The sequence below is a fragment of the Microcaecilia unicolor genome, chromosome 5, assembly GCF_901765095.1.
Source record: "Microcaecilia unicolor chromosome 5, aMicUni1.1, whole genome shotgun sequence".
NCBI lineage: Eukaryota > Metazoa > Chordata > Amphibia > Gymnophiona > Siphonopidae > Microcaecilia > Microcaecilia unicolor.
In genome coordinates, this window is record NC_044035.1 from 340,168,848 (window position 1) to 340,312,853 (window position 144,006).

General features: G+C 43.5%; 1 protein-coding gene across 1 annotated transcript; it reads left to right on the plus strand.

Moving 5' to 3' along the window:
• Positions 1-18,475: 18,475 nt before the first annotated feature.
• Positions 18,476-118,280, plus strand: CDYL2 (chromodomain Y like 2). The gene is made up of 7 exons (XM_030202653.1): positions 18,476-18,548; positions 62,919-63,507; positions 73,799-74,016; positions 84,205-84,377; positions 96,293-96,503; positions 104,055-104,198; positions 117,574-118,280. Exons 1-7 carry the CDS (start codon positions 18,525-18,527, stop codon positions 117,730-117,732), a joined length of 1,518 nt encoding a protein of 505 aa, XP_030058513.1. The 5' UTR covers positions 18,476-18,524; the 3' UTR covers positions 117,733-118,280.
• Positions 118,281-144,006: the final 25,726 nt, after the last annotated feature.

Consider the following 144,006-nt stretch of genomic DNA (forward strand, 5'->3'; position numbering starts at 1 on the left):
CTGTAAGGAGCTGCCTAGATTTATGAGGCAAGAATGCACATACAAAGTTGGTATTCAAGTCATGCACACACGTATGTCAATGCATACACATGTAAGTGCCTGCATGGATATATCTGTAGAATTAGTAGGTGTTTCATGTGTTTCTTTGTTAAACATGTGCATAAGGCTTCTTAGTAGAAGCATAGATGTTAAACGTATGTATTGGCATTTTTTCCATTTTAGTGGATGCAACTCACGAGGACCTTTAGCCTGTTTTTTAAGATTAGAGATATTTTTTGTAGGTATGATAGACAGTTGTGTTGTGTGGTTTTCACCACTGGACATATGGTATATCTTTATTCATCTTTTTCATTACTTCTAATTTGTATTATGCTGTTTTTAGAGCAGCGCTGTTAGAAGGATTATTTTGGATTTCATTTATTAATACAACAGATATTGATTTAGTAAGACATGCAGATTTCAACATAAGACAATTTATCTTTGTGGTCACTTAGAACACATGTATTTCACATTATTTTTTACGCAGTGATTGCATAGGGATCACATGGATTTTATTATTGTTTCATATCACTAGCATTTTATCATTTTTGTATTTTAAGTGCATGTAATCACAATGCACGTTTGTTACCTTTTTATATTTATATATATATATGTGTGTGTATATATGTATATATATATATATATATATATATATATATTTATTTATTTATATATTTTTTCACATAAATTACTGTAATATATGGCACTCATCTTTGATGTATTTTTGCTTTTGAAGTATAATGATTATATGCATTAACAAAAGCACACTGTTTTTCTGATTATTGTATTTTATTCAATATATATATATATATATATATATATATATATATATATACTAGCAAAAGAGGCCCGTTTCTGAGCAAATGAAACAGGCGCTACCAAGGTTTTCGTCGACAACACCCCCCCCCCTCCCTGGTCAACCCCTTCATTGTTCTGCCATTGCTCCGCCCCCAACGTCATGACGTTTGATGCAAGGGCGGGACCCGGAGCAATTTCCCACCCACCCCCGCCTCCCTCCCTGCCAACCCCTTCGTTGTTCTGCCATTGCTCTGCCCTCGAGCGATTTTGGTGGCTTCACCACCACGAACCTTCGAACCTTTTTGAAGGAAGTCAGGGCTTGGCTTCACTGACGTCAGTGTCCTCAGAACGTTGAGGGTGAGTTTTATTATAGTAGATATATATATATATATATATATATGTGTGTGTGTGTGTATGTGTGTTTATATTGCATTGTAATGTTATTTTTTTTTCAGAGCCCTGAGGCAGAAGCTATTTTGTGCTGAAACACGGCCCATCTCCAGTCTATCGAATTAAAGATTTCTCCACTATTCTAGTCTTGAGGGCTGTTTTGTGCTTTCTTTGCTGTCTTGGTTCTTGTACTCACGTAAATTACCAGTTTCCAGCTACATGCTGTTTTAAGTATGCACCAATATTTGATGGCATGTACTGTGCAGGTGGGCATTCACATAGGTGGAGTTTGGACAGAGTGTGGGTGGGGCACACATTTACATGCATATATGACAGAATACTATAAAGTACACCTGTTCTTTAACAATCTAGACATGAACACTTACACCAGTTCCATGCCTGGTGTAAGTAATCTCACCTAAAATATAGGAGTATTTTTGACATATCAAGCTAGTATTCTATAAATAAAAATATGCATCTACTTTATAGAATAGGTTACAACTAAGCTCTCCAAACATCTAAGTGTTTATTAAATATCGGGCTCCGTATATAAACTGCAGAAGAGAGACGAGGTGATGGAAGAGGGATACAATAGCCATGTAAATACTTCAAAGCTATACCTAATGGATATAGTAACATAGTAACATAGTAGATGATGGCAGAAAAAGACCTGCACGGTCCATCCAGTCTGCCCAAGAAATGTGCCACTTTTTTGTGTATACCTTACCTTGATTTGTACCTGTCTTTTTCAGGGCACAGACCGTACAAGTCTGCCCAGCACTATCCCCGCCTCCCAACCACCAGCCCCGCCTCCCACTACTGTCTCTGTTATCCAATCTCGGCTAAGCTCCTGAGGATCCATTTCTTCAGGAGCTTAGCCGAGATTGGATAACAGAGCCATATAAATACTTCAAAGCTATACCTAATGGACATGAGGAAAGGATTTCTAGAATGTAAGGTCAGCATAGGATGCTCCAAAGGGCAGAATCGGCAACAATGCTAGAAAATAATTCTACGTGGAAAAAGTGGTAAATGAATGGAATGAGCTTCCAGGGGAGGAGGCGAAGGCAAACACCATAGCAGAATTCAAGAAAATGTGAGATAAGTACAGAGGATTCTCCATTGCAAAGGGGTGGCAGGAAAACCTGAGATCAGTTGAAGGCCAAGGCAATGTATGTATAATGAAGCTGAGTAGGTCTTCTGGTAAATCCTTCTCTTTTTTTTAATGCATTATTCGCATCATTCAATCATGTTGGCATCTTAAGTTTCTCAAGGCTTCTCCTATATTCCAGTTCAGCACTCCCCTGCCTTGGACAGTAATTCATTTGCAGACTCTGTGTTTCAGTGTGTCTGAACACCCCTCCACCCCTACCCATACACTTTGAATGAGTTGTATTGCACAACTAGATCTATCCTTTACGAAGGCGCACCAAAAATTGGCCTGCGGTAATGTAGACGCGTGTTTGGGTGCATGCAGAGTCATTTTTCAGCGCACCTATAAAAAAATGCTTTTTTGAAATCTTTGATGAAAATGGATGTGTGGCAAAATGAAAATTGCCAAGCGTCCATTTTGGGTCTGAGACCTTACTGCCAGCCATTGACCTAGCAGTAAAGTCTTACACGGTAACCAGGCAGTAATGACCTACGCATGTCAAATGCCACTTGGCCCGCGTCCAACATGCGCGTCTAAAAATAGAAATTATTTTTCAGACGCGCGTATTGGACGCACACCAAAAATGAAATTATTTATTTATTTATTGCATTTGTATCCCACATTTTCCCACCTATTTGCGGGCTCAGTGTGGCTTACAATACATTGTGAATGATGGAAATACAATTTGTTGCATTACAATTATGGGTTACATTGTGAAGAGTTATGGGAAGACAAAGTCAAAGTCAGAATATCATTTGGGGAATAGAACAATGGAATGTAACAATGGGGGATTGATAAGGCGATGAAACAATAGCAAGAGAACATTAGGGTATAACAATTTTATCTGTGGGTCGAGTTTTGAGTGTGGTGAAAATACGGGGGAAGAGAACTCAGAAGAAAGTGTATTGATGCATTTCTATTAGTGTGTATGGACTTCATGTGTTTTGATCCTTGCAGTAGATCGTTTACAGGTTGCGTGGTAGTGTATTCCAGAATTGCGTGCTCATATAAGAGAAGGTTGATGCGTGCAGTACTTTGTATTTTATGCCTTTGCACTTAGGGAAGTGGAGATTGAGGAAAGTTCAGGATGACCACGTGGTAGCCGGATGGTAACTCCATTTTGGTGCAGGTTGAGCATGCATAGAGGGGCGTAATCGAACGTGAACGCCCATCTCCATGGGCGTCTATCTCCGAGGACAGGTACGTGAAGGGGCGGGCCAGACTGTATTTTTGAAAAAGATGTGCATCTTTTTTTTTTTTCGATAATAGTTTGTGCCGGGCAAATGCATCGGATTTGGGCGGATTTGAACTGGGCGTTATCATTTTTCAGCGATAATGGAAACCGAAGGCGCCCAGCTCAAAAACAAACAAATCCAAGGCATTTGGTCATGGGAGGGGCCAAGATTCGTAGTGCACTGGTCCCCCTCACATGCCAGGGCACCAACCGGGCACCCTAGGGGGCACTTGTAACAATTACAAAAAAAAATTAAAATACCTCCCAAGTCCATAGCTCCCTTCCCTTGGGTGCTGAGCCCCCCAAATCCCCCCTAAAACCCACTGCCCACAATTCTACACCATTACCATAGCACTTATGGGTGAAGGGGGACACCTAGATGTGGGTACAGTGGGTTTTGGGGGGTTGGAGGGCTCCCATTTACCACCACAAGTGTAACAGGTAGGGGGGGGTGGGCCTGGGTCCACCTGCCTGAAGTCCACTGCACCCACTAACAATTTCTCCAGGGACCTGCATACTGCTGTGATGGAGCTGGGTATGACATTTGAGGCTGGCATACAGGCTGGAAAAAAAAGTTTTTAAAGTTCTTTTTTTAGGGTAGGAGGAGGTTAGTGACCACTGGGGGAGTCAGGGGAGGTGATCCCCGATTCCCTCCGGTGGTCATCTGGGCAGTTGGGGCACTTTTGGGGGACTTGTTCGTGAGAAAAAAGGGTCCAGAAAAAGTGACCCAAATTCTCGCTTCTGCCGCCCTTCTTTTTTCCATTATCGGCCGAGCGCGCCCATCTCTCCTCAGCCGATAAACACGCCCCAGTCCCGCCTTCACCATGCCTCTGACACTGCCCCGTCAACTTTGTCCGTTCCCGTGACAGATTGCAGTTGGAGACGCCCAAAATCAGCTTTCGATTATACCGATTTGGGCGCCCATGGGAGAAAGGTGCCCATCTCCCGATTTGGGTCGAAATATGAGCGTCTTTCTCTTTTGAAAATAAACTGGATAGACACTTACGCGGCTTAGTAAAAGGGCCCCTCAGTGCCTTGACACATCTCCATTAACACTAACTGAACTGAGCTTCAGAACACGATCAGAATTACTCATGAACACCGTGTAGCTGTTTTGCTTAGAAAGGATCAAATTATAGATTACAATGTTGCTATGAAAGCGTAGCTCTTTTTTTTCTAATGCCTTCTTTTTCTCAGTACGCCTGATGCTAATATTGTCACTTTCTTCTAGATTAAAAACACTCCAAGTCAGCCTCTGGTGATAAGCATCACTTTGTAAAAATTAAACCTGTATTACTTATAATATTCGGATGAAAACATAAAAATAAGGCTTCTGCATGCTTTGCAGCACGCCGTCATTTTAACAATTCCACTCCGAGTTTGGTATAAAATGTTAAGAGGGTACCCTTAGACAGACTACATACTAGCAAAGATAGATAGATCAGCCATCTATCTCCTCTTCAGTCTGTCCAAAACTCTGCTGCGTGTCTTATATTCCGCCAGAGTCGCTATACTCACGTTAGCCCTCTCCTCAAGTCGCTTCACTGGCTCCCTATCCGCTTCCGCATACGGTTCAAACTTCTCCTTTTGACCTACAAGTGCATCCACTCCGCAGCTCCTCAGTACCTTTCCGCTCTCATCTCTCCCTACACTCCTCCCCGTGAACTCCGTTCGCTGGGTAAATGTCTCCTGTCGTCCCCCTTCTCCCCCACTGCTAACTCCCAGCTCCGTTCCTTCTATCTCGCTGCCCCCTATGCCTGGAATAGACTCCCTGAGCCAGTACGTCAGGCTCAGTCTCTGGCTGTCTTCAAGTCTAGGCTTAAAGCCCACCTCTTTGCTACTGCTTTCGACTCCTAACCATGACTCTCTTACTCAACGCCCTCACTTATCACCCCTACCACTGCAATTTCCCCACCCCTAGCTGTCTGTTCGTCTGTCCAATTTAGATTGTAAGCTCTGTTGAGCAGGGACTGTCTTTTCATGTTAATTTGTACAGCGCTGCGTAAGTCTAGTAGCGCTATAGAAATGTTTAATGGTAGTAGTAGTAGTAGCAAAGTATTTAGAAGAAGCCAATTTGGAACTGAATTTTAATTTATTATTTATTTGTTACATTTGTATCCCACATTTTCCCACCTATTTGCAGGTTCAATGTGGCTTATATAGTACCGTAAAGGCATTCGCCAATTCCGGTATGAACAAATACAGTAATGATGTGGTAGAATAAGGTTCGTGTGTACAGACACATTAGGGAATCGTAGAGAGGAAGAGAATCGTAGAGAGGAACAGTTATTATATGTCCATTATATGACCTTCATAAGGAGAGTATTGCGGCTCCCTATAGATGAAATACTTCAAGACCTGTACATATCCATTTGGTCAACTCCTAATTCAGTTAGGCCAACTAAACGAAATTCACATAATAAATATTGAGTGTAGGAAGTTTTAGGACATGGCAAGCAACAATTGTCTCATGTTTCTTTGATAGTCAAATCTGCAATGGGGAAGAACAAAACATCTAAAGACCGTATGCCTTATTCTTCAAACAAGGACCTTAAATCTACAGACTTAATGGGTAAAAGAAATGTACCAAAATTCCATGCTCACTGCTCACATTGCAGTGCATAATTATCATTATGTACAATATTTACATACTATTATGGATAACCTGGATCAGTTAGTGGAAGGATTATCAGAAGCTAACAAACCTTCTTTCCAGTTGATTTTAGCACATTTCCCAGTCTCGTAAGGTCCTCTCGTAATTTTTCACAATCCTCTTGTGATTTAACAACTTTGAATAACTTTGTGTTGTCAGCAAATTTAATTACCTCACTAGTTACTCCCATCTCTAAATCATTTATAAATATGTTAAAAAGAAGCTATCCCAGCACAGACCCCTGCAGAACCCCACTATCTAAACTTTATTGAGAACACTGACCATTTAACCCTACTCTTTGTTTTCTAACTTTTAACCAGTTTTTAATCCACAACAGAACTCAACCTAACCCATGACTCTCCAATTTCCTCTGGAGTCTTCCATGAGGTACTTTGTCAAATGCCTTTTGAAAATACAGATACACGATACACAATATCGACCGGCTAACCTTTATCCACGTTTGTTCATGCCTTCAAAGAAATGTAATAGATTGGTGAGGCAGATTTCCCTTCACTAAATCCTTGTTGGTTTTGTCTTACTAATCCATGCTTTTGAATATGATCTGTAATTTTGTTCTTTATAATAGTATCTACCATTTTGCCCGGCACCGAGGTCAGGCTCACCAGTCTATAATTTCCTGGATCACCTCTGGAACCTTTTTTAAAAAATCTGCGTTACATTGGTCATCCTCCAATCTTCTGGTAAAATGCTTGATTTTAAAGATAAATTACATATTGGTAACAATAGTTCTGCAAGTTCATTTTTCAATTCTATGAGTACTCTGGGATGAATACCATCCGGTCCAGGAGCTTTGTTACTCTTCAATTTGTTAAATTTCGCCATTACATCTTCCAGGTTTATAGAGATTTCATTCAGTTTCTCTGACTCGTCAGCTTTGAATATCATTTCTGGCACCGGTATCTCTCCCAAATCTTCATCGGTGAAGATCGAAGCAAAGAATTCATTTAATCTCTCCGCTATGGCTTTGTCTTCCCTGAGTGCCCCTGCTGAAAAGAACACAAATGATGTTAGCAGAAACTAATTTGAGGCTCCACAAAATTGCATCCAACAGTGTCAATGGGATGAAAGCATTCCTCTCAGTAGACCGTACTAAAGAACTGAAGAACCTAGACTTGGGAGTGGACACCACCCCTCTCCCCCCCCCCACCCCTATGCTACAACGCAACCTTGGCCTAAGCTGGGACCTGAAGGACACCATCACCTTCCAGGTCTCCACCCAAGAGAAACTGTACACCTGACAAGGCATCTTGTCTACAGTGAACAACCTGTATGAACTACTAGGATTTGTGGCACCAGTCACAATCCAAGGAAGATCCTTACTGCGTGAACTCTCATCAAGCTCAAACAAATGGGATGCCCCATTATCCCAAGGAAAGAAGCAAGAATGGGAAACATGGAGAAACTCCTTAAAGACATTCAAAGAACTCCACACCCCATATACATATGCCTCCATGTCTCTCACGAACACTTGCCACAAGGAGATTTGTGTCTTTTCCGACGCCTCTTAAAAGGTCATAGCCACAGTGGCCTACCTGAGATCCAGATGCCCACAGCAATGTCCATGTGGGATTCATCTTTGGCAAGGCCAAGCTAGCTCCACAGCCTAATCACACTATCCCATGCCTAGAACTGTGTGGAGCAGTTCTGGCAGTGGAAATAGAAAAACTGATCGTAAGCGAGATGAATACCCAGACTCAATTAAGTTCTACACAGACAGCAAGGTTGTGCCCAAGTTACATATACAACCAGAGTAGTATATATATGAGCAACTGAGTAAAACACATCAGGAAATCCACCAGACCTGATCAATGGCACTATGTACTGACCAACCAGAACCCAGTGGACCATGCCATGAGAACTGTCTCAGCAACTCACTTAGCGCTAACAACTTACCTGACAGGGCCAGATTTCCTCACAAAGCCAACAAGTGCTCCTCCAACTACAGCAAACCCCTTTGAACTACTGAATCCAGAAAAAGATGTCAAAGTTCGCCAGACAGTGAAAAACATCTCAATCAATAATAACCTGGGTACACACCGCTTTAACCGATTCTCAAGGTGGGGAGACTGAGAAGAGCCATAGCCCACCTCATTCAAATCACACGCTTTTTCCAGCAAAGGTCTGAAGGAAAAATGAGCACATCACCACTGGCACCTCTGTACCAAGCCCTTGGCAGCAGAACCTTCCAAGCAGAGGTCATCCTGTGCTGTGTGCAGCAAGAAACATATGCCACAGAGCTCCAGTTTGCTAACAAAGGGAAGAACATTCCCAAAGACAGGCCCCTCTGGAAACTAGACTCCTTCAAGGATGAGGATGGTCTGCTGAGGATAGGCGGCCGTCTCACCCATGCCAAGTTAGACAAGAGCAAAAGGAACCTGCTGATCATCCCAAGTAGACACCTGGTTTCCACCCTGCCTGTGCACCACTACCATGAGCAAGTCAAGCATCAAGGTCAACACTTTACCGAAGGAGCGACTAGAACTGCAGGAGTGTGGATCGCCGGAGGAAAACATTGCATCACTGTAGCAATCCACAGATGTGTCAAGTGCCGCAAACTGCGGGGCAAACATCAAGACCAAGAGACAGCAGACCTGCCGCCTGAACAGCTCAGTGTTGACCCACTATTCACCTATGTGGGACTGGACATCTTTAGGCCATGGCCAGTCATCTCAAGATGGACCAGAGGAGCAAGTGTGAACATCAAATGATGGGCTGTCATGCTCATGTGCATGAGCATTCATGCCATTCACACTGAGGTTATAGAATCCATGGACACTTCAAGCTTCAAAAATGCCCTCAGAAGGGTCTTCTCAATCCATGGTCCAGCCAAGCATATCTGCTCTGACTTTAGATCCAACTTCGTGAGCGCCTGTAAGGAGCTGAAAATGAACTCAGAGACAATCAACAGTACTACCATTGAAAAATATCAGACTAACCAGCTCTGCACCTGGGCATTCAACCCTCTAAATGTTTCAAATATGGGAGGGGTTTGGCAGTACATGATTGGGATTGCTCACTGCATCCTTGACTCTATGCTTTCGGAAACAGGGGCTACCCACCTCACCCACGATGTTCTGACCACACTACTGGCAAAGGTGTCTGGCATTATCAATGCAAGACTTCTGATCCCAGTATCCTCTGACCCAAAGTCACCTTTGATCTTAACTCCAGCCACACTCCTAACACAAAAGACAGGCGCGGCTCCAAACCCAACTGGGGACTTTGACAAGAAAGACCTCTGCAATGGAGACAAGTTCAAAGCCTTACCAACACCTTCTGTAGCCGCTGGAAGCAAGTACCTCCTGACCCTACAGACCCATTAACAAGTGACAAACCAGCAAAGCTATCCACGAAGATAACCTTGTCTTACTCAAGAATATCCAGGCTCAGCACAATGACTGGGCCTCTGCATTGTTCACCAAAACCACCCCCAGTGAAGATGGGAACATCCAAAAGGTTGAAGTCAGAATTGTGAAACAAGGAACAGCAAAGAACGTCTTCAGACCCATCACCGAGATCATGCTCCTCGTACTGCATGAAGAAGCACGCGAACTGTGAACCACCATACACCCTTGAAGATCAGAGACTCTCTTTCTCTCTGTTGCTAATTGTTGTCTGTCTCTCATTTCAGCTCCTGTGTGATGAAGAAGATGACTCCAAAGCTGACAGACAGCCTGAATGCAAATAATGGACTCTGCATGCTATTAATTTGATAAATCGTGATAATAATGATGGTTGTATCTATCGATACCAGGTGGGGAGTGTTATGCCCCGGCAGCCTTACATTAGTTTTATAATGTAGCCCTAAAATGTGTTTAATGCCTTTACTGTTATTCTCACTTCTAAGGATTCTAACAGCTGCCATCACTCCCTGTAAAGATATGAGCAATGCATCAACGTGGCATCACTAATAAATGAACACTGTTCAGTTTAAATATATTATGAAGTTATTTAGCTCTATTTTATGTACTGATTCTAGGTGAAGTTGACGAATAACTAGTTATTGTATGACTTGGTTAATTACAATGAAAATGTTGCAGAAATGTATTAATCCAACACTTTCTGCTACATTTATGCTGAGTTCTATCTGAAGGTGCACAGAAGAACCACGACTCCACTGGTGAAAAAGGCCTATGAACTGTATCTTGGATGTAAAGTTGGTGACCAAGACAAAAGCTGGGCTCCTCATATTTGTTGTGCATCATGTGCAGTTACTCCGAGAGCCTGGATCAAAGGTTTGGGGTCAACCATGCCATTTGCTGGCCCAGTTATGTGGCGAGAGCATTTATACTATGTCAAGAAGGAACGGCTACTCTGCAAACATTTGTTCCCTGGCCAGAAAAACATACCAAACAAGTCACTTGTAGATCCAATGAAGATCTTCTTGCCACTCCTTTGTATCAAGCTGGGACCCATGAAGAACTAAGTCAAAGCTATGAACAAGGAAGGCAAACGATTTCAATACTTGAGAGAGACGTTTCCATGCATTAGTGATACCAAAATTAAGGAAGGCACTTTTGTCGATCCTCAGATCAGGGAAGCGATCAAGGACAGTGAATTTGAGAAATTCTTAAACACTGAGCTGATGGCATGGGAGTCTTTGAAAGAAGTTATGCAAAGCTTTCTGGGTAACAGCAAGGCGCTGAACTATGCTCTATACTCGTTGACCACATGCTCAAAGCCTTTTAGATGATGAAGTGCAATATGTCACTATAAATACATTTCTTACACTAACATCTGGATTTCTTCCCTACTACTACTGCTTATCATTTCTATAGTGCTACTAGACATACACAGCACTGTACACTAAATATGTGAGAGACATTTCCTGCTTGACAGAGTTTACAATCTAATCAAGACATACAGCAAGGATAAGAGAATTATTTAAGATGGGAATGATAAAACAGACATGGGTACTAAACACGTGAATAGGAATTAGGAGCATAGGCGGTCGGTGGCCCAACTGTTTGGGGAGGCTAAAGGGGCAGGGTTAGGGGTGAGGCTTAAATCCATAATTGTCTAACAGGAAAAAAATAAAAATAAAAGTCACAATTAATACCTTTTATTAAATTTAGATATTAGCTATGTATCATATGTCAAAGAATAAAGTGGTTGCTCAAAGCATATACTAACCACCTTGTCACAAATAAGGAGCTCTTCAGATTGAAAAATAACCAGCAGTGTAGCTCGTTTATTAATAACATCCTGAGAAGATTCAAGAAAATGAGAAACGTCTAAACTGTCTGGATAATTAAGTACATCCATACCAGCTTCCTTTCTTATTTCCTTCACTCCTTTAGGCAAATAATACAAATCGGTAATTACATAGAAATCAATATTAGAAAGTCGCAACACTTCTTTAAAGTACATCTGTAGCAGTTCTCTTGGGGATAAATAATGTGTAACCGGGAAGTTCAATATTCTAAGATTACAAGCCCTAGCAGAATTCTCTAGAGACTCCATTCCAGAATGCAGCAATAAATTGTCCTTTGTCATGGCAGCCATCCAGAACTGGTAAAATATTCTTGGGTCCCACATCCATAACGGGAGTAGGTTCTAATGGGGAAGACAAACCCGCAAGAGCATTGGGGTCACCACTCATTGAAGATCCCAATAACTCCCTAGTACGAACTGGTTGGGGAGATGGCGTTCTACCACTGGAAGATAAGGAGATAGAAGAAGAGGACGCCATACTCACTGCTAGGCCTTAACCGTTTTACTCTCCCTGGCATCAACGTCTGTGAAGAAAAAAGCAATGCAGGCAGTGTTGCCAGGTGGAAAATTTTTTTCCCACCCAATCCAGCACAAAAACCGCCCAAAACCCGCCCAAACTCAAACCCCGCCTCTGACACCCCCACCCCCGCGTCATCACCCCCGCCCCCGCCGTCATCAACCCCGCCCTCGCCGTCACCGGCCCCGCCTCCCCCGTCATCGGCCCCGCCTCCCATGTCATCGGCCCCGCCTCCTACGTCACTAACCCCGCCCAAAAACGTCACTAACCCCGCCCCCGCGGCCGAAAAAGCCACACAAAAAACCGCCCTGAAGCCCAAAAAACAGCCCAAAAAAACGCAACCCGCCGCGGGCAAAAATTTCCTGCGGCGGGTCACGGAAAACCGCCCAATTGGGCGGTAAAACCACCCACCTGGCAACACTGAATGCAGGCTCGCCTCCGGCTCCAGCTTCTCCCTTCGCTCTTCACACAGTGATGTCCCGCCTTCGTGGAAACAGGAAATGCATCATCGCGAAGGCGGGACATCACTGTGTGAAGAGCGAAGGGAGTTACGTGCAGGGGGGGCAAGGAGGGCTGCCGGTTGGGGAGAGCAGGAAGGAAGGAGGGACGGTGGGAGAGCTCCCTGGCTGCTGCGCAAGCCCTACGTTTGTGAGGGCAGCAGCCAGGGGAAGATCAAGATTGGGCTGGGGAGGCTTAGCCTCCCCAAGCCTCTTATACGGGGCGCCTATGATTAGGAGTTAGAAGTAGCCTCAAAAAGGTGGACTTTTAGCCTAGATTTGAAGATGGCCAGAGATGGAGCTTGACGTACTGACTCGGGAAGTCTATGGTGCAGCAAGATAAAAGGAACAGAGTCTGGAGTTGGCAGTGGAGGAGAAGGATACAGATAAGAGAGATGAACTTGATGTTTCACAAGGACACTGCAACAATGGAAAAATGCTATCAGGGGAAGTGGAGTCCAAGCACGCTAGCGGATTACCATTGGACTTTACTCAGAGAAGTTCCTGGCACTGAATAAAAATGCAAATCAGCCATGACATAATTTTGACATTGCTGAATTGCCAGGCTTATCACAGTGAACTTTGTGAAGTAATAACACTAATTTGAATTGGTTCTATGTGGACAGTGAAGCACACACTTCAGCCAAACCTTGTGTGACAGAAATATTGCAAGGTTATATTCTGTTTCAGGGTTGTAAATTCTATCCGATTTAACCCAAGCAAATATTTGCCTGAAATTTGTTCTCTGGTGTAATTGCAAGTTTACGTTCAGTGCATTTGGACAGAAGCAGTTGATCATTTGAGTTGGTTTTTGCCAATGTCATAGTGCTCCAGCACTGTTCCATGAGACATCACAGCCAGCACCACGGCATTGAAGTAACTCATGAGCATCAGTTCGTCATATGAACGATGTTCTTTGTGGCTTTATCCAGCTACTCATGGAACGTATCCATGACCATCAGTGTGAGTAATGGCAGGAGAGCAGGTACTAATGGTTGTGGCATGCCTATCCTTAAAGGTATTTATATAAATCAACAATAGCTTGTCATTGATTCCTTTCATTTGTCCAAATTACATATTAGATGTACAAATGGCAATGCTCACAATAGTCTTTCTCAATTCAAGATTCCTTTGCCAGTAGAATCTGCAGCCAGCGCCAACCTCTACCGGACTTGATTTTTCTGAGAACTACGTTTCACTTAGTGCTAGGTCAACGTTGCATTTCTGGAGTATTCTACTAATAGGGTAATGCATCTCTCCGGTCTTGAGTTATCGTCGATCAGTACGTGCACATTCCATGTAGTTCATGCTCTGGCTGGGTTTTCACCTGCACTGTTGGTGGTCAACCAGAAGAGGCATCCTGGCATGGTGTGATAAGTGTAAGAAATTCTTAGGGGTCCCTTTTCAATACCTGTCTGTATGTGGGCAAAATTTTGCTCTCTCTGAATACGGCTCATCTATCACCCATGTAAGATACAATGTGCATGACAGCAAATCCATGCTGCTAGTGTATGTCCTCACTTATCCACTGACAATTTCTTGCTCATGCCATTGACACACACCATCGGATTTTGTGGCTTCCGATACAGACAATTCTGCTCAAACATGACCCGTGTTGCGTTAATTTTATCTGTTTGGACATACCATAAAGCATATTTTTTTATTGTACTAAAGCGTTTTGAGCTTTTTGGATCATTCAGTTGGACATATTACTACTACTACTACTACTATTTAGCATTTCTATAGCGCTACAAGGCATACACAGCGCTGCACAAACATAGAAGAAAGTCTCTGCTCAAAGAGCTTACAATCTAATAGACAAAAAATAAATAAAGTAAGCAAATCAAATCAATTAATGTGGGCGGGAAGGAAGAGAGGAGGGTAGGTGGAGGCGAGTGGTTACAAGTCAAAAGCAATGTTAAAGAGGTGGGCTTTCAGTCTAGATTTAAAGGTGGCCAAGGATGGGGCAAGACGTAGGGGCTCAGGAAGTTTATTCCAGGCCTAGGGTGCAGCGAGACAGATGGTGCGAAGTCTGGAGTTGGCAGTAGTGGAGAAGGGAACAGATAAGAAGGATTTATCCATGGAGCGGAGTGCACGGGAAGGGGTGTAGGGAAGGACGAGTGTGGAGAGATACTGGGGAGCAGCAGAGTGAATACATTTATAGGTTAGTAGAAGAAGTTTGAACAGGATGCGAAAACGGATAGGGAGCCAGTGAAGAGTCTTGAGGAGAGGGGTAGTATGAGTAAAGCGACCCTGGCGGAAGATGAGACGGGCAGCAGAGTTTTGAACCGACTGGAGGGGGGAGAGGTGACTAAGTGGGAGGCCAGCAAGAAGCAGATTGCAGTAGTCTAAACGAGAGGTGACAAGGGTGTGGATGAGGGTTTTGGTAGAGTGCTCGGAAAGAAAGGGGCGGATTTTACGGATGTTGTAAAGAAAGAAACGACAGGTCTTGGCGATCTGCTGGATATGAGCACAGAAGGAGAGAGAAGAGTCAAAGATGACCCCAAGGTTTCGAGCTGAGGAGACAGGGAGAATGAGAGAGCCATCAACAGAAATAGAAAACGGGGGGAGCAGGGAGGTGGGTTTGGGGGGGAAAATGAGAAGCTCGGTTTTGGTCATATTTAATTTCAGGTGGCGTTGAGACATCCAGACAGCGATGTCAGACAAGCACGCTGAAACTTTGGTTTGGATGCAAGGTGAGATATCAGGGGTAGAAAGGTAGATTTGGGAGTCATCAGCATAGAGATGGTAGGAAAAGCCATGGGACGAGATTAACGAGCCAAGGGAAGAAGTGTAGATAGAAAAGAGGAGGGGACCAAGAACAGAACCCTGAGGTACGCCGACAGGCAGAGGGATAGAAGTAGAAGAGGATCCACCAGAGTGAACACTAAAGGTGCGGAGGGAGAGGTAGGAAGAGAACCAGGAAAGGACAGAGCCCTGGAATCCAAGTGAGGACAGGGTATCGAGAAGTATGCTGTGATCGACAGTGTCAAACGCAGCGGAAAGATCACAAATGGATCTTTATCATAGAGATCTTCAAAGTGTAAGAAAACCTTACTTACTATCTCTTTTTTCGCTACTACACAGCGATCTAGTCTGGACCAGGACTCCTTGAATCCTTGTTTTATTTGGTTGTCCCTACTATTTTTCCTACATTGACTACTTCATGGTGAATGTGTTCTTCTAGGCAGTCCCAGTAGCACATTCAGCCCTTGTCACCACTTGCCTTTCACTATAGGCCTTGGAAGATATACTGTTATTTAGTCACTTAATATTGCTGGACAGCCTGAAAATGAGTAGGTTATAGTGAGAGAAGTCGATGTAGCCCCCAATACCACTCTATCATGCATATACACGTGTTGGCTGGTTAAAAAATGGCTGCCACAAATTCAGCAGAGCACATGGATGTAGATTTTATGTTGGGGGAGGAGCCTTTTCCTAGGTAGGTTGCCAGACCGAGGCTCAAGAACCCCTACCTGAGAACTAATGATAATTCTTTGTGAAGTATTGGCTTACCAGGGGACATATGTCTTTTCCATGCAATCTGGATAAGGGACAGTGCATTCTATAGTAGACATATGTTACATTAAGCAATTAAAAGAAAGCCAAACACACATTTGTAAATATGTGACAATTATTTTGAAGAGATGGTTTTTCAGATGCGATGCAAACAGTGACTGGGCTCTGCAATTTACCAGGAAGCAGCTACGTAAAATGCTGGCCAAGGTTGGTACAGGGCTGATATTTATTGTGTTGCAAAGCTAAGTATATCTTATTTAAAAATGTTTTTTAAAAATGTAAATCATGAGATGATTAAAAAAAACTAATGAAAAAGAGAATTATTTAGACCAATGATTGAAAAACTATTCCTGAGCAATTATTTATTTGGGGGGGAAGAAAAAAAAAGGAGAATCTTCTGAGATGCCTTCCTCCCATAAAATAAAATGTAAGTAAAACGATCTGAATTAGATTGGAAAATCAAATTCATACAAGGTTTTTGTTTGTGGATTAGAAGCTCCTCTGCAGCCCAGGAGTCTTGTACTGGATGCTCTGAACTAACGAATTTGAAGATGTTAACTTCGTATGTGGATTTAAGTGTGCAACACTCCCACTCTGTACCTCAGGCACAAAAAAGAACTTAGGCATGACAGGCTCTATTTTCAAATATTTTCCCAAGGAAAGCAAAAAAGGGAACGGGTCTAAAATTCAGCTGGCAACTCCAGCTAAATAAACTGCAGGTCGATACTTCAAAAAATGGTCATGTCTCAGCATGATGTTATGGAGCAAATCCTTAAAACCTGAATGTGATTTCAAATCAATGAGCAGACGGTTGTTTAACTGCTTCCTTTAGCGTTCATAATAGTATGAAATGCCAGGTCACTGATTTGTAAGCATATTAGAAGCTGTTATTAAACATATTCCTAATCCTCCTCTGACACGATCAATATTCAGCTTTATTAAAACATGAAGGAGATGTTTAATATCAATTCAGTTCAGAAACTTTTTAAGTGCTATGAACCTGAAAACTCAGAATTTAGTGCATATCCAAGGAGCTTCCACCACAATAGCTGGGATCTTACTTTGATATAACAGTTTTCTCTTCCCATGGTAGGGAATACATTTTCCAAGTCACTGCAAACTCCTTGAAAATTGGAAAGAACCTTACATGCCACCAATGTGTTCTTCCATGAATGTTGCCCACCATGTTCTAGCCTCCTGGGTTCGGGGTTTTTTGTTTTCTTTTTTTTTTTTTACCCCTTCTAATGTCTTTCTAAACCAAAAAAAAAAAAAAAAAGAGGATGCAGAAAGAGGTAAAATGCAGCCGACCCTGCAGTACCAGACTTTATGGTATTGCATTCTCATGCTATCTTCCACTCGCAGAGGCGTAGCCAGACAACAGATTTTGGGTGGTCCTAGGCAAGAAGTGGGTGGGCACCGTGTTCTCTCCTCCCTGCACCACCACCACCAAAAACATATATCTCAGCACGCTTCTTTCCACCTTGGCAGTTTGCAGCAGGCATGCGCTGGAAACTGAGAATGCGCAGGTGCCAGTATCATGGAGAGTAATGTTTCATTACCATCAGGGGGGGAAGTATTCAGCTGGTGGACCTTGGGATCTCCACCAGCTACTACTAAACATGTGCTACTGTTGGGTGGGCCTGAGCCCTACCTGGGTGGGCCATGGCCCACCTGTGGCTACGCCACTGAATCCACTGGAGTGGTGTATCAAAAAAAACGTGGGGGGAAAAAAAGCAAAAGCTTCAGGGTGGAGGTGCAAATGGAGGCATACTAACAGATGAGGGGATGTGTCCAGAGTAAATTCCTCCAAGAACGGTCTGACTCCTCGAGGGCAAGTCAGTGGCAACCCACATCTCAAATGCAGGTCTGGAGGAGCTGCGCCCTTTCCCGCCTTTCAGCATGTGCCCACAGCCCCTCACCAACGTTGATGACACCAGCCATGTGCAACACAAGGCGATGCAGGTGAACTGTACAGCCAATGGCCAGGGGGTGGTGGAAGAAGAGGGGCCGATGTTCTTGGGAGGGGGGGGGGGGGACTAGGTTATTGCACCTTAAAAAAAAGATTTAATCAGTAAGGGGGGAAGGCTTGGGAGGGGGACTAGGTTATTGCACCTTAAAAAAAAAAGATTTAATCAGTAAGGGGAGGAGGGGGAGACTTTCCTGGGGATTATTCCCCCCCCCCCCCCTCTTTTTCCAAGAACTGCAGCAGCTCCTTCAGACTGGATCCTTTCTGCATCTGCAAAAGTAATGCTCATTATTGAGAAGCAGAAGCGCAGCCCGGGGGCTCGCACGCCTGAGTCCGTGCAAGCAAGCCAGGGCATCCGCTCTCCCCCGCTCCGGAGCCTGCTTTACGCCAGCAGCAGCAGCAGCCGCCTCTCGCGCCTCTGATTCTGCGCACAGCGAAAGCCCCAAAGCCCTGTCATTCTGCGAAAAGTCAGCACGGCGAGAGGCTGAGGGAGCGCACGCAGCCCCGAGTTCCGCAACCCAACATGGCTTCGGGGGACCTTTACGAGGTACAGGGAGGGGGGGGGGGGGGGCGAGCGCACGGCTTCTTGCAGTTCCTGGTGCCAAGTGCAGGAAATCGGCAGCCCCGGGGTTGAAGGGGGGGGGGGGGGGGACTGACGCTTCCCTCCCTCTCTCTTTCACTCTACTTTATGGTGGTGGCTGGATCTCGAGGCCTGGAGGGGAGGCGGGGGGGGGGGAGAGGGGTGAACCCCCCCCGAGTGCAGAAAGTCCAGGTAAAAGTCGCTGCCTGCCACCACGCTCCATTTGCAGATTCTGGATGCAACGCCTCGGACGGGCGCAGCTGTGGGCGGAGGAATCCGCGGTGGCTGCCCCCCCCCCCCCGGGAGGGGGGAGGGAAGGAATGAAAGGTGGGGGGGGGGGCTGCTAGAGAATATGGTAAAAAGCATGGGTGCCCGCCATGCTCGGCGAGTTGACTGTCAAAACTTTGCTATGTTGCTGCTTTTGCTTGGACCTCGCTGGTCAGCGCTGCCCAAACCTGCCTGATGCATCCGAAGCGCCCCCCCCCCCCCCCCAAAAAAAAAATGTATGCAATGATGGAGGCAACGCAGCTTGGACTTTTTGGGGGGTTGATGTTGTGACAGGTTACGGCCACTGTGCTGGGTTTACTGCTATAAATGAATGTGTCTGGGGTATTTATTCCCCTTCCCCTCCTCCCCCTCCACTTGTTAACAGTGTCAGATTGTAACGAGGTACTTAGGGAATGATGCCTCATGAAACAGGAAAGAAAGATCGTGCTTGTTGTCCCTGGGAAGAGTTTGTCAGGTCAAATGTGCAACTGTTGACACCCCCCTCCCTTTCCCCCGGGGACCTGATCTAGTGTACTCCTTGTTTACCGAGAAAATGAATTAAGGGTCTTACCATTTTGTATGGTGGCTGTGCAATGTGAAAACGGGTAAAGGGCACAGGGTGGGCTTGGGCGTGCCTCCTTTCTTGAAGGACAGTTGAAGGGAATCGGTGATGTCAAGAAAACTGCTTCTAGGTTTTACAGCCTATGGATGAGAGTGAAATGGGAAGCCCTGAGCCAGGTGATTCACAAATCAGAAAGTGCATGGAGGGTAGAAATTAAAGGCATATTTTTAGATGTTTCTGTGCCAGATTATTCTGTATCCTGTACTTAAAATCTTTACTGATAAATGGTATAAGAGTGTGTTAAGAGGACATAATTATCAAATATACACTGTAATTACTGGCCATTTAAAATAGAAGGACAAGGCACCTAGGGTATATCTTATTAGGCAAGAGGATCCATTGTTTGGCCCATACAGTATGTCATCTCCACCTCAAGATTGCTGGGGGGAGGGAAACTTTCTAAATTGCCAAGCAGCAAGAGTTGCTGATATGCACTTGTGCATTAGTCACATGATATGCAAAGATTCTCCACTATAAGTTATCTGAAATTACTTTAACATCATGGAAACTTGTAGCCTTTATACTCTTGGCTATGGTGAGGTAAAAAAAAAAAAAAAACCAGGAGCAGACCACATCAAACTGGGAGATGTGCCTTGGTTTCCTGAAACGGTTGCAAGAGATCATGGGAGTGAGAGTACTTTTTCATGCTCAAGTAATTCAGTATACTGTAGTTTTGTATATCATGTGTGACCCAGTTATCAGCATGCTAAACAGAATTTATTTATTGGGATTTATTAACTGTCTTTATGAAAAGATTCAACCAAGATGATAATTAAAAGTAACTCGCCCATGGTATTTCCTTTGGTGGCAATTCTATAAATTGGCATGAAGATTTAGGTAACTTAACTTAGTGCCAGTTCTATAACTGTTTCTTGGCACCAAGATTCCTTTTATAGACTACTAGCGTAAGTTGATATTGGCACGCCAACTCAACGGCAGTTGTATCTGATGGTAGCTACTTATGCCCTGAGGTGCATGTAACTTACAGTATTCTGTTTTGTTACGTGCATGTCTCAGAGAAACGGCCATGACCCGCCCATGTTTACATCCTTTCGTACGTGCTAAACGATGTTGGCATGTATGTTCTAGAATAGCACCTAGCACTGATGTGTGGAATTGCCAGTTAGTGGCACAAATCACACACGTTAAGAGGCTCATTTTCAAAGCACTTAGCCTCCCAAAGTTCCATAGAAACCTATGGAACTTAGCCTCCCAAAGTGCTTTGAAAATATGCCTCTAAGTGTATTATTCTGTAACTTGAGGTGTACAGTTGATGCCTGTCTTTGGGAACCAATTTATGAAATTGTCCTTCACGTGTTTCCAGCAAAGCTAAATATTCAGGTGATGTATTCTCATGCGACTTTATATAAGGATGTTGATTCATTTTAGAAATGCTTGGAAAAGATGTAGCATATGTTTTTAAAAAAAATGCAGTTTGATTGGCAAGCTGTCATTATTCTTGTTCTGCTGATATATAAAGATTTCTATATATAAAAACAGAATTCTTGTTGGTTTATCAACACAGTCCTGGTTTAGATCTTTGTCTGTTGGAACTGTGACGTGTATGGTGGAGAGCATCTTGTTGTGGCTATTCATTCCTTTGTGCTATTGGGAACGAAGAAGTGTGAAATTTGTCATCTGGGCTTCAGCCAGCACTTACTTATTTACATCAGTTTGTTATATAGCCAGTTGTTCTGTGGTACAGCTCAGCATAAAAGAAGGAAAGCGAGAACGTCAATTTAGGAAGCCTGAAATTAGCGACACAAGACAACGACGGCCAACAAGCGTTCAACAATTTTTAATTATTGAAGTAAAATGAGTAAAGCAATACCTTTTGTTATTTATTATATTCTAACCATGCTTTTTCATTCTTTAAGCTAAATAACTGGAAAAAAAAAGAGGTGATCGAGGCAGAGACCAGACAGATTCATTTGTATTTGGGTTTGCTGTGTAAGGACAGACTGTTACTGTGGGAATGGAGCGGTCTCTGAAGCTTGTAAAATTGCTGGGCTGTCTTGGACAAAGCACTTGAGGAATTGTATTAATGTTAAATTTGCCTCACTTTAAGCAGGAACAATAGAGGTAAATTACCCTGTTGGGCTAAGGAATGGCATGTTTGTATTGATATCTTGACTGGATTTCTGCCATGTGGAAGGAGGATTCTCTCCTGAAAGAGAAGGGGGGAGTTAAGTTATGTTATAGCAGACTTATCACCCACCAACTCCCTCGATCTGAGATTCAAGGCGAGATACAAATCAAGAGACAGATGAAGAACATCAAGAAATTACAATCCAAAATTTTTTTTTTAAAAATGTCAAAACCAAAATCTATTTCTGAAACTACACTTTTTACGTATCCTGCAAGGAATCAAAACAAATAAGTCTTCAAAGCTGTACGAAAGGAATAATAACCTTGCACCAAACGTTTTGTGTGTCCAGGAAGCTTTAGAGGCTGACTTCACAGTAGCATTACTGACAGACAGCAGCATCATTGTGGGTTTGTTTAGTTATTGCTGAGTGAGCAGGCTTTGAAGAACAGAACTCCAAAGGGTTTCCTTCTATTTACCTGCACTGTGTTTGCTCACTGAATCACTGCTACCTCATGGTTGTGGTAGAGTGGAGGAGTGGCCCAGTGGTTAGGGTGGTGGACTTTGGCCCTGGGGAACTGAAGAACTGAGTTCGATTCCCAGCACAGGCAGCTCCTTGTGACTCTGGGCAAGTCACTTAACCCTCCATTGCCCCATGTAAGCCGCATTGAGCCTGCCATGAGTGGGAAAGCGCAGGGTACAAATGTAACAAAAATAAAATAGATACTATTGGAGATTCTACATGGAATGTTGCTACTATTGGAGATTCTACATGGAATGTTGCTATTCCACTAGCAACATTCCATGTAGAAGGCTGCGCAGGCTTCTGTTTCTGTGAGTCTGACGTCAGACTCACAGAAGCAGAAGCCTGTGCGGCCACATTGGTGATCTGCAAGGGCCGACTTCTACATGGAATGTTGCTAGTGGAATAGCAACATTCCATGTAGAATCTCAAATAGTAGCAACAGTGGAGGACTGGCCTAGTGGTTAGGGTGGTGGACTTTGGTCCTGAGGAACTGAGTTTGATTCCCACTTCAGGCACAGGCAGCTCCTTGTGACTCTGGGCAAGTCACTTAACCCTCCATTGCGCCATATAAGCCGCATTGAGCCTGCCATGAGTGGGAAAGCGCAGGGTACAAATGTAACAAAAATAAAATAGATACTATTGGAGATTCTACATGGAATGTTGCTACTATTGGAGATTCTACATGGAATGTTGCTATTCCACTAGCAACATTCCATGTAGAAGGCTGCGCAGGCTTCTGTTTCTGTGAGTCTGACGTCAGACTCACAGAAGCAGAAGCCTGTGCGGCCACATTGGTGATCTGCAAGGGCCGACTTCTACATGGAATGTTGCTAGTGGAATAGCAACATTCCATGTAGAATCTCAAATAGTAGCAACAGTGGAGGACTGGCCTAGTGGTTAGGGTGGTGGACTTTGGTCCTGAGGAACTGAGTTTGATTCCCACTTCAGGCACAGGCAGCTCCTTGTGACTCTGGGCAAGTCACTTAACCCTCCATTGCGCCATATAAGCCGCATTGAGCCTGCCATGAGTGGGAAAGCGCGGGGTACAAATGTAACAAAAAAAAAAAGTCAAGCAGGATCAAAAGTGATGGTGGGGATTTGCTTTGTAGAGTGCCCCCCCCCCCCCCCCCCCCGCTATCAAGGGGAAGATTGAGGCTTGCAAAGCGGCAGTAATATTTGTTTTAAACCTTCTTGCAGTCTCCTGTGCATAGGGTTGAGGGGAAGCATGAGGGACTGAAGAGGAAGCAGTCAGCAGAGGAAAAAAAACAAACAAACCTGAGGTGCTGTGAGGAGAGCTACTTGGCACAGCTGTGAACAAAAAGGATTGAAGGTGCACCAAGGCATTTTTCTTCTCTACCATTCACCTGCCCACGATGACCGGGCATTTCTTACCTCTTCTCAAGGTTATGGCTGGGGATGAGCAATGGATTGGGGGAATAAAAATTTGGATGTTAAACTCCAAAGGGTTTTCCGGCGGGGGGGGGGGGGGGGGGGGGGGGGAGGGGGGGGGAGGGGTGATTATTAGAGAGAATACGGTATACATGCAAAAAATCATTGTTGACAGGTGGGGAAGACCTAAAAGATAAGTGAGCTGGAAGAACCAAGATTTAATGTTCTTCTTAAATTTTGGAAGGGTTGGTTCCAACTGATGTCTCGGGGAAGGGAATTCCAGAGGTGAGAGCCAAGGTAGCACAGAAGGCTGAATCGTGGAAAATCGTGAGAATGCTTTGAGGAAGAAAGTAGTAAAAGGAAGCACTTGTTGCAAAGAACACAGTGTGTGAGTGGGAACATAGGGAGTGAAAGGTTGACCAGATAATCTGGATCACAAGGTGCGCTTGGCCCCTTAAAAACAAGTGTTACGATTTTGAATTGAAGCCATGCTGCGATGGGTAGCTGGGATTCGGAAATAAGGAGGTGATAGGATCAAAGCAGTGGTTATTAGAAAGTAATTTGATAGTGGAGAACTGAACAAGCTGAAACGCTTTCAGTGATGTGAATGGAAGACTAATAAAGAGAACTACAGGAGTGAGAAGTTTAGAGAAATAATTAGTGTCCTCCAGAAAACTTGGCCAAATCTTCTTCTTCTTCTTCTAATTTGGTTATACACTGTACTACTGGAATTGATCGTATTCTGTAGCAACAAATTCTATAATTTAGGTGTGTGTTAACTGAAAATATGTTCTTAAATTTGTTTTGTATCTACTACTAGTAAAAAAGGCCCGTTTCTGGAACGAATGAAACGGGCGCTAGCAAGGTTTTCCTGGGAGTGTGTATGTTTGAGAGAGAGAGAGAGAGAGCCAGAGTGAATGTGCGGGTGTGTGACAGAGTGAGACTGTCTGTGTGACAGTGTGTGTGTGAGAATGAGAGTGTGTGACAGGGCCCCCTCCCCTGTTCCTAATGCCCCTCACCCCGTTCCCTCCCCTCCTTTTCCTCCTCCTTCCCACACTTTGGGTTTCTTAAGGCTTTCAAAAGTTTATGTACCCCCGTGGCCCTAACGCCCAGTATCCGGATACCCCACCGCTTTCCTCCTCACCCCTCCCCCAAGATGTAATACTTTCACGTCCTTCATTTTTTTTTAAAAAGTGTCCTATCTACCCTGTGTCCAAATACCCGGCATTCAGACTGTGTTCCTCTCGTAAATTTTCATTTCTTTCATTCATTCAGAACTTGCCCCCCCCCCCCCCCCCCCCCCCCCCACTGAACACTTTTGGTTCCTTCAGTCTTTTAAAACTCTCCTATGTACCCTGTGTGCTAATGGCCAGCATTGAGATTGTTTTCCTGTCCCAAATTTGCATGTCTTTCAGTCATTCACAACTCCTCCCCCCCCCCTTCTCCAGTTTAACACTTTCCTTTCCTTCAGTCTTTTAAAACTCTCCTATCTACCCTGTGTCTGTCGTAATGGCCAGCATTCAGATTGTTTTCCTTTCCCAAATGTTCACGTCTTTCAGTCGTTCAGAACTCCCCCCTCCCCCCCATTTAACACTTTTGGGTCCTTCAGTCTTTTAAAACTCTCCTATCAACCCTGTGTCCTAATGGCCAGCACTCAGATTGTTTTGCTTTGCCAAATTGTCTGTCACTGAGGTCAGTGCGTGCCTGCCTAGCAGACCACTTCCGGCAGGCACGGTCCCAAGCACATCCTGTTGGAGGTGAGAATTATTATATAGGATGAGTTAGTAATTTGAAATAATCTGAGTCTTTAGTTGTTTCTAGTGGGGAGGATCTACCCAGTTGGACTTCTATACTAATACTGGATGGTGTGGAAGTTCTGATTAAAACAGAAGTTTGATATCTGGGTATAATTTTTAGATCAACACCTAACTTTCCTACTACATATTCACCATTTGGTTCTTTGGGCTTTTATAACGTGACTATTTGTCGTCTTCATCCATATTTGGCCCTTGATTACTTTCGGACAGTACTTCAATCTACAATATTTCTTCAGATTGTTCACTGTCCTTAGAACCTCAGGTGAACAGTTATATGCACATAAAATAAGACCAGATAGGACACCCATCTACACATTGATCCTTAGTTGTCAATATCTGTAGACATATGTACTAATGGAAATGACTGAAAAAGAAAATATCAATGAAAATCAAACAACATATAAAAATCATTATTAAAAATAAAAAGTGTGTAGAATATATTAAAAATAATAAAAATATAATGAAAATAAAAAAATAATAAAAAAATGTATTTTATCTTGATTCAGGTTATCACCCTTTAGGATCATTCAGTTTGTGCTGTTTTTTACCTTATATTTGAGAAGATTCATGATCTCAGTTTCCTGTATGTGTAGTTCATCTATCTTTATTTTTTATTTTTTATTTATTTTTTATTTTCATTATTATTTTTTAATATATTCTACACACTTTTTATTTTTAATAATGATTTTTATATGTTGTTTGATTTTCATTGATATTTTCTTTTTCAGTCATTTCCATTAGTACATATGTCTACAGATATTGACAACTAAGGATCAATGTGTAGATGGGTGTCCTATCCGGTCTTATTTTAAGTGCATATAACTGTTGTTATTATCATTTTATGTCTATATAATTCTCTTTTAAGACGATTGTTGTCCTAGGAATTTCATTTTGTATTCAATTCATTTTATTTTATTTTGTATGTTATTTTATATTATATGCAGACATTAATTATGCAACTTATATCTATTTGTTATAAAGGGTTCTGTTATATGTATTTTTTAAATATTTTTTATATTTTTTTCTTATGTGGATGATTTCTTTTGTAGGAGTTCTATTATATATATATATTTTTTTTTTTTTTTTTTTGCTGTAATTACGTTCTTCAAAAAGATTTTCTTGTGTGGGATATTTCAAATCATGGTGATGATCACGATATTAACTGAGTCTTTGTGTATATGTAGATTTTTCAATTATATTTTTTATATATATTTATATATTTTTAAATATATAATTTCTGTTTTGAATTGTTTTACTGTTTTATATTGAGAATGTATATATATATTTTTGTATATATATGTTTTTTAAATTGGTTTTTAAATTATATGTTATTTACTTTTTATAGCCCCTGATGCAGCCCTGCTGGGCAAAACACGGCCTGTGTCGGGCTCATTATATCATTTGGTTTTCATTCAATTAATTTGTGTTTATCTCCTACTGATCTGCTTCGTTGCTTTCCGTCTTGGAGTTTGCAGATCGTCTGCCTTGCTGTTTTCTTGGACCCCCGCAGATTTAGTGGGTGCAGTGCACTTCAGCCAGGCGGACCCAGGCCCATCCCCCTCCACCTGTTACACTTGTGGTGGTAAATGTGAGCCCTCCAAAACCCACCAGAAACCCACTGTATCCACATGTAGGTGCCCCCTTCACCCCTTAGGGCTATGGTAGTGGTGTACAGTTGTGGGGAGTGGGTTTTGGGGGGCTCAGCACGCAAGGTAAGGGAGCTATGTACCTGGGAGCAATTTGTGAGGTCCACTGCTGTGCCCCCTAGGGTGCCCGATTGGTGTCCTGGCATGTGAGAGGGACCAGTGTAGTACGAATTCTGGCTCCTCCCACGACCAAAGGATTTGGATTTGGTCGTTTTTGAGATGGGTGTCCTCGGTTTCCATTATGGCTGAAAACCGTGGACGACCATCTCTAAGGTTGACCTAAATGTTGAGATTTGGGCGTCCCCGACCGTATTATCGAAAGGAAAGATGGATGCCTATACAGGTTTCCCTGCCCCTTCATGGGGCCATCCTGCGAGGACGCCCTCATGAAAACTTGAGCGCCCCGTTCGATTTTGCCCCTCCACATCATCAATATATTCATTCATACAACATAGGAAGACTCCTGAGGCAGGCCAATGAGCTGAAACATAGTTGTGTCAAGTCGTTGTATTGACCATATAGTTGTTGTCCAATGAATCTTCTAGACCATATGCAGCATCATAGTTTCTTTGAGTCACCTTCGCTGTCTCCTTTGTCTCTATTTTAAGCCACTTTGGATTATTTTCTGGAAATGAGTGGCCTATAAATGCTGAGATTAGAATGGCTCAATTATTGTAATTCTCTTGGGTTTGCCAGCATATTCATTGAAATCATTCTCTCATACTGATCATATTACTCCATCTCTAGTTCAATTACATTGGCTTCTTGTAGCCTTTTGGACCAAATTTGATTTTGATGTTTTCGTGGAATATTGACTTCTTACCTGCTTTCATTGTTGTGTCCATATAGTTCAGTTTGCCCAACTACAGAATGCATGCGCACTCCCCTAGGTTCTATGTATGGCGCTCAAAATTGTGTGTGCAAATTTGGGAACGTGCACAGTTTGTGCACACAATTTAGTTCAGTAATGAGCCAATTAGCACCAATAATTGGATGCTAACAATTATTGGTGTTAATTGGCAACAATTTAGATATATGTACGCATCTTACTAAGCGCTATTCCATAAAAATGCATGTGTAAATCTTTTATAGGCCCTTTTACAAAGCTGTGGGTAGTGTGCACCAAATTGGTACTACCGCCGTAGTAATGCATGTGCCCATCAGTAATTCTGAGTTTGGCATGCACCAAATCCCATGGTGCATGCTAGAGGCTTCCCGGCGGTTATTGGCACCCATCCATGTTGGTGCTCACTGAATGGTTACCATGTGGGTAGCGTGTGAGCCTTTACCGCAAAGTCAGTGGCTGTTGGTAAGGGCTCAGGCTGTAACTAGACATTAGTTAGTTTTAATTTTTGCGCACGCCCATTAAAAAATGGCCTTTTTTTCCAGCCACGGTAAAAAGTGGCTCTGCGTGCATCCAGAATATACACCCACACTACCGCAGGCCACTTTTGACCGCGGCTTTGCAAAAGGACCCCTTAGTGCACAACCGAAAAGGAGGCGTGGCCATGGGAGGAACAGGGGCATTCACTAAAGATGTGCATAGTATAGAATTCGAGAGATCCACACCTAATTTACGCACAAGGATTTACACCAGGTTTCAGCTGGTGTAAATCCTCATGGCCAAAGTTGGGCACAGATCCCGGTGCTACATGCCCACCTCGGAGCACCATTTATAGAATAGTGCTCATTTTTTTGGGGGTGCTCAAATTTGGGCTCCATTTACAGAATCTAGCCCAATATGTTTGTGATTCCTTCTGTCAGATGTTTTCGGTAGCAGCTCCTACTCTTTGTAATACACTTCCAAGTGAAATGAGAGGGATGCGTGATTTTTTTCCCTCTTTGTAGAAGCATAAAGACCTTTTTTTTATTATTATTTCAGCAGCCTGTTATATGCAGTGAATTCCTGTGTGGTGTCTTATTGGGATGCACTGAAAGGTTTTTTTGGAGGGGGGGAGGGGGATATATTTATTCTTTTATTATGTTTTAATATTTTATGTTGGTGGTATAGATGTGTGATGGTGTTTTTTAGTTCTTGGTCTCTGTATTTTTTTAAGCAACTTATTTTTGTTGTTAACGAGCTTGAACCCTAATGGTCTGTAATGGGTTTTAAAGAAAATAAATAATATTTTTCTTTTTTAAAAATGGAGATCCATTTTTGAGATATGGATATCAGAATAGTACAGTTCTCAATGTGTGGTTGCAATGTTAATCCAGTCTTTACAGTTGATTGTTCTTTTCTGAATAATTCCTAACATTCTGTTTGCTTTATTGACTACTTCTGCACGCTGAGAATGGGCATTTCTAATCTGGAACCCAATGTTGTGCATGTATAGATAAGGTTGAATTTATTGTGGACAAATGTAAAGTGATACACGGGGGGAATAATCTATCATTTGGAATGCCCAGTTTCCCACTCTCATAAAGTCCTTCTACAATGTACTCACTCTGCTGCTCCCCAGTATCTCTCCACACTCGTCCTTCCCTACACCCCTTCCCGTGCACTCCGCTCCATGGATAAATCCTTCTTATCTGTTCCCTTCTCCACTACTGCCAACTCCAGACTTCGCGCCTTTTGTCTCGCTGCACCCTACGCCTGGAATAAACTTCCTGAGCCCCTATGTCTTGCCCCATCCTTGGCCACCTTTAAATCTAGACTGAAAGCCCACCTCTTTAACATTGCTTTTGACTCGTAACCACTTGTAACCACTCGCCTCCACCTACCCTCCTCTCTTCCTTCCCGTTCACATTAATTGATTTGATTTGCTTACTTTATTTATTTTTTGTCTATTAGATTGTAAGCTCTTTGAGCAGGAACTGTCTTTCTTCTATGTTTGTGCAGCGCTGCGTACGCCTTGTAGCGCTATAGAAATGCTAAATAGTAGTAGTAGTAGTAGTAATTCTTCACAGTCATAGGAGCCAACTTTTCAAAATGATTGGGGGTGCTAAGCCCAATCGAAATAACCCCTCCCTGGACACATACAAGGAATTTTCTCAATATTGGGGGTGCTCAAGCACCCACAGCACCCTCAGAGTCGGCTCCAATGTTCACAGTCGCCATGTGTTTCAACATCTTTGAATAATATTGTATCATCGGTAAATTACATTGATACAGTGCTCCTGACTGTAGGTTATAGATAGCCAGCACCAGGGCTGCAGTTCTACTGTAGTTTTGAGTTGTTGTTGTTGTTTTTTTTTCAAAACTCAACAGTGAATACTACTGAGACCTGCCGATTTGCCATTATTTAGTTTGTCAGTTTGCTTTCGCACTTTTTGCAGATTCACAGTGATTTTGCCTCGGTGCCTCTGAATCCTAACCTACAAAGAATGGTATCCACAGGGGCGAACTAGGATTTTTCAGCATTTTCACCATAAAACATTTTGAAGCAAGGCTGTGTACTTCGTCCAGTCACTTGAAGAGGTTTGTGTCAAGACTATCAACATAAGAGCTCACCGATTTTCTCCCCGTTCCTTCCATGTTGGACCTTCTAGTTGGGCTTATTTATTTATTTATATTCCACCTAAAAAAACTAAGTGGTGTACAATAAAAATACATAAAAATACATAGATCAAAAAACAGACATCAAAACAGCACATATCAAACAGATAAAGGAGCGTGCTGAAAATATCTCATGATACTGTGTCAGTACTCTGCTTCAACCCCCAGGATATACCAGCAAGAACAAATGGGTCTTTAAAGGTTTCTTAAACTGCCCTAGATCCTTGCAAAGATGAAGATATCCAGGCAAATGATTCCACAGGTGTGGCCCTGCAATTGCAAAGGAAGCTGCCCTTGTAATGGCATATCGTATCCTCCCCAGAGGAACCACTTCTAGATGTTTCGTATCTGCGGACCGCAATAAGCGCAGCAGTTGATATGCTTTGTGAAGCGTCTGTTCACGCTTTCCAAAAATACTAGGACTAGGGGGCATGCGATGAAGCTACAATGTAGTAAATTTAAAACGAATCGGAGAAAATGTTTTTTCACTCAACGTGTAATTAAACTCTGGAATTCGTTGCCAAAGAATGTGGTAAAGGCGGTTAGCTTAGTGGAGTTTTAAAAAGGTTTGGACGGCTTCCTAACAGAAAAGTCCATAGACCGTTATTAAATGGACTTGGGGAAAATCCACTATTTCTGGGATAAGCAGTATAAAATGTTTTGTACATTTTTGGGATCTTGCCGGGTATTTGTGACCTGGATTGGCCACTGTTGGATACAGGATGCTGGGGTTGATGGACCTTTGGTCTTTCTCAGTGTGGCAATACTTATGTACTTATGTATGCTTTCAAGATCTGCCTGAAGTACCAAGGTGCTGGTCCCATGAACAGCTTGATGGATAAGCAGCAGCACTTTATACTGGATCCTGCTAGTCACCAGCAATCAGTGTAATTGCTTCAGTATAGGAGTCACAGGTATATACGTTGATGCTCCAGAGATCACTTATGCCACTGCATTTTGCGACACTGCTCCAGCATGAAATGTCTTTAATGTCATAAATTCAGCATGCTTCAAAACCAGAAGGTACCTCGCTGGGGAGAGGTAAATAGGTCAAGTATCAAACTTACAAAACCAATCCCTAATTTTTTTTAAAAAATTTTATTTAGGGCTTTAGCATTATAAGATTGATAATGTTATATCAAAAATAATTTTTTAATGAAATTTATTTGTAAGGTAAGGGAGAAATCGGTATAGGCTGCACCTGCAGCAGTGCTAAGCTATCAATGAACCTCGCCGTAATGGGCCTGATTCTACATACGGCACCTAAAATTAATGTGTGCTAGGTAATTACACCTAAGCATATTCTAAATAACGCCTGTAAATCTACGCATATGCATAGTTAATGCAACTGAATTTACGTGTTTCCATTTATACCAATGAAATGCTGGTGTAAATCCCTGTCTGTAGATTTGTGCACACTGGCCCATGTTTTATAACAAAGTGCATAGATTTTGGAATGCCCATTTCCACGCCCCTGCGTACGCCCCTTTTTTGCCTGCATGCGTTAGAATTTAGGCGTAGTACATTACAGAATATGCTTCGCAATGTGTATGCATAAATTCTAATTTTTGCCAGTTATGCTCGTTACTGCTTATTAAGAGCTGTTAACGCTTAACAGCTTCTTAAAACAATTTACGTATGGAATCACGCATAACTCTATTAGCGCTATATAGAATCGGGGGGGGGGGGGGGGGGGGGGGGGAATATGGCTCATATGACCACTCTATACATCTTGTATCATCCTGAAAACAAAACCAATTTGTTGTTTTTTTCCAATGAAACCTTTATATAAACATAACTTTATAATAGTCTCTACGTTCTTATTCATCGTGAAGATAGTCTTTGCAATAAAAAAAATGCACAGTTTTCACAATGAATGAGAATGTAGAAACTATTATAAGTTATGTTTATATAAAGGCTTCATTGGAAAAAAACAACAAATTGGTTTTGGTTTTCATGGCAATACATGATGTGTAGAACGGTCATGTCAAACTTGTGAACACCAAGGCTGGTTCTTCACAAGTTTGACATCTGTGAAGATCACATACATCCAAATACTTCTTAATGGTTCAGTATAAGAATAACAGCCTGCAAAAAATCCAGCTTTCTCTTGAACTAGCATAGAGCCTTGTTAATAAACAGAGATTTATTTTTCTTAAGTGATGTCACTGAAACACATTACATCTCTCAAGTACACGCCTACTTCAACAGTAGCAGTTCATTTGCTTGTATTGTGCATTCCTGCAACGTTTACTGAGCAAGAAAGTAAAGCAAAGTACTGATACTTCAGTGAAGTGAGATAGTGTAGCCTCCATTTATTAACGATTTTTAACTCAACAAAATGTAGACATTTAGGCAGGAATTCTGCAGTTGGCGCCCAAAGTTAGGCACAGCGATGATCTGCAGTAAAATAGTATTCTGCAAAGTGTGCTCTGCATGGAACGACATTTAAGCCTGCCAAAAGCTGATGTAAATGCTCACACCCAACTAATCAATTGCTTACAATATACTCAGCTTCAATGATGTTCAGTTTCAATTATACCCTCATTAGCAATCAACATACAAAGGCGCTTGTTGTAGGATCATCAGATTAACGTACCAGCCTCTACAATGGCTATTTATGAGCCAAGCATTTGAAAGAGAGGTGGTATCGAAATCCTCATTAGTCCCAAATTTTTAATTATTTTATTTATTTTTTCATAGTAACAGCTACTTATCTCATTTCTGTTGCTTTTCAGCAATAGTCGCTAGTATATCGGGTCTCCACCGCATACTAGCGACTATTGCTGAAAAGCTAAGTATTAAATCTGGACTTAGACTTTTCTGTTCTATCTTTAACAGAAATGAGATAAGTTACTGTTACTATGAAAAAATAAGTTAAATAATTAAACATTTTGGGACTAATGAGTATTTCGATACCTCCTCTCTTTCAAATGCTTGGCTCATAAATACTACTACTACTACTTAACATTTCCAGAGCACTACTAGGGTTACGCAGCGCTGTACAGTTTAACAAAGAAGGACAGTCCCTGCTCAAAGGAGCTTACAATCTAAAGGACAAAATGTCAAGTTGGGAAGTCTAGATTTCCTGAATATGTTATGGTATGGTGGTTAGGTGCTGAAGGCGACATCGAAGAGGTGGGCTTTGAGCAAGGATTTGAAGATGGGCAGGGAGGGGGCCTGGCGAATGGGCTCAGAGAGTTTATTCCAAGCATGGGGTGAGGCGAGGCAGAAAGGGTGGTATGTTAATCTGATGATCCTACAACAAGCGCCTTTGTTTATTGCTAATGAGGATATAATTGAAACTGAATATCATTGAAGCTGAGTATATTGTAAGCAATTGATTATTTACTCCCTTCACCCCTTAAACTGGATACACACCCAACTAATGGCAGTTAGCCATGCAAATGCAGCTGTTCTATAACATTGCACCTAAAATCTGGGAATGTCCATTTCCCTCCTATGGCAACACCTTCTTTGCATGCTATGAAACTTAGGCACGAATAGGGTGTAGGGCAGATCCACATGTAACTCCTTATTAGAGGGTGGAGTAACATCTCAAGCCGTTTTATTTTATTTATTTTTGTTACATTTGTACCCCGCGCTTTCCCACTCATGGCAGGCTCAATGCGGCTTACATGGGGCAATGGAGGGTTACAGTAAGTGACTTGCCCAGAGTCACAAGGAGCTGTGTGTGCCTGAAGTGGGAATTGAACTCAGTTCCTCAGGACCAAAGTCCACCACTCTAACCACTAGGCCACTCCTCCACTGTTGCTATTTGAGATTCTACATGGAATGTTGCTATTCCACTAGCAACATTCCATGTAGAAGTCGGCCCTTGCAGGTCACCAATGTGGCCGTGCAGGCTACTGCTTCTGTGAGTCTGACGTCCTGCACGTACGTGCAGGACGTCAGACTCACAGAAACAGAAGCCTGCGCAGCCTTCTACCTGGAATGTTGCTAGTGGAATTGCAACATTCCATGTAGAATCTCCAATAGTAGCAATATTCCATGTAGAATCTCCAACAGTAGCAACATTCCATGTAGAATCTCCAATAGTATCTATTTTATTTTTGTTACATTTGTCCCCCATGCTTTCCCACTCATGGCAGGCTCTATGCGGCAGGCAATGGAGGGTTAAGTGACTTGCCCAGAGTCACAAGGAGCTGTGTGTGCCTGAAGTGGGAATTGAACTCAGTTCCTCAGGACCAAAGTCCACCACTCTAACCACTAGGCCACTCCTCCACTGTTGCTATTTGAGATTCTACATGGAATGTTGCTATTCCACTAGCAACATTCCATGTAGAAGTCGGCCCTTGCAGGTCACCAATGTGGCCGCGCAGGCTACTGCTTCTGTGAGTCTGACGTCCTGCACGTCAGACTCACAGAAACAGAAGCCTGCGCAGCCTTCTACCTGGAATGTTGCTAGTGGAATTGCAACATTCCATGTAGAATCTCCAATAGTAGCAATATTCCATGTAGAATCTCCAATAGTATCTATTTTATTTTTGTTACATTTGTACCCTGCGCTTTCCCACTCATGGCAGGCTCAATGCGGCTTACATGGGGCAATGGAGGGTTAAGTGACTTGCCCAGAGTCACAAGGAGCTGCCTGTGCCGGGAATTGAACTCAGTTCCTCAGTTCCCCAGGACCAAAGTCCACCACCCTAACCACTAGGCCACTCCTCCACTCTTTTATTTAAACGAACGCCATTTTGTTCGCTTGGATTGAAAATGGCTACATAACATTTGATCTTCTCCTGAGGAAGTAGCGAAACAGATGGGTCCCTGTTCTGTCGAGAAAGACATAACATCAAATGAGGAAATTAGATGTGAAAGATAGACCATCAAATGAAGAAATACATGGTGATCCAACTGAGAAATTGATGGTGATCCAACTGAGAAATTGATGGTGATCCAACTGAGAAATTGAATGGAATGAGAGATCAGGATAGATGGTTGACCTCCCACGAAAATAACCAGTAAAAGGTCATACAGAAACAGCGGAGACTGTGTTCAGCTTAAAGCTAAGTACTTTCAAGCTCTTTAAACACGATAGGTGTAAATGCTAAAACTGTTGTATTCAGTCTCTATTTTTTTCTACTTTATACAATTAATGAGTGGGAGTGAATTTGCAAGCACTTCAAGTCCTGTTTTACTCTCAATATTATATGATTGGTTTAAAGATTTTTTTCAATCATGAAAATGTGAACATTATATTGCTATTTGAAAGCATCAGAATTTAGATACATATAAGACCCCTCCTGATGTGTTTTTCTGCCACAGATGTTTTTGTCTTCCTTGATTAAAAGGTTTTTTTGGAAGTTTTTACTCTGTGGTTGTTTTCACGGAAGGAGGAGGAGCCTATGATGTTGGCCAGATCAGAGGTGTACTATTAACAAGGTACCTTTGGCCTGTGAGGCAATTTTTAAAAAAAAATTATTTAATTCTGTTTTGAATGCTCAAGTTGCAATTGAACACCAGAGTAAACGTTAAGCAATTGACAGTTTCTTTAATTACCGTATTTTTCGGACTATAAGACGCACTTTTTTCCCCCCAAATTTGGGAGGAAAATGGGGGGTGTGCGTCTTATAGTCCGAAGGTAGATTTGGCTGGCTGGCTGGCTGGCAGGCCGCCCGCCCGCCCTCCGAGTTCGGGATCGCTCTCCCCCCGGCCCTGTCACCACTTCTCCCTACTCACGCGATCTTCCCTGGTGGTCTAGTGATGTCGGGGCAGGACAAAGCCTCCTCTTTCCGGCCCAGCGCGCTGCTCTCCATCCTCATGTATGCAGCCTGACGGTCTCGGCGAGATTCAAAATGGCCGCCGAGACTTCAATTCTCGGCGGCCATTTTGAATCTCGCTGAGACCGTCAGGCAGCAATGCATACAGGAGGATGGAGAGCAGCGCACTGGGCAGGAAAGAGGGGGCTCTTTCCTGCCCCGACGTCACTAGACCACCAGGGAAGATCGCGTGAGTAGGGAGAAGTGGTGACAGGGCCGGGGGGAGGGCGATCCCAAACTCGGAGGGAGAGATTCGGACAAGACGCACCGGAGCACCTAGGTTTTAGAGTTGGGAAAAAGGAAAAAAAAAATTTTCCTATTTCCCTCCTCTAAAACCTAGGTGCGTCTTATGGTCCGGTGCGTCTTATAGTCCGAAAAATACGGTATATACTCTGCACAGTTTTGAAATTTTTGACTCCTAATTACTGCCAATTAAGTACTTGTTAGCAGCAATAATTGATAGTGCCTAGTTGGCTAATTAGTTTACATATAAATCCAGAATCTGTACACAAATTTACATTCCCAACTATGATTGACCTATACAGAATCCAGCGGGTTACTTCTTTAAACTATTCCTGTCCTCAAAGAAGGTCTGTACTGTGTTCACAACCATGCATTAAGTCTCGATATAAACAGGATCTGATAATCAAACATATGGAATGCAAAATAATATTTTTAATGCTTAAAATCCCAGATGATCAGTTTCACTTTGAAGAGAAGACCCTGTTCCATCAGCTTACAAAATGAACAAATTCTTCCTGCTAACTGTGTATGCACAGTACTGTTGATGATTCATTTCTTTTCGTGATGTGCCATCTGCATCTTATTTCAAAAGGGGCATATATCATTTTATATTTTTGTAATGAACTGTAAATTCCCAAGTTCACACTTTAAATATTTGATATTCTACATACCTAACCATAAGTCGCAACCTTACTAGTCTACTGCTATGCAAAAATCCTTCCATGGGGGTTTAATAGTTAACCCAAATTATGTTAGCAGCTACGGGCTTCCTATGGAAATGGTGCGCTTTCTTAAATCCGTGTGTTTTGTATTTGCTGACTGATTATAAACCCGGCTCAATCTAAAACGCCTGAATGGAAGAATTAAATTGAACACACCATGAAAGATTCAGATACATTTAGAACTGAGGCTGAACAAGTAGTCACGGTGTGTTTGGGATGAGGAAACATTAATACAAGGACTGAATTCATAGTGGGATGAAAACAAACTGTGGAGTCAAATGGAGAAAAAAAATGTTGATTCTTCTCCTGAAGATGGTAGATGCTATCAAAAAGAGTCTAGTAATAGGATGGGTGAATATGGAGGGAGAAAAGGTTATGTTTGGGGTTTTTTTTGGTCATCATTGAGAAGAAAGTCCACAGCTGCCACTTGAGCTGCTGATGGAGAGAGAAAGGAAATCTATTTTTCATGGAGAAGAAGAAGGGAGATGATGGGAGAGAAGGTAAATAGTGGTGAGACACTGAATAAGAGGAAAGGAAACGGGGGGGAAATGCTAAGGGCAGAGAAGAAATCCTGAGAAGAAGAAAGACACATGTCCCCAACAATTGGTGTAATGACAGTTCGTCTAATGACAATTGGTCAAACATACACAACTGCTAATGGGTCAGTTGGTTCAAAAGGCAATTAGACTAATGGTTCAGTTGGTCTAAACAAAAGAAGAGGCAGGATACTGATGCGGAAATCAGTGTAATTTTGTAAGAAAAAAACTACGGCAAGATACGGAAATTAAAGATTAGCACACAAACTTTATAAAAGAAGTTTATTCTATAAACATATATTTGGACAAATTGGACTTCAGTAGATCAATTGTACCAAACCCACACTTTTATAACACTCCCATATTTATGTTTTAAGAAGTAAGGAGCTGCTAATGTTTGGGTAGAGACAGAGGAATAATGGTGTAAAATATTTAAGATGTGTTTGGGGGAGTTTTTCTGACCAGTGACTGAATAGTCATTACATTACATCTGGCTTTATATTCGGCATATGCCTTTTCAGTTCTAAGAGGATTATAATAAGAAGAAATCAGAGCAGAGACCATCTGCAGCTTGGTTTGAGAGCTTCAAGCGAGCAGGTACTGACCTGAGATCCCAGAGTTCCCTGACGTCACTAAGAGTCCTGAGCATTAAAGTGCTGGTCCTCTGCTGGATGTGGCTGCAGGCGTGTGGCCATGGGTGCATGCCCGAAGGGGCCTGACCAAAAGGGCACACCCCTTTGGAGCCTCTGAGGATCAGGGAGCAGGAGACTCTGCCCAGTGTCAGCTATCAGGAAACGAAAAGGTGGCTGTGTTGAAACAAAGACTCCTGCTGCAACGTTAGTGACTGGCCCCATGGATTTACATCTGCAACATACAGGAGAAGTCCCCACAGCAGGATCTTGAGTAGTGCCTCTTCCTCCTTGGCCTGTCTCTCATCGGGTGGTAGAACTCCACCCCTCCGCCCCCCACCCCCAACCAACCAACTCTGTTGCAGGAATTGCTATCACCACATAGTAAGAGCAATGGAACTCTAGTTGGAATTTAGGTTTCACAAGAGTCTTTCTCCTCACTGGGTTTTCTTCCTATTCCTGAATTGGTGAAGTTTATAGCCTCTTTGTAGAATTGTGAGCACAGTTATGCACTATGGAATGGGTTAAAAGAGGTTGCTAAGCCTGTGTAACTTTGGAGTCTATCAGAGATTGATGAGCCTGCATGATCTCTGGTATTTATGATCTATTATGATACCCTTACGGGCAGGGCAGGCTTGGGAAAGAAACTAGTTTAAACAACAGAAGAATGTTGTCTAGCAGCTTAAGGGAACCAGATAATAATCTATGAGAAGGATAATTTGCAGAAAAAGAGTCATGTAAATCATTGTCTGAAATAAACTATAGAAGCAGCTAAATCAGAACAGTATTTCAGAGATGCAGACAGTGAACATCTCTTTAGGTAACTGTACTGATCTCTCATGAGAAACTATTAATTGTATCTGTACTTGGTAAGCAAATAAAAAATATACTTTCTCATATGCACGTAGCCTTGGTTTCTTTTATCCTCCCAAATTGTGGTGGCTGGTATATGCTAATTTGGGAGGGGTACAAGGGGCCTAAAAACATCTTCTATCTCGTTCTCACCTTCTACAGTGAAACCGGTTGCTCCTGCTCAACCTGAGGCATTTTTGTTATCTGAAATCGGCTCTCAGTTTATAGAATGGAGAAAGCTTTACATGACGATCTTTTATTATTGGCTAAATTTTCTGAAGGGACTTGCTCTAACTTGGCTGAACATGACATCAGGATTAGTAAGGTTGAAGAACAAGGTTAGAAATGTGACACACAGTTTAAGACTATACAATCTGCAATTTCTGCTATGACTAAGGACAATATGTTAATTCATATGCAGATGGAGAATCTTGAAAATACAGCTAGGGCATGTAATTTACGGCTTTTAAAATTTCCTCTAACTCATTAGTTGTCTCTGACAGAGTTACTCAAGATGTGTTTGAGAGAGATATTGCAGTTTCCTAACCCAGACGCTCTGAAAGTTGTTAATGCTTATTATTTACTGTACTAACTAACTGGGGAAAACTTTCTTGTCCTGGTTTCAAAAGTAGATTCACATCTAAACAGAAACCGTTTATTGAGTTTTCTTTGAGCGTAAGTCTTTGAGGTATACTACCTTACCTACAGAGTATTACAATTCTTATGATGATAAAGTACTTAGCTCAGGGCTGGTATCGTGTAGTCAACTGGTCGTTGTTTGACCGGCCTTGCACTTGACTTCCAGAACGAGTAAAACGTGTACGTGATCAGGTGAATTCTGCTGACTTAATGTCTTAAGTTGCTTCACTCTTGCGGAATATAATAGCAGCAAGAGCGAAGCAACTTAAGACATTAAGTCAGCAGAATTCACCTGATCACGTACACATTTTACTCGTTCTGGAAGTCAAGTGCAAGGCCGGTCAAACAACGACCAATTGACTACACGATACCAGCCCTGAGCAAAGTACTTTATCATCATAAGAATTGTAATACTCTGTAGGTAAGGTAGTATACCTCAAAGACTTACGCTATAAATTTAGGGAGTATAGGGAGGGCTTAAGTGCCATGATGCTGATTATCACATATATCTTATGTGTTGACTAGCCGGAACGATATGTGTGTTTTTACTGAGCACTTTAATTAGACACTATTCAAGTATTGTCGAGTTATTTAAAGCACAGCATTTTGAAAAAATATTTAAAAATAAGAAAACTCAATAAACGGTTTCTGATGCTTATTATTTGCCAAAAGGAGTTAAATAAGTTAGAGAAGAGGATGAAAATAGATGCTGTAATTCTCCTGATTGTTTGGATGTGTCACAATGTCTAGAATCATCTCAGGATGCCATTAATAGGAGGTCAACATTGTTAATGACTTGATTCAGAGGAAAATAAGATTGCAATTTTGAGGGTGTATTTTCTTAAGAAAAGTGTTCCTTTTTGCGGTCAGGCAGTTATGTTATTTCTTGATGTCTTTAAGTTCACACAATTGTGCAGGAAGACTTTTTTTTTACAACTGAAAGCCAAGTTTTTGACGATTGGCGCTACCTTTTTTTCTTAAGTTCCCGTGCAAATGTTTAGTGGACTAGGGGGTTAATCATTATGCTTTCTTTGATCCCAGTTAGAATCTTTCCTAGTTAATAAACCAATTAAAGTTAATTTCTAAAAATACTAGGACTAGGGGGCATGCACTGAAACTACAGTGTAGTAAATTTAAAACAAACCGGAGAAACTTTTTCTTCACCCAACGCGTAATTAAACTCTGGAATTCGTTGCCAGAGAACGTGGTGAAGGCGGTTAGCTTGGCAGAGTTTAAAAAGGGGTTAGATGGTTTCCTAAAGGACAAGTCCATAAACCGCTACTAAATGGACTTGGGAAAAATCCACAATTCCAGGAATTACATGTATAGAATGTTTGTACGTTTGGGAAGCTCGCCAGGTGCCCTTGGCCTAGATTGGCCGCTGTCGTGGACAGGATGCTGGGCTCGATGGACCCTTGGTCTTTTCCCAGTGTGGCATTACTTATGTACTTATGTAGAAAAACTGGGATCTAATTTTTGATAATTGTTTGCTGGCGGGATTTATGTAATATAAGATCTGTTCTAATTGTAAATGCTATGGTGTTTAGCCATTAGCTGATTATTTCTGTGTTTTGTTTGAATGTTATTGAGATCATTTTGTGGGGTGTTTCTCGATGTGGGTTAGAAGATATGTTATTATTTTGTATTGATATGGGAAGTGATTTGTGTTTATTCTTTATCATGTTTTTTAATATGATTGAAATTGATTTGTTTCCATATGGGAACATTGGGTTAAAAAATGGGTAAAAAAAAACAAGAAGAAGAAAAAGCCAGAACAAATTACTGGGATGAACATAATGTAAAACGTAGCAACATCAGAAAGCCTAGCAAGACTTAACCAGTAAGTGTGTATCTATGAAACAATAGAGTTTTAACTTTTTCACACATCTAAATACTTATAACCAGCCTGAAAGATTTCACCTGTTTCTTTCCCTACTGTAGCTGCGTGAAATGCAAATGAAGACTCAGTATGCTCCTTTTGCCCTTAATTGATGATGTAATTGTGCATTTCTATTATAATTCCTAGACATCTTGGTCTGGTATCATGCTGATGTGATCTGCCCTGAACTGTGTAGGTAATGGCAGAATAGAAGACGTGGAGGGGCATAATTGAAGGGGCACCCAAATTTTCCTGAGGGCATCCTCGCAAAGGGCAGGGAAACCTGTATTATCGAAACAAGATGGGTGTCCATCTTTCGTTTCGATAATACTGTAGAGGACGCCCAAATCTTAACATTTAGGTCATCCTTAGAGATGGTCGTCCTTAGAGATGGTCGTCCCCGGTTTTCAGCGATAATGGAAACTGAGGACGCCCATCTCAGAAACGACCAAATCTAAGCCATTTGGTCGTGGGAGGAGCCAGCATTCATAGTGCACTGGTCCCCCACACATGCCAGGACACCAACCAGGCACCCTAGGGGCAACTGCAGTGGACTTCACAAATTGCTCCCAGGTGCATAGCTCCCTTACCTTGTGTGCTGAGCCCCCCAACCCCCCTCCAAAACCCACTACCCACAACTGTAGTACACTACCATAGCCCTAAGGGGTGAAGGGGGGCACCTACATGTGTGTACAGTGGGTTTGTGGTGGGTTTTAAAGGGCTCACATTTACCACTACAAGTGTAAAAGGTAGGGGGGATGGGTTTGGGTCCACCTGCCTGAAGTGCACTGCAGTACCCACTAAAACCGCTCCAGGGACCTACATACTGCTGTCAGGGAGCTGGGTATGACATTTGAGGCTGGCAAAAAATATTTTAAGTTTTTTTTTGAGTGTGAGAGGGGGTTAGTGACCACTGGGGGAGTAAGGGTAGGTCATCCCCGATTCCCTCCGGTGGTCATCTGGTCAGTTTGGGCACCTTTTTGAGGCTTGGTCGCAAGAAAAAATGGGCCAAGTAAAGTGGGCCAAGTGCTCGTCAGGGACGCCCTTCTTTTTTCCACTATTGGCCGAGAACGCCCATGTGTTAAGCACGCCCCAATCCCGCCTTCGCTATGCTTCCAACACGCCCCCGTGAACGTTGGTTGTCCCCACGACGGAAAGCAGTTGAGTACTCCCAAAATCAGCTTTCGATTATGCCAATTTGGGCGACCCTGGGAGAAGGACGCCCATCTTCCGATTTGTGTCGAAAGATGGGCGCCCTTCTCTTTCGAAAATAAGCCTGATGATGTAACATAACATATGTTTGCCACTTGATTTATGGACGCTTTTAGTAAAACGTCCAAAATTGAATTTAGACGTCATATTGAAAATGCCCCTACACATATTTTGAATTGTTCTTCTAGAATTGTTATCCGCGTTGAACCATTTGAGGAACAGCAGATTATAATCATTGTATTAAATTATATTAAGTACTCCTGGGTAGAATCAAGGAGGCGTTTTTATAGTAGGACGTGTATGCTGAGCTCTTACCTCGGTTACTTTTTCTTCCATTCGTAGGGCTATTTCATACCAAAGAGGAAGGGAGGATGGTGGGCACCCACCCAGCCCGTAACCTCGCTCTGGCTGACTCAAATTTCAGCCCTCACTCAGGCTTAAACTTTGGTTGTCTTGCCTTTTCTGGGTGAGGGGAAGAGCCAAGAACTCGAGGGCAAAGTATCGCTAAGCCTTCTTGGCACAGTAGCTCCCATGGTTTTTTGCGTCAAACACTTGCTCAGCCTCAGTCTTGTGTATGATTTTTGGTAATACAGATGGCTGAGGGTGGGGAGCAGATGCCGGCTCTGTCACTCAATACTGCAAAGATATAGGCAGCGTCTGAACAACTGCTGCCATTGGAAGAGAAGGGGAAAGCCCCAAATTTTGTGAATGCTTTCAGCATACTTCCATTGGTTAGACCTCATGAGATTAATCTCGAAGCAGTATGAAATAACAGTGAACCACTGTATAACTCCAATGATTCAAGTAATCGTGAATTGATCGCAATTGGTTAAGAAGAAAGTGGATGACTGTGATAAGAAAGTTGAGGATTTGAAATATCAGCTACCTCAAATTAAACTCAAATTGACTTACTAAAGATGGTTTTACATTGTAAGCTTGAGAACTTTGGAAATTATGTAAAATCTCTTAATCTGACGATCTTTAAATTTCCACAGACTTTGACTGTCTCTCCAAAGCATCTTTTTTTTATATAGATTCTTAAAGAATATTTGCAGTACCCAGCTGAGGCTTCTCTTACATTGCAAAAGATCTTTTATTTGCCAGCTCCTGTGATTAAGGCTTCAGAACCAGGTGGCTGTCTGCCACTGGTAGATGTTTCATCACAGTTTGGATGTTTCTCATATTTTGGAAAGCTCAACGGATGAAAAAATTTCCCCCAAGAAATTCATAAGGAAATTGAATTTCTGGGGGGAAATTTTTTCAGTTTTTCCAGATGTTTCTAATTGTACCCAATGTAGGAGAAAAGTCAAATATTTCTATCATCAGAATTTAATAGACATGGGAATTAAATTTAATTTATGTTATCTGTGTAAATGCATGCTGTATTTTGAAAATCGCTCCTTTGCTTTTAATGAATTTTTTCAACTTCATTTCTTGTTGGAAGATAACTTTGCTTTCAGATTTAGGACTGAGCTTTAACAATTTAAATTAGCATGACTGCTAGTTTTCTTTTGATATTTTCCTGTTTTATTCCCACGTCTTTTGGGGTTACCCCCTGTTTTGATTCTCTGTTGTAGGCTAATTTAATGTATCTCTATTTTTATAAGTCATAGATGATTATTATAAGACACTTTCCTATGCTGATGCATTGTTGTCTTCTCAATGCCTTAATAAGAGCATAAAAATATCCATACTGGGTCAGACCAATGGTCCATCTAGCCCAGTATCCTGTTTCCAACAGTGACCAATCCAAGTCGCAAGTACCTAGCAGAAACCCAAATAGTAGCAACATTCCATGCTACCAATCCCAGGGCAAGCCGTGGCTTCCCCATGACTGTCTCAATAACAGACTATGGACTTTTCCTCCAGGAACTTGTCCAAAGCTTTTTAAACCCAGATACGCTAATTGCTGTTACTACATCCTCCAGCAAAGAGTTCGAGCTTAACTATTCTTTGAGTGGAAATATATTTTCTCCAATTTGTTTTAAAAGAATTTCCATGTCACTTCATTGGGTGTCCCCTAGTCTTTGTACTTTTTGAAAGAATAAAAAAATCAATTCACTTCTACTCGTTCTACACCACTCAGAATTTTGTAGACCTCAATCATTTCTCCCCTCAGCTTTCTCTTTTCCAAACTGAAGAGCCCTAACCTCTTTAGCCTTTCCTCCTATAATTTTGGTCACTCTTCTTTGAACCTTTTCTAATTCTACTGTATTTGTTTTGAGATATGACGACCAGAACTGAACACAATACTCAAGGTGAGGTCACCATGGAGTGATACAGAGGCATTATAGTATTCCTGGTCTCATTTACCAACCCTTTCCTAATAATTCTTAGCACCCTGTTTGCTTTTTTGGCTGCTGCCGCACACTGGGCAAAAGATTTCAAAGTATTGTCTTTAACAACACCTAGATCTTTTTCTTGGTGCTGACCACCAAGGTGGACCCTAGCCTCAGGTAATGATTTGGATTATTCTTCCCAATGTGCATCACTTTGCATTTGTCCACATTAAATTTCATCTGCCATTTGGATGCCCAGTCTTCCAATTTCCTATGGTCTTCTGCAATTATTCACAGTCCACATGCGCACTCTACTATTCACCCTCCTCCATTGAGAGAAATGGCCATTTAACCCTGCCCTCTGTTTTCTGTCCAGTAGCCAATTCCCAATCCACAACAGAACATTGCCTCCTATCCCATGACTCTTTAATTTTCTCAGGAGTCTCTCATGAGGAATTTTGTCAAAAGCTTTCTGAAAATCTAGATACACTGTATCAGCCGGCTCACCTTTATCCACGTGGTTATTCTCACCTTTAAAGAAATGAAGCAAATTGGTAAGACAAGACTTCCCTTGGTGGAAACCATGCTGACTGTCTCATTAAACCATGTTTATTTTTGTGTTCTGTAATTTTATTCTTTATTATAGTTTCCACTATTTTACCTGGCATTGACGTTGGGCTTACCGGTCTATAATTTCCTAGATCACCCCTGGAACCCTTTTTAAAATTCAGCATCACGTTGGTCACCCTAAAATCTTCGGGTACTGCAGACGACTTTAGTGACAGGTTACAGATTACTAACAGTAGATCAGCAATTTTATGTTTGAGTTCTTTCAGTACCATTGGATGCATGCTATCCAGTCCAAGTGATTTACTGCTCTTTTTAATTTGTCAATTTGGCTCAGTACTTCTGCCAGGTTCACCGAGATTTCTTTCAGTTCTTTCAAATTATCACCCTTGAAAACCACTTCTGGTACAGGTAGATGATCTCTTACATCTTCTTTCATAAAGACCAAAGCAAAGAATTTGTTTTCAGTTTCTCCACTATGGCCTTGTCCTCCCTGAGTTGCCCCTTTTGCTCCTTCATGATTTAAAGATCCCACAGATTCCCCTCGCAGGCTTTGTGCTTCTGATGTACCTGAAGTAGAGGAGTGTGGTAGCCGTGTTAGTCCACTCTTAAGGTTATCAATAGAAATCAAATAAAATAAAACATGGAAAAGAAAATAAGATGATACCTTTTTTATTGGACATAACTTAATACATTTCTTGATTAGCTTTCAAAGGTTGCCCTTCTTCGTCAGATTGGAAATAAGCAAATGTGCTAGCTGACAGTGTATATAAGTAAAAACATTCAAGCATTACTATGACAGTCTGACAGGGTGGGAGGATGGGGGTGGGTAGGAGGTATGCATGGGGACATCAAAGCATATCATTGATATTCTAACAGGATGGGTGTGGATAGGTGAGGGGTGGGGTGATCAACAGAGACATACAGCTTTATGGTTTATAATGGGCTAGGAGCCCCAGATCCTTGTTAAGTCCTTTCTGTTGGGTGTTAAAATATTCAATCATTCTGACTTCAAAGGTCTTACGTTCTTGTATGGTTTTAAAGTTACCTTTCAGGATTCTCACTGTGAAGTCACTGGTACAGTGTGCCAAAATATTTCACAGGACCCCAAAGTCATCTACAAAGGAAAGATATTCAACATAAAGGGATCTTTCACTTGCTCAACTTCCAGTGTGGTATATATCATTCAGTGTAAAAAATGTAACGAAGGATGCTATATTGGAGAAACAGGCCAGATGCTTAAGACAAGATTCAATTTACATAGACATCACATGAACAATGCTGGTGCCAGTAGGGTTCCCACACCTGTTGGTCAACATTTTACAGGACCAGGACACTGTACCAGTGACTTCACAGTGAGAATCCTGAAAGGTAACTTTAAAACCATACACGAACATAAGACCTTTGAAGTCAGAATGATTGAATATTTTAACACCCAACAGAAAGGACTTAACAAGGATCTGGGGTTCTTAGCCCATTATAAACCATAAAGCTGTATGTCTCTGTTGATCACCCCATCCCTCACCTATCCACACCCATCCTGTTAGAATATCAATGATATGCTTTGATGTCCCCATGCATACCTCCTACCCACCCCCATCCTCCCACCCTGTCAGACTGTCATAGTAATGCTTGAATGTTTTCATTTATATACACTGTCAGCTAGCACATTTGCTTATTTCCGATCTGAGGAAGAAGGGCAACCTTCGAAAGCTAATCAAGAAATGTATTAAGTTATGTCCAATAAAAAAGGTATCATCTTATTTTCTTTTCCATGTTTTATTTTGTTTGATTTCTATTGATGTACCTGAAAAAATTGTTCCTTGGGTTTTTGCCTCTGCAGCAATTTTCCCTTCATATTCTCTTTTATCCTTCTTTATCAATGCTTTGCATCTAACTTGCCAGTGCTTATGTTGCTTCTTATTTTCTTCATTTGGGTCCTTTTTTCCATTCTTTGAAGGACATTCTTTTGGCTCTATTTCACCTTTTAACCGTGCATTTTCTTTCTTTCCACCTTCATAAATATATGGAATGCATCTGGTCTGGGCTTCCAAGATGGAATTTTTAAACAATGTCCATGCCTGATCTAATGTCCTAACCTTTGCAGCTGATCCTTTTAGCTTATTTTTAACCATTTTCCTCATTTTATCTTAGTCACCCTTTCGAAAATTAAATGCTGCTGCATTTGGTTTCCTTTGTGGCTTCTTTCCAGATAGTAGCTCAAACCTGATCATGTTATGATAACTGTTTCCCAGCGGACCCAACACTGTTACCTCTCGTACTATGCCCTGCACTCCACCGAGGACTAGATCTAAAATGGCACCCCTTCTTGTCGGTTTCTGGACCAGTTGCTCCATGAAGCAGTCATTTATTACATCTGGGAATTTTATCTGTCTGGCGCACCCTGATGTAACATTTATCCAGTCAATATTGGGGTAATTGAAATCACCCATTATTATACAGTTTGCCAGCTTTCCTAATTTCTGTAAAGATTTCTTCATCTGTCTGTTTTTTCTTTCCTTGTGGACAGTAGTCTAGCCATATAAGAGTACTTCTTCTGTTGACACATGGAATTGATTGCTATGCATAATGATTCCATGCTGCTATCTGTTTCATGTAGAATGTTTATTTTGTGTGATTCAGTTCCCTCTAACATATAACACAACCCCCCCTCTACAATATGATCCCCTCTGTCATTTCAATATAAATGATATCCTGTTAACACTGTTTCCCATTGATTGTCCTCCTTCCACCATGTTTCTGTGATGCCTATTATATTTACCTCATCATTTAGTGCTATATACTCTAATTCTCCCATCTTATGTTTTAGACTTCTAATATTTGTATACAGGCACTTCAAATTGTGTTTCTTCCTTGCATCTACAAGCTGCCTAGAAGTTGATGGGGCTAATGTGTATCCTTTATCCTGCTCTCTCCTTTAACACATCTGGCTTTCTTTTACCACAGTTGAAACCTCTCTACTGGGATTCCCTAAAGATCCTGTTTCAATAGTGTCCTTCAGGGATACTCCACACTAGAGAATGACACGGGGACAAAGTTTGTCCCCGCCCCATCCCCATGGGTTCTGTCTCCATCCCCACCCCGTCCCCGCAGGCCCTGTCTCCACTCCCGCTCCGTCCTCATCTGCAGAAGCCTCGAACGGTTATGATTTTATATTTAAATCTTTGTATTAAAGTATAAAAAGAAACAATATGTTTTGCAACTGTTGTGTATAAATTACAAATATAAAAAAATAATAACATTGAGCAGCTATAATAACCCTCCTCCTCACCCCCACCCTCTACCCTTCCAACCCCAACAATAGCTGATTTCTGTTACCCCAAGGAATCCTAATCCACCCTGTTAAAATGTCCAGGGGTACAAAATACAATCCGTTCTGTATGCCCTAGAGGGGAGAATTACACCCTATGAAGTACTGTCTAGATCTCCTGTCTGCCACAATCCTTCCTTCATTAGAAGATGTCTTCTTAGAAGATGTGCTGGTAACAGAATGTACAGCATCCCCCATGCAAATTTTGCCAGTTGTGGCCAGCATGTTTGCTTGTTTTTCCAAAACATCAAAATATCGTCTGCATCACTCAAACATGAATAACAGTCCAGTTTATTAATAGGCTTCAGAGTAGAAAATGACATAGGGACAACGTTTGTCCCCGTTCTTGTGGGCTCTGTCCCCGCCCCGTCCCCACAAGCTCTGTCGCCATCCCCTCAGTTACTGCAGGTCCCCGTCCCCGTGTCATTCTCAATTCCACATCGAAGCATGCACTCCTGGGTGACTTGAGTATTTTGAAATGCAAATAAATAAACACACAAAAGAATAGTGAGATCTGGGTGATCATATCAAAAGATAGCCAAATGGGTAGATAAGGTAATGGCAAAAGCCAGAAGGGTACTTTGGGAGAGGTGATCTTGGTACAGACTTAAAGATTTCAATATGCATACTTTGGAAGAAAGGCCGGAGAGGGCAGATATGATAGAGACATTCAAATACCTCTGTGGCATAGATACACAGAAGGTGAGCTTCTTTCAATTGAAAGGTAGCTCAGGAATGAGAAGGCATAGGATGAAGGTGAAAATGAATAGACTCGGGAGTAGTCTAAAGAAATTTTTCTTTATCGAAAATGTGGTGCATTTGTGGAATTATCTCCTGTTAGAGATAGTGGAGACAAAGATTCAAGATAGCCCTTCCACAATATTGTTTATAAAAATGTTTTTAAAAAACTGGATTCAAGATTGCATGGAACATACACAGAGGATCTCTAAGTGAGTGGGAAAAGATTGTAGAGCTTAGTCATTGGTATGGATGGGCAGACATGATCGGCCATATGATCTTTAGCTGCTATTATTTTCTGTTTCTCTTGTCCAAACACTACCAGTTCCTGTCACAATACTCATCCTATCATACTTATAAGGAGTTAGGTAAAGAAATAGCAGAAGATAATGATTGATTCCTTGGTCCTAAGCATTGTAAAATACGGCTGCTATCTCAGATATCTGCCATTTCCTCCCAACCAGTCCCTAACTTGGTATCAGTTACCTCAAACCCATGCCTGATTGCTTCACAAAGTAGTATAGTTTCTCTTGAACACCAGTGCTGTAGAACTTGTTCCAATCCAGGAAAAAAATTGGGGATTGTATTCTAGGTATTTCCTCGCTGTCAAAAATACTGGAAAACTGAGTTCTATCGTGGACCTCAAGAGACTTCAACCAGTTCCTAATCAAAGAGAAATTCAAAATGACCACTCTTCTCTCCAACTTTCCCTACTTAATAAAAATAGAATTGATTCATTCATTGGAGCTCAAGGCTGCGTACACAGACATTCCAGTTCATCCCAAATGCAGGAAGTATCTTTCTTTCACTGTGCACGTTAGCCATTACCATTACAAAATGCTTCCCTTTAGCCTCTCCTTGGCCCCCAGGGCTTTTATCAAATGTCTTTTTTTTTGTGGCAACATATTTGTACAAGCAAGGGCATCTAGTCTTTCCATATCTCAATATCAGCTGCTAACAGTTCATCAAAAGATCTAGCTCTCTCCCTCAAGAATTTTGTAATTCATACCCTAGGTTTTCTCATCAACATTGAAAAATTGACCCTGTAGCCTACCAATAAGATCTCATTCATAACAGTTCTTCTGGGCATGGAACAGGCCAGAGCTTTTTTCACAAGACAGAATGTAGAAGCTAATCCACTCTGCCCAGAAGGTTCAATGTCCTCCATACATCACAGCCTCCTACAAGACAGATTTCAGTTACAGATGTCATGCTACCTAGTTGCCTCAGTGGATCGTCATGTGGTTATTTGCCAACATTTTCTTTGCTTCTATGCAAAATATGGCTAAAAGAAATATTCTCAGTTGCTTTGTGTGTAACTGGCCTGATCATAAAAAATTTCCATGTGGCCATTCATATTATAGATAGATAGATAGATAGATAGATAGATAGATAGATAGATAGATAGATAGATATAGAGAGAGAGAGAATTATTTGTTACATTTGTATCCCACCTTTTTGCAGGCTCAATGTGGCTTAAATATAACCGTTAATGACGTTAGCCGATTCCGGTCTGAACAAATACATGATATGAATGAATACAAATTGATATTGTGGTAGAATGAGATACATGTATGGTAGGTACAATTGGGAGGAACTTAGGGAGGGAAAGTGGGAAGAAGAGTCAGGTAATGTCTGTTATGGTCTTTGGTTATATTGTGTCGCAAGTGTCCAGGTATTTTTATGTAGGGTCGGTGGGGTATGCTCTTCTGAACAGGTCTGCCTTTAGTGCTTTCTGAAAATTTAGGTGGTCGAGCGTAGTTTTTACTGCTTTTGGCAATGCGTTCCATAGTTGTGCGCTTAGGTAGGAAAATTATTATTATTATTACCATGATGTATATAAAACTAATCCACTTGTAGACACTGAACCATTTACCATAACTTATAAACAACCTCCCAACATCTTAATGATCAGGAACAAAACTGCCTTCTAAGTAGTACCATCTAAAGTCTGCTGTCTGTGTGAACTCTGTCATTGTTTGGACTCCCCCCCCTGTAAGCACTTGCTACATCGCACTGAGAGGGCTCCAGATGGGATAGTAGTGGCCTCACCCACTGGAGATGTCAGTGGCACATGGGTGAAGAACCAGAGCCACGTGCTGGACGGGGAGCACCAACAAAAGAGCACAACTAAGGAGCTCCTTGAGTCGCTCCTTTGGCCATACTTGGGACAGCAAGAGGTGTTGTTTGATTACTCTCTTGTGATGCGTTTAGGCATCTGGTCATTCCGCGGTGTGTTGCGTCTCTGTTATCAAGGAACAAGGACGTTATAGATGCTTCTGTAAGTAAGCCGAAGCCAATTTTGTGTAGATCTTTGCACAGTGTACAAACTTTTCCAGTGATTGCATCTGCTGGTGGCCTACCATTATGGCTGAGTTTACCGAATGCTGGTTCAGTACAAAATAATGCTGGTTCAGTACAAAATAAGACTGTGCATATCAATGACGTGGATAGATTCGATGTTACGAAGTCGTGGCTTACCCCAACTGGTGTTGAATTAGTCGTGCAATTTATGTCTTTCAGGATATTCCTAAGATTGGGCCTGTAGAGAGTTTAAACGTGGGGGTAGGGGGGGTTATTGATCTACCGCTCCATTTTCAAGGTTCGTAGATTGTGTGAGTTTCATTCGGATAATGCTGATATACTTGTTTTGGGTAATTTTAAGTTTTCTACTTGTATGGCCTACTGTCCTCCAACTTTGTTGGAAGGTAATTGTCGTTCTTTGTTTGTGAATGCAATTAACTTTGCTAATTGATTTTTCAAGATTATTTGTTTTAGGGGATTTTAATCTCCCATTTGTTTCCAATTCTGTTCATGCTCATGTTCTGTTAAATGCTTTGTTGGCGTTGGGGCTGAATCAGATCTTCCAGTCTACAACGCATGTTGCAGGCCATATATTGGATATGACCTTTCTAGCTCCAGACCTGGCATTGAAAGTGTCTTTAAAAATTATACCACTGCTTTGGTCTGATCATTTCATGTCTCTTCTTAACTTTTCTTAATATGTGAAGTAATACATCTAATTTTGAGAAGAAAACTAAAAAAAAAACAAAAAAAGATAATTAGGCTACCTTTCAATCTCGTCTCTTTTAATAAAAATTGGGTACCGTTACTTGATGGTATCTCTTCTTTACTTGTAGATCAGACTGTGTCGCAGTGGAATGCGCCTCTTCAAACAGCTCTTGACCCCATGGCATCTATGAGAACAGTGTTCCCGGGTAAGCCTTTTTTGCCATGGTTTACAGAAGGTTTGAAACAATTAAGATGAGTACTTAAAAAGTTAAAACATTAATAGCGGAGGGATAGAAGTGTTGAGACTAGGCATTCTTACATTCTTAAGATAGAGGGCAGTAGTAGTTCGAGAAAGAGGCTCTTCATCAGTGAAAGATTTAGGTTACATTGAATAGGCCAAAGGAACTGTATGCTATTGTTCACTCTTTGACACAGACAAGAAAACCACTTAAGTTGATAAAAATCATCAGGAGTTAATGATGTAATCTTTTCTTTGAGCCCTAAGTTAAGGGGGTTAGTTGTTTCTTTGCAATACAGTGGGCCTTTCCTCGGGCAAGATGTGGATCAGAAACACAAATGGAAGTCTTTTGATACAGCTGCAATTACAGCCAGCTCTAAGGTCTTTTAAAGCAACTCGGTCTTCCCAGGACCCCTGCTGTCCTAGGTTTTTGCAGCTAGTTGGGCCAGTTATTGTATCGGTTTTGAAGTTCATTATAAATGCCTCATTGAAGGATGGTAGGTTTCCAGATATTTTGATGTTAGCAACAGTCTGTCCATTGTTAAAAGACCCAGCTTTAGACCCTAATATTCCTTCCAGTTTTCATCTTTTTTCCTCCTTACCTGTCACTTTTTGGACCTATTCTAGTCAGTGGCGTAGCCACAGGTGGGCCTGGGTGGGCTGGGGCCCACCCACTTAGGGCTCAGGCCCACCCAACAGTAGTACATGTTTAGTGGTAGCTGGTGGGATCCCAAGCTCGGCCAGCTGAAGACTTCTTCCTGATGGTAACGAAAATGCTTCTCTCCGTGATACCGGTACCTGCATATGCTCAGTTTTCAGCGCATGCCTGCTACAGACTGCCAAGGTGAAAAGAAGTGCTTGGGGGAGGGGGAGAACAATTGGTGCCCACCCACCCAGTTCTTCCCTAGGCCCACCCAAAATCTGTTGTCTGGCTACGCCCCTGATTCTAGTACAGATTTTGTACATAACTCTGAATCCCTTATTCTATCTGTGCTGGCTGTCATGCATCAAGGGTTTAATCAAACTTGCAGCTACCTTCTCGTCATGCTCGATATTTCGGCAACGTTTTATACTATAGATAGTTCTGTTTTATTACGGTGGTTGAAATCTTTTGGCCTAGCATATTAACCATTTTATGGTGGTTTGAGCCATTTTTGCAGGAAAGAAGGCAGGAAGTGAAGATGAGTGAAAATTTGTCATCTGGCAGATGATTGGCAACTGGAGTGCCACAAGGCTGTTAATTGCTTCAACACGTTTTAATTTGTATCTGTTCCATATGTGTTGGATGTTACTGGGCGTACATTATTAGGTATATGTGGATGATATTCAGTTTCATATTCCGTTCAATGCGTCCATTTCTCAAACTGTTTTGCAATTGCAGATATTTACCTGCATCTCATATTGGATGAAAGATAATAGACTTCTTTTGAATGTTTCTGCAACAGAAATTCTAAGTAACAATATTTTAATCTGGATTTTCCACCACACTGGATTTTGTAGACCTCAAGCATATCTCCCCTCATCCATCTCTTTGCCCTAAGCTCTTTAGCTTTTCCTCATACGAGAGGAGGTCCATCCCCTTTATCATTTTGGTTGCTCTTCTTTGAACCTTTTCTAATTCTGCTATATCTTTTTTGAAATACGACGACTAGAACTGAATACAGTACTCAAGGTGTGGACGCACCATGGAGCGATACAAAGGCATGTGGTTTGAATAAATTGTAGTGACCTTCTATACATCTGGCAGACTCTTTTGTTTGTTTGTTTCCTTGTTTGATCTCGCTGCATTTTTGTTGGTCCATCCTGTTCTCCTTTTTGTTCTTCTGGGATATTCATATAGTTTACAGACCAGAAAGCACACCTTTGTATTTCCGTGGGTAATGAACTTTTAACTATCCAATATGCAATCTTATAGCTTCGCTTTCAGATAGGATAGTGATTTTAGAATAATTTCCTGTCCATAACTACCACAACCACAAAGTTTGCTAGATAGAGCAATCACTATTTAGGGCCTTGTTTACGAAGCTGTGCTATAGGCACGCTAGCATACTGGGAAAGACGTGGAGGGGCATAATTGAATGACTCCAGCCAAATAGATGGCCGGCCATCTTTGGGGCCAGCTCCGCAAAGAGGCGGAGCCAACTGTATTTTCGAAATACGGTTGAGGCCGGCTAAATCTCAATATTTAGGTCAAATGTTGAGATGGCCGGCTTCGGTTTTCAGCCATAATGGAAACCAGGCCCGGCCATCTCAAACCCGGCGAAATGCAAGACATTTGGTTGTAGGAGGAGCCAGCATTTATAGTGCACTGGCCCCCCTCACATGTTAGAACACCAACCGGGCACCTTAGAGAGCACTTCTAGAAATTAAAAAAAAAAAAAAATAGCTTCCAGGTGCATAACTCCCTTACCTTGGGTACTGAGCCCCCCAAAACCCACTCCCCACAACTCTACACCACTACCATAGCCCTAAGGGGTGAAGGGGGGGCACCTACATGTGGGTACAGTGGGTTTTGGGGATTTTTGGAGGGCTCAACATATATCACCACAAGTGTAACAGGTGGGGGGGGGGGGATGGGCCTGGGTCCACCTGCCTGAAGTGTACTGCACCCACTAAATACTGCTTCGGGGACCTGCATACTGCTGTCAGGGAGCTGGGTATGACATTTCAGGCTGGCATACAGGCTGGCAAAAAAGAATTTTTTTAATTTTGGGGGGGTGGAAGGGGGTTGGTGACCACTGGGGGAGTAAGGGGAGGTGATCCCCGATTCCCTCCCGTGGTCAATTGGGGCACTTTTTTGTGACTTGGACCTAAAAATAAATGGACCAAGTGCAGCCGGCGAAATGCTCTTCTGAGCCGGCCATCTTTTTTCCATTATGAGGTGAAGCCAGCCATCTCGTAACCCCGCCCCCGTCCCACCTTCTGTACCCTGCCTTGAAGGTTGGCCAGCTCCGCGACAAAAAGCAGTTGGTGTCGGCCAAAATCGGCTTTCGATTATGCCGATTTGGCCGGGATCAAGAGATCGCCGGCCATCTCCCGATTTGTGTCGGAAGATGGCCGGCGATCTCTTTTGAAAATGAGCTCACAAAGGTCCATCAAGCCCAGCATCCTGTTTCCAACAGTGGCCAAACCAGGTCACAAATACCTGGCAAGATCCCAAAAAAGTACAAAACATTTTTATACTGCTTACCCCAGAAATAACGTTAGAGACACCCATATATTTTTAACGCATGCTAAAAACATTAGCACACCTTAGAAAACAGGACCCTAACTTTCAATTAATTTGCTTAGTTTTAAAAAATAGTCTTCAAGTAAACTGAGTTTAACTAGCTATTTACAGTGGTGGAGAGATTGTATGTTTTATCTTTGTCTTAATTTGACAGAATACCAATTAAATATCAAAAGCCACTGATTGTTTTTATTTTGTTGTGATGTTTTTAATAAGCTTTCGTGTAGCGTGGCTCACTTTTGTATTTTTCTTATCATGCAGCAACAAATATATGTAGATTCAAGAAAAAGAATGAGTTTAAAAAGAACTGCTAAGCATTGCAATGCAGCAGACTGAGGTTTATATTCTTAAAGAAGTACATACATTAAAATAATTGTCCTTTTACCCCACACGTGAAAAAAAAAAAGCTACAGTGAAAATGCAAGGTAATATTAGACTACTGGGCTTTTTTTTTTTCTTTTCGAAAAAAAGATCTCTTTCCCACTATACCAGATGCAATGGTGTCCCTTTTTAACTGATAAACAGGAAATTAAAGACCTGAAATTTCAATAGCAATGTCACACCGAAAAATCTCTCATCGAAGCGAGAAAAGAGAGGAAAAGAATTTTCATCGCCTTGCTAATATCATGCCTGATCATTTTTCTGCTCCCCTTAAGCTTCGAATATTATTATCTAAAAAAAAATCATGTGTTTCATCTTATAGCACAACACACAAAACACTAGTTCTTACATTGCATTCCATAAAGAATAGTAATGTTAGATCACAAAAATCTAAAGGAATCATGGGTTGTCATTAACACAGGTTCAAGGCTCACGATAAATGAATCAGAAATTTTGGATTGGCACACTGTTGTTTTCTTTGGGGTCCTTTTACTAAGGTGCACTAATTGTTAGCATGAATTAAGGGCCCTGTTTCCTAAGCAGCGTTATAGCGCGCGTTAACATTTTTAACGCGTGGTAACCTTGTACACACGTTAACTATGGGGCTCATTTTTGAAAGAGAAGGACGTCCATCTTTAGACATAAATCGGAAGATGGACGTCCTTCTCCCAGGGACGTCCAAATCGGTATAATCGAAACCCGATTTAGGACATCTCCAACTGCACTCTCGCAAAGACAGCCAGAGTTCAAGGGGGCGTGTCGGAGACGTAGCGAAGGCTGGAGTTGGGCGTGCCTAATGCTTGGACGTCGACCCATAATTGAAAAAGAACAAGGACGTTCCTGACGAACACTTGGATGTTTTCACCCAGACCTGTTTTTCTTATGACTAAGGCACAAAAAGGTGCCCGAAATGACCAGATGTCCACCAGAGAGAATCGGGGATGACCTCCCGTGACTCTCCCAGTGGTCACTAACCCCCTCCCACCCTCAAAAAACATCTTTAAAAATATTTCGTGCCAGCCTCAGATGTCATACTCAAGGATATGATATCTGCTCTTCCCTTTCAATGGTGTATAACTGGTATGAAGTACCTGGTCATTGCACTTCTGCCCGCCTTCACTGACACGATCCAATGTAATGAGCATTGTATCTTACAGCGGGTTAAAGAGCTCTGTGGTCGATGGTCACCTCTGTAGTTAAGTTGGTAGGGGGGTTAGAAACTATAAAGATGTCTTTGGCCCCAATGATTATGTATAGTTTTATAAGGAAATAAGTTATTAACTGGTTTCTTGTGAAACGACGAGAGGCCTAGAATTGCTTTGCGGACCTTGCAGAGAGTTAATTTTTCACTCTTCCATGACTATCATAAGGCATTTTTGTCTAGACAGGGAAGTCCTGTAGTGGTTGGTGCCGATTTGCAACTGTTGCCTTCCTGGATTCAGTTGGAGGAGTCACTAGTTAAGCCATTTCAGCTGAAGTATCTGCTTGGAGCAAGTTTGCCATTGTAGTTAAAGTAGGGTTACCATATTTTGTCCCCCAAAAAGGAGGACACATGCCCCGCCCCTTTTACACTCGCCCTACCCCCTGTCACACCTCGCTCCGCCCCCTGTCACACCCTTTCTCCGTCCCCTGTCACATTTTCCCCTCCCCCCTGTCACATACCCTGTCGTCACCCCCCACCAGGGCAGAAGTAAGGTAAGGGGGGTGACGACAGGGTATGTGACAGGGGGGAGGGGAAAATGTGACAGGGGACGGAGCGAGGTGTGACAGGGGGTAGGGCGAGTGTGAAAGGGGCGGAGTTCACTAGGCCACCAGGGCACTAGTAAGTAAGGGGAGGGGAGGCTAGCAATCTGCCCGTTTGTCCAGATTTCTGGACAAACGGGCAGGCTGGCAGATTGGCAAAATCCGGACAAACGGGCAGATTGGCAAAACCCGTCTGGTTGCCCGGACATATGGTAACCCTAACTTAAAGGATAATTTGATCCTCACATCAACATTGACAGCATTACAGTCTTTGGATGCAAAGTTTCCACCAAGGACAGTGGATTCCAGATCAGTGTCTCTCTGGGGTTGTCCTTATCTCCATGTGGATGTGAAGCAGCTGTTTTGGAATATATGGATTCAAAATAATATTTGGTCAATATCACGTCATCTTATTCAGGGGGCAACGTTTGAAGTCATTCCCTGAATTCAGACACTCTTGAGGGTTGCCGTTCTCGCAGTTTTATAAATGGGTCCAGCTCTTAAGGGTATAGAAGAGGAATCTGGCATTGCTCCCTGCTTCCTCAGGAATCTTAACTTTGTATGGGGCACCAGAGTAGATATCGACATCTGCATTGTGTAAGCTGGTGCATTTCTCCAGAATGAGTTCTAGATCCTCTTCCTTGCATCAGATCTGGGGGGAAAGAGGCTGATGTGCAAATTTGCATGTCAACCTTCGAAAGCTAATCAAGAAATGTATTAAGTTATGTCCAATAAAAAAGGTATCATCTTATTTTCTTTTCCATGTTTTATTTTGTTTGATTTCTATTGATAACCTTTAAGAGTGGACTAATACGGCTACCACACTCCTCTACATGTCAAGTGGAGAAAGTTTTAAACTCAAAACATTCGTATTGTAGCTTCAACCTTACTAACATAATGTTTGTTTTTTTTCTTGTGCATGGGTATTGTGGGACGCCTGTCCGACTTCATCGTATAGAGTTCAGAACGTCTAATGTTTGTTGGTCCTGTGCATCTTCTATTAGTACACTTGATCGTGTGCTTTTTTTTCATGTCCTATTGTTATGTCATTTTGGCAACAGGTATGGCAGAGGGTCAAGGCAGTTTTCCAGTTTGATCTCCCGTTATCCTTTGCATTTCTACTATTTGCACCCCCAGATGATTTCATCTCTGTGCGAACTGGCAGGCTGTACTATCTTATGGTTGTCTTTTAAGAAATTCTGAGGGGTTGGAAGAATGCATCTTTGTTGAATGTTACTTTCTGGTGGAATTCTGTTTGTCAATTTTTTTTTTCATTTTTATTGAGTTTTCATAGAAATTAATACAAATACATCATACAGCAGGATGTAGAATGTGAAAAAGAAAAAAAAAAACAAATGCATTACACATAAGCAAATATGAAAGCATAAGTATAGATATGCGAGATATAAACTGCTGCTGTTTTAATGTAATGATCAAAAGGAACCCAATGCTTTTTAAAGATGGATAATTGATGACATTTAAAAGCTGCAGATTCCTGGTGATTTCTAATGGTACAAAGATGATTCCACCATTCATGAATATTTAGATGAGAGTTGCTCTTCCAATGAAATGCTATAAGGTGAGTGGCAAGGGCCATCATTATATTAAAAAGTTTTTAATGTTGTTCTTCAAGTGTCAGTTTAGGGGTTGAAGAACGAGAATTATCACATCTGAAAACTGACCTGTTCGAGAAGGCATACCATAAACAACCATCCTAATTACTAAATAATAAGACTGATCAAGAACTAGACAGAATCGAACTCTTATCACTTGGCTGACTTACCTCACTGCTATTAATGATCAAGCACTACCACTTTAATACCTGATGTCGAAAATGATTTCTCTATAATTGATGATCTAACACAGGTTACAATCCAATCTATTACTCAGGAGCTTATATGTAATACCATAATATATTCTTCTTTATCATGTAAGTAAGCACCTTAATACAATAAAAATTGGGTGGAAAGGACGCAATGGCAAGTGATCAGTCACCACATCAAGGAAACCTTTATTAAAGGTTTCTTTTGGAGCATCTTACCTTGATGTGGTGACTGATCACTTGGCATTGGGTCCTTTCCACCCAATTTTTATTGTGTTCCGTTTCTGTGGAAAGTGTGAACCCCATCTGTTTGTTTGTCTGTACATACCTTATTGCAATACCACTTTAATCCTTATGTCGAAAACGATCTCTCTATAATTGATGACCTAACAAATGTTACAATCTAATCTATCACTCAGGAACCTACATGCAATACCGTAATGTATTCTTCTTTACCATGTATGTATGCACCTTAATGCAATACCATTTGTAATTCTGTTATCCGGAAATGGCAACCGCCACTACGGCAAATGTAAGCCACATTGAGCCTGCAAATTGGTGGGACAATGTGGGATACAAATGCTACAAATAAATACAAATAAATAAGACAAACCTTCAGGAAAGGAGAAGGGAATGGTTGCATTTATTCTCTTCCATATTTGAGGCCAGGCACCCTGCGGTAGTTCTGTTATTGGCACGGGCCATTTCCCGTGCTAGAAAATGATTTCTGTTTTTTAGAGCAGGGAGTAGGTGTTCTTGGCAGTAATTGGGCAGCGCACCACTCTTACCACGTGCTGCCCAATTACCACTGGAATAGTACGTGAACCCTTACCGCTTACTAAATGGGTGTCGGTAAGGGCTCAAACAGTAAATGGCCATGCACCAATTGGAAAATTAGCACACAGCCATTAAGGACCTCACTTAACAAATAGGGGGCACAAATCGGAAGATGGGCGTCCTTCTCACAGGGTCACCCAAATTGGCATAATCAAAAGCCGGTTTTGGGCATCCTCAACTGCTTTCTGTCGCGGGGACGACCAAAGTTCACGGGGCATGTCGGAAGCATAGCGAAGGCGGGACTGGAGCGTGCTTAACACATGGGCGTCCTCGGCCGATAATGGGAAAAAGAAGGGTGTCCCTTACGAGCACTTGACCGACTTTACTTGGTCCATTTTTTCTTGGGACCAAGCCTCAAAAATTTGTCCGAACTGACCAGATGACCACCGGAGGGAATCGGGGATGACCTCCCCTTACTTCCCCAGTGGTCACTAACCCCCTGCCACCCTAAAAAAAAACTTTAAAAATATTTTTTCCAGCCTCTATGCCATCCTCAAATATCATACCCAGCTCCATGACAGCAATATGCAGGTCCCTGGAGCAGTTTTATTGGGTGCAGTGCACTTCAGGCAGACGGACCCAGGCCCATCCCCCCTACCTGTTACACTTGTGGTGGTAAATGTTGAGCCCTTCAAAACCCACCAGAAACCCACTGTACCCACATGTAGGTGCCCCCTTCACCCCTTAGGGCTATGATAGTGGTGTACAGTTGTGGGTAGTGGGTTTTGGGGAGCTCAGCACGCAAGGTAAGGGAGTTATGCACCTGGGAGCAATTTCTGAAGTCCACTGCAGTGCCCCCTAGGGTGCCCAGTTGGTGTCTTGGCATGTCAGAGGGACCAATGCACTATGAATGCAGGCCCCTCCCATGACCAAATGGCTTGGATTTGGTCGTTTCTGAGATGGGCATCCTCGGTTTCCATTATTGCCGAAAATCAGGGACGACCATCTCTAAGGTCGACATAAATTTCGCGATTTGGGCGTCCCTGACCATATTATCGAAACAAAAGATGGACGCCTATCTTATTTCAATAATACGGGTTTCCCCGCCCCTTCGCTGGGACGTCTTGCGAGGACGTCCTCAGGAAAACCTGGGCGCTCCTTTCAATTATGCCCTTCCACATGGCCTTCACACATAGGCATATAAGCTTACCCTCATGAAGTCCAGGATGAATGTTCAGAGGTATTCTGAATGGTGGTAGGTTGATGTTGCAGTAGCTGCTACTCAGAAAAATGTCTGCCACAACCCCTTACTGCTGGAGCTTGTCTTTTGTGGTTTATGCAGAACCCTAAAAGTGCAGGAAAGCTCTGGGACATCATGTCCTGTATTTCTTGTGTGGTTAAACTAGGTTAAAGTGCTAAAGCGTTCCAGTGTTAGCCATTATTAATCTGAGTGAGCAGAAAAGCCATTCAGAGTCCAAGACTTTTTTCTGGGGAATCAAAATTCTTGAAAGCCGGTCAAAAGTGTTCGAAGGTGATTTTGAAGAGAAATAACATGGCAGGTATACTGATTTTTTTTTTTTTGTAGGAATTCATTTCCAATTAAAATATTAGCAAAATGTCTTGACACTGAGATCCATTAGTGTTTTTATCAGAAGTATAGCCTTGTATAAAAAAGAAAATACAGGAGCGTTTCTACTTTTTGCTTCTGTACCTGTAGCCTGGTGGTCTGGTCAATGAAGCTTTAGTTTCGCCAATGTCTTACTAATGGTTTTTGATAGTGTCAGGTTCGAATACTGAGCAACTTGTGAAAGTTTCTGGGTCATTTTGCTAGTAAAGTATTATTTTCAGCTGTCTTTCATTCTTCTTTTATCTTCAGGTTGAAAGGATCGTAGACAAAAGGAAGAGTAGGAAGGGTAAATGGGAATATCTCATCCGATGGAAGGGTTATGGGAGCAATGAAGACACATGGGAGCCTGAACATCACCTGTTGCACTGTGAGGAATTTATTGACGAATTTAACAGACTTAATGTCACCAGAGAGAAGCGAACAAAACACGCAAAACAGGCTATCGCACCGAAATATTTACGAGAAGCTCGAGGATCATCACTTGAGAAACTATCACACCATCCTTCCGAGTCTGGGAAAGGCAGAGGAGCAACACATAAAAGAAGGCGGATAAACTCAGCTCTTCAGAAACCAAAAAGGGTGTATACGACAAAACAGCCATCTGGTGAAAGAGCCACTAAAACCGTGACTTACCGAACTACACCCAGCGGCTTGCAAATAATGCCGCTTAAAAAGACTCATCATGGAATGGAGAATGGAGACGCCAGCCATGAGAAAGATTCCAGATATTTTGGAAATACACCACGGCGGGAAAAAATGGATTTGGACGATCATGAGGAAGGCCACAATTTGTCAAACAAGCTGGAAGTTGATGAGTCACCTCTCATGAACGGAATAGGTATGGCATTTCACTTCTGCTGCTGTTTATTTTCTGTTCTAACATTTGTAAGGGAAACATAGTTTCTTCTTCCTTGAATCAGAAAACATATTTTGGGAGCTAAATCACAATTATTTTAAGGTGCCTCTTATACTTGTTTAACTGCCTCAGTCATTTATTTTAAAAATTTTCATTGTTTTCACTATTCTAGTTTTTCTGATTTCAAAAGCACATAGCATGAAATGGAATATTTTGTTAGAATTCATCTTAAGGGTTGTGATAGCTGAAATAATATTGTGGGGTATCGTATCACATATTGTAACTGGCTTTCAGTAGTGACGATGTCACAGATGACCAGCATCACATGCTTTCTGTGAGCCAATCAAGTTCTAGTGTGTGCTCCCATCCAGTGTTGCCAGGTGGGCGGTTTTACCGCCCAATTGGGCGGTTTTCCGCGACTCGCCGCGGGTTGCCTTTTTTTGGGCTTTTTTTTGTCTTTTGGGCGGTTTTTTAGGCGTTTTTTCCGGCCGCGGGGGGCGGGGTTAGTGACGTTTTGGGCGGGGTTAGTGACGTTCTGGGCGGGGCTGATGACGGGGGAGGCGGGGCAGATGACGGCGGGGGCGGGGGTGATGGGGTGGGGTGTCAGGGGCGGGGTTTGAGTTTGGGCGGGTTTTGGGCTGGATTTAGGCTGGTTTGGGTGGGGAAAAAATTTTCCACCTGGCAACCCTGCTCCCATCCAAAGCAAAAAATCCAAAATGGATCTGTAGGGAGCTGGAAAGATGCCATGCCTAGTATGAGCAAAATCCTTTACTGTCTCCAAGAAGAAGTCATTTATGTTGAGGGTTGCACCTTCAGTCATTTGGAAATGTGAACAAAATGCCCAAAACTGCTGGGCAAAAAAAAACTTTATTCAGTCTAAAAACTTTGGCGCTGTGCATGTCCGCTTCATAGGGCTTTTGAAACGTTGCAAAACTGTGATGTGGGTAATGTTTTTTTCTTTTAAATTTTATAGCTGGATTGACTGAATTGTGTGTAGTAAAAGCTTAATATGTACTTTAATAGCCTTGTACAAACTTTACATGATGTGAAGAATTAAAGTAAAAGTATTTTATAGGGTTAATAGAAAAGAATCAAAGGGGCTCTTTTACTAAGCTGCACTAGTAAGTGGGCTTAGTGGACATTTAAAAAAAAAAATCAGGGGTCCTTTTACCAAGCTGGAGTTAAAAGGGCCCTACATTAGCAGTGGGGGCCGTTTTAGCCGCTGGCCAGGGCCCTTTTTTAACGCAGAGAGTTAAAAGTCCCTAAAAAGACATGGCCACGCGGTAAGATTATTCTTACCGCGTGGCCATGCGGGTGGAGGACTTACCGCCATCCATTGAGCTGGCGGTAAGGGCTCCCACGGTAACCTAGCGTAACCAGGCAGTGTTGATTACCTCCGGGTTAGCGCTTCGCTAGAAATGACAGAATTATGTAATGTAATACCAGAAATGGCGCACGCTAGGGGCGGAACTACCGTTGTCGGCCGCGTTGGGCTGGCGGTAGTCCTTAATGCGGGAGCACTTACCATTTCCTATTTAGGAGGCGGTAAGGGCACTCGCTTTATGGACGCGCTAATTAGTGTGGTGGTAATGTCGGTGCATTAGCCGAGTATTTATTTTTATTATTTTTATTTGTTGCATTTGTACCCCACATTTTCCCACCTATTTGCAGGCTCAATGTGGCTTACATAGTACCGTCAAAGGCGTGTGCCCAGTCGGTGGATAACAAATACAAAGTTGTATAGTGATCGTATGAGGTATAAGTGGAGGGTCGGAATGGATGAAGATTGCGTGTTGTCCTGTTCGATCATAGTCATGCTGTGTTGGTAGGTGAAGAGGGTTACGTGGGGTCGTTGGGGTAGGCCTTTTTGAAGAAGTTGGTTTTTAGTGATTTCCTGAAGTTCAAGTGGTCGTGGATTGTTTTCACAGCTTTTGGGAGCCCATTCCATAGTTGTGCGCTTATGTAAGAGAAGCCGGCTGCATAAGTTGTTTTGTATTTCAGTCCTTTGCAATTTGGGTAGTGTAGGTTTAGGTAGGATCTTGATGATCTGACTTTGTTTCTTATTGGTAAGTCTATGAGGCCTGTCATGTGTTCTGGGACTATGCCGTATATGATTTTGTGGACTAAGGTGCAGATTTTGAAGTATAGCGCTTCCACATCTGTTCTCTGCCCTTGACACCCCCCCTTCAAAAATAATTTAAAAAAATAATAAATACCGCACATTCTGTACACACAAATGACAAAACTGGCAGCCTGCGTTAGGCCATTTTTTTTTGCGCTAGGTGTTTGTTAGAGCTTAATGCAATAGTTCAAGGCCTGTTGTCTCCTGAGAAGAGACCTGTGTTTGTAAGGAACCTGTTGTGCAAACTTCTAAGATCCAAGAGGGGACCAAGAAAACATGGTGGGGTTATTTTGGAATGATGTAGAGTTGCTTCCTTTTATTAAAGGTTTTGGAACAAAAAAAGAATTTCCTGGCACTGTTGAACTTTGAGCTATAAGGGCTGTCTTTCTTTAAGGTAAATTTGTTTCTGCTCTATTGAGGCCTGCTGCCGCCGAGTGGAATGGAACGGGTCGATGTGGAGCGTCTGTTTACGCTTTCCAAAAATACTAGGACAAGGGGGCATGCGATGAAGCTGCAGTGTGGTAAATTTAAAACGAATCGGAGGACATTTTTCTTCACTCAACGCGTAGTTAAACTCTGGAATTCGCTGCCAGAAAAGGTGGTTAAGGCGGTTAACTTAGCGGACTTCAAAAAAAGGGTTGGACGGCTTCCTGGAGGAAAAAGCCATAGAATGTTATTGAATGGACGAGGGAATACAGTATTTCTAGGATGGGCGGGACAAATTGCTTGTTCTTTTGGCCGCTGTCGGTGACAGGGTGCTGGGCTCGATGGACCCTTGGTCTGTCCCAGCATGGCGATGCTTATGTACTTATGTCCCCATGACGGCAGCAGTTCTGTATAGAAGAAACGTCAGCTTAAGTATATCTGCTCTGTCAAAGAGGGCACAGGTGTGTAGCTGTTCTTAATAAACCACAATCATTGCCACCTAGGAGAACTCTTTGCCAGTGGAGACCTCTGGAGTTGAGCTTTATTTCCCAGACTATAAACCAAAGATTCAACTAGAAAGCTAGTAGTAATTCAGTATTCGTAAGTCGGGTTATTAATTTACATCACCTTCTACCTCTCCTGTTTGTCTCCCCTCCAAAATGTTGAATTGTGCAATACTTTGTAGTGTGGCCAGATGCTGTGAGAACAAGGTTTAACCTTATTTCCGTTATGACATAAGCCAGATGTTTTGGGGTTTAATTTGGTTTTTGTAAATTTATTTTTGATTAAGATCTCTTTCAGGAGTTGATGGGTTGCTGAGTTACACCACCTGATTTCCAGTTTGATTGATTAATCATTTGTTCTCACTCTTAGCAGACGGCCTTAGAAGAGCAGAATACTTTTACGGGTGAATCATCTAAATAAATCCGTCAGTTAAGACGAATATTAAACGTAGCAGCTGTTATTACAATTTCAGAAAGAAGCACTGGCTTCACAAACTTTTGTAAAGACGTTTTCCAGTGATTTCACGGGTTAATGAAGTGTTTTCCTCTTCTACTGGCAAAACGTTGGGAGTATGCGAGTTGAAAATATTTCTTCATGCCATTTTTGCTAAGTGATGCTGTAAGGCTTCGTCTTTGATTGCACGACTGTCATTGTTTCTTGCAGTACTAGGGGGGTAATTCTAAAAGGAGCCACATAGATTTCAGTGGCAAACATGCACATAAATGTCGATGTTCTAGTCGCTAACCCCCTGATTCCATCGAACCTGGCTGCTGTATTTTGGGCGGTCTGGAGTTTTTTTGTGAGTTGTTCTTTGCATCCCGCGTAGATTCCGTTGCAATAATCTACATGACTTAGCACCATTGATTGTATTAGGTTTCAAAAGGTTTCCCTTGGGAAGAAAGGTTTTAATCGTTTGAGCTTCCACATTGAATGGAACATTTTCTTTATTACAGAGTTTACTTGGCTCTTGAGGGTAAGGTTGCGGTCGAGTGTGACGCCATTGGCAACTCAGCAGCATAGTTTCTGTTTTATTTAGTGATTAAAAACTTATATATTGTCAACAGTGATCAAAATGTCTTGCAAAGCAATATCCAATACATAAAATTAACATTAAAATATTTTAAAAACTGTATTACCAAACTTATTCTGGGGGAAGGCTACAGTACAGTGTGTATGTGTATCACCTTTGTTGACTGGTCTTTGCTTTCCTGTCTTATTGTAGCATTCTTTTCTATTTTAACCAATGATATTTTTAAATTTTAAACCACTATGACCTGTCATTCAGACATAGCGGGATATCAAGCTTTTTAATAAGCATAAACATAAAGGGGGTGGAAAGGAGAAGGAAGGGGGACAAGAGAAAAGAGGGTGAGAGAAAGAGAGGACTGGGAGGGGGGGAGATGACCTGGGTTAGGGCGAGGAAGAAGGGAAAAGAGAGCCTGAGTAAAGGTCACAATGATGGAGAGGGGGCTGGGTATTGGGAAGAGTAATATGAGGAAATGGTTTGGGCATAGACAGAGGGGAAAACTAGAAATAGAAGGAAGAAAGAGAGAGATCCTGGGATGGGGAATAGGGGGAGGGGGATGACAACCTGCACAGAGCATGAAGGAATAACTTAAGTGGAGTGGCCTAAATTCACCCGCTTACCTGTGGGGCTCCTCCCTGACCCCACCCCTTGTACTGACCCTTACCTGCCCACTTTTGGCCAGTCATCTCTCTATATAAAAGGCAACCCCAACGTTCTGAAGCCTCCACGGAAGTTGAGGCGCCCGAGATATCCGGTGTGCCCTGGAGTGTCTGCACCGCCCTCGCGTCAAAACGTCATGACGTCGAGGGCGGAGCTATGACGCTCGAGGGCCGAAACGGAAACGCCACAGCGAACAACTAACAAGGCAAGTAGCTCGGAGGGACGGAGGGAGGGGGCCCCTTGCTAGCGCCCGTTTCATTGCGCTCAGAAACGGGCATTTTTTCTTAGTTGTCAATATTCAGTGTCAATGCCCGATTAAGTGTCACTGAATATCAGCAGTTGGACAGCCATGAGTGATTTAAGTGGGGTGGACTATCTTCACCTAAATAAGGGGAAAATAAAGGTTCTCTGAGTAAATAAGAAATTGGGGAGGGGGAATGAGTGGTCCCCATCAATTTAAGCTGACATCAGAAGTGGTGGGTCTAGGAATACTTCTTGGCTTGACATTAACCCTGTAATCTCAAGTAAATTTTGTGGTAAAAAAAAAAAGGCCTTTTGTAAGCTTCAGTGGTCAGATCCATCCGTTTTCATTCTTAAGGCCCAGGAGATTTTAAAATGCCCAACAAAGAGGATTACCAAGAAACAGCAAGGCAAACGATCTGCAGACTCCAAAGTGGAAGACAAGAAAGCAAATCAGCAGTAGATATACACAAAGTTAATAGTCGAGTTGCACACAAATAGGGTGCCCGACACAGGCCGTGTTTCGCCCAGCAGGGCTGCGTCAGGGGCTACGTTGTGATCTTCACTATGAGATGCTTGTGAAAAGTTGTAGGTGTATGCTATACTCCAATAGTTGGTATAACCAAGGCAAGATCCAGCAACATTGTGGTGCCGGTGTGCGCGCTGTTATTTCATGGAAAGCCTTGGTTATGTGACTAGAACTTGAGCTGTTTTTTTTCCTACTACGGTGAGATTTGCGTTTGTCTTTTAATATCAACTATTGGAGTATAGCATACACCTTTTCACAAGCATCTCATAGTGAAGATCACAACATAGCCCCTGACGCAGCCCTGCTGGGCGAAACACGGCCTGTATCAGGCAACATATTTGTGTGCAGCAGGGGCGTAGCCATACTTCGGCAGGAGGGGATCCAGAGCCCGAGGTGAGGGGGCACATTTTAGCCCCCCCTCCCGCCGCCGCCGACCCCAACCCTCCCCCACCACCACCAGGTACCTTTGCTGGCAGGGGTCCCCAACCCCCGCCAGCCAAAGTCCCCTTCAGCGCCAGTCTCCGAGTCCAGAGCGTTCGCTGATCTGGATTCTGTTTCTGTGAGTCCTGACTCACAGAAACAGAATCCAGATCAGCGACGCGCTGGCGCTGAAGAGGACTTCGGCTGGCTGGGGTTGGGGAAAGGTACCTGATGACGGGGGAGGGTTGGCGGCAGCGGGGGGGAGGGTCAGCGGCGGGGGGGGGGGTGAAAGCAGGGGGGCCAGGGCTAAATCTGCAGGGGCCCATACCCCATGGCCCCACCTTGCTACGCCCCTGGTGTGCAACTTCACTATTAAAGTTTGTGTATATCTCCTACTGATTTGCTTTCTTGTCTTCCACATCCGTGAGATTTTAAAACAGTAATTTAGGCCATAGTTCTTTTATATATATATATTTATCTGGACTGCTGCAATTCCACCTAATGAACAAATGTCAAATAATGCAGAATGGAACGGCTAGAATCATTTTGGGAATAAGTAGATGAGAGAGGATACATCACTTTTTTTTCTTTGCACTGGTTACCTGTGAATTTACATATCCAGTGTAAGATTTTAATTCTGGTCTTCAAAGCCCTTATTAAGTGAGGCCTTGTTGTTTGGCTGAGAAAGTTTCATGGTATTGGCTAGGAAGGGGCTTTGTGGTGTAGCACAGAAATGTTTCTGCGTTTTCTCTCATTTTAAAGTGCACTCGAAAGAATGTTTTCGCTAGCAGAGCACCTACGTTGTGAAATCAGCTGCCTCCTGAGATCAGAGAGTTGGACATTTGTTTCCTGTTCCATAAATAGCTTAAAACTTGGCTGTTTTCCATTGTTGGTTCAATGAGTTAGAATCAATCTGTTGAGTGGGATTTACCTTTGATGTCCAATGATTTGTATTTAGACTGATGTATTATGGTTTAGGTATAATGAATTGGATTTTTTTAATTTGATGGTTCCAACTTGTATCTGAAGTTTAATGTGTAAGCACTATTATCCACCTTGATTGGGGCAGTGCAAAATAGAAATATGTTTTTTTTTTTTTTTATAAGTTCAATCTTTATTATTTTTTGCATAAAATGGTGCAAAGGCAAGAAAAAAAAACAAATGACAAAACTACCAAATAAATCACCTGGGGATCATAAGTTAAGTAAATCATAAATCACATCATCATTGATATGAATAGTCGAACAGAGATTCAGTATGACATGGCTCTCAATGAAGCTGAACCCAATCAAGGGGCTGTATAAATATAGTATTAAATTAGCCTTATAAAGGCAATATTTCTGCTCCCTATAACTGTTTTTTTTCTTAACATTTTGTTGTTTCAGTGTCAGTGAAGCTAAGGAGATCCTTTTCTAAAGTGTTCTAAGCAGCTGGCATGTGAATTGCCACGTGAAAACCAAATTGCCCACAACCACAGTAATCGTTACCATGTTGCTAATCGCGGTATTCACTACATCCCGTGTTATGGAACAAGAAGTGGGCAGGTTATGGATGTGGCCTGCACTTCAGTTAGTGCATGGTGCTTTTCCGTATGCTGTTACTAATGCTGATGGCGTGGTTGCATTTACTGCGTCCGTATGGTAAAGCATTATTCTGCGTGATAACTCTATGAGAATATACTTGGAACACCCCAAACAGTTCCCTCCCAATTCTATAAACATGGGTGCCCAACTTTAGGCTTAGAGCACCCAAGTTATATAATAAGGTCAGTTACACACACAAATTAACTTAACAATTGGCTGTTAATTGGAGGTAACAGCCAAGTATTTGGCTTAAATTGGTGCTAATTGGTGCCAATTAATACCACTTGGAAGATGTATGTGCAGCTCACCTTAGTCACTCTTGTTGAAGCGGCACACGTCATTTCTGTCACTCACAACTTCTAGGGGGTGTGGCTGTGGGAGGAGCATGGGTGGGTTGGGGCGTGGCTATGAGTTATGCACATACATTATAGAATACCAGGGGTTATACACCTAATTGTCAACAGCTGGGCACAAGCCTTTGATAGTGGAGGAGTGGCCTAGTGGTTAGGGTGGTGGACTTTGGTCCTGGGGAACTGAGGAACTGAGTTTGATTCCCACTTCAGGCACAGCAGCTCCTTGTGACTCTGGGCAAGTCACTTAACCCTCCATTGCCCCATGTAAGCCGCATTGAGCCTGCCATGAGTGAGAAAGCGCAGGGTACAAATGTAACAAAAATAAAAATAAAAAAAAATATGGTGCAAGTCAGTAGCATAGCTAGAGTTCAATTGTTAGGTGGACTGGGTGGGCACAGGCCTCACATTTCCTCCCCACCCACTACCACCGCCCGTCACCGCATTTCCTCTCCATCTGCCCGCTGCTGCCGCATTTCCTCTCCACCCGTTACCCCCCTCCCCCGAGACAGCCCCTGCACATGGTCAGTTCTGGTCATTTTTACTGACCTGAAGTGCCGTTCTTCCTCCAGCACCGGCGATTCCCATAGCCAGCCTTCTGCCAGCGCGCGTCGTCGGAGCCTCTTTTCAGGCGCGTCCCGCCTACTCTGCAACTTCCTGTTTTCCGCAAAGGTGGGACGCAGGAAGTTGCAGAGTAGGTGGGACGCGCCTGAGAAGAGGCCCCGATGACGCGCGCTGGCAGAAGGCTGGCTATGGGAATCACCAGTGCTGGAGGGAGAACGGCGCATCAGGTCAGTAAAAGTCAGCAGACCATGCAGACGGGGCGAGCGGGCAGAAGAGGCTGGGCGGGACTGGAGCAAAAGTGGCTAGGCCTGGGCCCGTCCAGGCCCACCCGTGGCTACGCCCCTGGTGCAAGTGCTCAAGCCTAAAGTTAGGTTCGAAAATGCAAACTAATGCGAGTATTTTATAACGGCAATTCCATGCTCAACCGCCCTTATAGAGTTTGTGCTCAGCATGTATCATAGTAACATGGCAGATGACGGCAAATAAACAACTGTACGGTCCATCCAGTCTACCTAATAAGATAAACTCCATTTGTAGAATTTACCCCTACTTGCGTAGGCTTTGCATTCACCACACTGCCCCTGGGATTCTATATATGGTGCCTTCATTTCCACGCAGAAATCAAAGCCATGCCCTTAACTTAATTGGTTAACTAGCTAATCAGTGCTGTTAATTGGATATTACCAAGCAATTAGCACTAATTGGCATTAAGATTTACGCACACAACTCGATAAAGCGCATACTGTAACATGGTGCGCCTAAATTCCAAGTCACGTAGTTGGAAAGAGGGTGTGGCCATGAGCGGGACATGGGCAATTTCTAAAATCTATGCGCATTGTTATAAAATACGCCCGCTCTCCCCCGGATTCTATATAGTGCGCTTAGATTTAGGCATTGCTGGAAGAGTGCGCAGCATTTTTCTCCAGCGCAACGCGGGATGTTTTAGCATTTGCATTTTGTTCCCACACGGCTAGAATTTGGCGTCTTTTCCGATGCATTCCCCGTACATTTGTCTTTTTCAAGACGAAAGATGCATATAGAAAATGGATGATTGATATCCTTGGCAATAGATATTATTATTAGCATTTGTATATTTTATTTATTTATTTTTGTTACATTTGTACCCCGCGCTTTCCCATCATGGCAGGCTCAATGCGGCAGGCAATGGAGGGTTAAGTGACTTGCCCAGAGTCACAAGGAGCTGCCTGTGCCTGAAGTGGGAATCAAACTCAGTTCCTCAGTTCCCCAGGACCAAAGTCCACCACCCTAACCACTAGGCCACTCCTCCACTGTTGCTACTATTGGAGATTCTACATGGAATGTTGCTATTCCACTAGCAACATTCCATGTAGAAGTCGGCCCTTGCAGATCACCAATGTGGCCGCGCAGGCTTCTGCTTCTGTGAGTCTGACGTCCTGCACGTATGTGCAGGACGTCAGACTCACAGAAACAGAAGCCTGCGCAGCCTTCTACATGGAATGTTGCTAGTGGAATAGCAACATTCCATGTAGAATCTCCAATAGTAGCAACATTCTATGTAGAATCTCCAATAGTATCTATTTTATTTTTGTTACATTTGTACCCTGTGCTTTCCCACTCATGGCAGGCTCAGTGCGGCTTACATGGGGCAATGGAGGGTTATGTGACTTGCCCAGAGTCACAAGGAGCTGCCTTTTGCCTGAAGTGGGAATCAAACTCAGTTCCTCAGTTCCCCAGGACCAAAGTCCGCCACTCCTCCACTTATTTGGTCTCTAGAATGCTTTGAATATCAACCCCTATAAAATCACCCCCAAAGAGCAAACATTTCTGTATCTATCTATCCACCAATGCTATATTTCATCCCAAAAGGTTCATCGCTGCCCAATGGACGGATGAATTCGCACAGCCCTGTGAAACGGAAACTGGAAGTGGTGAAAGATTATGTATTTGATAAGAGACTGAGGTACAGTGTCCGTCAGAATGAGACCAGCTGTCGATTCCGAGACATTGTGGTGAGGAAGGAAGATGGTTTTACGCACGTACTGCTTTCAAGCCAGACATCAGATAACAACGCGTTGACTCCCGAGGTAAGCACACAGCCGTGCGGAAACGTAAAACTGGACCTGAATTTGCAAAGAATGCTCTGAATATCAGCTGAACTAATGAGTGATTTGGGAGGTCACTATAAGGGGTTTGCATGACATTTGCATGCCCTGTGCGTGTAAACAGTGATCTTTAGAAAAGCCACTCCTTACACATGAATATTCACAGTACGCACAGATTTAAAGGCAGTGCGTTATGGTCATGGTTTGGGCAGGTCAGAAAGGAATGTTTATGTTGCCAACTTTGCAGCACCAATATACATGTACTTTTAAAGAATCTAAACGTTCACAGACAAAAGTGTCAGCTAAGTGCTCGTTTGGACCTGGGGTTTGCAGGAGTGATTCATGGGGACATTTAAAACCATCTCTAAAATCCCAAAATTAGCTTGGGTTCTTAATTGGTTCCCCATGGATCTCCAGCTTTGTAAAATCTGGCATTTATATGCTTCAGTTGCAAAATCGCTTCTTGCATGTGTAAGTACTGGCGCTTGTGTGTTGACAACCCTGAGTGATGCCACTTTTATTGGGGGGGGGGGGGGTCTTGGTAAAATTACTGCTTCCATTGGATATGCTGCAAGCAACACATGTGTGCTTCTCATCCTTATACACGTTTTATAGAAAGCTCCAAATTCAGTGAGCATTTTGTACAATACCTGGGAAATCACACTTATCCAGACTTGGATGTCCATTTTGCTGCCTGTATGCAGGGGCGGCCCTACCATTAGGTCACCTGAGGCGGGGGCCTCAGCCAGCACTTTTCTGAAGTGGCATTGCCTCCCAGCCTTACTTCCCCAACCCCTTTCCACCAATTCCCAGAGGCTGCCCTGCCGCCGGTCCTGGCGCCTTCTGTCCACTGTGGCCCGCCTCCAAGGAAACAGGAAGTTACATCAGAGAGGCGGGCCGCAGTAGAGAGAAGAGGACGGGACTGGCGACAGGTCAGCCTCTGGGAATTGCTGCCACCGCATTTGGAAAAACGAGAAAGAAAAGGGAAATTGGTGGAAGGGGGCTGGGGAAGGGAGGGGGAGATGGCAGACCATGGCAGGGGGGTGGCGGCAGCTTATTCCTTGCTTTGGGAGGGGAAGCGGTAGCAGGGCAGCGGTGGCTCATTCCTTGCTTCAAGAGGGGCAGCGACGGTGGTAGCTCATTCCTCGCCTCAGGCGGCAGATTGTCTTTGGCCCCTGCCTAGGGTTACCATATTTTGTCCTCTGAAAAAGAGGGAACATGCCCCGCCCCCTGTCACATATTCCCCTCCCCCGGGTCACATATTCCCCTCCCCCGCCCCCCATCACCTCCCCTCCCCCGGGTCACCTCCCCTCCCCTTACTTACTATCTACTGCCCTGGTGGTCTAGTGACCTTTTCGGGGCAGGAAAGAGCCCCCTCTGTCCTTGCCCTGCATCCTGTTGCTGTGACGGTCTCGGGATTCAAAATGGCCGCCAAGAGTTGAAGTCTCGCGAGGCTGCTTCAACTCTCGGCGGCCATTTTGAATCCCAAGACAGTCACAGCAACAGAATGCAGTGCAAGGCAACGCTCCGGGCAGGAAAGAGGGGGCTCTTTCCTGCCCCGAAGAGGTCACTAGATCACCAGGGCAGGAGATAGGACGTAAGGGGAGGGGAGGCTAGGATAGGCCCGCCGTCCGTCCAGAAATCCGGACAAGCTGGCGGACTGGCAAAACCCATCCGGACGCCCGGACATGTCCTCAAAAAGAGGACATGTCCGGGTAAATCTGGACGTATGGTAACCCTACTCCTGCCTATTTGATCTATGCAGAATCAATCTTCATGACTTGCACAGATAGGAAGTAATCTGCGCAGCCAAGAATTTCACCAGGATTTGGCCCTTACAGAATAGGATCTAATGAGTACTTTGTGACATATAACTAGGGCTTCTGATTATAGGTTTCTAACAAATACAGCCACTTCCCCTAGGACTCTCTCGTCCCTCCCACGCCTTGCCTTCTGTCCTCTGCTCAGTGTTTGTGCTTTTTTTCTGCACTGAAGATTCCTAAGTGATGCAAAGTTATATATCTGATTCCACTGAAAAACATACAAAGCAATGTTATGTGTAGCACAAAACCACTGATAAACATCAATATTTCTTCTTATATCCTCAAAGGAAATGAACACACGGACCAATATTCAGCCTGCAGTCAGCTTTTTTTTTTTTTTTTTTTTAATGCTGGCTACCATGAGCTTTTCATACCCAGTTATTTAGTGCCGGGTCAGCATACAGGGACAATGCGGCCACCAGGATTTATCCCAGTACTTGCAATATTCAAGCCGGTGCTAGGATGACTGCCAGATAAAGGACTTCTTTTACAAAGCCACGCTGGCGATTCTTGGTGCGGCAAACGAGAGAAAGCTCATTCAATTCCAATGGGCTTCTTCTCATTTCTTATCTCTTGTTTGTCCTGTTTGTCTGTCCTAATTAGATTGTAAGCTCTGTCGAGCAGGGACTGTCTCTTCATGTTCAAATGTATAGTGCTGTGCACGTCTTGTAGCGCTATAGAAATGATAAGTAGTATTAGTCATTTGCTGCACAGGAATCGTTAGCGCGGCTTTGTAAAAAAAGCCCAAAGTTAGGAAAGCTCTTACCTTGATCCTGGTAGTTACCTGGTTAGCAGACTGAATATTGCTGCTAGCTGGATATCTCTCGTCTCCGTCACCCACACCCCCCTCATTACCAGGTTAGTGCCATGACGGGCTGTCCAGTTGAGTGCCACTGAACATCCTGGTTAACCCTGATGACTACGATTTGACTGGTTAAATCATTTTATTTGGGGTTATTTGGGGGTTTGCTGAGTTTAAAGGGGGTCTGGACAGATTCCTGAAGGAAAAGTCCATTGATCGTTATTAAATTTTGGGGGGTTTGCCAGGGTCTTGGGGCCTGGATTGGCCGCTGTCGGAGACAGAGTGCTGGGCTTGATGGACCTTTGGTCTTTTCCCAGTGTGGCAGTGCTTATGTACTTATGTACATTATCATGTTAATTTGTACAGCGCTGCGTAAGTCTAGTAGCGCTATAGAAATGTTTAATAGTAGTAATAGTATCGCAGTAGTTCAGGTTCAATGTGGCTAACTACTTATTGTCATTAACAGTACAAAAAGTGATGCAGGATAATATACATTAAGTAGTAATAACAAAGTAAGGAGGTCTTTTACTATGGCGTGCTCACGTTTTTAGCGCACGCTAAAAATAGGCGCATTAAACGTTAGACACGCCCATAGGAATACATTGGCGTCTCTGCGCGCACGCTAAAAACGTGAGCTTGCCTTGGTAAAAGATCCCCCTAAATGAAGATTGCGTAATTACAATGTGTAATATGGAAATTAATGCTAGACACGAAAAGGTAACAAACCCGTATTGTAGTTGACCCCAACGAAGCCATTTTGGAGTGGCGAAACGGGTCCAGTCGGCTGAGTTTGAGCATGGATTATAATTATGATATGTTCAACACCACTATGGCGTAAACAGGCGCTTTCAAGATTCATTTCATTTTGACATTTTGGATGTTGACATTTGAGCGCCATTGGATTTAGAGCATTTTTGAACAGTACTTTTGAAGAGAATAAATATATATTTTTTGCCGATTACTGTTGCACGTTTGGTTGGTATTTTGTGGAGGAACTCTTTCCCTGTGCCCTGAAAAATCTGCTCAGTAAAAAAAATGTGCCTAGGTGTATTATCTAAAGTAGGCCTAAATTGTATAGAGTAAGGTTGAACTTCCACGGGAGATATAGAATACGCCAAGCACCTCTCCATGCAACCAAATTTATGCCACAGAGCCGGGTGTATTTTTATAATAATGCACATAGATTTTAGAAATATCCATTTCTCACCCATAACCACACCCCCTTTTCAACTGTGCAACTTGGAATTTATACTCACCACATTATAGAATATGCTTAGTGAGTTTTGCACATAAATCGTAATTAATGCCAATTAGTGCTAAGTACATAAGCATTGCCATGTTGGGACAAACCAAGGGTCCATCGAACCCAGCACCCTGTCACCGACAGCGGCCAAAAGAACAAGCAATTTGTCCCACCCATCCTAGAAACACCGTATTATTCCCTCGTCCATTCAATAACATTCTATGGCTTTTTCCTTCAGGAAGCCATCCAACCCTTTTTTGAAGTCCGCTAAATTAACCACCTTAACCACCTTTTCCGGCAGCGAGTTCCAGAGTTTAACTACTCGTTGAGTGAAGAAACATTTCCTCCGATTCATTTTAAATTTACCACACTGCAGCTTCATCGCATGCCCCCTTGTTCTAGTATTTTTGGAAAGTGTAAACAGACGCTCCACATAATTGCTTGTTAATATCCAATTGACGGCGCTGACTAGCTAGTTAACCAATTAAATTACGCGCACAAGAAATCCTCTCTTCAAACCCCCCCCTCCCCCAACTCTGAGTTGGCATCATTTTTCCAGCGGTAAGAGCAGATTTTGTGCGCTGTTCTCTGAGCATTGGGAGGGCATAGCAAACGACCTCATTAACATCCATTTGACTACATTTCAATACAATTTTCAGCCATCTCTTGAGCTCACATTGTTTCCTGCACTAAAGCCCTCTGAGCATTCTGCCGGCGCTGGTCCAATGCTAACCGGCTATAACACCAGCGTTAGGTGCCGAGCGTCGGCCCCTTGGTGTGGTCATTTCTCTCCCGTCAAGCTTTCAAAAAATTACAGTGGCTCCTGGGCGTGCAGTAACTGTAGGAAAGAAACCTCACGAAGCCGTGAGAAGTAAAAAGAAGACTTTATTGAAGATACTTAAAAAAACGACCCGACACGGCCTTTCATGTCTGCTTTTTATGTAGATTTACCAAGACCCCTGAGGCAGGCCTTCGGGCCGAAACACAGCCGTGTTGGGTCGGTTTTTACGTATCTTCAATAAAGACTTCTTTGTTATCCTCCTTGGATTTACCTCACTGTCTTCTTTTTTTTTTTTTTGTTACATTTGTACCCCGCGCTTTCCCACTCATGGCAGGCTCAATGCGGCTTACATGGGGCAATGGAGGGTTAAGTGACTTGCCCAGAGTCACAAGGAGCTGCCTATGCCGGGAATCGAACTCGGTTCTTCAGTTCCCCAGGACCACAGTCCACCACCCTAACCACTAGGCCACTCCTCCACTGTTGCTACTATTTGAGAGTGGAATAGCAACATTCCATGTAGACGTCGGCCCTTGCAGATCACCAATGTGGCCGCGCAGGCTTCTGCTTCTGTGAGTCTGACGTCCTGCACGTGCAGGACGTCAGACTCACAGAAACAGAAGCCTGCGCAGCCTTCTACATGGAATGTAGAAGTCGGCCCTTGCAGATCACCAATGTGACCGCGCAGTCTTCTGCTTCTGTGAGTCTGACATCCTGCACGTGCAGGACGTCAGACTCACAGAAACAGAAGCCTGCGCAGCCTTCTACATGGAATGTTGCTAGTGGAATAGCAACATTCCATGCAGAATCTGCAATAGTAGCAACATTCCATGTAGAATCTCCAATAGTAGCAACATTCCATGTAGAATCTCCAATAGTATCTATTTTATTTTTGTTACATTTGTACCCTGCGCTTTCCCACTCATGGCAGGCTCAATGCGGCTTACATGGGGCAATGGAGGGTTAAGTGACTTGCCCAGAGTCACAAGGAGCTGCCTGTGCCTGAAGTGGGAATCGAACTCGGTTCCCAGGACCAAAGTCCACCACCCTAACCACTAGGCCACTCCTCCACTGTTGCTACTATTGGAGATTCTACATGGAATGTTGCTATTCCACTAGCAACATTTCATGTAGAAGTCGGCCCTTGCAGATCACCAATGTGTCCGTGCAGGCTTCTGCTTCTGTGAGTCTGACGTCCTGCACATACGTGCAGGACGTCAGACTGGCAGAAACAGAAGCCTGCGCAGCCTTCTACATGGAATGTTGCTAGTGGAATAGCAACATTCCATGTAGAATCTCCAATAGTAGCAACATTCCATGTAGAATCTCCAATAGTATCTATTTTATTTTTGTTACATTTGTACCCTGCGCTTTCCCACTCATGGCAGGCTCAATGCGGCTTACATGGGGCAATGGAGGGTTAAGTGACTTGCCCAGAGTCACAAGGAGCTGCCTGTGCCTGAAGTGGGAATCGAACTCAGTTCCCAGGACCAAAGTCCACCACCCTAACCACTAGGCCACTCCTCCACTGTTGCTACTATTGGAGATTCTACATGGAATGTTGCTATTCCACTAGCAACATTTCATGTAGAAGTCGGCCCTTGCAGATCACCAATGTGTCCGTGCAGGCTTCTGCATGGAAGTTCTGCGGGGTTCCCGTGGGGACGGAAGCAGTTCTGCGGGGTTCCCGTGGGGACGGAAGCAGTTCTGCGGGGTTCCCGCGGGGATGGAAGCAGTTCTGCGGGGTTCCCGTGGGGACGGAAGCAGTTCTGCGGGGATGGAAGCAGGTCCTGCGGGGTTCCCGCAGGGACGGAAGCAGTTCTGCGGGGTTCCCGTGGGGACGGAAGCAGTTCTGCGGGGTTCCCGTGGGGACGGAAGCAGTTCTGCGGGGTTCCCGCGGGGATGGAAGCAGTTCTGCTGGGTTCCCGTGGGGACGGAAGCAGTTCTGCGGGGATGGAAGCAGGTCCTGCGGGGTTCCCGCAGGGACGGAAGCAGTTCTGCGGGGTTCCCGTGGGGACGGAAGCAGTTCTGCGGGGTTCCCGCGGGGACGGAAGCAGTTCTGCGGGGTTCCCGTGGGGACGGAAGCAGTTCTGCGGGGTTCCCGCGGGGAAGGAAGCAGTTCTGCGGGGTTCCCGCGGGGACGGAAGCAGTTCTGCGGGGTTCCCGCGGGGAAGGAAGCAGTTCTGCGGGGTTCCCGTGGGGACGGAAGCAGTTCTGCGGGGTTCCCGTGGGGATGGAAGCAGTTCTGCGGGGATGGAAGCAGGTCCTGCGGGGTTCCCGCGGGGACGGAAGCAGGTCCTGCGGGGTTCCCGCGGGGAAGGAAGCAGTTCTGCAGGGTTCCTGCGGGGACGGAAGCAGTTCTGCGGGGTTCCCGTGGGGACGGAAGCAGTTCTGCGGGGTTCCCGCGGGGACGGAAGCAGTTCTGCGGGGTTCCCGTGGGGACGGAAGCAGTTCTGCGGGGTTCCCGTGGGGATGGAAGCAGTTCTGCGGGGATGGAAGCAGGTCCTGCGGGGTTCCCGCGGGGACGGAAGCAGGTCCTGCGGGGTTCCCGTGGGGAAGGAAGCAGTTCTGCGGGGTTCCCGCGGGGACGGAAGCAGTTCTGCGGGGTTCCCGTGGGGACGGAAGCAGTTCTACAGGGTTTCTGTAGAAGTGTAAGCTGCACTGCATCAGCCTCTCATCTACCGAGTACCTTGAGTGCTGTCTCCTCCTCCTCCTCCTCCTTGCTTTAACAGCACAAATGTGGAAAGTCTTCCGTTAAGGAAGTGGTAGAGATACAAATGATAATGGAATTCAAGAAGACTTGGGATGAACACAAAGGATCTCTAATTAGAAAATGGAAGTTATAAAAATCCTAACCTTAAATGGCTGCATGTGTGTGGATGTGTCAAGTGACGCTTAGATGGCGACTCTGGCTGTGATTAACTAGGGCCGATACCGGGCAGACTTGTATGGTCTGTGTCTAATATATGGCAGTCTGGTTTAGGATGGGCTAGAAAGGGCTTAAACAGCAACTTCAGTGGCTGGAACATAAGGACAGTGCTGGTCAGATTTTTACGGTCTGTATCCCGCAAATGAGAAGACGAATAGACTGGAGTGGGCTTCAACGAGAACTCCAGCAGTTGGAACATAAGTATAGGGCCAGATAGACTTCTATGGTCAATGTTCCAGAAACACGAAAGAAAGTATATAATATCACACTCGTTGATTTAATCATGAATTGATAATGAGTGTGACTATTGGGCAGACTGGATGGACTGTTCAGGTTTTTATTTGCTGTCACTTACTATGTTACAATTAATCCTCTTTGCTCCTGTGCTGATGTGCAGACCTCAGGTCTGTCACCTGACCTACTGGCATGTGCATGTGGTGACCTCTCAGCACACAGTGCCAGAAATCAGAGACAAATCTTTCATGTGTACACCAGAGTGTTGTACGTTTCAGCTTCCAATTCTTCCTTGCCTACAGTGATGTGGCTCAAATTCAGAGAGAGACTGAGGGAGCTGACCAGAATTTTCTTTTATGTGCCATTAAATTCTTGCGGGGATGGGTGGGGATGGGATAAATTCTTGCAGGGATGGGTGGGGACGGGTTGTGATGGGTTAAATTTTTGCAGGGATGGGTGGGGATGGGTAAGATTCCAGTGGGGACGGGTGGGGATGGGTGAGATTCTAGCAGGGACGGGCGGGGATGGGTAAGATTTCTGTCCCCGTGCAACTCTCTACTAGAAACCTACAGCTCGATGATCCAGGAGACAGTCCTGCATACTGCCACAAAGGAGACTTGTATCTGCCAGGGCTGTGGAGTCAGGTACACCAAACCTTCGACTCCGACTCCTACTGTGTATGGTAAATCTAAGAGAAATTTGTTTAATTACAGAATCATAGGATATTTCTTTATGTGCAGAATTAGGACTAATAGACCACAAAATATATTTATTTTGAAGTTTGAACAAAGATTCTGAACAAAAAATATGTAAGGATAAAATAATACATTTACCATATATTGTAATGCTGTAAGTTTTTATTTTGTAGCTGGAGTCAGAGTCATAAGTACATAAGTAATGCCATACTGGGAAAAGACCAAAGGCCCATCAAGCCCAGCATCCTGTCCCTGACAGCGGCCAATCCAGGTCAAGGGCACCTGGCAAGCTTCCCAAATGTACAAACATTCTATACATGTTATTCCCGAAATTGTGGATTTTTCCCAAGTCCATTTAGTAGCGGTCTATGGACTTGTCCTTTAGGAAACTGTCCAAACCCTTTTTAAACTCTGCCAAGCTAACTGCCTTCACCACGTTCTCCGTCAACGAATTCCAGAGTTTGTTTATACGTTGGGTGAAGACAAAGGTTCTCCTATTTGTTTTAAATGTACTACACTAGTTTCATCGCATGCCCCCTAGTCCTACTGTTTTCGGAAAGCGTGAATAGACGCTTCACATCCACCTGTTCCACTCCACTCATTATTTTATATACCTCGGTTCATTTTTACCGACTCTGACTCCAACGCCACCCAAAATTGCTTCTGACTTTGACGCCACAGCCCTAGGACTCCTTTTACAAAGGCATGTTAACGCTTTTAGCGCACACTATTAATAAGCGTTCGCTAAATGCTAGAGATGTCCATATATTTGTTTGGGTGTCTCTAACGTTTAGTGCACACTAATCATTAGCGCGTACTAAAAATGCTAGCGTGCTTTTGTAAAAGATCCCCTCCTAGTTGCTGCTTCCCTTCCATGGCCAGAGCAGGAAATATATTAATGGATAGAGTAAAGCTTTCAGACTGCAGGAGCAAAATTCCGTAAAAACACTCACCACCCCAGTAAGTTGGTTCTGTAGGGCATTACACTGATGAGATTGGTGATCTAATTATCTATGGGGCCCTTTTACTACACCTCTGTAAAAGATGGCCTGTGTTAGTGTAGGTTCATGTATTGGGCATGCGCCAGGCCAGGTTTTACAATATCTACAAAAAAGGCCTTTTTTAATGGGACGGGAAAAGGGCGTGTGGTAAAAATGAAACCAGCGTGCGCCCAAATCCGGTCTGAGCCCTTAACGCCACCCATTGATCTAGCGATAAAGGCTAACGCGCTACTTGAGCGGTGACAAGTCGGCGGTCTGAGTGTCGATTACTGTCGGAACTGGCTTGTATAGAAGGAAATAAATAAATAATTCATCCAGGCGTTATGGGCACGTGCAAAATCTGAAATTACCGCCAGGAGGGTGCATTGGCCTGACAGTAGTCTCATTTGGGCGTGAGCTGCACACGCGTGGAGAGTCTACCACAGCTTAGTAAAAGGGCCCCTTAATTTGTGAGTAGAGCATGGCAAGACACCGGAACAAGCACTCCAGGCCTCACATCAGAGCAGATTAATGAGAACCAGGTGAAAATGGACTAAGGATGGGGAATTGCAAAGAGGAATAAACAAACGAACACCAGGCAGTTCTTTGCTCATTTGTCGATACCCATTATTTGGGGAAATATGCATCCCGTATGTTATAGTATTGTTTCTTCTGTTTATTGACAGATTATGAAGGAAGTCCGGAGAGCACTGTGCAATGCGTCAGCTGATGACAGCAAACTCCTGCTCCTCAGTGCAGTAGGAAGCGTCTTCTGCAGTGGCCTAGATTACTCCTATCTAATTGGCAGGCTATCTAGTGATAGGAGAAAGGAAAGTGCCAGGATCGCAGAAGCCATAAGGTGACTTGAGCTTACATTTTTTTTCAGGACTCTAACTCCAAATTATGAAATTTAGATTTACCCCCTTCATAAATGTACTGAGCCTGAGCTTGATGATTGACGTACAAGTAGGGGAAATATCATAACAAGAAATGTCCGAAAAAAATATATGAAATGTCCGAAAAAAATTACATTTGCCGTTAAATTGTCTCGCACAAATTTACACCCATTCTGAAGAAGACATAAATATGTGCATACTCTGTGCATGTTTATTCCACACTTGATATACTGCCTTTCTACAGATACAGTCAAAGTAGATTCCATATACTATTTTTGTACTTTTCTGCCCCTTATAGGCTCAAAATAAGGTTATTTGTACCTGGGGCAATGGAGGGTTAAGTGACTTGCCCAGGGTTACAAGGAGCTGCAGTGGGAATTGAACCTAGTTCCCCAGGATCTCAACCCACTGCACTAACCATTAACGTGTACATTTTTGGTGGCGTGGAATGTGTTGCCAGAGAATGTGGTAAAAGCAGTTAGCTTAGCATAGTTTAAAAAAAGGTTTGGATAGCTTCCTAAAGGAAAAGTTCATAAACCATTATTAAGGTGGACTTAGGGAAAATCCACTGCTTATTTCTAGGATAAGCAGCATAAAATGTATTGTACTGTTTTGGGATCTTGCCAGGTACTTGTAACCTTGATTGACCACTGTTGGAAACAGGATTCTGGGCTTGATGAACCTTCGGTCTGTCCCAGTATGGCAACACTTATGTACTTATGGACCCAGTTTCCCAGGATCTCAACCCACTGCACTAACCATTAGGCTGCAGTGGGATTTGAACCCAGTTCCCTAGGTTCTCGACCCACTGCATTAACCACCTGCAACACAACCTTGCCTCAGCTCTGCCAAAAATACGCCCCTGTGAATGCCTAAACACGTGACTATAAATGCATGCAAGCTTGTCTGCACATGTAATTTTGTAAAAACCCTTTTCCAGGTATATAAGATGCCCTACATGAAAAACATAAGAATAGCCATACTGGGTCAGACCGATGGTCCATCTAGCCCAGTATCCTGCTTCCAGCAGTGGTCAATCAAGGTTACAAGTACCTGGCAAGATCCCAAAACAGTACAATACATTTTATGCTGCTTATAGCAGTGGATTTTCCCCAAGTCCATCTTAATAATGGTTTATGGACTTTTCTTTTAGGAAGCTAGCCAAACCTTTTTTAAACCCTGCTAAGCTAACTGCTTTTACCACATTCTCTGGCAACGCATTCCACACCACCAAAAATGTACACGTTAATGGTTAGTGCAGTGGGTTGAGATCCTGGGGAACTAGGTTCAATTCCCACTGCAGCTCCTGGCAGAAACCCAATTAGTAGCACCATTCCATGCTACCAGTCCCAGGGCATTATAAAATTATCCCCTTAAGGGGTGTGGGGTTCTTTCCTCCTACTACTAGGATTTGCTGATGGGGGAAAAGGAGGAAAACAAGTGGGGGGTTTTTCAATCAAGATTAGAGCATCTCTATTCCAGAGAGACTGTGTCATCATTTTAGAATTTGCCTTGCAGTTTGATTTAAACGTGTCTCTTTGTTTATGTGTAAATGATTTCTGAGCCTTCAGTATTTTGCTTCATCATTGTAATGGATTTCAGTATAAACAGTAGCAGGAAGCTTAATGTCCTTGTGTTGGAAACACAATCTGCTCGGAGATAAATATAATAATTTTTTTAAACCTAATGCATATTGCTAGAATGAAACCTTCAAGATTTGATTATGATTTTATAAGGGGGTACATGAAAGCATTTTTCTGTAAATGTGGCCCTTCCTCCATAACCTTGTCTAGATTTAGTGAATCTAATCATTTTGTTTACATAATAGAAGCTGAGCAATATAGAGAACAGTTAGAAAGAAAGCACAGTCAACGGCATGAAAGAAAAGTTGGGGGGTTCTACCCTGTTTCCCCGAAAGTAAGACATCCCCCAAAAATAAGACCTAGTAGAGGTTTTCCTGAATTGGTAGATATAAGGCCTCCCCCGAAAGTAAGACCTAGCAAATTTTTGTTTGAAAGCAGGGCCGCCGAGAGCCGGACAAGGCCGCCCCCCTCCACCCACCCTCCGTCGCTCCCGGAACTAACCTTAAACGCCTCCTTTCACCTTTGCAGCAAGCAGCAGCAGGGCAGACCTCTCCTTCCGTGTCCCGCCCTCGCGGACATTACGTCAGGCGAGGGCGGGACACGGAAGGAAGGAGTGGCCTGCCCTGCTGCTGCTTGCTGCAAAGGTGAAAGGAGACGTTTAAGGTTAGTTCCGGGAGCGACGGAGGGAGGGCGGGCGGGCCAACCCCAATGTTTCCCCGAAAAATAAGACAGCCCCTGAAAATAAGACCTAGCGCATTTTGGGGGGGCAAAAATTAATATAGTAACATAGTAGATGACGGCAGAAAAAGACCTGCACGGTCCATCCAGTCTGCCCAACAAGATAACTCATATTTGCTACTTTTTGTGTATACCCTACTTTGATTTGTACCTGTGCTCTTCAGGGCACAGACCGTATAAGTCTGCCCAGCACTATCCTCGCCTCCCAACCACCAGCCCTGCCTCCCAACCACCGCCTCTGGCACAGACTGTACAAGTCTGCCCAGCACTATCCCCGCCTCCCAACCACCAGACCCGCTTCCCACCACCGGCTCTGGCACAGACCGTATACGTCTGCCCAGCACTATCCCCGCCTCCCAACCACCAGCCCCGCCTCCCGATCTCGACTAAGCTCCTGAGGATCCATTCCTTCGGCACAGGATTCGTTTATGCTTATCCCACGCATGTTTGAATTCAGTTACCGTTTTCATTTCCACCACCTCCCGCGGGAGGGCATTCCAAGCATCCACTACTCTCTCCGTGAAAAAATACTTGAGTCTGCCCCAGGGGCGTATCTGCGTGGGGCCTCAGGGGCCTGGGCCCCCGCAGATTTTGCCCTGGACCCCCCTACCGCCATCAACCCTCCCCCGCTGCCGTTCTTACTTTTGCTGGCGGGGGACCCCAATCCCCGCCAGCCGAGGTCTGCTTCCACCTGCCGCTGCCGTAAAAACTTCTTCTTCAGCCGGCGGGGGACCCCAAACCCCCGCCAGCCGCCCCGCGGTGTTTAAAATTCATCTTCGGCCTCCGTGGCCGTGCTGCTGTGATAGGCGCTGTTGAAATCCACTTCGGAGTCTGATGTCGTTGTACGGCGGGAGGGGGGAGGAGAGAGTCATTGGTGGCGGTAGGGGCTCGGCGGTGGGGGCTCGGCGGCGGGGGGGGGGGGGCTAAAATGTGCCCCCTCCCTCTGGCTCTGGCCCCCCCTACCGCCGGAGTCCAGATACGCCCCTGGTCTGCCCCCCTTCAATCTCATTTCATGTTCTCTCGTTCTACCATCTTCCCATCTTCGGAAAAGGTTCGTTTGCAGATTAATACCTTTCAAATATTTGAACGTCTGTATCATATCACCCCTGTTTCTCCTTTCCTCCAGAGTATACATGTTTAGTTCAGCAAGTCTCTCCTCATACGTCTTGTAACGCAAATCCCATACCATTCTCGTAGCTTTTCTTTGCACCGCTTCAATTCTTTTTACATCCTTAACAAGATACGGCCTCCAAAACTGAACACAATACTCCAGGTACATAAGTAATGCCACACTGGGAAAAGACCAAGGGTCCATCGAGCCCAGCATCCTGTCCACGACAGCGGCCAATCCAGGCCAAGGGCACCTGGCGAGCTTCCCAAACGTACAAACATGTTATTCCCGGAATAGTGGATTTTTCCCAAGTCCATTTAGTACTTGTCCTTTAGGAAACCGTCTAACCCCTTTTTAAACTCAAATTAGAGTTACCCACCCTCATCTTCTATTTTACTGTGTTCCAGTTACCGTCATGAGCAGTGAAGCATTGTACATGGGTCAGACAGTAAGCAAGGGAAGGGTCTAGGCCCACAGCCCCACTCTCTCTACCTGGGATAGGACACTGGCTGCCCGGCTACGGACTTGTCACAACATGACAGCCGCTACCAGTGGCACCTCAGACCCTGCCCCGGGTACTCACTGACCGGCGGGCGGTTCCTTCCCTCCTGTCACCCTGACGCTTTGTTTTCCAATCCTGGCCGGACAAGTACTCTGTAATACACACCTACCACCGTCCGCAACCCAGACAGTGTCTTATTTTCGGGGCAACACGATAGTAGCACAACAGCTACCACTGCACATGTGCGGAAGACCAAAATGTCTGACTTCCTCAGTTAGTCCTGCTGGTGTCTGTCTGTGCCTTTGTAAAAGGCTCTTGTATGGTTTTCAGTCCTTGTAGCAGTTATGGTGGTTACAGGATTTTTGTTCTACGTTCTTATGAAGCAGAGGATTCTTTGCTGGTTATGATCTTTTTTTTTTTTTTTTTAATCAGGCCAACATAACGGTCCGCATGGACCATTATGCTCATATCACCCCTCTCCTCAAGTCACTTCACTGGCTTCCGATCAGGTACCGCATACAGTTCAAGCTTCTCCTACTAACCTACAAATGCACTCGATCTGCAGCCCCTCCCTACCTCTGTACCCTCATCTCCCCTTACGCCCCTACCCGAAACCTCCGCTCACAGGACAAATCCCTCCTCTCTGTACCCTTCTCCACCACCGCCAACTCCAGGCTCCGCCCTTTCTGCCTCGCCTCACCCCATGCTTGGAATAAACTCCCTGAGCCCATACGCCAGGCCCCCTCCCTGCCCGTCTTCAAATCCTCGCTCAAAGCCCACCTCTTCAATGTCGCCTTCGGAACCTAAACACTACACCTCTACTCAGGAAATCTAGACTGCCCAACTTGACATTTCATCCTATAGATTGTAAGCTCCTTTGAGCAGGGACTGTCCTTCTTTGTTAAACTGTACAGCGCTGCGTAACCCTAGTAGCGCTTTAGAAGTGTTAAGTAGTAGTAATTATCCAAATCATGTTGACATCTACCAGATTTAGAGACCATAGGGTCTATTTTATTATGATGTCCAGAGTGGTCTCCATCTTGGGAGAGTTCTGATCTTGGTCCAGCAGAAGGCATGTCTACGAACAAAGAAATCCAGTTTGCTCCAAAACCATTAAAGCTCTTGGAACTCTGCATTTTTTTTATTGTTTTAATGTATTCATTTATTTCATAAACTGCCCCTTTGACAGGAACATCATCAAACATATAAACGGCAAGTGACCGACTCACCTGCAAATGCGCAGTTGAGTCGGAACGCTGAGAGTGTAGAAGTCCAAGCCCCGCCTCCACCAGCAGTACAGCCCAATTGGGAGGAGGGCTTGGACATGGGCGTGGAAATCGGAGGAGGAGGGAGCAGGGAGAGAAGGAGGGGGCGGAACTGAGGGAAACAGACGCTGGGGGGAGAGCAGGGTTGGTGGACGGGGGAGGCCATAGGAAAACAAAAAACTAGCCCGTTGTTACGGGCTTAACGGCTAGTCATAGTTTAAAGAAATTTGATAAAAGTCACCAGAAATGCACAAACCAATTTAAAAAAAAAACATTCACAGCCACAGCAAATATCATGAGGTTGGCCAAAGACAGTCGTAAAACATAAGGATGGGGGAGTGAGCTAGGACTTCGTCATCAACTTGCAATAGCAATAGAGCAATATGGTGGAACACAAAAGGGTTTCCCAATCAAGAAAAACATTCAACAGCTTCAGAAGAGCTGATAAGCAACCAAAGTATTTACTGTTTGGGGAAAGAGAGCGAGAACAGCCAAGTTTTATCACCTACTTTGAGTAGGAACTCTGAGAGGCAGATGCACTAAACGTTTTTCATCGTTAAATGAGCCCTCAGGGAAGAATTTCCTATCCTTTCCATGCACTTAAGCCTATTTTCCGACGACAGTAGCAGCTAACGAAAACGGAATGGAGATGAGCAATTAGTGTGAAAACCCCATTGAAACGACATGCACTAACCTTTTCCGATTGCCTTTAGGCAGGAAAAAGGCAGGAAAACTAACGAGAGGTCTGGACCTCTCGTTAGGACAGCTCTGTGCCAGGAAAAAGTGTTAATTGAAAAAATAAACAAACTTTGAGCCAATCCCAGCGCATTAGCAGAGCTAAAAGCGCTGTGATTGGTCCAAAGGACCTCAGAAAACACATAAAAAAATAAAAATAAAAAAAGGATCGGGAGGGGGCAAGGGCGCTCATCAGGAGCGTCCTGTACGGACAGCCTTGCCCCCCCCCCCCCGCTGCTCCCCACTTTCCGCCGCTCCCCCCACCCCAAAAAAGCAAATTTCTAGAAGCCCCTGCCCCCCTCCCTTCCTCAGTACTCTGTCACCTGTGCTCCGCCTCCCGACATCCTCCGTCCGTGCCCCGCCCCCTTTTGGGGTCGTCGCCGCCATTCCCCTCCTCCATCGGGCCCCCCTTCCTCTTACCGGGCCCGTGCAGCGCCTCTCTCCTCTGTCCGAAGGCGCTGCACGGGCAAGAAGAAAGCTGAATCAGCTGATGCCTGCCTTCGCGATGGCGCGTCTTTCTTCTGCTGCGCCCGCCCCTGTCTGACGTCAGTAACCTACGTAGGTTACTGACGTCAGACAGGGGCGGGCCCAGGAGGAGAAAGACGCTCTATCGAAGCTAGGCGAAGGCAGGCATCAGCTGATTCAGCTTTCTTCTTGCCCGTGCAGCGCCTTCGGACAGAGGAGAGAGGCGCTGCACGGGCCCGGTAAGAGGAAGGGGGGCCCGATGGAGGAGGGGAATGGCGGCGACGACCCCAAAAGGGGGCGGGGCACGGACGGAGGATGTCGGGAGGCGGAGCACAGGTGACAGAGTACTGAGGAAGGGAGGGGGGCAGGGGCTTCTAGAAGTTTGCTTTTTCGGGGTGGGGGGAGCGGCGGAAAGTGGGGAGCAGCGGGGGGGGGGCAAGGCCGTCTGTACAGGACGCTCCTGATGAGCGCCCTTGCCCCCTCCCGACCCTTTTTTTTTATTTTTGTTTTTATTTGGGAGCCATGTGCTTGCGATTTGACTGTGTTGTGACTGTTTGTGGCATGCGCAGAGCAGCTAACATAACGCTTGGCTGCTCTGCGCATGATTTGGGGGCCGATTAACGATGTGTATTGTGATTCTTTGATACATTGTACGTTTCACTACCGATCTCAGCATGTGTGACTTTTTTTTTTGGTGCATTTTTCGTTATTTTAAAATCGTTAGGGACTTTAACGATTTAGATTTTTTTACGTTTGGTTGCTGCATCTGCCTCTCAGTCTCCAAGTCAGAAGGTAAAGTGAAAGGGCAAGGAGACAGAATGAAGCTTTATTATTATTATTGTGTGCAAACAGTACCATGTCTAGATAGCCAGCTAATGGTAGCCTCACTTGTCTCCATGAAGTGCTTCCAAACCACTGTCCCAGCTGAGTCAGTGAATAGACATCAACAACGTGGAGTGGAGGAGTGGCCTAGTGGTTAGGGTGGTGGACTCTGGTCCTGGGGAACTGAGTTCGATTCCCACTTCAGGCACTGGCAGCTCCTTGTGACTCTGGGCAAGTCACTTAACCCTCCATTGCCCCAGGCACAAATAAGTACCTGTATATACTATGTAAACCCCACAGAAAGGCAGCACATCAAGTCCCAGTTCCCTTTCCCTATTTCAGATTCTACATGGAATGTTGGCTACTGTTTGAGATTCTGTTGCTACTATTTGAGATTCTACATGGAATGTTAATGTTGCTATTCCACTAGCAACATTCCATGTAGAAGCCTGCCCTTGCAGCCGCGCAGGCTTCTGTTTCTGTGAGTCTGACGCAGGACGTCAGACTCACAGAAACAGAAGCCTGCACGGCTAGTGGAGGAGTCGCCTAGTGGTTAGTGTGGTGGACTTTGGTCCTGGGGAACTGGGTTCGATTCCCAGGCAGAGGCAGCTCCTTGTGACTCTGGGCGAGTCACTTAACCCTCCATTGCCCCAGGTACAAATAACTTCCTGTATATGTAAGCCGCATTGAGCCTGCCATGAGTGGGAAAGCGCGGGGTACAAATGTAACAAAAAAAAAAATACAAATGTAACAAAAAAAAAAAAAAGCTTAGTTATGTTTTAGGTTTTGTAAACTCTTCACCTTAATGTTTTAGGGTCTTCTTTTATGTAAACCGCTGTGAATCCATCTTGGGAGTAAAGATCAGTATAAAAGAACTAGATAGAATAGTATAGAATGGGTGGAGGAGTGGCCTAGTGATTAGGGTGGTGGACTTTGGTCCTGGGGAACTGAGGAACTGAGTTAGATTCCCGGCACAGGCAGCTCCTTGTGACTCTGGGCAAGTCACTTAACCCTCCATTGCCCCATGTAAGCAGCATTGAGCCTGCCATGAGTGGGAAAGCGTGGGGTACAAATGTAACAAAAATAAAATAGATACTATTGGAGATTCTACATGGAATGTTGCTATTCCACTAGCAACATTCCATGTAGAAGCCTGCGCGGCCACATTGGTGATCTGCAAGGGCCGACTTCTACATGGAATGTTGCTAGTGGAATAGCAACATTCCATGTAGAATCTCAAATAGTAGCAACAGTGGAGGAGTGGCCTAGTGGTTAGGGTGGTGGACTTTGGTCCTGGGGAACTGAGGAACTGAGTTTGGTTCCCACTTCAGGCACAGGCAGCTCCTTGTGACTCTGGGCAAGTCACTTAACCCTCCATTGCCCCATGTAAGCCGCATTGAGCCTGCCATGAGTGGGAAAGCGCGGGGTACAAATGTAACAAAAATAAAATAGAATGACTGTCAAGTTTCAAGTTTATTAAGGACTTTGTATCCCAGCATGAGTGGCTTACAATCTAAAACAGAAGATTAAAGATACAGCAACCATACATCAGAGACATGACAACAACAGGTGGGGGAACAAAAAGAGCTGGGGGAGAACTACATAAATTGATAGGAAAGAAAGAGGGGGGGGGAGATGTATGGGAGAAATAAGCTACTCAGCTGGCTAATGATCAAATGCCTCCAGAAAGAGGTGAGTTTTTAGATCAGTTGTAAATTGAGCAACGGTGGGCGATGCCTTCAGATTCTCAGGAAGAGAATTCCATAAGCGAGGGCCTTGTACAGAGAAAATAAAATGACACGTATTTATTTATTTACAGCATTTCTATCCCACAATTTCCCACCCACGGGCAGGCCCAATGTGGCTTACAACAGTCTATATAAACACACAACAAGTCAGCAAACAAACAATCAATGTTTTAGAAGTATAAGACAGAGAGGGTAAAAGCAAGGAAGGGAAAACGAGAAAGAGCAGTGGTGATCAATATGACACCGGGACAGAGACGGTTCAGAAGTTAGAGATGCTAGGCGGGAGTGGAGCGTAAGCAAAGGTCTTGAGGTGCTGTTTGAAGGTCGGGTGATCAGGAGTAAGTTTCACCAATTTAGGTAGACCATTCCACAAATGAGCGCTAGTGTAGGAGAAGGTGGATGCGGAGGTGGTTTTGTACTTAAGACCATTATATACTAGGTAATGGAGGTTTTGGTACGATCGTGCTGATCTGTGAGAGTTCCTAGGTGGCAAGTTGATTAGGGTGTCCATGTATGCTGGGGCTTCACCGTAGATGATTTTATGCACCAGAGTGCAAATTTTAAAAGTGATTCTGTCCTTGACAGGAAGCCAGTGCAGTTTCTCACGCAGTGGTCTTGAACTTTCGAATGTAGACAGTAAGGGAATATCTCGAAAGGGATGGAAGAGTCAGGAGATCTAGTTGGGAGGAGCGCAAACAGCGGGATGGTCTGTAGGGCATGAGGAGAACAGAGTGAAAAGAAGGTTCCCGAACAACACGAATCATGAAAACGAAAAGTAATAATTTGTATTGTACTCTATATTGAACTGGTAACCAGTGGGCATCTTTTTTGTTTGTTTGTTACATTTGTACCCCGCGCTTTCCCACTCATGGCAGGCTCAATGCGGCGGGCAATGGAGGGTTAAGTGACTTGTCCAGAGTCACAAGGAGCTGCCTGTGCCTGAAGTGGGAATCGAACTCAGTTCCTCAGGACCAGAGTCCACCACCCTAACCATTAGGCCACTCCTCCACTCGTCCACTGTTGCTACTATTTGAGATTCTACATGGAATGTTGCTATTCCACTAGCAACATTCCATGTAGAAGTCGGCCCTTGCACATCACCAATGTGGCCGCGCCGGCTTCTGCTTCTGTGAGTCTGACATCCTGCACGTGCAGGACGTCAGACTCACAGAAACAGAAGCCTGCGCAGCCTTCTACATGGAATGTTGCTAGTGGAATAGCAACATTCCATGTAGAATCTCCAACGGTAGCAACATTCCATGTAGAATCTCCAATAGTATCTATTTTATTTTTGTTACATTTGTACCCCGCGCTTTCCCACTCATGGCAGGCTCAATGCGGCGGGCAATGGAGGGTTAAGTGACTTGTCCAGAGTCACAAGGAGCTGCCTGTGCCGGGAATCGAACTCAGTTCCCCAGGACCAAAGGTCCACCACCCTAACCACTAGGCCACTCCTCCACTAACAGTGGATAACAGTGGTGATCAAATTTGGTATGTCCAGTAGTAAATTTAACGGCAGTATTTTGGATGAGCTGGAGACACTGTAGGTGGCATTGGGGAAAGTCCTACATAGAGAGAATTGCAGTAATCAAGTTGCAAGATAATTGAACGAGTGAACAAGGGTGTTTACAGCAGCTGGGAAAAGGAATGGCTTAATTGAGCGGTTACGTTTAAGTTGAAAAAAAAGTGTGATGTAGTACAGAAGCAATCTGGGGATGAAAGTAAGGGAGCTATCGAGAGTGATCCCTAAACCTTTATTTCGTCTGTGAGTGGTATTGGTACCATAACCCAAAAGAACTGGCAGAACCGGCACCAACAGTTTGGAAGGACCATTGGCAATGGGAGCGATTAAATCCTGGCTGTCAAATAGTAGAATCATTTGCAAGGGTTGAATTGAATTGAAAAGTAGGGGGGGTGGACATTTCTTAGTCCATGTTTGGTTTATTACTGTGCCTTAAAAATGTAGGGTTAAGTATTCGGCTGGATGCGGCATTCCCAGGTAATCAATGCCAGGCCATATCCAGGCTTCGGCATTGAAATATCCGGTTTATATGGCGCCAGCTAACACGTGGCCGGTTAAATCAGTATTCAGAACTTCACCGGCCATGGGTTGACACACAAAGATAGGACTGTGTTTTATGCAGTTGCCATGGCCGGTGAAGTGCTGAATATCAACACTTGACCGGCCAAGTGCCCCCCCCCCCCCCCCCCAATCAGATAGCCAGCTTTCACATAGGCAATTACCACATGGAATGTTCCAATTCCACTAGCAACATTCCATGTAGAAGGCTGCGCAGGCTTCTGTTTCTGTGAGTCTGACGTCCTGCACGGCCACATTGGTGATCTGCAAGGGCCGACTTCTAGTGGAATAGCAACATTCCATGTAGAATCTCAAATAGTAGCAGCAGTGGAGGAGTGGCCTAGTGGTTAGGGTGGTGGACTTTGGTCCTGGGGAACTGAGGAACTGAGTTTGATTCCCACTTCAGGCACAGGCAGCTCCTTGTGACTCTGGGCAAGTCACTTAACCCTCCATTGCCCCATGTAAGCCGCTTTGAGCCTGCCATGAGTGGGAAAGCGCGGGGTACAAATGTAACAAAAATAAAATAGATACTATTGGAGATTCTACATGGAATGTTGCTACTATTGGAGATTCTACATGGAATGTTGCTATTCCACTAGCAACATTCCATGTAGAAGGCTGCGCAGGCTTCTGTTTCTGTGAGTCTGACGTCCTGCACGTAAGTGCATCCCACAGTACTCCATGTTAAGCTGTGTTAGTGCTTAATGCAGCTTAGTAAAAAGGCCCCTAAAACATGAATTTGAAATGGATCGCTACAGCACGTCCTGCATTGTAAGAAACTCACCAGTTCAGATCCAGTTATCATAAAAACTCCTTGTTTTCTTTTTAGGGATTTTGTAAAGGCCTTTATTCAGTTTAAAAAGCCAATCGTGGTTGCTATCAACGGCCCTGCCCTTGGCCTGGGAGCATCTATTTTGCCATTGTGCGACATTGTGTGGGCAAGTGAAAAGTCCTGGTTCCAGACACCCTATGCAACAATCCGACTTACACCGGCTGGCTGCTCGTCATATACGTTTCCCCAGATCTTGGGGATTGCACTGGTAAGGTTTTTAAATCTCTAGAATTTATTTCCAGATGTCATTGGTACGCAGTCACACTTCAAGGTCAGAAATGTCATTGTGCTTAAGAAAGATGTCAACGTTAGTTTTTTGGTCTTCACGAATAAGATTCTCATTTTTTTTTTCAAGTCGGAAACAATAATTGGAAGATCAGTGCAGCACCTGCTGAGAAATCAAATCCAGTAGCCACAGAGCTCAGTTCTACGTTACATTTTTAATCAGCAGAAGAGCTAGAATGTTTTGGAACGATGTGACGGGGTTGATATGGGCAGCGTGTTCTTAGCCGCTGCCTTTGGAAATTCACTTTCTACATAAATTAGAAATCGATCGGTGGACACTGAAGATTAGGACTTCTGTTCTTCGCTCAGCAAGTTTTATACTTTCTGCCGTTCCTTCTTCGCCTTTTTAATAAGATTCAGTTTAAGCATGTAATATCAACTGCAGGCGTGAATTATTCCTCCAGAATTCGTTACTTAAGATTTTTTTTGAAAGAAGGTGGTGTGGAAACGTTATTTCCCTTTTCTGGCAGAAGTTGTACATTTCCTGACACATTCTTTAGAAATAAGAAAAATAGGCAACATAAAATTGAAATATGTGACATCATATTTATTTGATACACTGCAAAGTCAAAAAATTAAGCAGTTGACAATATTAAAATACTAGTAAAAAAAAAAGGCCTGTTTCGTAAACAAATGAAACGGGCGCTAGCAAGGTTTTAGAGAGAGTGAGAGTGTGTGTGTGACACAGAGAAAGTGGGTGTGTGTGTGAAAGAGAGTGTGCAAGGGTAGTGTGAAAATGAAGAGTCAGCAGTGAAATTGTACATAGGGCAGCTGAACCATTTGAGGCGTGTTTGTGTGTCTGTGTGAGAGAGTGTGTATATGTATGTATGTGTGTCTGTGTGTGTGTGTGACACAGAGAAAGTGGGTGTGTGTGTGTGTGTGACACAGAGAAAGTGGGTGTGTGTGTGAAAGAGAGTGTGCAAGGGTAGTGTGAAAATGAAGAGTCAGCAGTGAAATTGTACATAGGGCAGCTGAACCATTTGAGGCGTGTTTGTGTGTCTGTGTGAGAGAGTGTGTATATGTATGTATGTGTGTCTGTGTGTGTGTGTGACACAGAGAAAGTGGGGGGGGTGTGTGTGTGAAAGAGAGTGTGCAAGGGTAGTGTGAAAATGAAGAGTCAGCAGTGAAATTGTACATAGGGCAGCTGAACCATTTGAGGCGCGTTTGTGTGTCTGTGTGAGAGAGTGTGTATATGTATGTATGTGTGTCTGTGTGTGTGTGTGTGTGACACAGAGAAAGTGGGTGGGTGTGTGTGTGAAAGAGAGTGTGCAAGGGTAGTGTGAAAATGAAGAGTCAGCAGTGAAATTGTACATAGGGCAGCTGAACCATTTGAGGCGTGTTTGTGTGTCTGTGTGAGAGAGTGTGTATATGTATGTATGTGTGTCTGTGTGTGTGTGTGTGTGTGACACAGAGAAAGTGGGGGGGGGTGAGTGTGTGAAAGAGAGTGTGCAAGGGTAGTGTGAAAATGAAGAGTCAGCAGTGAAATTGTACATAGGGCAGCTGAACCATTTGAGGCGTGTTTGTGTGTCTGTGTGAGAGAGTGTGTATATGTGTGTGGGTGCGTGTGGTTGTGGGTGTGATTTACAGACAGTGTAAATGTGTGTCTGTGTGAAAGGGTAGGGTCAAAATGAAGAGTCTGCATTATAATTGTACATAGCACAGCAAAAAACGTTTGTGGCAGTTCTTGCCTTATCTCCCCTGCCACCCCCTCCATACCCCTCCATACAAGGATTCTTTCCTTGTCTTCCATTCCCTTTGTGTCCCGTGTGTGTGTGAGAGAGAGAGAGAGGTGCTAGCAGTCCCTGTGATAGTGGCAGGTCATTTGCTCATTATAGCCAGGTAAGAGTGTGAGTGAGTGTGTATGTGCTGTTTTTTTCTTTCCTTCCTATGGCCTCCGTGTTCGTTGTTTGTGTGGAGGGCAGAGATCTATATGGTGCATTTCTTCCCACAATGTTATCAATAGAAATCAAACAAAATAAAACATGGAAAAGAAAATAAGATGATACCTTTTTTATTGGACATAACTTAATACATTTCTTGATTAGCTTTCGAAGGTTGCCCTTCTTCCTCAGATCGGAAATAAGCAAATGTGCTAGCTGACAGTGTATATAAGTGAAAACATTCAAGCATTACTATGACAATCTGACAGGGTGGGAGGAGGGGGGTGGGTAGGAAGTATGCATGGGGACATCAAAGTATATCATTGATATTCTAACAGGGTGGGTGTGGATAGGTGAGGGGAGGGTGATCAACAGAGACATACAGCTTTATGGTTTATAATGGGCTAGGAACCCCAGGTCCTTGTTAAGTCCTTTCTGTTGGGTGTTAAAATATTCAATCATTCTGACTTCAAAGGTCTTACGTTCTTGTATGGTTTTAAAGTTACCTTTCAGGATTCTCACTGTGAAGTCACTGGTACAGTGTCCTGATCCTGTAAAATGTTGACCAACAGGCGTGGGAACCCTGCTGGCACCAGTATTGTTCATATGATGTCTATGTAAATTGAATCTTGTCTCAAACATCTGGCCTGTTTCTCCAATATAGCATCCTTCGTTACATTTTTTACACTGAATGATATATACCACATTGGAAGATGAGCAAGTGAAAGATCCCTTTATGTTGAATATCTTTCCTTTGTGGATGACTTTGGGGTCCTGTGAAATATTTTGGCATAGTTTGCAACTGGATAAATTACAGGGAAGTGTGCCCTTCTGTTCCTACCCACCCCCCTCCTCCCACCCTGTCAGACTGTCATAGTAATGCTTGAATGTTTTCACTTATATACACTGTCAGCTAGCACATTTGCTTATTTCCGATCTGAGGAAGAAGGGCAACCTTCGAAAGCTAATCAAGAAATGTATTAAGTTATGTCCAATAAAAAAGGTATCATCTTATTTTCTTTTCCATGTTTTATTTTGTTTGATTTCTATTGATAACCTTAAGAGTGGACTAACACGGCTACCACACTCCTCTACTTCCCACAATGTGAAAGCTAAGGACGTATTATTGACTGCAGTGTTTGTTTTTCATTGGTTTTTGTTGTATACTACTTCTTAGCAGTCGTTTTTTTTTACTTCCGTTGTTGATTAGCTTTTTTTTTGTTTTGGTAGGGCGTTTTGTCTGTGGAAAGCACATACTGTGATCTTAAGCATGGTTTTCCAAATTTGTATCGGCTTCCTGCGAGTTTCGTCGTCTCCTTGTTGTTTTTGAAGTTCCCGGTTTGTGTTTTTCCTTCTGCTCCCTTGTTTGGTAGTCTTGTTGCGTGATTGGTCCTTGTAGCGTTGCTCTTGTCGTTGCGTAGCAACTGTGTGCTGCTGGTTTTCTTTGTTCCGCGATGCGTCGTTCGTCTCGTGCCGTCGCTTAGTAACGTGTTCGCGATGTGATAGGTTGTTTGTCATTGGTCCGCCCTCGACGTCATGACGTTTGACACTTTGGGCGGGGCAAACACTCCTGGGCGAATTCTGGGTTTCACCACCATGCATTTGGAATGTTGGGACTTGTGGAGGCTTCAGAACGTTGGAGGTGCGTTTTATAGAGAGAGATAATTAAAGTAGAACTTAACAAGACACAAAAGGGAACAGTTACAAATCCCAGAGCTAAAAGGGAACAGCAAATCAAAGAAGGGGGAACAAATTGGAAGGGAAAGTGGATTTACAACACAAACTAGTACAAACACCTAAGGGTAATGCTACAATGGGAAAGCCACAAAAATGAAGGAACTCCATAACCTTAGCCAGGGGAAAAGGCAAGACCATAATAATAAGTTTTCAAAGCCACCTTGAGTTTATAGTGTGAAGCTTCAGTGTGAATATAAAGTCGTATATTGTTCCAAAGTGTAGCGGCCATGACTTGAAGTGCGACAGATTAAATCTAGACGAATCTGCAAATACGTTGGAACAGTTAGCATGATGTTGTGATGAACAAAGGGCACGAGATGGCATAAACGGAGTGAGAGTTTTATAAAGGAAAAGTGGGGGTCCAGAATGGAGAGCACAGTCAGCTAAATGGAATGGGACTGGGACTTGATATTACCACCTTTCTGGGTTTTTTGTTTTGCAACTACATTCAAAGCGGTTTACATAGTATATACAGATACTTATTTTGTACCTGGGGCAATGGAGGGTTAAGTGACTTGCCCAGAGTCACGAGGAGCTGTAGTGAGAATCTAACCCAGTTCCCCAGAATCAAAGTCCGCTGCACTAACCACTAGGCTACTCCTCCACTAGAAACATTCCATGTAGAATCTCAAATAGGGAAAGAGAAATGGGACTTGATATCCCGCCTTTCTGTGGTTTTTGCAACTACATTCAAAGCAGTTTACATAGTATATACAGGTACGTGGGGCAATGGAGGATTAGAGGGTTAAGTGACTTGCCCAGCGTCACAAGGAGCTGCAGTGGGAATCAAACCCAGCCCTCCAGGATCAAAGTCTGCACTAACCACTAGGCTACTCCTCCACCACCAACAGTCTATGTAGACTCTCAAATAGTAGCAACAGAATCTCAAATAGTAGCAACATTCCATGTAGAATCTCAAATAGGGAAAGGGAAATGGGACTTGATATACCGCCTTTCTGAGGTTTTTTTTGCAACTACATTCAAAGCGGTTTATATATATTCAGGTACTTATTTTTGTACCAGGGGCAATGGAGGGTTAAGTGACTTGCCCAGAGTCACGAGGAGATGCAGTGGGAATCAAACCCAGTTCCACAGCATCAAAGTTTGCTGCACTAACCACTAGGCTATTCCTCCACTCAAGTGTGCTTCAGACAAAAGTGGTGAGACCCTTTCATATTTCCTCACCCCCCCCCCCCCCCCCCCCCCACAGAGCATTTTTACAGAAGCATTCTGAGTTATGCAGCTGGTTCTGAGGTAAGCCTAAGAAAAAAGAATTACAGTAATCAGTGTGAGATAATACCAGAAAACCCGAATCAGAAGGCAAAGCGCTCTCTTATCAATCAGCGGGTAAATTGACCATAATTGACGCAGCTTAAAGAATGATTTCTTTACTTCTGCTGAAATATGAGCTGTTAAACGAATATCAACAATAACCCATAGAAATTTAATGGATTCTGCAAAGCAAATAGGAGTAACTGATAAAGCAGGAGGAGGTAAGGTGCACAGAAAATCTTGACTATGCAGTATTTCAATATTTGAAATCTCAGGAGGTCTTTCACAAAGGCACACTAGCGTTTGTAGTGCACACTTAAGTTTTAGTGCATGCTAAACACTAGAGACACCCATATGGGTGTCTCTTGTGTTTAGCGCGCGCTAAAAATGCTAGCGTACCTTAGTAAAAGGACCCCTTAGTGTGTGACTCCCACCAACAGGCTGTTGGCAATATAATGCATCACTGACAATACAGCACGATGCCCTGAAATGACATACTACTACTATTTATCACTTCTATAGTGCTACATTCTATACCGCTATATTCTATACTTCTATACCGCTCATTCTGCCTCGCCTCACCCTATGCTTGGAATCAACTTCCTGAGCCCTTACGCCAAGCCCCCTCCCTACCCATCTTCAAATCCTTGCTCAAAGCCCACCTCTTCAATGTTGCTTTCGGCACCTAACCTTTATACCTCTCAGGAAATGTAGACTGCCCCTATTTGATTGACTGCACATTTTTGTCCTTTAGATTGTAAGCTCCTTTGAGCAGGGACTGTCCTTCTATGTTAAATTGTACAGCGCTGCGTAACCCTAGTAGCGCTTTAGAAATGTCAAGTAGCAGTAGTAGTACAAGGCATACGCAGCGCTGTACAACATACACATAAAGACAGTCCCTGCTCAAAGAGCTTACAATCTAGATAAGACAGGAAAACAGACAGAACAATTAAGGGTAAGAGAATAAATAGGAGAGGTTAAAGGACAGGGCAAGTGAGCAGTGGTTAGGAGTCAAAAGCAGTGGTAAAGAGGTGGGCTTTAAGTTTGGACTTGAAAACGGCCAAAGACGGGGCTAGACGTACATGCTCGGGAAGTCTATTCCAGGCGTGTGGTGCAACGAGACAGAAGGAACAGAGTCTGGAATTAGCAGTAGAGGAGATGGGGACAGACAAGAGTGATTTGTCAACAGAATGGAGTGACCGAGGGGGAGTGTAGGGAGAGACAAGAGTGGAGAGGTACCGGGAAGCAGCAGAGTGAATACACTTATAGGTCAGTAAGAGAAGTTTGAATTGAATGTGGAAATGGATAGGGAGCCAGTGAAGTGATTTGAGGAGAGGGCTAATGTGAGCATAGCGATTTTGGCGGAAAATACAGGGACAAGAGGTGTTATAGCAGGTGTGTAAGAGATCCATCAAGGAAGTAAAACCCGGACTGGCTCAATCTGCCCTCCTTTTTCTGGAGCCATATGGTAACCCGGGAAAGGCCCACATAAGTGCATGCTAAGCCAATTTGTTACCACAGCTTATTAAATGGAGCCCTTATTCAGGATGATATATCCTAAACTTTATTGAAATTGGTCGAGTTTTGACAAAGTTATGCAGAAAAACAAGTTTATAGGTTTTTTTTTTTAACACATACTTTATTAGTAGACTAGTAAACAAAGGCCCGTTTCTGAGCGCAATGAAACGGGCGCTAGCAAGGGTTTCATGGCTGCATGGCTCGTCGCGGTTTTACCTGGTTCGTGGCGTGCACCGCTGCTGTTTCTGTTGTAGCTCTGTGTGGGTGGCGGTTTTCGTGCCCCCGCCCTCAACGTCATCGCGTTTTGACGCGAGGGCGGAGCAGAGCTACAGTGTGGAAATCCGGAGTTTGTGGCCTGAGTAGATCGTTGGAGATGAGAATCTGCTCCGCCCTCAACGTCATAACGTTTGACGCGAGGGCGGGGCCCAGAGACTGTGATTTTCGTGGCTTCAGAGCTTCGAACATACGAACCTTGGCTTCAGTGACGTCAGCAGACGATAGAACGTTGAGGGTGAGTTTTATATATATATATAGATAGTATGAATGAACAGACTGTGTAGGCCATATGGTCGTTATCTTCCACCATTTTCATGGCTGCATGGCTCGTCGCGGTTTTACCTGGTTCGTGCACCGCTGCTGTTATTGTTGTAGCTCTGTGTGGGTGGCGGTTTTCGTGCCCCCGCCCTCGACGTCATCGCGTTTTGACGCGAGGGCGGAGCAGAGCTACAGTGTGGAAATCCGGAGTTTGTGGCCTGAGTAGATCGTTGGAGGTGAGAATCTGCTCTGCCCTCAACGTCATAACGTTTGACGTGAGGGCGGGGCCCAGAGACTGTGATTTTCGTGGCTTCAGAGCTTCGAACATACGAACCTTGGCTTCAGTGACGTCAGCAGACGATAGAACGTTGAGGGTGAGTTTTATATATATAGATAGTATGAATGGGCAGACTGTGTAGGCCATATGGTCGTTATCTTCCACCATTTTCTGTTTTTATTCGCATGCATTGTGATCATTTCTGTCGGCTGATATAAGACTCCTCCAACTCGTAAAACGGCTCTTTCTTTTGTAGGCAAATGAAATGTTGTTTTGTGGGCGAAAGCTTACTGCCCAGGAAGCCTGCAGCAGAGGACTCGTGTCACAGGTATTCTGGCCAACAACATTTAGCCAAGAAGTGATGCTCCGAGTCAAAGAGATGGCATCGTGCAGTGCAGTGGTAAGATCATCCTTAATTCCTGGATTCTATATAATGTGCTTAGATTAAGCACCGAAATCGGCACAGATTCTAGAACGCCACACGTAACTTATTCATTTATTTACTGCATTTGTACCCCACATTTCCCCACCTCTTTGCAGGCTCAATGTGGCTTACATTATGCCGAAATGGCGGTATCCATTTCCGGAGTGAGAAATACATATTATTATTAATTAACATTGGTTTAACAAGCTAATGAGCTGTGAGAAACGCAGCAAGATCAGCTCGAACCTATCTTAATCTCCACTACCCAAACAACAAAAGTCTCAAATACAAAACAATATATGCATCCAGCTTCTCCTAGTTAAGCGCACAACTATGGAACGCACTTCCAAAAACAGTAAAAACAACATACGACTACCTAAAGTTCCGGGAAAAACTAAAAACGAGCCTGTTCCAAAAGGCATACCCCACCAACCCAACGTAAGAACCAGAGAACCTGCTACACAACAACACCAAGAACTTAACGGACTCACCCAACCTCCCTCCTCCTACCGAATGTTTCCCAATATAGCTAACGTATATGAACCATATTCTACCACAATCACACCTTGCACTTGTGCACGCTATGTATTTGTTCAGACCGGAACCGGCGAACGCCGCTACGGTACTATGTAAGCCACATTGAGCCTGCAAATAGCTGGGAAAATGCGGGATACAAATGTAACAAATAAATAAATAATTGGTACTGATTAAAATTTGAGTGCACAACTTGCTAAGCGTATGATGGGCACCAAACTTCTAATGTGCGCAGGCAAAAAGGGGCGTGGCTATGGACGGGGCAATGGGTGTTTCACGGGTGTTCCGAAATGTAGGCGCCTAGTTATAGAATATGGCCCAGTGCGCCTAAATCTACGCGCCGAGATTTATTCCACATTTTAGTGGGTGTAAATGGATGCGCGCAGATTTAGGTGCTGACATATCAACTAAGCTTATTCTATAATCAGCGCCTAAATCTAGGTGCCGATTATAGAATACGCTTAGTCGGCACTGATTTGAGTGCCAATTTTTTTTAGGCGCTTTATATAGAATCTCCTCCTAAGGGGGGGACTATACATACTGAGCACATGCGGAAATAGTAGGTGCATATTTTGTCTTGGGCAGGTATACATTAAATTTCAGTTACATTTTTCGCGTGTGTGCTTATTTTTAAAAAATCTGTGCAGAAATGCCAACTGTGCCCTCAGGAATATCTCTGCTGAGTCCAGGAAAAGCTGCACATGTGTAGGTAACGTAACGCACATATCGGGGAGCAATTGAAGGGCTTATTTCCAAAACACTGGAAGTCCAATATGGACTTGGTGGGTTATGGAAATAAGCCCTTCAACTGTATAAAACCGTAATAAAGAAAATGTTTAATTCAATGTGGAAACTCAAAAGAATAAAACCTTTCTTCCCGAGGGACACCTTCCGTAAACTAATACAATCAATGGTCCTAAGCCATGCAGATTACTGCAAAGGAATCTACGCGGGATGCAAAGAACAACTCACAAAAATAACTCCAAACCGCCCAAAACTCAGCCGCCAGATTGATATATGGTAAAACACGATTCGACAGCGCCAAACCCCTCTGAGAAAAGCTGCACTGGCTCCCAATGAAAGAACAGATCTTCTTCAAAATTTGCACTTTGGTCCATAAAATCATCTACGGCGTAGTCCCAGGATACATGACAGATCTCATAGATCTACCAACTAGAAGTAGGTCAAAATCAGCGCATTCATACCTAAACCTACATTACCCCAACTGTAAAGGGTTAAAATACAAAACAACATATGCATCTAGCTTCTCCTACTTGAGCGCACAACTATGGAACGGACTGTCGCGTGCTGTGAGAACAATACATGACCACCTAAACTTCAGGAAATCATTAAAAACTCACCTCTTCAAAAAAGCCTATCCCTCCGATCCAACTTAACCCCCCACACCCAGCAACACAACATAATCAAGGATCGCACTGGACAACTTACCACCACCATTCCCCTTGACCCAGTGACGCCTGACTCATACCTACCTCATCTGACCACAACACAATTTTGTATTTGTTAACCGTAACGGCAAATGCCTTTACGGTACTTGTAAGCCACATTGAGCCTGCAAACAGGTGGGAAAACGTGGGGTATAAATGTAACAAATAAATAAAAATATTCTACATATGTTGCCAAAAAATACCCACTTAAGCGGTATTCTATAAGCTAGTCCTAAAGTTTGGTGCGGTTTATAGCATAACTATAAACCGCACCAAACCGTCATCTACTATGTTACTATGTAACTAGCCTTTGAGCCCGTTAAAACAGGCTAGTATGGGGTTTTGGCAAGCCCCCCCCCCCATCCGAGGTCGCCGCTACCGGTCCCCCGGAGTCGCCGCCACCACCCCTGCACCTGGCCCGGGCCCTCTCTTCGGTATTGAACTTACATCGGCGAAACGCAGGCAGCACGCAGATCAGCTGAGCTCTCGTCGGCCTTCCTTCTCTGCCTGTGTCCCGCCCTCGTGTGACATAACGTCGGCGAGGGCGGGACACAGGCAGGGAAGAAAGGGCGGCGGGAGCTCAGCTGATCTGCGTGCTGCGTTTCGCCGATGTAAGTTCAATACTGAAGAGAGTGCTCAGGCCAGGTGGAGGGGGGGCGGCAGCGGCGACCTCGGGGGGGAGCGGTAGTGGCGACCTCGGGGGGGGGAGCGGTAGCGACGTCAGCGGCTTCGCACAGTTTCTCTCTCTGTCCCGCCCCCGTCCTCACGTATTGACGCGGGGGCGGGACAGAGAGGGAAGTCTCTACTGCGCGTTTGCGAGTGAGTACGGTCACTCGCCTTTTATATGTTTGATAGCTTATGTTTCAACTATTTTTGGCAAACCAGATAACCATATTTAAGATTAAACGTCATCAGTGTTTTGTACAACTGCACTCCTGCATCCCTCCCACCCTCCCCCCTTACCCCTAATACCCTAAAAGAAAAAAAAGGGGAGGAGGAGAGGGGATCCCTCCGGCCAGCATTTCCACTGTTACGATTCTTTACATGATTCTTTCCCCTGTCTGCAACGGAGCACCCCAACCCCACCATTCCATACCTTAAAGAGAATTCAAAAGTAGACTCCTGGCCCTATGCGGAAGAGAGTCGATATACCTGTCCCATACTGCCCGAAATAGCTTTAATCTCTTGTATAGAATAATAGCTTAAACAAAGAGGTCGTGCGTCAGTTTAGGCACTGCCATTTCCACCAATGAAAACGTGGTGCAGGTGGTCGTGTCTAAATTTACATGCGGAGCAGCCATATTCTGTAATTACGCACCTAACTCAAAACCACACCCCCGTTCTGCCCTGAAATACCCATGACCCTCCCATTTCTGCACCCCCTTTTATGGACCGTGCTTAAATTTTAGTCACGGATCCTGCGCCTAACTTCACGTGTGTTAGGCCCAATGAATTTAATTAGTGATAAACTCGTTGTATGAGCTACTTTATAATGTATACCTGACCTTGATTTGTCCTTACCGTTGTATGAGCTACTTTATAATGTATACCTGACCTTGATTTGTCCTTACCATTTTCGGGGCACAGACTATAGAAGTCTTGCCCAACACTAGCTTTGCTTCCCAGTTTCCGGTGTTGCCACCCAATCTCCGCTAAGCTTCTGTGGATCCATTCCTTCTGAACAGGATTCCTTTGCGTTTATCCCACGCATTTTACCGTTTTCATCTCCACCACCTCCCGCGGGAGGGCATTCCAAGTTTCCACCACCCTACCCTCTCCATGAAAAAAATGCTTCCTGACATTTTTCCTCAGTCTGCCCCCCTTCAACCTCAGTTTATGTCCTACTGCCTTCCCATCTCCAGAAAAGGTTTGTTTGCAGATTGATACCTTTCAAATATTTGAACATCTGTATCACCCCTGTTTCTCCTTTCCTCCAGGGCATACATATATCTGAAAACTCTAAAGAATCAAAACTGTGTATTAAGCAGCAGTAATTAATAAAGAACATGGCCTCGATTGTACTGAGAAAGCAGTGCAGCTGAGAGCCGCTCCCTAAGAACACACAAAAGAATGCCACTAATTAAGTAAGAGGCATTTTCACCCCCTCCTATATTTGTTTATTCAGTATAAAAATTATTTGTCAAAAAAGCAGCTCCTTGAGCTGAGAGGGACATTTCAAATGGGCACCGGAGCATCTGCTCAGTCCGGCAGTACAGGAAAGGCTCAAATGATGTAGGTGACGGTTGGATTTGCAGATGCAGAATGCTGTAAATTCTGAACGTGTACCACAGCAAGGACGAAACCTGCAGAGGCTGCAAGAATCACATTGAGACAAAGTTAACTACAGCACCATCTATTTATGGTGTAATGAAAATTATTGATGCATTCCAGATGTTTGATTCTATATATGTTTTTATTATTATTATTATTATTATTATTATTATTATTATTATTATTATTATTATTATTATTATTATATTACACAGTGTTGGTGCAAATCAGACTTCTGATGCAGACACATATCAGTGCTTTGCATACCAGAAAAGCTGACATTGAACAATGTGTCAGGCTGATTCCTACCATTTTAACCTGAGATGTAGGTAATATGTCTTCTCTTAGAGTGTTCAGAGCAATTTTTACAGTAGGAATGTGCTCTGGGTAGGGCCCTAATATTTTGTAATTGCATTAGTTCTAGCACAAGACTGGAAATATCACCAGGCATACCTGTGTAATTTATTGCAGTTATAAAGCCAAGAGCAGTCCACAGACTCGCACTTAACAATTCTTGAAATCATTACATAAAACTGACTAAAATGTTAAGATAAATGTATAGCAGATCACAGCCACACGAATTCCCCACTTCCCATTCTTCTCGCTTAACTCCTTTCCATAGTCTTTTCCCCACCACGACAACCCCTCACCAACCTTTTTTTACTCAAAAAATGATAGCATTTTTAGGTGCTTCTGAAAGGATAACAAAGCATTTGCCAGCCATGTAGCAAATCAGGAGGTCTACAAAATCCTGAGTGGTGTAGAACGGGTAAATGTGAATTGATTTTTTTTTTTACTCTTACAAAAAGTACAAAGACTAGGGGACACTCAATGAACTTACATGATAATACTTTTAAAATGAATAGGAGGAAATATTTTTTCACTCAGGGGTCCCTTTTACTAAGCTGCAGTTAAAGGGGGGGGGGGGGGCGCGCACTAGCGTCGGCACGTGTTTTGACACGCGCTGAGGCCCCCTTTTACCGCAACAGGTAAAAGGCCCATTTCAGTGGGAAGCTCTTACCGCCACCCATTGACATGGTGGTAAGGGTCTCGCACTAACCCAGCGGTAACCAGGCAGCATGTTAAGTTCTGGCGCTACAAAAATCTAAAAAAATGACTGTAGCACTGGAAATGGTACACATTGGCGGTGGGAACTACCGCCGGGCTCCTGTGGTACCTGGCAGTATTTCCAGATTGGCACGTGGCAAGCCTGTTGCTGCGCGCCAACTCTTTAGTAAAAGAGCCCCTCAATGAATAGTTAAGCTCTGGAACTTGTTGCCAGAGGATGTGGTTACAGCGGTTAGCATATCTTAAGTTTTAAAAAGGTTTGGACAAGTTCCTGGTGGAAAATTCCATAGTCTGCTATTGAGATATACATGGGGGAAGCCAATGCTGTCAGCTTTAAAGTTTATGTTAATTTGCTACTCCACACTACGGAAACCTTCAGGGAGGTTTACAATAAAAATGGGGGGGGGGGAGGTAACATAACTTTTTTTTTTTAGTTCAATCAGTTTTTTATTGATTTTATAACATATTGTAAATTTAGTACCAATGACAATAACAGTTAACAGAAAGGTCAATGTACTCTGACTATATATATCAGGGGCGTATCTGCGTGGGGCCACAGGGGCCTGGGCCCCCGCAGATTTTGCCCTGGACCCCCCTACCACAGACCCTCTCCACCTCCCCCTCCCTCCCGCCACCAACCCGTCGCCGATCTTTGCTGGGGGGGGACCCCAAGCCCCCGCACAGCCGAAGTCCTCTCTTCCGTGCAGGATGCAAGTTTCAACGCTTCCTGTTCTTCTGAGTCTGACGTCCTGCACGTACAACGTGCAGAACGTCAGACTCAGAATTTGGAATTCAGTCTGACGTCCTGCGCGTTGTACGTGCAGGACGTCAGACTCAGAAGAACAGGAAGCGTTGAAACTTGCAGCGGCGCAGCCTGCATGGAAGAGAGGACCTCAGCTGGCGGGGGGTTGGGGTCCCCCGCCAGCAAAGGTAAGTGACAGCAGCGGGGGAGGGTGTCATTGGTGGCGAGGGGGGTCCGGAAATGGCGGGGGGGGGGATCGGTGGCGCTGGGGGGGGGCTAAAATGTGCCCCCTCCCTCTGGCTCTGGCCCCCCCTACCGCCCGAGTCCAGATACGCCCCTGATATATATATATATACATATATGTATATTCGTATGAAGTATGCATGCATATCAGATGTTATAGTATTAATGCCAATGTTTGTAAAGTACCTGTACATTAATTACTTAGCTGGATGAATATTTAATCACCGGAAACCAAATTTTATTATATGCCATAAAGGAACCACATTTCTCTGCTGCTACTTTTTCGTATTTAGCTGTTAGACATACTGAGTTCTACCACATTTCGTAGGTTAACTTTGTAAAATCTTTCCAGTTTTGACATATCAATTTTATAGCCACTTGGATCAATATACGTAGTAGTTTAATTATATGTGGTGATAGTGTATTGTTAATGCCGAAATCTCCTGCTATTATCGTTTTGTAAGTTAAAGAAATCTTTAAATTTAGTATAAGAGAAATTGTTTTCTCTATTTGAGACCAATATTCATCCAGTAATGGGCAATGATATATTAAATGGTCCAAGATTCCTATATTGTTGCAGCAGGACCAGCAACGATTGAAAGCATCTTTTGATATCTTAGATAGTTTATATGGTGTCCACATAGCTCTATGTAATATATAAAATGACGATTGTGTAAGAGCTGATGATTTTGACGATTTGTATAGAGATGACCAAATTTCTTCCCATTGATCTTCTGATAATTGAGAGTTGATTTCTCTATTCCAAATGTTCTGTAAAGCCATTGGAGGATGAGAAGAATGTTCTTGTAGGATTTTGTACCATATGGAGGCAGTTTTCTTTTTTGTATCCAGTTGATGACATAATGTTAAATAACTTGGTGTATCTTCCTTTAAAGTATTAATGTTAAAGCTAGAAGAAATACAATGTTTTAGTTGGATCCACTGGAAAAGGCAATGTTTATGCAGATTATATGTTTCTTGTAATTTAGAGAAGGGTATCCATTTATGTTTGTCCAAGAGTTGATGTAGATACCAAATTTTAGCTCCCATCCAATTGGGCCATGCAATGCACTTCCCATTGATTTTAAGATTTGGATTGTTCCAGAGAGGAATCATGGTGGTTGAGTGAATTGGTGCTTTTACACAAGAGTCCAGTGAATTGAAAGATATTTGAGATGCAGAGATAATTGGATTAGTTTCTGATTTGTTTGTAAATGACCATGGTAGTAAGTATAGTGGGATATCTTTATATAGTTTTGCTTCCCATTTTAGCCATAAAGGTTCTGGTTGATCTTCTCTAGAGATAATCCATGAGGAGCTTTGTCTAAGTATAAAAGCTTTGTGGTAATCCTTAAAGTTTGGAAAATTAACTCCACCATGTTGTTTAGTAGACTTAAGATATTTTAAGGCTATTCGAGGTGGTTTATTAGACCATAAAAATTTAGATAGGATTTGTTCTATATTTTTGTATGTGTTATCATTAAGCATAATTGGTAACATGCTCAATACATAATTTACCTTTGGAGTAATCATCATTTTTATGGTATCTAAGCTACCCCACCAAGATAATTTGAGTGGTGACCATTTTTTAGACATATCATTAACACAATTCAGTAGATGTGTTGCATTGAGGTTAATTGTATCATTAACATTAGATCCAAACAATACACCTAAGTACTTCAAACTGGTGGGAGACCATTTGAATGGTGATTGTGTATATTGATATGATCTTGCTGACATATTCATAGGTAACATTTCTGTTTTTGTAGGATTTAGTTTGTATCCAGAGATCAGTGAGTAGTTATTTATTACTTCTAATATGTAAGGTATGGATGAAGGAGTGGTATATAACAGTACGTCATCAGCATATGCCGAAAGTTTAGCTGATAAATTATCCACTTCTATACCTTTAATATGGTCAGATTGTAGTATTGTTAAGAGTAGGGGTTCTAAGGCTATATTAAATAGTAATGAGGATAGAGGACAACCTTGTCTTGTTCCTCTAGACGGTCTGAAAGGGGATGAGAAATGTCCATTAATGAATAATTTGTTGGTTGGGCAAGTATATAGTACTTTTATCATATTTAAAGCGTTTTGTGTGAAACCAAACCACTGTAAAGTATGAAATAGATATTTCCATTCAACACGGTCGAAGGCCTTTTCGGCATCAAGACCTATGGCCACATAAGGGGTGTTAGAAGTTTGTGTCTGTATTAGTAGATTAGTAAATAGTCTGGTATTATTATGTGATTGTCTGCCATGCATGAAACCTGTCTGATTAGGGTTTATGATTTTAGGTAAAATTACTTGTAGCCTTTCCGCTATGATTTTTGCATAAATTTTTGCATCAATGTTTATTAGAGATAAAGGTCGATAATTTTGTATTCTTTGGGGATCTTTTCCTGGTTTGGGAAGGACGATGGTAGTTGCTTCTGTGAAGGATCCTGAAACTTCTCCAGATGTGATTAAATAATTGAAAAAGGAACTTAATATTGGAGCAAGTATATCTTGAAAAGTGAGATAGAATTCCAAAGTGAAACCATCAGGGCCAGGCGCTTTTTTTTTTGCCATAGCCTTTATGGCTGATAATACTTCCTGATCTGTTATAGGAGTTGTAAATGATATATTTTCTTCATGGTTGATGGTTTCGTGTTTTATATTTTCTAAAAAGGAATTATCTATATTATCAGAAGTAGTCTCAGATTTGTAAAGATCATCATAAAATTTTAGAAAAGATGTTAATATTTGTTGGTTATCTGTTTGGATAAAATCATTAGAGTCTCTAATATGGGATATATCATTTTTTTTCAGCTCTAGTTTTGAGGTAGCTGGCTAACAGATGTCCAGATTTGTTATTACTAGAATAGTATTGGGCTGACTTCATGAAGATTTCTTTATTTGCAGTATTAGCTAATATGGCATTGTATTTATAGGTAACATAACTTAAGACTAGATACACCAGGGAAGAGGGGTAGAACTACAATTCTCATTGTAAAGGGGATAGGGTAAAAAGACAGGGAAGCTCTATACTACTGGCCTACCAGACCTGCAGCCATTAAAGGATGAATGAGTTATTGATAAGCATCTGTAAAGAGATAGGTTTTAAGGTCGGTTTTAAATGTTGTCACTGAAGATTGCAATCTTATCGAACTGGGAAGGGCATTCCATAATCGAGGGCCTTCTACCAAGAATATAGCTTCTCTGATGTGTACATGGATGATAATGTGGTAGCTAGGGACAAGAAGTTGGTTTTGTTGAGCAGATCTTAGAGTTCTGTTAGGACAGTAGGGAATGAGAAGTTGGGAAAAATAAGGTGGTTCGTGTGATGACAGAGTCTTAAGAACAAGCAGTAGGTTTTTGTAGGTAATTCAGTGTGTCAAAGGCAGCCAGTGTGCATCCTTTAAATAAGAAGTAACATGATCATATTTCCTAATCTTGCCTATAAGTTGGATCTTTAACTCTAATTCCTCGATAAAGAGAGTTGCAATAATCCAGTTGTGTTATAACTAATGAATGGATTAATATGTCGAGTTTAGAAGGCAAGATCAATGATTGCATTGAGCAAATTAAACAGAGTTTATAGAAGCAGTTACAAACTGCTTTGGAAATTTGTGAGTTCTGAGTCAAGTAGGACTCCTAGGATCTGCATTGCATCCAGCTGTGGAATTTGAATTCCTGAAAGTACTTCAGGTGTAAACAAGGTGATAGTTGGGATTGCAGAGAAAAAGATAACCTTAGATTTTTAAGGGTTCAAAACTAATTTGTGTTCATGAAGTCAGTTTGTAATCATAGTAAGCTTTAGAGTGAAGATATAGATTTTGGTGGTAATGTCAAGAGTCAATAATGTAGAGTATTTGGATATCATCCGCATAGACGTATATTGTAAGTTCAAGTGTTTGAGCCAGCGTTAAAAAAGGAGCCATGAAGATATTGAACAGTGTCGTGCTAAGATCGAGCCTTGAGGCATGCCTATGTCAGGTGTAAATGTCTTGGATATAGAATCATGAAAAGTGACTGTATAAATCCTGTTCGATAAGTAGGAAGTGAACCAGTCAAGGGCAGAACCAAAAATACCTATAGATTGAAGTTGGCAGAATAGAATGATCATTTAGATCGAAGGCAGCTGATAGATCTAGCAAGAGAAGAAGAACCGATCTGCGTTGATCCAGTGCACGATAGATGAAGGTTGTAATATCAAGTAGGGATGTTTCAGTGCTATGGTGTTTACGAAATGCTGTTTGATGCGGGTGCCAAAGTGAAATTTTGGAAATAAAGTCTTGAAGTTGTGAATGTACTACTGTTTCAACAATTTTAGATATGAATGTCAAATTTGCAACTGGACAATAGTTATTAGGGTCATTGACAGCACCTTTAGTGTCTTTAATCTTTGGAAAAATGGTCGCGTGTTTCCAAAAATCTGGAAAAGAGCTGGATAATAGACTATGAGTGGTCATAGAATGAATAAAAGGAAATAATGAATCTATAGAACTTTTAAGCAGGATAGGTGGAATAGGAATGGTAGGTGCAATAGTCATTCTCATAGAAGTAATGATTTGGCATAATGCATCAACTGATGGCTGATTGAAGTTACTGAATCTACTGCATGGAACAATAGTGGAAGGCGATGTGGGAGAAGGTAGACTTCAGGCAGGGCAGAAGAGAAAGAGTTTTGTAAAGTCTGGAAATGAAATGCTAGAGTTTATGCTGTAGGAATATGGGAGTCATCAGATGGCCTTGTCCGGTAAGTAGTCAATGAATTCAATGTTTTGTAAAGAATAGAAGAGTTTGGCATTTTTTTCAATTAACTTGTTGTAGTCTTTCTGTTTATCTGTTAGTATAGCATGTTTATAGGAGTGTTCTGTGCTCTTATAGATTGAGTGTGTGATGGGTGACGACACCACTTCCTTTCAGCTTGACAAAGTTGGCATTTATGATATTGGAGGTCTTGTGTGTACCAAGGACTATGTAATCGCTCTTGTTTTTTAGTGTCATGAAATTTTAAGGGAGCGACTATATTCAAGGCCGAAACTAGTTCATTGTTCCAATTCTGTATGTTTTCATTTAAAGGGAAACTGTCTATGTTCAGATTGGAATTCAGTATTAAAGAGTTTGGTTGAAACAATGTTAAGTTGCGAAAAGTGTTATTTTTGTCAGTATTCTAGAGACAGGGGTTTGAACTGAACTACTGAAATGAATGGGAAAATGATCCGCCCAAGGTAAAGATTGGATTGTGGAAGTATGAATTGCAATCTGAGGGTCTGGAATAGCAAGGATAGGGTCTATAGTATGGAATCTTGCTACTCTTTTGGATTCCAGAATCTTGTTACTATTTGGGATTCTGGAATCTTGCTACTCTTTGGGATTCTTTAAAAAAACAAATAAGGGAAATAAAGATACTCCATCAAAGATATCATCAAAACAAAAGAATAGGAAGTACTTCAGCTGGACAACCAAGACTAAATATCTGGTACAAATCAACCAGATATTTAGTCTTGGTTGCCCAGCTGAAGTACTTCCTTTTCTTTTGTTTTGATGACTCTTTGGGATTCTGATAGATACTTGTGGCCTGGATTGGCCATTGCTGTTAGAAGGATACTGGGCTAGATGGATCATCCAGCCAGTGTGGCTATTCCAAACCCAAAAGCCTATCACCATACAGTACCATTGACAAATAGAACATTTAGTTAGTTAGTTAGTTAGTTGGTTGGTTAGTTAGTTAGGGGCCCTTTTACTAAGATGTGTACCTAACGCAGCAACAAATGGACTACCACTGGACGCGCTAAAGCACCACGCAGTAGTTTTTGAACGTGCGTGCACTAACCACACACTAAATAATTGTTTGTAATTTCTTGAGGGGGGGGCGTGTCAGAGGCAGAGAGTGAGCGTTCCTTCGCTAACTAGTTAGCGCATCTACAAAATAGGAGGAGGTAAGTCCTGCTATAGTCATTTTTAAAAAATGGCCATTCACTAATGGAAAAAAATAGAAAAATCAAGGTTTTCACAGCCATAGTAAAAATGGCCTTAAGGCATGAGAAAGACCCGCATAAGGGCACACTAAGGCCTATTTTACAGCAGCTTAGTAAACGACCCCCTTAGTTAGAAAGTTGAGTCATTTGTTATGCCGCACACTCAGAAACCATCATGGCAGTATATTCAAACATACTCATGTCATATAGGGGCCATTTTACTAAGCCACATAAGTGTCTACACGCGCCCATAACACGCCAAAATGGAGCTACCGCCCGGTTACCACGTGGCTGTTGTGGTAATTTCATTTTTGGCGCACGTCCGATACATGCGGCTGAAAAATAATTTTTGTTTTCGGACACGCGCCAAGTGGCATTTGACGCGCGTAGGTCATTACTGCCCGGTTACCGCATGAGACTTTACCGCTAGGTCATTGGCTCGCGGTAAGGTCGCAGACCCAAAATGGACACGTGGCAATTTTGATTTTGCCACATGTCCATTTTCAGCAAAAATTTAAAAAAGGCCTTTTTTACAGGCACACTGAAAAATGGATCGGTGTATGCCCAAAACCCACGTCTACACTACCACAGGCCATTGTCACGCACCTTAATAAAAGGACCTCATAATAAACATGGCCAGGCAAACACATAGCATGTAAATTGATTTTGAACAGCAATAATTACCATAAACAATATCAACAGGACACACAAAGAGAGGGAGAGAAAGTATCAAAGTGTTTCCTGAGGCCATATTCAGGCTCAGAGGAATGTTGTCCGTCTATGAGACCAGGTCTGGAAAGGCTTGATTAAAGAGCCAGGTTTTAAGAGCAGTCTTGAATTTCCTAAGAGCAGCACCGGTGTTAGGGAGTGGCAAACAGGGCAATTGTTCTTGGGCCCCCAAACCTGCCTCAACCTGAACAAGGCATAGGCTGAAGACCAGCTTTGGCGCCCCCCTCCCCAGTTTCTGCCCTGGGCCCCTGAATGTCTAACACCAGCCCTGCCTAAGGGACATTGTTGTCTCCTGGTTTTGGTAATACCTTTTTCCAGTTGTAAAACGTTTTGACTTATTTTCCCTCCAGGTACTGGAAGAATCCAAATGCCTGGTGAGAAGCTTCCTGAAACACGTACTTGAAGATGTGAATGAAAAGGAATGTCAGATGTTAAAACAGCTGTGGAGCTCTTCCAAAGGACTGGATTCATTATTCAGCTACCTGCAAGACAAAATCTATGAAGTCTGAAGTCACTGTTAGCCTAATGAAGAAAAGAAATCCTTTTTCTACAGATTCCAAGAGTCTCGCTTTCTTTGATAGAGAAGCAGAAGGCTGGCACATTGGAGAAGAGCTGGTGGTGGTGTGTTTGAACACCTACCTACACTTTCCTGGAGAGGGGTTTGAAGAAGTCATCAAACTGCTTCCGGCTGGTTTTGATTTCATGTAACAAAAAAAAAAAAATTGGGAAGTAGGTTTGCTCAGCGGACATGTTCTTCTGGTCCCTACCTCTTCTACACATTTGTGAAGTGAGACGTATACATTCCAGGTGCTGAGAAGCACTTCCCTGGTCCGATAAGGTCAAGTAGGCCATCTCTACAAGTTGGCCTCTGTCCTATAAACCTACTTCAGCCCGCTCCCATGGCTCATAACCTTTTAATGCTCTGGTTGAAGTAATAACTTAGGGAAAATGTTGGGACTGCACTTTTGAAATACATAAAAACATTTTTTTAATATATTATTTCTTACTGGTATACCAGGCCATCTGATAATTTATATGACAAATTTGTAAGTTTTGATTTCATTGGGTTTTTTTGTTGTTGTATTTTGTTGTTGTTTTTTTGTCTTTTTGTTTGTTTGTTTGTTTCTTTTTTTTATACAAAACTATAAGAAATGTTTTCCTCTAAAGGAATCTAATTTATTTATGTTCAAGCATGTATTGCTTCCATATATATTTTCTTACTGTATTTTTGCACCAATGAATTAATGATATATCTGTGCTCACCACCCTGTGCATTTTATCAATAACTGTGACCCAAAAAGAAAACATTAAAAATTCTCCAAGCTGTTGTGGATGCTAAGAACGATGCAGTTTTACAGGTCCTCATAGAGTAAAAGAATGCCAGACTACAAAAATTAATAGTTTGTGGAAATTAACAAGCATCAATCGAGCGAATATGGTGTGTGCCACCTGAGATTTTTCTTTACTTCTGGTTTTGGAACAACCCAACAGAAGCTAACAGTTTGGTACTGTCAGCTTATTCGGTCTGCTCTGCCTCCAGTAGCTTCCCTTTTATATCAAATTTAAGGGGTTAATTTTATAACAAAGCCCTATGTGGGAAGCACCAAAAGGTGCCCATATTATAATGGTACATCCAAAAGAGAGAGAAAATTTTCAAAAACATCAAAAAAATCAACTTTACAAGAATACGAAAGTTTGGAAATATCAATGACATAGGGCCTTCACATGTGGGAACCATACATGTGTATAACCAACTCAAACTGTTGGTTATAAGCAACTGTCCACAATTATCATCATCAATAATATTCAACAACCCACACCGGTTAAGACATTTTGAACGTTTTCTTTTTTTGCCTTCTCTTGAGAAGAAAACCACAGTACAAATGGGAAGGTCGATCTTCAGCAATTAGCTGTGGCACCCAACCTGACGACATGTTTCATAAGCCTACTTTAGAGATAGCACAACATACACTTCCATCAAGAGAAGATCAACCTTTTGCATTTACACTGTGATTTTCTTCGTAACTCAATCTGAACTTTTTCGTTTTTGGCTTGACACATGTGCACTCTTGTGGGTTGTTGAATATTATTGAATTTTCACTGCCTGGACTACTGAAAATGATTGTGGAGAGTTTCTTATAACCAACAGATGTTTGGGTTATGTTACATGTATTGTTCCCACACTTGAAGGTCCACTTCATGTGTCTTAATCTTTGAAACACATCAAAGGCAGCAGAATCCCAAAATCTGTAGCTAGTGTAGTAGGTGAAGTATCACATAGATGGGACCAACATCTGTATCTAACCTCTCTGTTATCCATGTACTAAATATCGTTTCCTTTTCTACACAGTGAACTTGCCTTTTTTTTCTATATGTCATTCAGGAATTTTTTAGGGGTGCGTTAAAAAATGGCTTGCGGTAATGTAGGCACGGGTTTTGGGGGTGCGCCAATCCGAAAATGGACATGCAGCAAAATCAAAATTGCCGTGTGTCCATTTTGGGTCTGCGACCTTACCGCCGGCCATTGACTTAGCGGTAAAGTCTCACGCGGTAACCAGGCGGTAATGACCTACGTGCGCCAAATGCCACTTGGTGAGCGTCCGATACGTGCATCTGAAAATAAAATTTATTTTTCAGACGTGCGTATCAGACGCAGGCCAAAAATGAAATTACCGCGGTAGCCAGATGGTAACTCCATTTTGGCGCACATTGGGCGCACGTAGAGCCTTACGCGGCTTAGTAAAAGGGCTCCTTACTGAGGTAAAAGCAAGTATATCTTGAAAAAAACCCAATGTATGAAATGTTTGTTTGTTATGCACATGTGATGTACTTCCTCATCTGCCTGACAGGCCAAGGCAGTTAACAAGTAAAACAAATCACAAAAAAAGCAATGGAAGTCCAAAAGCAGCAAGAGGACAGACAGAAACATTCATACGTATTAAAAAGATAACATTCATTTAACAGATCATGGTGGAAAGGACAGAATTAGAGTATATGCTAAAACGGTTTTAAAAAAAATAAGTCTTCAAGGAAGCCCTACATTTGGAGGACTGTTTGGCAAAGAGAGGGGGTGGGGGCAATTCATTCGAGAGCTGCAACACCAGGAAAAAGAAAGCTGAGTGAGTGAGATTGGGAGGAGATAGCACCGTGGATGCGAATCCAGGAATTGTAACAGACATGTAGGGGTATAAGGAATGGTGCAGGAGGAAAGATAAAAAGGGGGCTTTCTGTGTCAAACACAAGATTTTGAACCTATACCTGACAAAGTATCAGGATGATATATTTTTAATATTTTCCAAGGCCTAATAGTGGATTATTCAGTGGATAACAGGGTAATTTTCAAAGCCATTTCATTAAGTAAACTAGTGCGTTACCCCTTAGAAATGGGATTTTGTAATGTCGTTTCATACATACTTCCATTTGCTCTGGAGGAGACATTTTTTGGGGGATATTTGCATTTTTGAAAAGTATGTGCATATTTCAACTCTGAAAATATCCACACAAGTGTGTACAGGTATTTTCCTGGGATAATTGTCAGTTTGACAGGATATGTGTGCTTTCCCTTTTAAAATCTGGAAAAGTTCTGAGAGTGAAAAGTATACATGTACTTTTTTACCCACTCAAGTAGTTACCCCCATAATATATATTTGTGGCAGCAGATTCTTTATCCAGGTGGTCTTTGGTTAGGCTGTGAGAATTGAAAAAAGCCCAATGGAAAGTTTTGTGGGTACCCCAGTTTCCCTTTCACTTATTTTTCCACACTTTCCTACATGTTCCGGGCCGATTATATCTATTAAAACATAATTAAATAATACAAAAAAACATAACAAACAATAATAACATTAAAATTTTAAGACTGGTCAAACCTTTCCTGTATTTGCCATATGACTGATAATCTTTATGAATTAAGGGAGATTTTATAAGCAACAAACTCTGGGGTGAACAATGGTGATTAGAATAATTGACTACAACCTTCCCACCCACCCCACCCCCAAATTTCTTTTTAATTCCCACAATGCAGAACTCATTCCTTTTATTCCCCTAGTTGAAACTCCCCAGATAGTTGCATTCACAGACCAGGAGAGATGTTTGCCCTGCAGGAAAACAGTGTCAAACCCTGGAAGTCCCCCTGCCTATTCTCCCCCCCCCTCCTCCGCACCCTTTGGGAGTTAAATCGGAGCTGGTCTGGCTCATAATTGCTCTAGACCTTGCAAAACCTTGTTCTTAGCAACCTACTAAGTTTGTTTTCCTGTTAACTCTTCAGCACATCAAAGGAGCCATTTTACTAAGCTGCATTAGAATATGGGCTTACCCCCAGAATCTAGATATGGTGCCCATATATTGTTCGCAGATCGAAGATGCACATGCAAATTAAGTAGCTAACAAACTATTAACTAGCAATACGTTGATGTCAAAAAAATCAATTATTGTAGTTAATTGGCAGTATTTAGATTTTGTGTGCGCATCTTCCTGCACGTGATTCTAGAACGCTTGCGCCTAAATCACGTAGCATGCAACTCAGTAGGGGGGGGGGGGGGCGTTCCAAAAAATTGTGCAGTGTTATAGAATACTGCCATTCCTGCACCCAAATGCTAAGAGTTGGCGCTGCATTTATACTAGGTTTCAGCTGACGTTAATACTGGCGCCCAAATTTGGGCACGGGAATGGGATCTAAAGCGCTCTTCTATAAAGAGCATCATTTATAGAACACTGCTGTGCACCAAATTTTTACAGCAGCTAAATTTGGCCACCATTTACTGAATCTGGCCTTTAGAGCGTTTTAACATGCGACTTTCCCGCACGTAAGGGCCGGATTCTATATAAGGCACAGCGAGTATCATGCGTTAAAGTGTGTGTGCGGCCAATTTACGGGCGCTATTCAATTGAGTAACGAGCCAGTTAGTCATGATAATTGGCCAATAACAACCAATCATCAGTAATTGGCAATAATTGGAATTTACGCTCGCTTCGTTTTAGGTATATCCTAAAAAGAGGCGCATGTAAATTCCAACGTGTGTAGCTGAAAATGGGGCACAGCCATGGGAGGAGTGTGGGTGTGTGTTGGAAGCATCAATCAAATTTACTCATGTTATAGAATTTGGGGGGGGGGACACGTACATTTACACCAGGTTTTCAGTGTTGTAAATGGCCGTACCTAAATATACGCATGTTCCTCCAGACTATGCTATAAACTACGTCTTTCTGTAGACCCGGTTTATAGCATAGGGCTATGTGCCTACATTTTAGCATCATTTACAGAATCTGGCCCTAAACCCATTTCTAACACTGCTGTATTTTTTTTTAATTTTAAACAGCAAACTTTATTGAATGAATCTACAGAACATACAGTAGCAGACATTAACAGTGGAAAAAAACACATAATTCACAGATTCAGTACAGCTCATGAACTCAACAAAGGTAGCTCCATCTTACACATCGAAAGTAATCCCATCTTTTTAGTATTTAAGTGAAATGACAAAAGGAAAAGAACAGGGCCGACAAGAGGCTGGGCCTGGGGCAAGGCTGCCCCTGAGGTCGCCCCCGCTCCCCTCCGTCCGCCACTGGGCCGGGCCCCTTGCATTGAAATCACAGTGCCTCTCACCTCCGTGTGAAAGCGCAGCAGGGCAGCAGATCGCTTCCCTTCGGGCCTCCTTCCCTCCCTTTGTCCCGCCCTCGCGGAAGTTACGTCAGATGAGGTCGGGACACAGGGAGGGAAGGAGGCCCGAAGGGCGGCAATCTGCTGCCTGCAGCGCTTTCACAGGAAGGTGAGAGGTGCTGTGATTTCAATGCAGGGAGCACAGCCCAATGGCAGACGGTTGACGACAGAGGGCGGGTGGGACTGTGGCGCCGGGCCCGGGGAATTTTGTCCCCCCCCCCCCCCCCCCCTCGGCAGCCCTGGAAAAGAAAACCAAGACATAACCTTCCCAACTTCCAGTAACTAACACGGCTGTATTTTAAGCATTTTTTAAATATATTTTTTTCAGATCGTGCTAATTTTCATAATAGCATGCTTTTATCTGAAAAAAGTTAATGCAAGAGCACTTACTGGTAGCTGGTTAACGCTTCCACGCCCATGACACATCCCCAGCAAAAGCGTTTTTTTTTCTTTTTTTTTCAAATAGCTAACTCACGAGTTACTGCAATCTGACAAACCTTTTTTTTCCTGCATTAAGCACTCGTTAATAATGCGGTTTAGTAAAACAATCCCAAAGTGTGACAGAATCTTGTTGACCTTCAAACTGTATTGGGAGCTTCATAGGACAGGGAAAACCTTGATTCAAATTTAAGAAAAAAAATCGCAGTGTTCCAGTAAAAGAAAACAGGTTGACAAGTACTGTATTTTCATCTCCACTTAAAATCGAATGCACTTTGGTACAGGTTTTCTGGTTTCCATTTGCTAGGGCTTTTGTAAAACAAGACACTTGAAAGCTTTCTCATAGAGTACTGAAGACCTCAGAACTGATTAAAACCCCTACGTTCCTCTGTCCCACTAGTACTCAGACTTACAGCTGTACCTGAAAGAGTATCTTAACTACTTTTCACAGCGTTTGAAATGCGTTTGCTAGGTACGTTATTTTATTCAGTATAAAAGTTTGTTTTGTAAAATCTGCAGAGGTATTGCATTTGTATATACTGAAGCGATCGTTAGTGCGATCCTGCATGGAAATTTGATTTTCTTGTCGCACTTTGTTTACCAGATCAGTACTTTCCTTTTAATGTAGTGACACAATCAATGACAAATGACCATAATTAAAACCTTTCAAGCTCTATGGGGGAGATACTACATATGGCGCCTAAAAAAGCGGCGATGAAATCAGTTCCAATTAAGCATATTTTATAATCTAGGCGCCTCTTATACATAGTAACATAGTAGATGACAGCAGAAAAAGACCTGCACGGTCCATCTATGCCCACGATAAACTCATATGTGTATACCTTACCTTGATTTGTACCTGTCTTTTTCAGGGCACAGACCGTATAAGTCTGTCCAGCAGTATTTCCCGCCTCCCAACCACCAGTCCCGCCTCCTATCACTGGCTCCGGCGCAGACCCCGTATAAGTCTGCCCTCCCCCATCCTAGCCTCTCAACCACCAACCCCTCTTCCCCCCGCCACCCAATTTCAGCTAAGCTTCTGTGGATCCATAGTAACATAGTAGATGTAACATAGTAACATAGTAGATGACGGCAGAAAAAGACCTGCACGGTCCATCCAGTCTGCCCAAGATAAACTCATGTGTATACCTTACCTTGATTTGTACCTGTCTTTCTCAGGGCACAGACCGTATAAGTCTGTCCAGCAGTTTTTCCCGCCTCCCAACCACCAGTCCCGCCTCCCATCACCGGCTCCGGCACAGACCTCGTATAAGTCTGCCCTCCCCTATCCTAGCCTCTCAACCACCAACCCCTCTTCCCCCCGCCACCCAATTTCAGCTAAGCTTCTGTGGATCCATTCCTTCTGCACAGGATTCCTTTATGCCTGTCCCACGCATGCTTGAATTCCGTTACTGTTTTCATCTCCACCACCTCCCGCGGGAGGGCATTCCAAGCGTTCACCACCCTCTCCGTGAAGAAATACTTCCTGACATCTTTCCTGAGTCTGCCCCCCTTCAATCTCATTTCATGTCCTCTCGTTCTACCGCCTTCCCCTCTCCGGAAAAGATTCGTTTGCGGATTAATACCTTTCAAATATTTGAACGTCTGTATCATATCACCCCTGTTCCTCCTTTCCTCCAGAGTATACATGTTCAGAATATGCTTAGTTGATATTATTAGTTCATGTTATAGAATATGCTTAGTTGATATGTCAGCGCCTAAAACTATGCGCATCCATTTACACCAACAAAAACGTGTCCCGGCACGTAGATTTACGCACACTAGGCCATATTCTATAACTACATGTATAAATTTTGGAACGCCCGTTTCTCTACCCGTAACCATGCCTCTATGCCTGTGCGCATTAGAAGTTGAGCGCACTTTTGTTACAGAATACGCTGAGTGAGTTGTGCATGTGAATTCTAATTAGTGCCAATTAGTGCTCACTATTGCTTGTTAAGAGCTGTTATCGGCGCTCACTAGCTTGCTTAGGGGTCCTTTAGCTGCGGCAAAAGGAGGCCAGTGCTGGCATCAGCGCATGTTTTTGACATACGCTGAGGACCCTTTTTACTACAGCAGATAAAGGGCTGGGATTTTTTTTTTTAAGAAATGGCCATGAAGCACTTGCCGCATGGCCATTTCGGGGAGAGCACGTACTGCCACCCATTGAGGTGGCGGTAAGCGCTCCCGCACTAACCTGGTGGTAACCGGGCAGCGCGTAGCACTGCCCTATAACTGCCAGGTAAACACCAGAAATGGCGCACAGTGGGGGTGGGAACTACCACTGGGCTACTATGGTAGCCTGGCGGTACTGCCTGTTTAGCGAGCGGTAAGCCCACGTTGGGCTTACTGCTGCTTAGTAAAAGACCCCTAAGCTTTTGCTATTGAATCCACTTTGATTTCAGCGCGGATTTCTAGGCACGCTATATAGAATCAGGGCAGCCAAGAGACTAAGCTGGGCCTGGGGCAAGGCCGCCGATGCTGCTGCAGTCCCCGGTCTCACCTACTTGTCCTCGACTCCGTCCGCCACCGGGCCCCCTGCATTAAAATCGGCAGCACCTTCAGCTGAGCTCCGTTTGGAAAGGCAGATCACCTCTCTTCGGACCTTCCCTCCCTGTGTCCCGCCCTCGCGGAAACCGGAAGTTACATCAGATGAGGGCGGGACACAGTGAGAGAAGGCAGGCAGGTGAGACCGGGGACTGCAGCGCCAGCGGCCTGACCCCGGTGCCGGCCCGGGGAATTTTGTCCCCACTGCCCTCCCCCTCTCGGCGGCCCTGTATAGAATCTGGGGGTATATATTTAAAGGCTATAAAGTTTTGTATTTCTGCGGTAGTTTGGGCATTATGCATTCTAACTAATGGGGTCCTTTTACTAAGCTACAAGAAGTACTAAATGTGCTTATCGCAGCAGAAAAAGCCTTACTGCGGGGTGCGCTCAGGTGTCCCGCAGTAATTTGGGGATCAGTGGACGCTTACCAACACGCTAAAAAATAAAATGTATGTTTTAGCAGGGGGGACGGGACTAGGGGCGAGAGTGGGCGTGTTCTTCACTAATTGGTTAGTGCATCTACATTGCCTCGCACTAACTGGTTAGTGCATGAGCCCTTACCATCTACAAAATAGGTGGCGGTAGAAGCTCACATACTAATGGCCACGAACTAATGGCAAAATTAGCACGTGGCCATTAATACTGAAAATGGAAAAATCAACCATTTTACTCCTGCTGTGAAAATGGCCTCAGCGCGTGTTAGCGCCTTTCATCCAGCAAGCTTTCCCATGATTAGAAAGAGAGAAACCTTCATTTCTCTCTGTCCAGAAATATGAGGAATTAATTCTATATATTAAATAATTGGAGGTCTTCCGCCTCCTACACTCGCAAGAAATGACCCACCTAAGGACGTGCTAAGACCACTTTTTACTGCAGTGTGGTAAAAGGGCCCCTAATTCTTTTTTTTTTCCTCTTCTCATGCTTACCATTCTTTTCCTCTGCAACAGGCCAGTTTTGTGGCCAGTGGTTTTCAACTGGGTCCCCTATCATGGAGGAAATAAGGGCAGGGAGTGAATTACAAATGTTGCACTGTATCGATAAGCCTTACTGTTAGCATCCTGAATCCTTTAGATCCTCCCCTTTAAGGAGCACTAGAAAATACTTTGATCTGAAGGAAGAAACTTTCGCAATTATGCCAAAGTGGAGAACGAAGGCTTGCACTATAATCTGACTTTTAAATCGGCATTTAATTCTATAGAAATTGTCCATTTTGTATTCCCAGCTGTTGTACAAAACTTTTCTCAGTAGCACTACCCGTGTGGCAGAAAAGAACTCTGTGGGGGGGGGGGGTTGTTTTCCAAAGGAGAATAGCAGGTTATTAAAAAAAACGGAGAAGAAAAATATCACTGCTTCATCTCCTTTATTCCTGATGTGTTGAATGTCTTCGAGTTATTGAAAATTCTGATTCCTAAACCTCTTCCGTAGTTTGTGGTTTCTGCAGTGCTGATCGTCCTTGGGAACCTGATGGGGAAAGAAGAGTGAAAGGTTAAAAAAAAACAAATTGCATTTTGGTAGAAAAGCAAAGGAAGTGGGCAAGAAGATCATGAACAGAATAGTAATGGCCTGGTGCAGGTGATATAGTATGGTTGAAACTCCTAAATCTGTAGGTCCCAAGAAGCTTTCGTGTGATGGATTTAGATCTAATTATTCACATTTTCCAAATCTGACCTCAAGGTGATTTGCAATCCATAGATATTTCCCCCGTGCAAGTGTGATGATGAAGAGTAAAGTAGCTTTCCCCAAGATGAAAAGGAGGGTTGGAATTCTGACTTCCCTAATTGTCATTCTGCTGTTCTAACCACTAGGCTACCCCTCCATTTCAGTCGAAGACTTGAGTGTACAAAAAGACTTAGTTTAGAAAGGCTTTTGGACATCCAGGATCACACTCCCACCAGTGGCATAGCCAGGGGAGGTGTCAGGGGAGCAGCCGCTCCCCCAAACGGAGTTCTGCCAGTTCCGGTGCCTATTTTTTTCATGTGTTGCATTGAAAATGTGCGCCAGCCCGCTCTTGCGCCGCTCTCGCTCCCCCCGCACCGTCAACCTGGCTCCGCTTCTGACTCCCACATTGAAGCATGTAAGGGGGACAACTTTCAAAACGGCTCACTAGATGTAAAATCCATGGGTCCAGTGCCCTCATGCAGTTGGTACAGATTTTGAAAGGGAACGTTCACAGGTACTTTCCCTTGAAATGGCCCATGGGTACAGTTGTTTTTCTGTGCAGGCTATATTTGGATGGCTAAAGGTCTGCACAATGTAGAATCCTTTTGAGTATCATTAACCGGGTAAGGTGGGCAAACTTCAGGCAGCTCTGTTTGTTTGAATTTTGACATCAATTAATTTTTTTTAGATGGTTCCCTGTGATTTTTGGTTCCGTTTTAGGGGTCCTACAGGAAAATTTGGAAACTGTGGAATACAACAAGCACTGGAGCTCCAAGTGAAAGTGAGTTTACATAACCCACAGAAAGACATTCCTAGTCAGTGCAACATTTAAGAACTTTTATGAGCTGGACTGTGTGGCCCGTGTCTGCATACATACCTGCATTTGAGCCACATTGCATCACGTTAACAGTTGTAAAATACTATAGTATACGTTATTCTGAACCTGGGCAGTAGGGTGGGGCAGGATATCAGCACTGATTGCAGAAAAAGAAATGCTATGTCTTACAGAGAAATATGGGACCAAAGCATGAGAAAGCATTATACGGACCACCAATGAGTCTGGCCAGGAAGATGATGGAAGTCACCACCTAGATTCCAGAATGTAAGAAGATTTTTGTTAAGGCTTCACTAAAATCTAAATAGTCGAATTATGATGCTTCCTGGTGACCTAGATACTAAGATCAGATAAACCAGAATGCTCTCGGCCTCCTTTTTTCTTGGGATCAAAAACGCAGGCTCCGAGAGGGGGGGAATCCTTCCCTAGCCTTTTGGCTGAATGAGAACCTGCGCAAGATGGGGGAGGGGCTAATAACCTGCCTCCTTTTTGGAAACACGATTGTGTAAAGTTCCTAAGAAAAAAAGGTACTTAGCCTCAATCTTCTTTGCCTCAAATTGTGCTCTTCAGCAGAGTACAACATATATTTAACATTTAGCTGTAAATGATCTTGGGTTGTGACAGTAACACAGAGAGCGACGGAAGGTTTTTTTTGTTTTTTTAAATGTCCTTTTATGTCTATTGGTAAGGCTTATCAGCATCCCCTGGAGTGGACCCTATGTACCAAAAACTGAAAAGGGTGAGTCTACACATTATATTTAGGCCAAAAAAATTTGCACAAAAAAAAAAAAACAAAGAATTTTGCAATGTGGACCATTTAAAGATTTTATTTTTGTTTGTGTGCCATGGAACAGACTAAACAATTTATAATGTTTGTATTAAGCAATTAATTTTAGAAGTGTACGGCACCCCATAATCATTACGTCGTAAATATCTTTTGATATTGGTGCAGTACTGAAGGACCTGTAGCTTCTAATATATCAAATTGACTGAGCTGATTTGTACATGATTTATTTGTCTGCTCATGTAAACCAGTGTATGGACATATTTTTGGGTGCCTTAGAAGTTGTATTTTTCATGTGTGTTAATAAACAGTATTTATATATTGTGAGAAGCCATTTTGAATAAAAATGCAAGAAAATCTTTTTTTTCTTTAGTTTGTCTGTTCCCAGTCTCAGTAATGATAAAGTGCTCGTTTTAAAAGCCCTTTTCCTTTTGAGACATGCATAAACCAACAATTAAGCTTTTACAAGGCCAGGATATGCACATCTATAACCCAAATGTGTGCAAATGGCAAAGGGGACAGGATCTGGTTGTGTTTTGGGTGGAGCAAGGATCAGTGCCGTAGCAAGGGCAGGGCGATGGGGGAGGTCCGCCCCGGGTGCACGCTGCTGGAGGGCTGCAGAGATCAGCCGCGCGCCTGTCGGCTCCGCTGGTTCCCTGCTCCCTCTGCCCCAGAACAGGTTACTTCCTGTTCCAGGGCAGAGGGAGCCAGTGGAGCCGACAGGCACACGGCTGCTCTCTGCACCCTCCAGCAGCCAAGAATGCACCGGGGGGGGGGCTTGATGCACTAGGGAGGGGGGTGTCATTGCGCCAGGGGGGTTGATGCGCCGGGGGGTGTCGTGCTGCACCTTGGGGGGGACGTACGCCCCTGTACCTGGGGGGGGGTGCGCAGCGGCGATCCGCCCCGGGTGGCAGCCGACCTAGGAACGCCACTGGCAAGGATGTAGTTGGTAAATACACATTGATTCCACATTTCAGAAGGGGATTAACCTCCAAATGCTATATATAGCACTCAGAAATGTGCATGCAAATTTGGGCACATGTCCAACTTGCATGCACAATTTAATTGAATAACGAGATAATTAATGAGATGAGTCCTGATAGTCAATTATCGGTGTTAATTGGGATTAATTAAAATTTACATGTACATATTTGCATGCTGCTCCAAAAAAGGGGCATGGCCATGGGAGGATCAGGGGTGTTCCCACAATTTATGCACGTTGTTACAGAATAAGGGGGATCCGCACCTAATTTAGGCAAGAGGATTTACACCAGGGTTTAGTTGGTGTAAATATTCGTACCAGTGGCGTAGCCAAGGGTGGGCCCATGCCCACCCACTTTGGGCTCAAGCCCACCCAGTAGCAGCACACCTATGATGTGGCTGGCAGGGATCCCCAAGCCCCACCAGCCAAAAACTCCCAACAACTGTCCCTCCTGCATACCTTGTAAGTAGCAGATCTTCGCCTGCAATGAGCAGCGACTGATACACACTGTTCGTACCGGCTCCACAACCTTCACTCTGATGTATTCCCACCTATGCGGAAACAGGAAGTTGCATCAGACGGAAGGCTGTGGGGCCAACATGAGCAGTGTGTATTAGTTGCTGCTCGCTGCCGGTGAAAATCTGATACTTAAAAGGTATGTGGGGGAGGGGGGATATTTGAGAGACCATATAGTATGCAGGTGAGAGAGGGAAAGACCAAATTACTTGTCGGACAGGGCGGAGTTCGGCCCACCCAAAACTGGGTGTCTGGCTACGTCCTGCACTAGGGAAGGGAAAAGAACAAGGGGTCCCAAAAGGGACTGGAGCTCATGCAATGCACACAGCGCTAACTAGTGACACAAGGGAAGGGCAACAGACAAAATGCTGGCAGGTTCAGACTGTGACCAGAGGGAGAGAATGCACACAAAAGCTACACAGAAACACAGGTAGCAGAGACGAAGCCCACAGGGAAAAACGGGAAGCCGAGGACAGAATGAGACACGGACTCTACAAGAGCGAAGCTCCTTAGGAATGGCTGACCAGGGAAAAACAGGCTGAAGGCAGTGGCGTACCAAGGGCGGGGCGGTGGGGGCTGTCCACCCCGGGTGTAAGTGAGTAGGGGGGTACTCCACTGGCATCCCAGTCCCCACCTGCCTACCAGCTCCGTCGCCAGACGACCCTCTTCTCCTGCCACCCGGCACCTGACCCAGCCTTTAAAAAAAAATCTCTGAAGTGGCGCCTCGCATCTGCTCTGCGTGTAAAGGAAGAAAAATCGCCTCGTCGGCTGGCCTTCCCTCACTGTGTCCCACCCTCGTGGAAATAGGAAGTTACATCAGAGGGCGGAACACAGTGAGGGAAGGCCGGCCAATGAGGCGATTTTCCTTTACACGCAGAGCAGACGCGAGGCGCCGCACCGCCACTTCAGAGATTTTTTTAAAAGGCTGGGCCAGGTGGCAGGAGAAGAGGGTTGTCTGGCAACAGAGCTGGTAGGCAGGTGGGGACTGGGTTGGGGAGGGGGGTCAGATGGGAGACTTCTACGGTCTACGCTCTAATCGTGACTGAATAGGTGGGGATGGACTGGAGTGTACATTTTAAGGGGCTTTGACATTAGCTTCAGAACTTAGTACAAGAACAGTACTGGGCAGACTTCTACGGTCTGTGCCCTGAGACTGGCAAGGGCAAATCAAACTCGGGTATACATATAAAGTATCACATACCATGTAAAATGAGTTTATCTTATTGGGCAGACTGGATGGACCATACAGGTCTTTATCTGCCGTCATTTACTATGTAAATCCCAATAAATATTTTAAATATATGCAAAAGTGCAAATACATAGTAACAAAAACCAAACACTCAAAAATTGCAAAAAAAATCATTAAAAAGAAGACTAAACAAACTTTTTTGAGTCTCCTACTTATCAATGTTATAAGAACCTCCTTCAGAATATAAAATGTTCTCCGAAAGGGGTAAGTTTATAAGCAATTTCAGCCTGGACATCAGCATTTCATACCTTGTTATAAATTTCCCCAGTGTATCCTGGCATTTCTGAAGCAAAATTGACCTCAACAGGAAGAAGGGTTTCAGGATTTATGCTCCAGCATTGTGGAATAAACTTCAATTAGCATTATGGCAGGAGGAGAACTGCCGCAGATTTTTAGTATATTCAGACGACTGTGGTTCTGTGGAATATAGTTGAATTTTTAAGTTACTATGCGTTATTGTTTTGTCGTAAGATATATTTTAAGCTGTATTATATGCTATTAAGTTGTCATAGTTATTGTTTTATGTTCGTCTTTTTTATTTCCTTTATTTCTTATTAGTTACCAATATTCCCAGAGTTCAATGCGACTTACATCAAGAACTAAAATACGCCCATCAGAAATGCATGGTAAAATTTAAAACAAAAGAAAAAGAACCTCAATATCTCATAATAAACTAAGTACTGACAATCATTAATTATTATACATTCCGTAAAACATACCTTTTAAATAGATAAACTTTCAAAAGTTTACAGAACGCCCCATAATGAATCATAGTCCTTATCTGAATCAGTAAATCGTTCCATCATTTTGCGGATAAATAAGGTAAAGTCAGTGCATGTAATGACTCAAATATAATATCTTTGGGGGAAGGAAATGACAGATCCAAGAAATTGCCAGCCATAAGTACATAAGTAATGCCATACTGGGAAAAGACCAAGGGTCCATCGAGCCCAGCATCCTGTCCACGACAGTGGCCAATCCAGGCCAAGGGCACCTGGCAAGCTTCCCAAACATACAAACATTCTATACATGTTATTCCCAGAATTGTGGATTTTTCCCAAGTCCATTTAGTAGCGGTTTATGGACTTGTCCTTTAGGAAACCGTCCAACCCCTTTTTAAACTCTGCTAAGCTAACCGCCTTCACCACTTTCTCCGGCAACGAATTCCAGAGTTTAATTATACGTTGGGTGAAGAAAAATTTTCTTCGATTTGTTTTAAATTTACTACACTGTAGTTTCATCGCATGCCCCCTAGTCCTAGTATTTTTGGAAAGCGTGAACAGACACTTCACATCCACCTGTTCCACTCCACTCATTATTTTATATACCTCTATCATGTCTCCCCTCAGCCATCTCTTCTCCAAGCTGTATAGCCCTAACCTCCTTAATCTTTCTTCATAGGGAAGTCGTCCCATCCCCGCTATCATTTTAGTCACCCTTCGCTGCACCTTTTCCAATTCTACTATATCTTTCTAATTATAGGTAATAATATCTGCTGATTTAAATACTCAGGCGAATTTCCATACAACATCAAATAAATCTTGTTTTTAAAATTGTTCTTGACGTGTGCTGAGGTCCTTTATACCACAGCAGGTAAAAAGGCCAAAAAAAAGACATGGGCATGTAGTAAGATTGCTCTTACCGTGTGGCCAAGTGGGGGGAGCACTTACTGCCTGCCACCCATTGAGGTGGCAGTAAGGGTTCCCATGCTAACCCAGCAGTAACCAGGTAGCACACGTTACTTCCTGATTACCACCAGGTAAACCCCTGCGGAAATGTTTTTCAAAGATTTCCGCTAGCGCCGGAAATGCCACACGAGCGGTAAGCCTGCCGCTTGGTAAAAAGACCCCTAAGCTAGTAAAAGGTGCTCTGCACAAATCATCCTAATACCTCATTTTGGGTGCCATTTTTATTTATTTATTTATTTATTTATTTATGTATTTATTTGTTGCTTTTGTATCCCACATTTTCCCACCCATTTGCAGGCTCAATGTGGCTTACATATTACCGTTAGTGGCGTTAGCCGATTCCGGTCTGAACAACCCCATGGTATGAATGAATACAAAGTGATAATGTGGTGGAATGAGGTACAAGTAGTGTACATTGCATTTTCCATCTCACAGATAGGCTGCAGAGAATACCTTCTCCTGCTTTAGACTTAGCCTGGCCTCAGAATGACATCCTATAGTATATCTCCTATCAAACTGAGCTCTCTTTTTCATCAAGCACTGCCATTTCCTCCCCTCACCCTCCCCACTGACAGTTTGAACTTCGTGGGTGTGGCTTGGATCTCTTTCAGGGAGAGAAAACTAACAACTTATAGCAGCAGCTTCAGAGAGCATTTTCCATCTCACAGATAGGCTGCAGAGAATACCTTCTCCTGCTTCCACCCACCCTACCCCTCTACCCACCCACCCCTAGAGTGACATGTCTTATATAACCTCCCTATCAACCCACTCATTACTTTACCTCACCCATTTCTATTCTTCTATCACCTTCTCCCACTACTCCAACCAGAGTTACACCTAATCACACTGACCACCCTTCAACATCTTCTGTCCTTCTGTGACTGTTCTCTTGTGCTTGACTGCTTAAATATTTTAAATTTAAATGCTTTACTTTTTGTCTATTAGATTGTAAGCTCTTTGAGCAGGGACTGTCTTTCTTCTGTGTTTGTACAGCGCTGCGTACACTTTGTAGCGCTCTAGAAATGTTAAATAGTAGTAATACAAAGTGATAATGTGGTGGAATGAGGTACAAGTAGTGTACATTGCGGTCTTTGGTTACATTGTGTCGCAAGTGTCCAGGTTTTTTTTGTTGGGTCGGTGGGGTATGCTCTTCTGAACAGTTCCATCTTTAGTGCTTTCCGGAAGTTTAGATGGTCGAACGTAGTTTTTACTTCTTTTGGCAATGCATTCTATATTTGTGCGCTTAAGTAGGAAAAGTTGGATGCATAGGTGGATTTGTACTTGAGTCCCTTGCGGCTTTGGTAGTGGAGGTTTAGGTATGATCGTGTGGATTTTGTAGTATTTCTGGTTGGCAGGTCGATGAGGTCTGTCATGTATCCCCGGTGCTTCACCGTAAAGTATTTTACGAACGGTCGTGCAGATTTTGAAAGTGATACGTTCTTTGATTGGTAGCCAATGCAGTTTTTCTTTATTGAATCTAGCCCTTATTTACCCTCAGTTTGGCACCCAGCTCTTGGTGCATCTCTAAGCCGAGCAGGAGTCCTCCACCTACAGTCCTGTCAACAGGAGGTGCTGTTTCACTATCACATTTTCAATAGTGAGGGACAGGCAAGCTCTGCAGGACTCCAGGGAAGCTGCCTGTCCGTAGGGATTGAAAACGCAATATTGAAGCACTGCCCCCCCCCCCACCCCACCCACTAGCAGCAATGCAGTTAGAGGACTCCCAGTCAGCTTAGAGGGAACAGTGGTGCACTGTATAGAATTAGGGGACTAGGTACCTCTACAAAATAGGCACAAGGCAGGAATCTATGTGCCTTTCCCACCCAGGCATCCAGTTATAAATTTCCCCCCCAGTATGATCAACACCCTGCAGGACACAGACAAGGTGGGGCAATCCATTGGCAGGTTCTAGAGCAAGAGTTCTCAACCCAGTCCTCTGGACACAACTAGACAGTCAGGTTTTAAGGATATCCCCAATGAATATGCACCAATCAATACTACTCAACCCAGGATCACTATCTAATAACAGTGATGGACTAATATATGTATATTACAAACAATTATTGTACAATTAACCATTCATTTCTGCATATTTTATTATTAACATCCTTATTAGAAAAACATTCCTACCCCATACGTTCCAAGTAAAATAAAAACCTGATGACAAATGCAACAAGGGCTCTGCAAATTTCTAATTACACTGCCTGCAACAGTTTCATAATATAAGCTGCTTGATACATCCGGAGAATCTCCCAAGTCTGATGATAAACCTCAAATGTCTTTGGAACATAAAATCCTGATTGGTAGTCGATGGTGCGGATGCTTCGCCTACATTAAAGCCAGTACAAACTTCAATGATCTTTTAAACTTTGTCATTGTTTTGGATGAAGATACATAGTTATAACCAGCTCAAAGTGATTTGTGAGAGACTATAATATATTGAAGACATTTGAGGTTTATCATCAGACTTGGGAGATTCTCTGGATGTATCAAGCAGCTTATATTATGAAACTGTTGCAGGCAGTGTAATTAGAAATTTGCAGAGCCCTTGTTGCATTTGTCATCAGGTTTTTATTTTACTTGGAACGTATGGGGTAGGAATGTTTTTCTAATAACGATGTTAATAAAATATGCAGAAATGAATGGTTAATTGTACAATGATTGTTTGTAACCTACAATGAATATGCATGAGATCAATTTGCATCCACCACTTCCATTCTATGCAAATCTATCTCATGCATATTCATTGTGGATAGCTTGAAAATCTGATTGCTAGGTGTGTCCTAAGGACTGGGTTGAAAACCCCTGCTCTAGAGACACCTGAATATTACAAACAGCAGAGCTGCCAATTTACCCATTCCAGGAGACTACTTGGCCAGTCCTGATTTTAAACTTACATCCCAAAGCAGTGTAGTATTTGAAGTCCATGATTCTATCCATTGAAATCAGTGCTGCAGGTCCCATAATGCACCAGGATGAAGTTGGCAGAAATCCAGGACCGGCCAAAAAGTCTCCCTCCTGGAATGGGTAACCTGGCAGCTCTGCATACAGTGTACATGGGAATACATGGATCCTCAGGAGCTTAGCCGAGATTGGGTGCCAGAGCCGGTGGTGGGAGGCGGGGCTGGTGGTTGGGAGGCGGGGATAGTGCTGGGCAGACTTGTACGGTCTGTGCCAGAGCTGGTGGTGGGAGGCGGCCAGTGGTGGGAGGTGGGGCTGGTGGTTGGGAGGCGGGGATAGTGCTGGGCAGACTTATACGGTCTGTGCCAGAGCTGGTGGTGGGAAGCGGGGATAGTGCTGGGCAGACTTATACGGTCTGTGCCAGAGCCGGTGGTTGGGAGGAGGGGCTGGTGGTTGGGAGGCGGGGATAGTGCTGGGCAGACTTATACGGTCTGTGCCCTGAAGAGCACAGGTACAAATCAAAGTAGGGTATATACAAAAAGTAGCACATATGAGTTGTCTTGTTGGGCAGACTGGATGGACCGTGCAGGTCTTTTTCTGCCATCATCTACTATGTTACAAACCTTGTAAACTACAGAGCTGCCCAGTTCCAGGCAGTAGCATAGCCAAGGGGGACCTCAGGGCCCTGACCCCCCCTCCCAACATTGTGGCAGCCAATACATAGCTGGCAGGGGAGCTCAAGCCCTACCAGCCAAAGAGTTTCCCTACTGGAGCCAGCCCATGCTGCCCGCGCAGCAAGACATTGGCAGGGTGCTCTAGCGGCTGATGCTGGAACTTCCGCACATGCATTTGAACTGAGCGTGCATGGAAATGCTGACATCAGAGACTGGAGCAGCCTGCTTCCCCGCTTCTTAGACAGCACCTGCAGGCCTCTGGAAGCGCAACTTCAGCTGGCAGGGCTCGAAAAACTTTGCCAGCAAAGGTATGATCAGGAGCGCAGCAACAGCAGCAATGGGGAGGGGAGGGGGCTTGAGAGGAAATGCATGACCCCCTAGTCCACCCATGGACACCCCCCCCCCTCCCAAATCAACTTCTGGCTATGCCCCTGGTTCCAGGAGGGAGGCTTTTTGGCCACTCCTAGTTTTAAACATATCCCAAAGCAGCGTGGGATTTGTAGTCCCTGATTCTATCCGTTGAAATTAGTGCTGCAGATCCCATAATGGATAAGGACGAGGTTAGTAAAAATCCAGGACTGGCCTAAAATCTCCCTCCTGGAAATGGAAGCTCTGCAACTATTGTCTGCTTTTAAAAAGTTTAAGTACGTGTGGTGACACCAAAGTTTGAGGATAAGTCAAGGCAGGGGCACAACAGGATACTGAACAGCGTTTTTTGTTTCAGATCCGAAAATAAACATGGGTCACAGACATGTGCCCAAACCAGAAGACAGGCTGCAGTAGTTCTGGGTTTAAATTTTTGTTAATTTATAGAACTCAACTACATCACTGTTGTACCCATATGATTGCTTTTATTTATTTATCTTTTTTATAGCAGTGTAATATTAACATTCTATGGGGCTGGTGGTTGGGAGGTGGGGCTAGTGCTGGGCAGACTTCTACTACTACTACTACTAACCCTCATCCACACCCTTGTCACCTCTCGTTTAGACTACTGCAATCTGCTTCTTGCTGGCCTCCCACTTAGTCACCTCTCCCCTCTCCAGTCGGTTCAAAACTCTGCTGCCCGTCTCATCTTCCGCCAGAGTCGCTTTACTCATACTACCCCTCTCCTCAAGACCCTTCACTGGCTCCCTATCCGTTTTCGCATCCTGTTCAAACTTCTTCTTCTACTAACCTATAAATGTACTCATTCTGCTGCTTCCCAGTATCTCTCCACACTCGTCCTTCCCTACACCCCTTCCCGTGCACTCCGCTCCATGGATAAATCCTTCTTATCTCTTCCCTTCTCCACTACTGCCAACTCCAGACTTCGCGCCTTCTGTCTCGCTGCACCCTACGCCTGGAATAAACTTCCTGAGCCCCTACGTCTTGCCCCATCCTTGGCCACCTTTAAATCTAGACTGAAAGCCCACCTCTTTAACATTGCTTTTGACTCGTAACCACTCGCCTCCACCTACCCTCCTCTCTTCCTTCCCGTTCACATTAATTGATTTGATTTGCTTACTTTATTTATTTTTTGTCTATTAGATTGTAAGCTCTTTGAGCAGGGACTGTCTTTCTTCTATGTTTGTGCAGCGCTGCATACGCCTTGTAGCGCTATAGAAATGCTAAATAGTAGTAGTAGTAGTAGTAGTATGGGGCTGGTGGTTGGGAGGTGGGGCTAGTGCTGGGCAGACTTTTACGTCTGTGCCCTGAAAATGGCAGATACAAATCAGTCAAGTATACACATAAAGTAGCACATATGAGTTTATCTTGTTGGGCAGACTGGATGGACCGTGCAGGTCTTTCTCTGCTGTCATCTACTATGTTACTATATTAATGTGTCTAGTATAGGGGTTCTCAACCCAATCTTTGTTGGGGGGGGGGAGGAGTTCAGAGTTGGACTGGAATTCAAGATATCCACAATGAATATGCATGAGATAAATTTGCATGCTTTGCCTCCATTGTATGCGAATTTGTCTCAGGCACATCCATTGTGGTTATCTTGAAAACCTGATTAGTTGGGCTTGTCCTCCGGACTGGGTTCAAAACCCCTGGTCTAGTAGCAACTATAAGAATTGAGACGTACTATTAGTAATAACATTGTTACTTGTTCACAGTGGACTGAAGCCGTCTGTTGATATTTTACACTGATGAGGTGCAAAGGGTAGAGATTTTCTTGCCAAACTAAATAACTTTGGGAGGGGGAGAATAAAGGCAATAAGCTTTCCTTCCATTACCCTGGTGATTACATTATCTGCTGATATAATGAAAACAAAGGATTTCTGTGGTTTCATTAAATCAGCCCAGTCTATGAAACGCTGCTGAATCATTTCCCAACCAGCAAAAAAAAAAAAAACACCTCTTTTAAACCTAACATTCTCCTTTTTTTTTTTTTTAAACCTGGGCTCTTCCTCCTGCTTCAAATTCTAAAAACAAAGCCGATCGGGGGCAGCTGGAGTCTGGGTTTAATCTGGAGGGAGATGCCAATTGTCGGTATCCTGTGAGAATTGGATCTAAGTTTACAATTTCGGTGAGCGATTATGCTCTAATTGGATTCGGATTTGTGTTCTAATCCCCCCAAGTGTTATTCCTTCCACATATTCTGTTGTTTATTTAAATTTAGCTACAGAAACGATGCGCCGATCTGACGATTTAAAATTTAATCTGTGGCAAATACGAATAATGTCACCATAAAACTTCACGGATAACTCCAAAGGTCAAATGTGGGGCAGCAAAGTGACTCATTCACTTTTGTGATATCAATTCTGACTACCTTATTATGCTCGTATAATGTTCAGCAAAAAGCCTCGGTTTCCTACGGAAGTTCAGGGATAGATTCTGTGCCAAAAGCTAAACAATTCTGCAGCTCGTGTACGTACATTTCCGTACAGAATTATATATACGTGTGTTTTACTTTAGAAAGATCAAGTTGGTTTCTAACTTTTTATGTGTCTGGGGGACTTAGTTTGAGTTTTGGGGGGGGGGGGGTGGAGAAAGGGATCTTAGTGATGGGCACGGAACGGGATCAGAGACGACGAAGAGTGGAGGAATGGCCTAATGGTTAGAGCACCGGTCTTGTAATTCAGAGGTGGTGGGTTCAAATCCCACTGCTGCTCCTTGTGATCTCGGGCAAGTCACTTAACCCTCCATTGCCTCAGGTACAAACTTAGATTGTGAGCCCTCCTGGGACAGAGAAATATCCAGAGTACCTGAATGTAACTCACCTTGAGCTGCTAATGAAAAAGGTGTGATCAAAGTCTAAATAAATATGGAATGTTGCTACTATTTGAGGTTCTAGATGGAATGTTGCCACTTTTTGAGATTCTGGAATGTTGCTACTATTTGAGGTTCTAGATGGAATGTTCCCAGTGGAGGAGTGGCCTAGTGGTTAGAGCACTGGGTCTTGCAATCCAGAGGTGGCCAGTTCAAATCCCACTACTGCTCCTTGTGATCTTGGGCAAGTCACTTAACCCTCCATTGCCTCAGGTACAAACTTAGATTGTGAGCCCTCCTGGGACAGAGAAATATACAGAGTACCTGAATGTGACTCACCTTGAGCTACTACTGGAAAAGGTATGAGCAAAATCTAAATAATAAATAAAACAGAGAGGACAGAAAATCTCAGGGACTGGGTGGTCAGAAATGGGGTGAGGCAGAAGTGCTTTTCACACACCCACTTTTCATATCCTTATTTATTTTTCTTGGGATTTATTAACCCAGCAGGTCCAGTTTAACATCACTTACAATATTCTAACATCATAACAATAGTAAAAGGACCAAATATAATCTCTCCCAGAGATGCCAGATTACCTAGTTCAAGGCTGGAGACTTTTTGGTCAGTACTGGCCTTTGAATTTACATCCCAAAGCAGTGTGGAATTTGTAGTCCCTGATGCTGCCTGTTGAAATCAGTGTTGCAAATCCCACAATTTATCAGGATGGGGGGGGGGGGGGGGGGGTCAGAAATCCAGGACTGGCCCAAAATCTCCAGCATGGAACTGGGTAAGTCAGCATCTCTGCTCTTCATATCAAGTCCCATCCCATCCCTTATTATCACCCTCCTTTCTCCATCCGCATCAATTTTTTTCTCTCCACCACCCTCCCCGATTTTCCCTCTTCCTGTTGATTAGCCACTAGTAGGAGCGCCCAGGGCGGATTACATTAATAATTATTATAACTATACTAATTATACAGAGTATTGGTGATAATTACTCAGATTTAATTTTTGTTCCCCAAAGAAATTTCCATTCAAAGTCAATACCAGAGACAAAATGACTTTCCAAGATCACAAGTGTCAGTGGTTAAAAAAAAGGATGTGAACCCTACCTTTCAGCTCACTGCTCTAACCTAACTGGGTTACAACCGTGCAGCAGTGGGGTGTTTAACTTTCATGCAGTTCACTTCCTCTTCTAAGGTGTGTAAGGGGAGCAAACAAAAGGGTGAGGTGCATTTCTCCCCCTCTCAATGCGCACATACAGAGCCAGCCAGCTGCTGCAATTCTGCTGTATCAGCAAACTTTTGCAGCCCTTTAACCACAGAATCACAATAGAACAGAACACAGATGTTATACATGTAGTAATACATTTAGTCCACAAGAGGGCAGCACAGGCTAGAGTATAGCAATCACAAAGGCATTTGAACCTTAAGGGTGCAAACACTGCTTCAACACTTTTTGCTTGCTAGTAGCAGACTGCTTTCTTGACTATATGATCTCTAACTGCCATCGTTTTCTGTTTCTATATTTATGTTCTCTTTCTTGCAGTTGCAGGAAATGAAATCTTAAGTTATAAAGATGCACGGTAATAACACTGTTTCAAAACTGTACAAAAGCCAGCTGTCTTTCAGTATGTTCAAAACAATAATGTTGACTGTTGAGGCTCATCTCTTGTGAACATTTTGGTTAAATCTTCAGATCTTCCCAGTCCGAAATCTAGAACTTGAGATTGAGAATACTCCAAAGCACTGACGTGGCTGGAGCTGCACATAATTGTGTGCATGGAATGAGGGACAGAAGCGAAGAGGTGGCCAAAGAGTAGGGTGCAGAAGAAAGGAAAGGAAATCAAACAGGATATTGGAGGAGAGACCAGGGGCGTAGCCAGACACCCACATTTGGGTGGGCCTGGGCCCAAGATGGGTGGGTAGAAGAACTCCGCCCTGTCCCACAAGTGATTTGGTCTCTCCCTCTCTTGCCTGCATGCCATACGGTCTCTCAAACATCCCCCTACCCCGCATACCTTTTAAATAGCAGATTTTCACCGGCAGCGAGCAGCAACTAATACACACTGCTCATGTTGGCCCCACGGTCTTCCCTCTGATGCAACTTCCTGTTTCTGCATAGGCAGGAATACATCAGAGGGAAGGCTGGTATGCAGGAGGGACAGTTGTTGGGAGTTTTCAGCTGGTGGGGCTTGGGAATCCCTGCCAGGCACATCATAGGTGTGCTGCTACTGGGTGGGCCTGAGCCCAAAGTGGGTGGGCCTAGGCCAATCCAGGCCCACCCTTGGCTATGCCACTGGGAGAGACCCAGAATAAAACGAGGTAAAAAGGTTCAGACAGCAAAGATAGACCACAATTATTTCAGTTTAGCTCTCCATAACCTGACTTTTGAAAATGTTGAATTTTGTTTGCCATATATAATTAATATAGTAACATAGCAGATGACGGCAGAGAAAGACCTGTACGGTCCATCCAGCCTGCCCAACAAGATAAACTCATATGTGCTACTTTATGTGTATACCTGACTTTGATTTGTATCTGCCATTTTCAGGGCACAGACCGTAGAAGTCTGCCTAGCACTAGCCCCACCTCCTAACCACCGGCTCTGCCACCCACTCTCCGCTAAGCTTCTGAGGATCCATTCCTTCTGAACAGGATTCCTTTATGTTTATCCCACGCATTTTTGAATTCCATTACCGTTTTCATCTCCACCACCTCCCTCGGGAGGGCATTCCAAGTATCCACCACTCTCTCCGTGAAAAAATACTTCCTGACATTTTTCTTGAGTCTGCCCCCCTTCAATCTCATTTCATGTCCTCTAGGTCTACCGCCTTTCCATCTACGGAAAAGGTTCGTTTGCAGATTAATATTTCACATTTTGAACGTCTGTATCATATCACCTCTGTTTCTCCTTTCCTCCAGGGTATACATGTTCAGGTGAGCAAGTCTCTCCTCATACGTCCTGTAAAGCAAATCCCATACCGTTTTCGTAGCTTTTCTTTGCAACGCTTCAATTCTTTTTACATCCTTAGCAAGATATGGCCTCCAAAACTGAACACAATACTCCAGGTGGGGCATCACCAACGACTTATACAGGGGCATCAACACCTCCTTTCTTCTGCTGGTCACACCTCTCTCTATACAGCCTAACAACCTTCTAGCTACGGCTACCGCCTTGTCACACTGTTTCTTCGTCGCCTTCAGATCCTCAGATACTATCACCCCAAGATCCCTCTCCCTGTCTGTACATATCAGACTCTCACTGCCTAACACATACATCTCCTGTGGATTTCTACTCCCTAAGTACATCACTTTGAATTTCTTCGCATTGAATTTTAATTGCCAACCCTTAGACTATTCTTCTAGTTTCTGCAGATCCTTTTTCATGTTTTCCACAAACAAAAATGAGGACATTATAATGCGTTTGTATCACTCCATGGTGTAACTGCAACTTGAATACCGTGTGCAATTCTGGTCAACGTATCGCAAAAAAGATATAGTGGAATTAGAAAAGGTACAGAGATGGGCGACAAAAATGATAAAGGGGATGGGACTATTTCCCTATCAGGAAAGGCTAAAGCAGCGAGGGCTCTTCAGCTTGGATAAAAGACAGCTGAGCGGAAATATGATAGAGGTCTTTAGATTGTAAGCTCT

Excerpts from the sequence above, each read along its gene's own strand:
- CDYL2 (XM_030202653.1), top strand. The coding sequence starts at position 18,525 with ATGGCTTCGGGGGACCTTTACGAG. Across the intron at positions 96,504-104,054 it reads AGATCTTGGGGATTGCACTG|GCAAATGAAATGTTGTTTTG; the intron begins GTAAGGTTTTTA and ends TTTCTTTTGTAG. Across the intron at positions 104,199-117,573 it reads TGGCATCGTGCAGTGCAGTG|GTACTGGAAGAATCCAAATG; the intron begins GTAAGATCATCC and ends TTTTCCCTCCAG.